Genomic DNA, 139,664 nt, shown 5'->3' on the forward strand with positions numbered 1-139,664 from the left:
GATAAGACTCCCAACACGGACCGCCAAGAGACTGGTGTGGGCTGAGTGGAGAGGGCCACAGCTCAAGACTAGGGAAGGCGTCAGGGTTGGGAGTAGAGTGGCCTCACAGAGGAGGTCTCTAGCAAGGAAACCAGCCTGGCCCAGGGTGGATGAGATGCCCAGCCAGTGGGACACAGAAGCTGGGAGCAGAGCAGGTGTAGGACAGGGCGGCTTGGGAGGGCAAGCCTGTCCCCGCACGGCTGCTCCAGAACCGCTTTCTCACCAGATGGATTAGCGGTCTGGATCCTCATCTTTCACAGTCGCCACGCTGGTGTAACAAAACACATGCTCTTCAGCGATAAAGTCGGGACGTTTAAGCAAATTAAAAATGTTTATTTATATGCATTTAAAAATATCTCCCTATATAATAAAAGGAAGTACATTTTCATCTCACATTTTCTTTAAATCAGCACTCATCCCCATTCTTCTGGTTTGTTGTGAGACCAAGAGAAATAGAGAGGGAGGGGAGAGGGAAAGGGAAATCGATGATTTACTAGGTTTGAATTCCTAACTAGTTATTTTGCCAAGTGGTACCCAAACTTCCTCTGGGATGGGGGAGACGGGGTGGTATTGAGAGCAATTGTCAGATGTGCTCAGCAGCTGAACTCACGGCCAGTTGTATGATCATAAAACTGGGGTTTCAGAGGGTAGACTGACTCATGTGGACAATGTCTTCTAAAAAATGGTGGGGGGTTGTTTATTGTATGAAGTATAGAGTTTTCCAACAAGTGCTGTGGGGATGGGGGAGGGGATGGCAGAAGGTGTGATATGGAGGGCAGGGCCTAGGTGGGGTCAGACTCCTAGATTCCAGGCGTCACCCTGCCTCTACTTCACAGGGTGATTTTCCAAGTCCTCCCTCCTCTGGGCCTCAGTTTCCCCTTCTGAAAGGCATGGACCTAGACCCATTTGTATTCAGAGCCCCAGTGACTGCTGCTGATGTTCAGTGGTCACCCCATGACGTGTCTGAGAAAGGCTAAAGTCCCAGCCCTGCTCCCTTCCCTTTGCCTAGGGTTGGCTCCCTCCAGGGCTGGATCTGGGGGAGCAGGTGCTGCTGGGAAGAGGCCACAAGGAGGCTAGTCTTCCAGGGCTCCTGAGCCAATGCCTCACCTCTACTCCCTGTTCTCATGGTTCTCTCTTCCTTCCTTAGCATCTAATGAAACCCACAAGCCAACGAGAGGGAGTGGTTCAGCACAGCTGCCTGTAAGAAGTGTGGTGACACGCCCTCGGGGAGAGGAGAGGTGGGTCCTGCCTGGGCCTCTTAGTTTTTGCCTCTCCCCAGGCACGGCCCTGAGGCCCTCCTCACTTTATCTCCAAAGTTCAGAGATGCAGTGATTTGTGACCTTGGGCACACAACTTCACTCCTTCAAGACAGTTTCCTTAGGTACAAAATGGGGATGCACAAACTCGTCTTTCCAGGCTGCTGGAAAGAGCTAAAACTTAGATACTGGGTATGAGCTCATCTAATGCACACAGTAGGGCTCAATGAACGCCCCTTCCGTTTACATTCATGGCCAAGGGGCTCCTTCCTCCTGGGTCTGGAGGGTCCCTGCCTGCCCTGTGAGGCCAGGCTTAAAGGAAGGAGCAGCTAGGTGGGACCTGGGGAGGAGAGGTGGGCCTGGGACCCAGCCAGGCCCTTTATCCAAGCCTGTGCTCTGATTTAGAGCCTTCCTGCCTCCTGCTCCAGGGATGGGAGGGGCAGCAGACACTCGATCACATTCTCCCCAAAGGCCTCCCCATGTTGGCTGCTGGTAGGGCAATGCTATGAGTGACTGAACTGGGACACTTCTGAGAGTGAAAGGAGCATGATTTGTAATGTATATGCTGGGCCCACTAGCAAATACTCGTTCAGTTCCACAAACCAATGCATATGATCACTCTAGCTAATAATTTCCCATCCTAGCTGCGGGCTCACTGTACCCTTACAACACTCTGAGAGGTTAGCCAGGCCCCAATTGGCGGATGGCCCACTTTACAGACAGGAAACCGTTAACATTCCCAAGGTCATACTGCGGGTGGACAGGATCTAAGTCACAAACCATCACAACCATACAGTGGTACTTGCCCTGTCCCTCCTCCTCACCCCAAATTCCCTGTTTCACTTTCATCCCAAGGAAACAGGCCTGTTCGGCACCACTGCTGGCCCGGAAGGTCCATGAGCCTGACTCTGTCACTAGTGTCACTCGCTAGCTCTGTGACCTTGAGTGAGTGACTCAACCTCTCTGTGCTTTGGTTTCCTCTTCTGTAAAACAGGGATAATAACATCTTCTCCAGGTCACTGTGTTGAGAAAAATAAGACCTAGCCCAGGATCCGGCACACTTTAGGTGCTTAGTAAGTATTGGTAGATTGGGTGATTTAATAAATATCTGACTATCGGCTGTTCATTTGTTGGCAAGAGTGGACAACACACAGTGGGTCCATAAATTTTAACTGAGCTCCTATGATGTGCCAGGCTCTGTGCTAAATGTTTTCTATGCACAATCTTCCTGGATTCCTCACATCCTTATAAGGGAGGTAAGATTCTTGTCCCCACTTTCTAGACAGAGAATGGCAGCACAGGGAGTTTAAGTAACATGGGCAGGGTCACAGAACAAAGAGGAGGTACAGAGATGCTGGAACCCAAGGCAGGGCTGTTACTGTCCATGTGCATGGCCTGCCTCCCTCATTGCCCAGCTAGGGAAAGAGAGGCCCAGAGAGGGCAGGTTACTTGCCCAAGGTCACGCAGGGGACGGTGGCGGAGGCCTGGAGACCTCTGAGGGTTTCCTTTGCGGACCCCCATCCCCACGCGCTCGGGCCCCTCCAATCGGCAGCTCTGCGTGCGGGGGCGCGCATCCTCCTGCTGTCAGTCAGTCAGCCCGTCTGTCTACGCGGACGCAGCGGTGCACCCTCCCCAGCCTAGGGCGCTGCGCAGGGAGAGGCAGCGCCCGGCAGCCCACGGACGGCAGCGCCTGCGCCCGCGGCTCCCCAGCCGGTGCGCGGGAGTCGCGGAGGACAGGGCGCGGCAGCCGGCCGGCGGCGAGATCTCTTGCTCCCTCGCTCGCTCTCTGCGCTCAGGAAAAGCCCAGCCGGGAAGCCCCAGAGACCCGCCCTCCAAGATGAAGAAGCTCCAGGGAGCTCACCTCAGCAAGGTAGGGCACGAGGGCAGGGGCGCACCTGAGGGAGGGGTGCGGAGGCCCGCCCCCTCTCGAGCCCCCTGGGAGGGTGGGAGAGGGCACCTGCAACCGGCTCAGGGCTCCGGAGGAGGCCGGCAGAGCTGGATTGCAGGGAGGGGAGGGGTCACAGCCTGCACGGGGTGGAGAGTGGCCTTCCCCTTCTGGGGATCCGGATGCAGTGTGATGGGGCCTGGGATTCACTGGGCCAGGTTCTGCGAATAGGTGTCTCAAGCCACAGGAGGCACGAGGTAGGGGGTGCTGGGGCCAGGCACCGGCCCCTCCCCAGTACCCGGGTCCATTTCCCCCAGGGGCTGATTTGGGGGGGTGGGAGATGTTAGAATAGCTGAGACAGCCTTGAGCAGGACTGGTCGGGGGTGGGGGCTTGGAGCAGGTCCTCACCTGTGCACTCTGCGCTGAAGCAGCCTCCGTGAGCCAGCAGCTGCGCCCTGGTTTCCTACCAGTGCTCCTGCCCTGCAGTGCCCACCTCCTGCTTCCTCCCCACCCCCTTCATTCTCCTGGCAGCTTTGGCTTCCCTGATAAGACCCCAGGCTGCCCCTCAGCAGGGCAGAGGGAGGCAAAGACAAGCAGGGAGGAAATGGGAGACCCAAGGGCTGTGGAGGTGGGGTGGAAGCTGGCATGAGAGAGAAAGCCAAGTCTATGTGTTCCTGGAGCCCTGGGCCCAGACCTCAGCCCCGCCCCACCTTGTCCTGTGGGATTGGACCTGCCAGCCAAGTCACATGTATGTGGGGAGGGAGAGTCTCGGGGGAAGTTTTCTAGCTTTTGGCTTGAGAGTACCAGTCTTAGCCAAGGAGTCAGAACGCCTGGGTACTGTTTCTACAGATGCCGCTTACCCTGTGACTTGGGGCAAGTCTGTGTTCTAGCCTGGACCATCACTGGTCCATCCCCAGCGTGCGGCACCAAAGCAGGCCCCACAGTCCTGGGGGGTGGATACTGCGAACTCCCAGCTGCTGGTGTGGTGGACGGTCCCCTCTCCCGCAAGACCCACCGCCACCATACACTCGTTCAAGCTCTCTGCCCTTGGGCAGCTGAGCGTGGAACCACTGCGATAAGTGGGTCCTTTTTGTTTCCTGACATAAGTGACTTGCTGGGGTCATTTGTGGGTCTTTTGGGTCTTCTTGAGTCCAGCCCCTGTTCTTTTCCATCCTACTCTCTCCTCCTTCCTCTCTCTTCTCACAAGAGCCCCCGCCCCTCACTGGCACAGGGCTACTCATTATGTAAATAGCCATGTTGTATGAAGCCTGATCTCAAGTAATCCTCCAACAATCCTGGGCCCTAAGTCTTATTATCCCCAATTTATAGACAAGGAAACTGAGGGGTGCAGGTTACTGCTTTCCTGAAGGTGGGCTGAGCCACCTAGGGCCAGCAGGGTAGGGGTGGGACCCCTGGCCTCAGTGTCCCCTCCCTTGGTCTCCAGGAGAAGGGGGTCGGGGAGTGAGGGAGTGCCAGCTATGGCAGCGTTATTCAGAGATGAGCACGGGACTGAGGGTCAGGGGTCTGAGTCCTGGCTTTGCTCTGCCCTTAACTTGCTGTTTGACCTTGGGCTCGCCCCTTCTCCTCTGAAACTCACTTTCCTGATCTGCACAATAATGAAGTCAGACTCCAGATTCCTACTGTCTCTCTCATCCTGAAGGAGGTATGAAAGCCTTGGCTTGGGAAATCGTACCTCTCTCAGCCCCGACACTGCTGGTGACCTACCTCTGTTGGCCCCTAAAAGAGGGGGTGTGGTCTGGCAAACTCAGATGTGTGTGCCTGTGTGACTCTGGGTGGAGAGTGGGGGGATCAGGGGTGGGAGCCTCACACCCAGGCAGAAGTGTGAAGCAACTCATCCAGCTCCCAGCCCTACCCCGCTGATCTTGTTGCTTTTCTCAGCCTCTCAGTTCTGTCCTCTCTGTGCCAGCCTCCTGGGATTTACCGCATGGTGGGGTTGGAGGCTCCACGTGGGCTTTGGACTGGCTCAGCTTTGGAGGACCCCATCCCCTGTTCCTGGAGCAGGAGCAGGCTTCTCTCTGATTGGGGGAGGAGGGGACGGAAGAGCTGGCAGCATCCTGCTCTTGGAACTCTTGTCACCATGGAAACAGAGAGCCTGGACTGCTCTGTGAACGTAGAAAGGTCAGCAACTTCTCAGGAGGGATCAGAGGAGCCTCATTATCAGGGCCTCCTGCCAGCTGGCCTGAGGTGGGGGGGTCACAGGGTGACAGGTCTGCCTCCTCACCCAATACTAGGGGCCAGTGTCAACTGGCTGCTACCCCATCCCTCTTGGAGTTCACCTGGGAGGGAGTGGTTCCAGAGGGCTGATGCTCACGCAGCTGGAGAGGAAGACTTGGGGAAAGGGGCACCCGAGGGAAGGGGTGGGTTTCATACAGATCTAGGAGCTGCTGCTATCCTCACCCCAGCATGTCTGAGATCACAGCTAAAGAACCACCAGCAACATATTTGTTTCAACCCCTGGAGCCCAGTTACTTGAAAAGCAGCTTTTTCATGCTTTTCATCATTGTCAGCATCACCCATAATCATGCCAGGCTGCCTCCATCACCACTGCCCCTCTGGCCAATAGCCAGCCTCAGGCGGGATCACCACCATGGTTGTCACTATCACTGAGAGCCCAATGCTGTTACCACATTTCTGCCACCTGAGCCCGTTGCCCTAACCGTGTCATTGCAGCCAGGCACCTCCAGTCCCGTGACACTCGGACTCTCCTTTCACCATCCTCATCCCAGCAAGGTTTCCTCTGTCACCTGATTTGTGTGTAGACACCTACTTGAGCTGGTGCCAGGAAGGGCAATTTTAGGGGATAAAGCAAATTGGGTAGTAGCTATTTGCTGAGTCCCTGTGCTGGGATCTGATCTGGTCCTCGACCACTGTGGTGAAGTCTCCTTGATGAATCTTGCCTCACAGATCATCAGAGCCAGAAGACTATTAGCTAAAGATTATCTAGACTTGCATTTCTGCCAAGTATATCCTGACATGCTAGCTCCTTGAGACCCTTTTCTTAAGTAGAATTGGAGAATACTGTCTGTTCTAGTCTCTACTTGGAGAGTCACAGTGCATATTGGTCCATTAAAGGATCTGACAAGTCCTGCAGCAAAGCAACCTTGTGATAACCTTGTTTTACCTTGTGATAACCCAGCTTTCCCCAAACTTTTAAATTCAAGAATCCTTTTTTCCACCCAACATCTACAAACATTTCAAGTGATGTGTTTTTGGAATTAGTGATCTATCCAATCCCCTCAGTGTCCATATGGGGAAACCAAGACTCAAAAGAGTTTTTCCTAAAGTTGCACAGTGAATTGGCACAGACCTGGGATGAGAATCGTGGTCTCCTGACGCCCAGTCCAGTGGAATCACTGTTTCCCCGCTGTTCCTCAGCAGGAAGCAGGAGCGTCCTTTCTCCTCTCTGAAAACCATGAACATTATTTGATAATGGGCCTTCTGTGCAGCTCCGTCCTCCTCTGCCATGGGGCATGGCTTTCAGAGGCAAGCAGAAAAGGTGTAGCTGCCCCTTTCTCCTGCCCCATTCCTGGAGTCACTTCTGGGAACTGCTGTCTGAATTTTAGATAGTCATCCTGGTAACTTTGGGCTTCCTTCCTGGCCCTAAGCCTGGACAGCTCATGGACACACTAACTCATCTCTCGGGCCAGGGTTCCAAGCACCTGGAGGAAGGCCTCCATCGCCCAGCCCCAGCCTGAAGGGAGAATGCCCAGTGGGCTTCCCTGCCCTCCTTAAATCACAGGAGGGGACTTTAGGGACAGCTGGTTGCCATTCCCCTCTGTGCATGCATCTTTCCTCCAGAGACAGGAAGATTACAACTTTCTGAGGCAGACTGGGGCTTCAGTAGCTTCTTCCTGCTTGTGAGCTAAAATTCACAGTCCTCAGTAGGCCTTCTTGAGCCACACAGCATAAATCTAAGCCCAGGGGAGCCCACATTCTCTCCATGCCCCATCCTTTCTATGCTAAGGGGCCCCAATTCTTCCTCTTGTCCTCCTGTAACTGCCTTTCCTGAATACACTCCAATCTAGTCAGCTGCACATGCTCCAAACTGCCACTGTCTTTCTTAAAATATGGTGCCCAGAATGGAGTAGCAGAACCCCAGCACTGGGTGGTTGAAGACCTGGGCTCCAGCATCAGGAAGCTCTGGGCCGGAAACCTAGTTCTCCCGCTAGCCAGCCTTGCGAAAACTGTGGGTGTGTCATCATGCCTCTTTGAGCCTCAGTTTCCCTCAGATGAGTACTTAGCTCATAGAGTTGTTCTGGGAATGAAATCAGGTAATGTGAGTAAAATGTTTAGTGCAGCGAGTGCGTGGTAAGTGCTCGCACATGGTGACTGTTATTAAGATCGTCATCGTCGTCGTCATCAAAATAGGACCATCCCTTCATTGGACCCCTGTGTTAGCCAAACTAAGGTCAAGGTGGCTTTCTTAGTGCCTGAGCCACCCTGCTAGTCTCAAAAGTTTGTAGTCCCCTGAAACCCCAGGGAGCTCCTGCCTATTAACCTGTCAGCCCAGGTGAGACCCGTTGATTATCTGAACCAATAGAGTTCTTGGCACTTAGTCCTGTTTGATTCCATATTCTTATTTTGGGGGTTCCAGTTCAACCTGGCCTCACCTTCTCCCTCACCCCTTTGGTCTCTCTTACTGGCAGCCCATCACCCCAGACCTGCTGATGACCCCCAGTGACCAGGGCAATGTAGACCTGGACGTGGACTTTGCCGCAGACCGGGGGAACTGGACAGGCAAGCTGGACTTCCTGCTGTCCTGCATCGGCTACTGTGTAGGCCTGGGGAACGTCTGGCGTTTCCCCTACCGAGCCTACACCAACGGAGGAGGTATGGGCCTGATGCCTGCATGAGGGGCATCTAGTCCAATGGGCCAAGGCTCAGGGTGGAGTGAGGTGTTAAGTGGCCTTGGCCACTGTCTCCTACGTGACCTTGGGCTGAATTAGTTGAAAGCGGTGACCTGGGGCTGGAAGGGGGAGCTCACCCTGCCGTGTCCCTTTTCCTCTCCCAGTCCCCTTCTTCCTGTCTCATCCCCAGCATGGATACACACTCGGTTCTCTTGACAAGCCCTGGCGCTTCCTGGGCCGTGAGTGATGGGCAGAGGGGGCTGCCTCTACTTGGTGAGGAAGGGCTGTGTGTGCCTGTCAGTGATCACTGTGCTCTGTCTTCTCCTCGACACTCCTCTCCCACCTCACCTCCTCCGGAACCTCGCTCCTTCGATCAGTCATTCCTGCTCTTGAATCTTCGATCTAGCCTCCTCTCTTGTTCCTTCCATTCACGCTGCAAACCCAGCATCTCTTTCATCTTAAACAAATTCTCTGTCCCTGCCTCTCCATCAAGTGGCTGTTCTAAGTCTCATTAACAATAGCTGGGGTTAGCACTCACCCTCCGCCAGGCCCCAGGCTCAGTGCTCTCCAGGCCTGTCTCATTTAACCCTGATGACAACCACCTGGGTGGGCACCGTCTTGATGAGGCCGCGGTGCTTGGAGAGGCCAAGTTCCTTGCCCAAGGTCACACGATGGGGATCCAACATTCCACCCCAGGGCTATCGTCTCCAGAGCCAATGTGCTCCCACCAGCACTGTGTCTCCTCCCAACTCTACCAAACTCCTTAAAGAAGTGCATATTGGCAGAGCGACATAAATCCAAGTAGAACTAGATGAAGCAAGGACGAGATGAATTGGGATGACTGGGAAGTGTGGGACGAGTGCCGACCTCCAAAGCTCCAGGAACTCAGGGATGTCCATAGTTGTCTCTGTCCTCCCTCTCCCTGGTTCTGATGTTTCTTCCCTCTCTGTGTGCTGACCTCCTTTTTCCCTGGACCAGGCTTCCTCCTTACAGGTGGGTCGGGGGTGGCCACAGACAGCTCTGGAATGACTTCCTTCCCAGCACTGCTCTCTCTGAATGAATCTATATAGAATTGCAGGGAAGGTATCTAATTGGCCTGCCTTGGGATATGTGCCCAGGAAGGGGTGGGCAGGGGTTGGCTGGTGTAACTGGCAGCACTTCCAGAGCCATATGGTGGTGGGCAGTCCTGTAAAGGAGCTGGCTGCTGACATGAGAAGAAAAGGGGAAGGGATGCTGGGCACACGGGACCGCAGGAGGCAGCCACAAGCCTCGGAGGTGGCGCTGGGGAGAGGGGAGGGGCAGTAGACTGGAGCCATGTTCTGCAGGGCATCGATTTCTGTACTGAGGGGTTTGTACTTCCTCTGGCGGGGAATGCACTTATTCATTCACTCATTTGTTCATTCATTCACTCAATGTCTGCTCTGAGCCCAGTCCTGGCCTGGGCGCTGGGGCTACAGAGGTGAGTAAATCCCGCCCCCCTGCCCCCCCCCCCGACCCCTTGGCCCTCAGTGATCTCCTAGCATAAGAGAAGACAGTCTTGTAGTGCCCAGCCCTAATCCACGTGAGAAGTGGTGGTGTCTGCCAGTCAGGGGAGGGGTGGGGCGGGGCTCGAGCTGGGCTTTAGGGCGAGCCCAGCCCCAGACCCTCCCCGCCCTCCCTTCTCCTCCTCGCAGGCGCCTTCCTTGTGCCCTACTTCCTCATGCTGGCCATCTGCGGCATCCCCCTCTTCTTCCTCGAGCTCTCTCTGGGCCAGTTCTCCAGCCTGGGACCCCTGGCTGTCTGGAAAATCAGCCCCCTCTTCAAAGGTGAGGCTTCAGTGGGGTGCTCTGAGCCTGAGGGAGGCGGGGAGGTTCCCGCCACAACCTGTAGGCAGAGAGGGAGGTGAAACCCAGAAAGGGGATGGCTTCCCTGGCCTGAAGGCCGCCCGCTCCCCCGCCCAGGTGCCGGCGCGGCCATGCTGCTCATCGTGGGCCTGGTGGCCATCTACTACAACATGATCATCGCCTACGTCCTCTTCTACCTCTTCGCCTCCCTCACCAGCAACCTGCCCTGGGAGCACTGTGGCAACTGGTGGAACACGGACCTCTGCCTCGAGCACAGAGGCTCCAAGGACGGCAACGGGGCCCTGCCCCTCAACCTCACCAGCACCGTCAGCCCCAGCGAGGAGTACTGGAGGTCAGGCCCCCGCCGGCCCAGCAACGGTCAGGGAGGGACAGAAGGCATCAGTGTGCCCGTGTCCCCAAGGGGCTCAGCATATGCACCTCAAAGGCCAAGCTCAGGTGCTCGTGTTAGGTGGACTCTGGGTTCTAATCCCAGCTCTTCACCTGGCCAGCTGTGTGACCGTGAACAATTTCTTTTGCTTTATCTTGGAAGTGGGTGTGCTAATAGTATTGGAAGGTTACTGTGAGGATTCAAGGAAAGAAAGCTTATAAATTGTGCTGCCCAGCCTGGTGGACTGTGAGTGCCCAGTAAGAGCTAGCTGATGGCAATGATGCCGATGGTAACAGTAATCGTCAGCTTTTGGAGCCTCAGTTTCCTCCTCTGCTCAAGGGGGTAATAAGAGTCCCTGCTTCATAGGATGGTATCCGTCAGTCACTCACTCATTCGTTCTTTCAGTCTGTATTTATTGAGTACCGACTGTACTAGTGGGTAAGGCACTTAGCAGAGGCCATGATCCTACAGGACCATCTCAGGTTAGTCTAACAGGAGAAAGAAGACTGTAGGAGAGAGTAAGGGGTTGCTATGCGAATTATGTAGGTAATGCAGGTAAAACCCTTAACACAGTGCCAGGCACATTGCAAGCCCCTGTGAATGGTGGGTATCAAAAGGGCATCGCTGCCCATTGGCCTGTCCCAAAGTCCCACTTTATAGCTGAGAAAACAAGGCCCAGAGGCTTGCTCAGTACTTACTGGCAGAGGCAGTACTGGAACCAAGGCCTCCTGATCCCTGATCTTGTTCTGGAACATTCCAGAGTAGCCTTGTTCCTAGGTAGGGACCATTGGTTAACCAGAGGACACAGACCAGATACCTCCAACCCTTTACCTAGCAGCAAAAGGCTACTCTTAGGAATCTTCCCCCAAATGAGCCGCATGTCTTGAAATGTTTTAATCTCCAACCCACACATATTACATGGTCCATCCGTTTATCCATTTAAAGTCCATCCAAAGTGTCTGCACCTGCTGAGGAGTATGTCTGACCAGTGGGGAAGGGCTTGGGTCTGCAGCTAAAAGCCAAAGAACATGACATGGTCACTGGCAGCGGCCAGGGGTCTCCATGGCAACACCATGGCCCACTGCATCAGTTGGGGGGAGCAGGCAGGAAGCCGATTGGCACTCTCACAGGGCTGAAGGGAGCTGAGTGAGTGGAGGGACTTTACAGAGGGGATCCACATGGAAAGGTGAGGCACCAGCAAGAGGGACAGCCATACCACTCCTGAGGCAAGGAGGCAGTGTTACCGGAACCAGGGAAAATTTGAAGCCTTGGAGGAAGGGCTGCCCAACAAAAGCTGTGCTATAGAAGAAGGCAGTCACAGCCAGATCCTCTGATGGTGTGTGTGCATGTATGCATGTACGTGTGTACACATGTGTGTGCAAATACCCCAACCCATCATCCAGTCTCCTGCTGTTGCCTCCCATTAGCCAGACCCAGATGGAAATTGAAGAGGAAAGCAGCCTGCGTGATGGGGTCGGTAGAGGCCCACCTCGTGGCTGCTGAGCTGGTCAGAGAAGGATGGAGAGGAATCAAATAGAAAAAAGCCAGGATAGTCTCGCAGGCCGGCCACAGCTTTACTCCGTGTCTGTGGAACGTGGCAGGGTCACCAGAGGACATTCAGACCTTGTCTCCCACAGCCGCTACGTCCTCCACATCCAAGGCAGCCGGGGCATCGGAAGTCCTGGGCAGATCCGCTGGAACCTCTGCCTTTGCCTGCTGCTTGCCTGGGTCATCGTGTTCCTCTGTATCCTCAAGGGTGTGAAGTCCTCGGGCAAGGTGAAGCTGGGAGGCCCCGGAGGCTTGAGAGCCTGGGAAGGGTGAGGTCTTCCTGAGGAGGCAGGGTGTGGACTGAGCCTGAGAGGATGGATGGACTTCAACTGGGAAGAGGGGGAGGGAGAGTGCATTGAGACTGGGGGAGGGAGGCACTGCCTGAAGAAAGATGTGGGGGTGAGCCTGGATGGTGGCTAGGCTGGCTCGCTAGACTAGAAACACGCCGAGAGCGGGACCTATCTGTTATTCAAGCTTCTTTCCTAACCTAGTGCTTGGCGCTTTGAAGAACCTCAGCAAGTGTTCATTGAGTGCTTGGAGGGTGGGTATGAGTGACGGCTCTTTGAAATGCAAGCACTAGAACACCCAGTTGTCACACTCAATTGGAAAGTCTAGAGGGTCTGCTTCAGGCATGGCTGGATCTAGAGGTTCAGTTGGAGTTATCAGGAATGTCATTCTCTTGGTGTCTCAGCAGTACTTTCCTCCAGATTGGCTTCCTTCTCAGGCTACGTTTTTCATGAGGTTGCCCCTAGCAGCTCTAGGCTTACATCTTACCTGCTTAGTATTCTCCCTTGTCCCAAGTTTCAAAAATCCTAGAATTGAGTCTCACTGGATACATAGGTCTGATACCCATCCCTGAACCAGTCACCGTGGGCAGGAGGGTGGAGTGCTCAGCTTGGCTGGGGCTGGGAATGGAGTCAGCGCCAGGTGGGAAAGTCAGGCGACTGTTATCTGAAGAAGGCCAGCTAGATGCTGGGAAGACAAAGCCACAGACCCCCGTTTTAGGTTATGAAGGGAAGGAAGGGCCATAAAGCTGTTGCAGAAGGACTTGGAAACCTTCTGAGTGGTTTAATCATTTATAAATTAGAACTTGTCCCTCTGCAAAGGGCTGGGAGACGTTGTCCATGAGGAAGAGAACCACTAAAAGAAAGATTAGAAAGACAGTGTAGAGACCATTAGAAAGCCAGGAGAGGTCATCGTGGCAGGAAAGGATGCAGATGGAGGGCAGAGAGCAGGGGCTGGCAGCGAGGGGCTTGAGACTTGATGGTGTTTGCTGAGGGCAGGGCTGGAGGTTTGGGAACAGGCACAGACCGGGCAGAGGGGAGTTTGGGCATGTCCAGCGTCTGAGGACCACGCAGGCTGGGTTTGCAGGGGGCCTGGACCAGGGTGCAGTGGAGCTAGAGAGAGTCGATGGTTGGGAACAGCCTTGGAAAGCAGTGATGTGTGGAGGGAGTGAGGGACTGCTCCCAGCTTAGGCTGCATAGGTGAGTTAGTAAGGTGGGGATTTCTTTTTTTTTTTTTTTGCGGTACACGGGCCTCTCACTGCTGTGGCCTCTCCCATTGCGGAGCACAGGCTCCGGATGCGCAGGCTCAGCGGCCATGGCTCACGGGCCCAGCCGCTCCGCGGCATGTGGGATCTTCCCGGACCGGGGCACGAACCCGTGTCCCCTGCCTCGGCAGGCGGACTCTCAACCACTGCGCCACCAGGGAAGCCCAGATGGGGATTTCTGAGAGGAGCAAAGGAGAGAGAAGGTCAACCCCCTTACTGTCTCTCAGGTGGTGTATTTCACGGCCACGTTCCCCTACCTCATCCTGCTCATGCTGCTGGTCCGTGGAGTCACCCTCCCAGGGGCCTGGAAGGGCATCCAGTTCTATCTCACCCCTCAGTTCCACCACCTGTTGTCTTCCAAGGTGAGGCCCTCAAAGCCTGCGTGCAGAGGGAAGAGTCAGGCTGGGGAGAGGAAAGAGGGCTCCCTGGGAAAAGAGGGGGTGGGGGGAAGAACCTTCCACATGGGGAGCCCCGTGTACCAGGCGCTGTGCTTGGCACTTTCCTTGATTATTATTCACAGTCCTATGCATTAGGCATTATTCTCTCATTTTACAGATGAAGAAGCTGAGGCGCAAAAGTGTTGGTGAAACGCTTAAGGTCACACGACTAGGGGGTGGCAGAGCTGGGAATTCCACCCTGATCTGACTCCAAACCCCAAGGAGGGCATTGTGATAATAATAGAAACAGCAATGGTCCTGACACCTAACGTTTCTCATTGTTGGTGGATGACTGTGCCTGGCCCTGCTCTAGCACTTTGCACGTAGGTAGTTACAGAGTCCTCACCACCACCCTACGAGGGAGGTCCTGTTCCTATCTCCTCAGTGCAGACGAGGGTCCTGAGGCCTGGAGAGGTGATGTGGCCTGGCCAGGTTACACAGATAAAAGATGGTAGAGCTGGGATTCCAATTCAGGTCCCTCCAACTCTAGGGAGGAAGTAAAGGGGTTCCAGGGGCTTATTGTCAGTAGGCATCTACTGAAAATTTACACGAGGCACTACTTCCTTCAAAACCGGACCAAGCTTAGAGAGTATCTCCTAAATCCTGGATGGGGAAACTGAGGCCCAGAGAGGGGAAGGGATTTGCCCAGGTCCTGCAGTGTAAGTGTTGGAGCAGGGCTCGCTTTCTGCCGGTGTCACTCGTGAGCCAGGCTCTTCACCACAGCATCCCTGGACCTGTCGACTGGCTCTTGCCCCGCCTCCTTCCTCCTCTGGACACCATGGTGTGCCAGCCCCTTCTCTCTGCCCTCCATCTGCATCCTTTCCTGCCACAGGTGTGGATCGAAGCTGCTCTTCAGATCTTCTACTCCCTGGGTGTGGGCTTCGGGGGGCTCCTCACCTTTGCGTCCTACAACACGTTTCACCAGAACATCTATAGGTCAGGGCTGCCTCCCAGATCCCAGGGGCTGGAGTGGGGAGGAGAGTGGCTGGCTGGGGAGGGCCTCGTGGGTGAAGGCGTGGCCCGCTCACCCTGGCCTGTGCCTGGACTTCTCCCGGCAGAGACACCTTCATCGTCACCCTGGGCAACGCCATCACCAGCATCCTGGCTGGCTTTGCCATATTCTCCGTGCTGGGCTACATGTCTCAGGAGCTGGGTGTGCCTGTGGACCAAGTAGCCAAAGCAGGTGAGCAGGCTGCCCAGCCCTGGTGGGTGGAGGGTGTGTCGGGGACAGCTGGGCTGGGCAAGTTAACATACATGTGGCCCAGCAAGGTTGTGGATGGGTATGTTGTGTGCGTGTGCGTGCACACGAATGAATGTGTCTTAGCTGCTCTCTGGGTGTCCTAGAGCAAAGGGATGAATGTACAAATGAGTATGTGTCAACCTGTGTCTGGAGATAAGTGACTTTCTGTAGGAGATTGTCTTGTTTTGCCGCATCTTAGGAACTTGCCTTGCTTGTCCAGATGAGTCACAACCTGTGTGCCGATGGCTGTGCAAGTTAATTGAGGGTTTGAATGATGTGAATCAGTGTCTTGTGCCAATGGGAGTGTCTGAGTATGTGTGTTCATGGAACTGTTTGTGCAAATGATTGTGTACACAAGTGTATTCAAATGAGGTTTTCTATTTGGTCTTGTGTTTTCTCGTGTACTCATTATTAATTCATTTATTTTATCAACCTGTGTTTATGGAGCACCGACAGTGTGCTGGCCTGTATCCTAAAAATTAAGAAAGTGTTGGAAGTGTGCAGTGAGTGTACGTCTCTGGGTCTGGCTGAACCGAGTGTGTCCAAGTGGGTGTGAGCGACCATGTGTGTCTGAGTACGTATGTGGGACCCCCGCGTTCCCCAGACTGCTGACGCCGTGTGCCCTTGGCCCAGGCCCTGGCCTGGCCTTTGTCGTCTATCCACAGGCCATGACCATGCTGCCTCTATCACCTTTCTGGTCCTTCCTCTTCTTCTTCATGCTGCTGACTCTTGGCTTGGACAGCCAGGTGAGCTGCTCCACGCCAGTGGGTGCACCTTGTGGTGTGTGTCTGTGTCTCTGTGCGTGTGTATGTGTGTGTGTATCTCTATGTGTGTCTGTGCGTGTGTGAGATGCATGACTGTGTATGTCTTCATGTATTGTGTCTGTGTGTATGGCATGTGTGTGACGTGGATCTGTGTGATGTGTCTGTGTATATCTATGTGTGTACCTGTGTGTGTATGTGTGGCGTGTGTGTATCTGTGCCTGTGAGATGTGTATCTGTGTGTGTTTGTATGTGTGTGGGGGGGGAAAGAACTCTGACCCCCCCCATTCTCCCCCCCCAGTTTGCCTTCCTGGAGACCATTGTGACAGCTGTTACAGATGAGTTCCCGTATTACCTGCGGCCCAAGAAGGCTGTGTTCTCAGGGCTCATCTGTGTGGCCATGTACCTGATGGGGCTGGTCCTCACCACGGATGTGAGTGGCGCTGCGGGGTGGGCGGGCAGCTGGTGGGCAAGGCTGGGGCAGACACCTGCGGCACTGTCTGCGGCCAGGCCAAGCACTCCCTGAACTACCTGCTTCTTCCTCCTTGGGAGGAACCTGGTCCACCCCAGGCCCTCTCTCCCAGGGGCAGCTTGGCCTGTGACCCAGAGTCCTGACTTTGGAGTCTGAAAGACCTGGGTTCAAGCCTCGCTCCTGCATTTGCTAAGCGACCTCAGGACAAGTGGTTTCACCCCCCTGAGGCTGTTTTCCCACTGATAAAATGGGGTCTACATCTAGGCTTGCTGTGAGACTCAAATCAGATGATGTGTATAAAGGGCTCGGGAGGCAGACAGCAATCACACTGTCATCGTCTTGCCCTCCCCGCCGGTCTGGCTGCTTCCTGCTCACTTCCTGCCTGAGGAAGGGGTGGCATCAGGGAGAGAGGCTGGGATAAGGGACCCCAGAGCTGCAACTTGTGTTCCAGGGGGGCATGTACTGGCTGGTCCTTCTGGACGACTACAGCGCCAGCTTCGGGCTAATGGTGGCGGTGATCACCACGTGCCTCGCTGTCACCCGGGTGTATGGTGAGAGGGGCCATGGGAGGTGGAGTCAGGCTCCCCACCGTGGGAGAGCGGGAGTCTACCCTGGAGCCCCCCTGCACTGGGTTCCTGGTCCCGAGGGCCAGGGTTTCCGGTGGGGGCAGCTGGAGTGGAGGAGGGGCTGCTGGCGCTTGTGGGGCTGCGGGTGGGACCATGCTCCTCCCTCCCCTGTGCAGGCATCCAGAGGTTCTGCCGGGATATCCACATGATGCTGGGCTTCAAGCCGGGCCTCTACTTCAGGGCCTGCTGGCTGTTCCTGTCCCCGGCCACGCTCCTGGTAACCGGGGGTGGGAGGGAGGGCTGCTGGCTGGGGACTCAGGGCTGAGAGCAGGGCCCCTCTGGGCGTTCAGTCTGGTAGGACTGCCCTGGCCCATAGTGGACCTCTGTCAGGGCTGAGAGGTGGGGCGGGCACCGGGATCCTGGTCTACTCCCCTCCCCCTTGATGCCCCCAGCTTTTGTAGCTGTGCTGAGGCTGGTCCTGCGTTTGGTTGGCAAAACGAGCGGGGCTTTCTCAGGCCTCGGAGCCTTAAGGCTGGGGTCAGAGCAGCTCAGGGGTAGGCCGTCTCAGGAATTAGGGCGCCTCAGAGCTGGGCTGTCTCAGGTCTTGGCGTTGGGTCAGCTTGGGGCAGGGCTGTCTGAGGACTTGCAAAGGCTCCAGAGATGGACCATCTAGGTTCTGGTACAGCTTAGGACTGGGCTGTCTCAGAAACTGGGTGGTTCTGGGCTGAGCTATCTCAGGCTTTAAGGTAGCTCAGACCTGGGCTATCCCAAGCCCTGGGCCATGCCCGAGGCCCACGTTGATGCTGGGAGCCCCCCGCCTGCAGGCCCTGCTGGTGTATAGCATCGCCAAGTACCAGCCCTCAGAATATGGTAGCTACCGCCTCCCAGCCTGGGCGGAGCTGCTGGGCATCCTGATGGGCCTGCTGTCCTGCCTCATGATCCCAGCCGGCATGCTGGTGGCTGTGCTTCGAGAGGAGGGCTCTCTCTGGGAGGTGAGTCTGCCCCACCCCTGCCTGCTCCCAGCCCCCTGACCTGTGGCCCTGCCCTGGGCCCAACCTCCAGAAGAGAAAACGTCTGCTCCAACACCTTTTCCAGAGCCTGCAGGATTCCTTTAACCGGGAAGAGCATTTTTTTCTAACCAGTAGCCTGGGCTATGAATCAGCTCAGATCTGCTTGGTCTGTGGCAGGCTCTGGGGCCAGAGTCCTATCCTGTGGCCCCTCCCACCACCTGGGGCCCCTGGCAAGGGAGGGGCACAGACCACGGATACTGGCCACTGCCCACGTGTCTTGGGGGAACCTGAAAGGACAAGGGTCTTATCCAAGGTCCATGGTGAGTTGGGCAGGGGTCAGGACTTGAACTCAGGTTGCTAGCTTCCCTGTGGAACTCAGAGTCAGAGGCAACATTGAAGGACCCCAGGGGTGGGCTGTCACCCTCCTCCGGTGACGGGGAGCCCTGCCCATGGCCAGGGCTTTGTGGAGAGACCCAGAAAGCATACAGAGTGCAAGCTGTTTGGTATGGGATTCTGCAGGCTCGGAAGAGGGGAATAGGGACCCTTTGTGGGCCAGTGGACATGCTGGGATGCTGTGCAGCTGCTGGAGATCCCACCCCTCTCTGAGCCTCAAGTGCCCTCTGCACACTGAGCCCTCCACTTCTTTTTTTTTAAATTTTTTAATCTAATTTTATTTATTTTTTATAGAGCAGGTTCTTATTAGTTATCTATTTTATACCTATTCGCGTATATACGTCAATCCCAATCTCCCAATTCATCCCACTACCACCACCCCCCGCCCCCCACTTTCCCTCGTGGTGCCCATACATTTGTTCTCTACATCCGTGTCTGAGCCCTCCGCTTCTGAGGCCGTGGGTGTGGAGTCCTCTGGTGGCAAGAGGCTGTCATAGTGAGTGGAGCTGAGTGAGCCTGCCAGGGCCCAGAGACGGCCTTGGGACACACACACACACCATCAGAGGTGTGCTGGAGCCACTAGTACTGCTTCATGAGAGCTAATTGTTAAATATTCAGGAATACGCTGACCCAGTTGTTAAACCATTGAGAGCTTGAAATTGACGAGTGTGGGGATAATTACAACAGTGAGATTGGCTACAAATCAGGGCTCCTGTGCCCCTCCACCCCTCCCCAGCCTGCTAACCAGCTCACTACTGCCCACCCCCCTACCTCATATACCTCCACTGTTCCTTGGCTGTCCCTTGCCCCATCTTCCAGCTTCTGGAGGGAGGCTCAGAGCCCTTCCCTGGCAGAAGTGGGCTGCGGTCACACTGCGCAGATCACAGGGGAGTCCTGGAGTCCAGCCACTGCTCTGCCTCCAACTGCTGTATGACTTTGAGGCAAACCCCTTTCCTTTTCTGAACGTCAGGAGCCCCACCTGTGCTGCTAAAGGAAAATTGTCTCCTTGTTGAGAGCCAGGGTGTCTGCGAAGGGAAGGAGGAGGGCTCCAGCTCCCAGGAAGCTCATGGTTCCCAAGCCTTGCTTTGCCTCCCTCCTGTCCTGCTGCCACCGCTGCCCACAGCCAGGCGGAGGGGACAGGTTGTTGGGGGATCGGAGAGCCCCACAGAAAAGTCATTGCCCCGCTCAGGGGTGCCACCTTCAGAGACCAAGCTTCCCAGCACTGACCCACTAGGATCGGAATCCTGGGTCTGCCCCTTGCCAGCTTTGTGACCCTAAGCAAGTGAACGCACCTCTCTGAACCTTGCTTTCTCAGTCCTTAAAATTAGGACAGTGATCCTTACCTGTCAGGGGAGATACCGTGATCACAAAGGTGGTTCTCCAGTGCACGGCTCATCCATTGCACTCCGGATGTGCTGATCCCTGCGATTTCCCCAAACGTGGGAAACTCGACTGCAGAATTTGTAGCAGTGGGGGACTGCGTTTGTGCTTTCCCCTAAAAAAAAAAAAAAAAAATGAGTATAGTGATAACTGCCCATACGGTTGCTGTGAGAAGAAAAAAAGCTCATCAATGAAGTCAGTACTGTGACAGGCAGAAAAGCAGGGTATTTTTAAAGTTCAGGTTGGGGTCAAGACTGCCTGGGTTCAAATGCCACACCACCGCTTCCCACCGGTGTGACCTTGGCCAACTTAACTAATGTCTCTGAACCGTACTTTCAGACAGTATCTGTGGGGGGGGGGGGGTGGAGGTAATAATAATACTCCTCTCATAGGGATAGTGTAAGGATTAAATAAGCCCATACTCAGTACAGAGCTGGGACCCGCTGAGTGCTCAGTTCTAAGCTGGGGGGTTCTCACCTCAAAATCAGGGGTGATTTTGCCCTCAGGGGACCCTTGGCAATGTCTGGAGACATTTTTGATTGTCCTGAGAGGGTGGGATTGGAGGGGGAATGCTACTGGCATCTAGAGGTCAGGGATCCTGCTACACAGGGTTCAATGTGCAGAACACCTCCTAGGCCACAATGTCAGTGGTGCTCTCAGGTGGAGAAACCTTGGTTTAGGCACTAGTGTGCAGCTGGAAACAAATCTAAGTCCTTAAACTCAGGGAGCTTGTATTTTAATGCGGGAGACGGACAATAAACAAACAAACACATGAAGGCAGTGGTAAGTGCAATACTTAAAAACAAAACCAAACCTAACAAAGCCAGAGTACAGGAATAGAGAGTGATGGAGGACGGTGTTCTGGCCAGGGTGACCAGGGGAGACCTCTCTGAGGAGGTGACAGAGACCTGACGAAATCGCCAAGGTGATTGGTTTAGATGTCTAAGGGGAGAGCATTCCAGGCAGAAGGACAGTCAGTGCAAAGGCCCTGAGGCAGGAGGGGCCGGCACGTTTGAAGTCAGCGAGACTGGATCAGAGGAGGTGGAGAGAGAGTGGCGGGAACCAAGATCACGAAGGTAGACAGGGGTCAGGACGTGGCGGCCATGAGAGCACTTTGGATTTCATTCCAAGTGAGATGACAAGCCTTTGGCAGGTTCCTGAGTGGTGGCGTAACATTACTGTCAATGCATTTTAATGGGCATCACTGTGCTTTGAGTATAGAGCTGTGCTAGGCCCCACGCTAAGGGCATGGCACACATTATCTCCCTTGGAATCTACACCCAGGAGGCTCCACTTAATGTTGGTTGTCTCCCTTCATTGAAGGGTCTGGGGCTCTTCTCCCCGGCAGGGCAGGCAGAGGGCTTTGGGAATTTGGTCTGAGGAAGACAGAACCCTAGAATGTCCAGGCTTAGTCATCACCTTAGCTCCCTCCTTCCATGGAAACTGGAGCTTGGAGAGGGAAAGGTCAGACATCTGAGTCAGACTGACCATGGCCACTCTGTCTCCATCTTCCCAGTGCATGGCTCTCTCCCCAAAGCTCCCAGCTCTTCAGGACTCAGCATTTAGGGGAGGGACCCAGAGTGGACTCCTGGACTGCCTGCCATGTAACCATAACAACAGCCACCATTTACTGGGCCTTACTCTGTTCCCAGCACCCTGCTCAGCAGTGCCTTCCTAACCACCCTTTGAAGGCATCACGATTCCCAAGTTACAGATGCTGGAAGCAGAGCTTAAATTCCATGCCCAAAGGACACCCAACTTGTGAGTGGCAGGGCAGAATTCTCCCCAGGCATGTGACTCACTCCCTTGGGGAAGTGACAGTGCCCCCGCCCTTTCCCCGGGTTGTTGCACAGACTAATCCAGGTGACGCGATAAGTGTTTTGCCGGTGACCCTGGAAGCAGTCCCTGAGCCCTGGTTCTCAGCCCTGTGGTTGCTCTGCTGCAGCGGCTCCAGCAGGCCAGCCGGCCAGCCCTAGATTGGGGCCCGTCACTGGAGGAGAACCGGACAGGCATGTACGTGGCCACGCTGGCCGGGAGCCAGTCCCCCAAGCCACTGATGGTGCACATGCGCAAGTACGGGGGCATCACCAGCTTCGAGAACACAGCCATCGAGGTGGACCGAGAGATTGCAGAGGAGGAGGAATCCATGATGTGAGATGGGAAGCAGGCAGACAGGAGGCCCTGCCGGCTCCCAAGGGTTGCCACACACCCTCTGGGGTTCTGAGAGGCCTGAGGCTGCGGGAGGTTGCCATGGTGATGCCGGTCCCCAGAGCAAGTCCCTTTTTGTGGCCTCTGCCTCTCCTAAAACCTCTGTCTACTCCCAACACACACGCACACGCAACCGCACACGCACACACTCAAAGCTGAAAATGAGCCAGCTCAGCCCTTACTTCACAGATGGACAGACTGAGGCCCAAGGTCACACGACAGAAGGGACTGGACCCCAGGCCTCCTGACCGGCCAGCTCCCTTTCTCATGTGGCAGCTGGGACCACCCTCTCATCTCTGTTCAGGGCCCAGTCCCTTCTCTTCTCTTGGGGAGCCTGCCCCATACACTTCAACGAATCAGAATCTTGAGCTGGGCAAGGACACTCAGGTTGTCTCGAGGCCCACGAGGCCCCGCGCATCAAGGGTTATCAAGTCAAGTGGGAGAAAGATCCCTGTGGGTTCACGTGTGCAGGCCAGGTTTCCTGAAGGAGGTGGGACCTGAGGGCCCTGGAGGATGGGCAAGTTTGGAGAGAGAGAGAGGAAGAGGACGGCAGGGTGGGGAGGGCCTCTGGCCAAGGCGTTGATCCAGCCAAGGTGTGGGGGTCAGAATATAGCCCCCTTCTCCTCCCCTGGGGCCAGGAGGTAGCCTAGGGAGAGACCAAGGGTGAGTGAGTGAGGAGAGCGGGAGAGTGGTGGGAGGAGTTACCAGCTTACAACAGGATTCAAGTGGGAATGCAGATCGTTGGAGAGGGTGAGCCAGGGACGCGGGCGGGCAGGGGATTTGCAGGATCATGTGCTTTAGATAGAATATCCTTCTGGCTCAGCGTGCAAGGTGGAATAGAGGGGATGGGGTAGAGGCGGGAAGCCTGCGGAGGAGAGACCAGAGGGGCTAGTGCCTGAGCTTGGGTATTAGGAGGGTGGAGGGAGGGAAAGAAGGAGGACCCCAGAGCTTCCCTCTCTGGACCCTATGCCCTCTAGTGTGGGGAGCCCTGGGCATGATTAGAACTGGGGAAGGGAGGGAGGTGCCCGACCTGCACTGTGGAGGTGGGAACGAGGGGTCCCTCTCTTCCCTTCTCCCTTGTCCTGGCGGCCCTCACTGTTTCCTCTAGCTCCAGGCACTGCTGGGGAATGGGCCTTGGCTGTGGACGACCAGGCCACTAAGAGCCTTGGGAGGTGGTCCACACATATGGCTGTCTGGTCCCAGTGCTGCCGACTCTGCCTCAGCACACGGGTCCCTGGGCACGGACACCCGAGTGGAGGCAGAGAGCAGAGGGCGGGCGGCACCCCAGGCCTGTAGCCAGAGACCTTGGCATCTTCAATCCCCAGGCTTGGGAGGGGCTGCCCTGGGGTCCCTCCTTCCCCGAGAGATGAGGGTGGGGTGAGAAAACGCCTGATCAGGTCCCTTGCACATGGCATCCTCCAGTGGGGCAGGGTGGCCTGGTGCATCTGTGCCAACCCCTGTGCCCTCTCTGCTGGTGTTTCCCCAACCCATCTGTGTTCTGTTAATAAACACCAATGAAGTCATCTTCCTTACCCTGTCTCCTTACTGCTGAGAGCCACGAGGGGGACAGCACAGAACTTTCTGGTTCCCATCAGACAGATAAAGGGAACTGAGGCTCAGCTGCCTCCTTTCCTGGCCCACCTGGCTTCTGACCCTAGCTTTGCCATTTCTCCTTGGCAGTGGTCGGTGGGTGGGGCTTAGGAAGGATGATGAAGATGAGGAAGGCCCTTAAAGACCACCTAGTCTCCCATTATACATACGGACAAACCGAGGTCCACAGAGGGGAAGAGATCTGCTCAAGGTTACCCAGCAGAGACAGGCAGAGCTGGGGACAAACCAGGGCCTGTCAGCCATCTCCTTTCCCTGGCCAGCTGCCCTCCTTCCCTCCCCAGCTCTTTCCCAGCCTTACCTGCAGTTGCAGCTGGAGCTCCAAGAGTAGAATTGGGAGGAGCCATGACTTTCCCAGGCCGGAAGAATTTCCTGGTTCTACCCACCCCCACCTGGCAGGACCTTGCCAATATAAAAGGGCCCCAGTGCCTTTCAAATGCGAGGCCCAGGTGTTTGCAAAGGCTTTGAATGCGGGTGGAGAGGAAGGGCTGCTGCATACTTCGGATATTAATAAATTTCCCCTAACAAAGGGCCAGGGCCCCCTCCTGCCCCCTCTTTGTTTGGGGCTCTGGGTGGGGGAAGAGAGATGGGTTTGCTAATTTGCAGAGGATGCAGGAATGGCCTTCACAGTTCACAATGCTTCTTCCCACACCCTGGGGGCGGGCTCCAGCCTTGCTCACAAAGCCCCTGGCGCCCGGCCCTCTCAGCACCCCCACAGCCACCTCTGGCCCGGAAGGAGGCGCTCTCCGGGCTTGCTCCAGGATGGAGCCTGAGCTCTAGGACTGAGCATGGCTCGTGAGTACTCCTCACGCAACGCAGCCCCTTGGCTGTAGCCCTGCATCTTGGAAGTCAGGAGCGGAGGATCCTAGGAGTCTAGGCTTTTCTTTTCCCAGATTCCCGAGTCTGCAGTTGGAGGATTCGAGGCATCTACGAACTCCACCAGCCTCAGCTCCTCCAGCCTCACCTCCCTTGCCCTGCTTTCCTCCTGCCTCCGCTCTTCCTGGCCACCGCCCTGCCGCTGCGGTTCCTGGACTGTCCTCCCTGGCCCAGTCTTCCAGTCTGTCCTGTTTTTCCCATTTCCGCTGCTCCGACAGCCTTTCCAGCTGCCCCAGGCTTCTGCTTCCTCTGCTGCCCATGCCATCTCCTTACTGCTCCCGTCCTGATCTCCATATTGACTTCAGATCTCCCTGCCTCATACCAGATGCCAGCCAGGCCCCGATCGCAGTGGGAGCTGATTAAGGACCAGGGACCCACAGCTGGAGGCATCCCTGACAGCACAGTACGCATCGGACAGGAGACATCAGCCCTGTCTGGAGTAGAAGCCCAGCCTGGAATCCTAGAATGTCCCAGCAGGTGCCAAACCCAAGTGCCTACAGGGCCAGGCAGGGAACCCCGGCGAGCAGAGCTGTGGGTGTAAGTGGGAGAGTAAGTGGCATCTGACCCTTAGTGACTATTGGAGAGACAAGAGGGCCTGGTGGGGACTGTGATGAACTGGAGAAGAAGGTATGATGCCTCTCTTAAGGGGGAGCTACCTCAGAAGTGTGGGCCCAGGTCTCCAGATAGCCTGGCTTTTTAAGAGAAGAGGGAAATCTGGATTTTCACGAGACATTTCCCATTTTTAAATGTGGGAAACTGATTCAGAACGTGTAAAAGAGCATGGCTCAGTTAGGGCCTCCTGTCAGCCTCTCAGTGCACGCCGACAGCTCAGCAGAATTAGGGCCTTAGCAGTCGGAGAGGCAGGGCTTGCCTGGGGATCCATGGTGAGAGTGGCCTAGAGCTGAAGCCAGGCCCAGGGCTCCCCACCCCTGCTCAGTGCTCTGCTTCCTGTCTTCGCTAATCTCTGTGTCCATGGACCCCTGACCCTGGGAGGCTGATGGGGGGCCCTGGGAGGCAGTGGATGTGCCTGGCTGGGGTGTGGTGGAGGGGTGACCTGGGGCCCTCCATTCCTGTTCTGGGAGTCATCAGAGACCGAGAGGCACTGAGATGGGGCCGTGGACCATCTGCCGTGACTTCCAGCCTATGATCTGTGAGAGCAAATGAGGGTGGGGGTGGGGCAGAGGAGAGAGAGGCCACACCATTGGGGCAGCCATATTCTCAAGGTTAAGTTAGGGTCAACAGATAACACCGTGGGTCCGCGGGTTATCTTGCTGTTTGGTCCTCAGTAGGCCCTGCCCCCTCCACCACCCCCGCCAAGTTCATCTCTGCATGGTTCCCTGAATAGGCCCAGGTTCCCTGACCCAGTGCCTTCTCCATCTACCCATTGGAATCCTGTCCATCCTCTCAGGTCCCACCTCCATACAGTCTTTATCACCCCCAGGTATGGACTCCTGGGGTCTTCAGGGGGGCTGGCTCAGCCCTACATCTGGTGAGCCCTGCCCAGCCTAGCCTGCACAGAGAGCACTCACGGTGTTCTGAGACAGCCCATTAATTTCCGTGCAGTTAAGACCCTTACATCACGCTCTTTGGACCCCAGAGTACTTGGGGCAGCAGTAGGGCACCATCGGGGGGGCGGGTGTGCTACTTAGCCACACAGACCTGGGGTCGTTCCCTGCTCTGCCCCTCCTGGCTGTGTGGCCTTGGGGACCCACAGTGCCAGTGCACAGCTTTGCACGATGGATGCAGCATCAATCTAAAAGCAGTTTCTTGGTGGCTCTGGGGACAGCGAGCGAAGAGTTAAGACAGTCCCAGCCCCTCCGAATTCCACGTGACCCGGGGTTGCAGAGCCTCCGGGTCTGCGGTGGACACCGTTCTCCAGACTCATTTTTTGCTAATGGCTCATGGAAAGTTTGGCTCCTTGAGCTCCAGACCACTCCCTCTGGGGCCTGAGGCCTCGCTGACGCTGGTCTTGCCCTGGAAGGGCATCCAGAGCCGCCTCCCACCCGCGGAGCCTTGGTCAGCACCCCTACAGCACGTCTGCCTGACTTCCTGCTGCCTGACCTTCTCCCCCAGGACTGAGCAGCAGCCCGCCCCCTCTGGCCACATGGAGGCCTCCTCCCGGCACCCCCATCCAGGATCACTTTTCATTTGGGGGAATTTTCCCACTAAAGCCCACAGCATCTGTGAGCTGTGTCCCTTCGAGTATTGGAGTGGGTAGCAGCCCAGGAGGACTCGGACATCCGCTGGTCAGAGCCCAATCTCGACTCCATTGCTCACCGGCTGTGTGACCAGCTGAATCTACTGCCCTTCTCTGAACCCAGGTGTCCTCAGATGTCAAATGGGGAGAATAACTTTCCCCTGGCAGGGGATTAAATGAGGTAATATAGCTGCTTGATGCCTATTAAAAAAAAAAAAAGATCAGAATGCTTAACCTAAAACGTGGCATGTAGAAATTCTCTCCAGGTGTCATGGTTCTCAAGAGCCTGCTCTCCCTTGCACAAATAAAGGAACAGGCCTAGCTCGCTCCTTCAACCAACCAACCTGGGGGAAGGAGGGCGGGGGTGGTGTGCTTGGAGCCAGAGACAGGCCAAGACGGAGCCCATGGCTTGCACCTTCCAGCTCCATGGCAAGTGCCTTGGAGGCTAGACCAGCGTCCCCATCAGTAAGATGAATGGGTTGGACAGGAACCGTGTTGTGCCCCACAGAGGTGGCTGGAGGGAGAGCTGTGGGCAGAGGGGAGCTCAGTGCCCCTGCCTGCCCAATTCAGGCTTTTGCCAGTGACCATGCCGTGGAGAGCTACAGGGGGAGCACCACCTCTCTGGAGCCAGATTCAGGGCTTGTCCCCTCTTGCAGGATGGAGTTGTGAGTAGGAGCCCTGATGGTTTCTGCAGTGAGCTAGGATGCCCTGCCTGCCAACCCAGTCAGAGGTGGAGGATGTGGTGTGGGGCTGGGGGCAGTGGGACAGGAATAAAATCCTCCGGGCCAAAAGCCTTGCTTGGACCTTGATTCTGCTGAGTGGGTTCAGGGTCTCAGAGAGTTTGGGGGCTTGGGGTGACGGGAGTCAGAGCCAGGGGAGGGACCGACGGTCAATATTGATCTAGCTGAGTCAGGGGAGCAGGATGGGGAAGCGGGAAGGCTGGGGTGGGGCCTGCCGATAACTGGATCTTCCAGCTGCCAGTGTGACTGTGGGAACCGGGGAAGGGGGTGCTCAACACAGAATTCCCAAACTGGGTTCTTGCTAAGACTACAGCCGCCTGGAGCCCTGCCCAGTCCAGCGTTTCCTAATCCCTGCGGGTGGAGCCTGTATTTTTAGCAAACTTCCCGGGTGATTCTGAGCAGCCAGCCGAGTTCCCATATATATCTGGGGCCCACGGGTTCACCTCTGTTGCTGTAATGATGAGGAAACTGAGGTCCAGAGAGGGAAAGTAACACGCCCAAGGTCACACCAGGAGAGAATGATGATAATCCCCTCCTTTTTCTTGCGGGACGAGATAGTCCACTTCTAGATAACTCCATTCACCATCTGCTGTGGCCCAAGGCCCTGGAAGGGATGGCCGCCCAGAGGGAAGTGGCCTCTGAGACCTTTGCGGGCCCAGGTGGAGAAGGGAGGGTGGGGCTTATCCCAGGAGGAAGGACAAGGAGGGCGTCCATTTCCACAGGACTGGACCTGCCCCACCTTGCCCTCTGCAAACACTCCCAGCACCTGCTGGGAGATGTTCCCTAGAAGGTATACTATGGCCCTGGTCTGGGAAAGGCCATTTCCATTGCTGGGGACCCACCCATGCCCTGGAAAGGCACACCTCCAGCACGGTAGGTTCGGGGCCCTCTCGGCCTTCTGACACCTCTGACCCCCTTCTCCCCGCTACGTGACCCACTGTTCTGGGCTCTCAGCCTGGCTCTTGCCTGCATTCTTCCGCCACATCTCAATCTGCCGATCATCCCCTCAAATCCCCTCCAGAACCCCCAGTCACTGCCACGCCCCTCCTACTCTTTCTTCTAGAGCTCCCACAACCTTCACACCAGGGCCAGCCCTCATCCCAGCCCACCCTGAATGCCGGTTCTCGCTTTCTGGGGTGGCATCAGGGATTCCTGGGGACAGGAGACAAGCTAGCTCATCTCTGGGTCCCCCTCAGAGCCCAGCCCGTCTGCCGCATGCCCTAGCAGTTGTTCGGAGTGGTTCCTATTCCGAGTCTCACCTCCCTCCCTCCCTGGGCCATTTTGGGCAAGTGCTGCCTTCACTTTCTGCACCACCGCGTCCCCTTGTTCGTGGAATGAAGAGAATAGTAGTGCCCAGCAGGGGGGTGAACTGAGGGTTGTGAGAGCACACATAAAGGAGGTCAGGTGTGCACACATTCCAGCAGCACACATTTGTCAGGGGTCTACCCCGGGGCAAGGATGATGATACCTGCTGCGTGCATCCTGAGCGTGGACCAAGCGCTGACCGCCTTCAAGGAGCACACGTTATGTAGACACTTGCTCAGGTGACTTCAAACCAGCACGCTCTGGCGAGGTGGGTAGAGGACGTCGCGGAGCTCATGGAGGGACCTAACACAGTGCATGCTGGGAAGGAGGCGGGGCCTTCCCGGAGAAGGTACCGCAGCTGTGTCCTGAAGGGTGCGGAGGCATTGCTATGCACCGAGCAAGGAGAAAGAGGGAAACCAGCCCTCTGCAGTGAGTTCTGGCGTAAATGGGCAGTGAACAGGTGGAGACTACAGGTGTAGACCACTAAGAGATGAGGCAGCAGGTGGAAGGGATAGGGGTCAAAGAGATGGGGTTCCTGAGAATCCCAGCCACCGTTTGCTGGCCATCCACAGATGGAGAAACACAGACCAGGGGCCTGGAGAGAACAGAGCTCTGCGTGTTTGAGTCCCGGCTCTCTGTCTTGCAAGAAGCCTCTTTGCCTCTGAGCCTCATTTTCTTCATCTTCAAAATAGGGCTGTTGTAACTGGGACAAGAGGTGTGAAATCACTTTGTGAACTGTAAAGGATCATGCCTCTGTAGATAATAATAGTGCTTTAAGTGGAGCTGGTACTTTGCGAGGTAAAGGATACTTCCTGAGGTCTACCGGAAGCTCCCAGAGCTTCGCAGGCACACAGAACCCCGGACCTCCTGTAACCTGCTCCTAGGCTGCCACCTGCCAGCAAGTGCCTGCAATGGCAGCCCAAGCTCTCAAGTCCTTCCTGCTGCCCAGGCGGGAGATCCAAGGCGCCTGAAGGCTCAGGTCCAAGCAGTCCTGGCGCTGCCGTGCCAGGCTCCAGGGCAAGGGTGCAAATGAAAGCCTTAGGCCCCCCTGCGGCCCGCTTCCTTGTGCTTTTCAGCCTTACTGCCAAGGTCCTCACGTGTGTGAGGGGCACATGCCCCATAGACACGCCCCCCTGGCCGCCTCACAGGCCAGCAGGCAGGACAGACCCAGAAAGCAGCTGGCGTGGGTATTCTGGAGCCCAGACACCCGTAGCGTGGTCTGGAGAGGACCATAGGCTCCAAAAGTCACAACCCCCCAATCTTGTGGAATCAGGCCTCTTAGGTAGGGGGGGCATGGCTTACAGTGAGCAACTCATCTGTTTTGCCTGGGACTTCGGGTTTCGCACTGAAAATTCCATGTCAGCAAACGGGATGGTTGGTCACCCTCTCATGGCCTGAGGGGGCCAAAGCCTCTGCATCACCACCCTGGCCCAGCCTGAGCAGCTTGGGCTCAGGGAACCACACTGGCCTCTAATGCAGCAGTGGCCTCCCTTCTTCCAGTAAAGCCAGCCCACCACCCCTCGCAACAGCCCCAGCACAGGTGAAACTGCCCCCGACACTAGTTTCACAGATAGTTTGTGGGTAAAGAGACCCTTCCTCCCCCTCTGACATTCTCCAAACCCCTCTCCAGGGGCTCTGAGGCCTGGGGGCTTGCCTGTGAGGTTGGGCGGGAGGAAAAGGAATGGGTGGGGAGGGACTTCTTCTGGAACAACCTCCTCATTATACAAGGAAACCAAGGCCCAGAGGAGAAGAACCTGGCCCCAGGCTCCCCGAGGGAGACTCTGCTGTTGGCCACTGGAGGCAACTCACGCCTACCCATTGCTCTTGTTAAGGGCACTCCACGTGCCTGAGACGGAGCCAACCCCATCCCAGCCTCTAAGGCTGGGGCACGTGGTCCAGGCATAATCCCACAGTGATTGGCTCAGACTTAAGCACGTGACCACGTTAGTCCAATCAGAATGAAGACCTGGGCCTTCATTGTGCAAATGCCAAGAACTAGAACAGGAAACTGACAAACTCTCCCAGTGCCCTGCTTGACCAAGACAGAGAGACAGCCAGTGCACAGAAGTTTGTAGCTATTTATTGCACTGAAAACACCAAGAATAAAACAGACACCCCTTCTTCCCCCCAACCCCACAATAGCAGAAAGTTTGAGCAGTGGTCATTCAAGTTCACAGCCACATATTTTAAAAAAGGAAGAACGGAAACAAAACCCCAAACAAATAGTAACAAAGAAACCAGCACAGGGAGTCTGGCAAATACATCCCCAAAAGGGTCTCCCTTTGACGGGAGACAGGAGGCCAGGGGTCAGGATCAGCGCTTGCTGGGCGCACGCCCGGGAGAATGCTTTCCCGTTAACGTGTTTGCATGCTGGAGCCTAGGACTTGTCTTCGGTGTGGATTTTTTGCATCTGCAGGACGTTTGACTGTCCGGTGGGGTTGGGCTCTGGGCCGCGCTTTGTCTGCCAGTCTCCCCTGCCTGCTGCTTTGGGATCACACCGGTGCCCTGTGGTCCACACCGGCTGGCTGCGCACCCACAGGCTTGGCCTTCGCAGTGGGGCCATCTTGGCCTGGGGTAGGGACCGGCCTCCACTTCTCTGGCACCCAGAGAGGGGCACAGTGGACAGGAGGTGCGTCAGCAGATGAAAGGCAGGACGTTGGTGTCCTCCAGCTCAGCTCCCTCTGGTGGGGAACCGAGGGCAGAGCGGGGAAAAGACTTTCCCAAGGTCACACAGCAAGTCTGGTCAGAGCTGGGAATGGAATTCTAATCACCCCCAAACTGTGGCTCTTTCCCCCGCAGTCCCCTGCTGATTAGTAGAGGACAGGCACCAAAGAGGGGGATGAGGGGCAGGCGGGGGAGGGAGGGGGGACTGGTCAGGCCCAGAAAAGAACAGGAGTCCAGCCAGTGACTCACACTGTCAATTCTCATGGGCGTATTGGGCTTCACCTCACCATCCTGTTTGATCCCGCATCAGCCCTGCCACATAGGCTGGGCGGGAATATTTAACCCCTTTAACAGAGGGGGAAACTGAGGCTGAAGGAAGGACCAGACTTTGCCTTGGTAATGGCAGCAACCGCTCACCTTTGGCTTGGGGATGGCTGTGGGAGCTGGCAGACAGCAAGGGAGGCAGGCGGTTTGGCTGCTGGAGCGCTGGGCTCATTGGGCCTTACTGGGAAGCCTTCTGGACCTGGGGCAGGCCAAATGCCCGTCCGGGCCTTGGCAGCAGGGTCTCTGCCAAGGATAGAGTCCAGTGATCGACCAGTTTGGAGACCAGGAGGGCTGGGCAGCCTCTCTCCTGGCCTACGGCCCCCACCCAGCCTGCCTCACCTGTCCCGCGGGCAGGAACTCTTGAGAATGGGCCCAGCAGACAGCTCATGATAGGGGAAAACTCAGAAAGTCCTGGGTCACATCCCCACCAGTCCGGCTCCACTCAACACCCAGGATTCCCCAGAGGTTTGGGGGAATCAGAGACTCCTCCAAATCTTTGGGGATGTGGCTCTTCCTCCCCTAAAATCCTCCAGAGGGGAAAGTATCTCATCCTGGCAAAACACGGCCACACAGAGGCCAAAAGCACAGAGAGGCAGCAACATAATTCCGAGTCGGACACTGAGAATACAACCTCTATTTTTTTTTTTGTCCAAAACATGTAGGTTGGTTTTGCTGAGTGTTTTTTCTTCTTTTCTTTTTTTTTTTCAACATACTTACTGCATATAAAGTCATGCAAAGAAAAACAGTGCAGACAGTAGATCCTGGTGGAGGTACCAAGGCATTCCACATCAGAGTCAATCCCAAGGGAAGAGGGAAAGAGAAAGGAAGAAAGAGATGCAAACCCACAGCTGCAGGAGGAGGTGCGAAGAGGAGAAATCCCAGCGCTCTTTTTGGACCCGCATGAAGACACATGCTCGTGAACCCCCCAGAGCTGGGTGGGGGGCGCTGAGGGGGGGTGTGCAGATGTGGGGGATGAAATCCTGGGAAGCACGGTAGTAAGGACCCCAGTTTGGGAGGCAAGCAAGGTAAAGTCCAGGTACTGCCACCCTGACAGCTTCCCCCACTCTCTCTGCCCTGATTTGCTGTTTCTAACACCTGATGCTTCTCCAGTCCGCAAGGGAAGCTGGGGACTGAAATGTCAGAGAGATCCTTCCCCCGGGGGCTGAGTCCATCTCAGCCCCAGATAACCACAAGTGACAAAGTCCATCTCAGCGATGACCAAAAAAAAAAAAAAAAAAGACCAAGAACAGAAAAAAATACCCCTCAGCCCTCTTCCCACCTCCCTTCCCAACCCAGACCTTCTCACCAATTTGAGAGGTCTAGTTATTACATAAATATCCATTAACGCAAAATCCATTTACGAAACACAGAAGTTTGGCTATAAAAAGGCATGCGGTCCAAGTAGAAGTGATACCTAAACGCTGTTTTCTTTCGCCCCCCAAAAGCAATCAGATTCTCTCCCTTGGATGTGATGAAGCTGGAATTCTCCGGGCCTGATGGAAGGGTGGAATGCGCCGTTAGTGTTGGAAGTAAATGTCAGCAGGAGGAGAAAGGAAAGAAGGGGGGGCACCCTGAGAGGATTGCGCTCCCCACACTGAGGGAGGAGGGTCGGCTGGAGAGCAGGAGAGCAGGACAGGATGGGAGAAGAGTTAGGAAGGCAGTTTGAGGCGGGAGGCTCCTGGCATCTGCTCCTCTCTCCCCCTCTCCCCCGGGGGAGGTTGGCTCGGGGGACTGGGCGTTCTTCTGCCCTTCCCTAGAGGAGCCCGGGAGAGGCGAGATCAGGGAGAGGATCTGGAAGTTGCCACACTCCTCCCAGCTCCGCCCATCCTCCCCAGCCCCTGGATGAATACACAGCTGGGCACTGTGGCTTCCGGCCAAGGCAAGACCAGGCCAATGACAGCTGAGGGGAGGGGGGTGGGTCCTCAGGTCCAGCACCCAGGGCACGTGGGCCTGAGGAAGCCCTGCCCTGGCAGGGGACGGGTGGTGACGGGGAGATGTCGCCATTTGCTCTGAAGTCATGATGGCTTTTGCGAACAGGCAGGTTTTCTTGACACAGGTATGAAGGTGATGGTGATGGTGGTGGTGATGGGATGATGTGATTGGGGGAATTCCAGCTAAATCCAAGTGGGAGAACCAGCAGCCACATTCCACGGACGAACGGTGGATCTCTGCGGTACAGTGCCCCCAGCCTGGTCCTTCAGCTGTAAGACATAGTATGTGTGGTGCGTAACGTGGGTGCTTCCGAGGGCACCCAGCCTGCCCACCTCCTTGGATGGAGTTCAAGCTGCCTCCTGTGGGTCCCCCCAGCTCTTCCCCCTCACCCCCTGGGGCCTCCAGGCCTGATCTCCTCCCTGTGGTCTTCCCAGCCGCCGGGTTCCCCAACGTGTACCGTCTCCAGACAGGCACCACCCCGTTCCTTTAGATTATCCTGAATAACAGATGGCAGGAAGGAGGGGCTCTTACTGGGGCAGGACGGAGGGCGCCCCAGATCTGTGGAAGTGGATGATCTGCCATTTGCCATCCCGGCGGTGCCAGACGCGGGTCTCTTCCGACTGGGCCGTGCGGGGGATGCCGCCGGCATCCAGGTACTGCGTGATGCGGATGTAGGCGATGCAGGCCGCCTCGTCACCCATCAGGTGAATGTGGGGATTCAGGATGGTGGTGTGCACAGGCTTGCTGTTCCGGGACCACACTGCAGGCGGGGATGGGAGGGGGCAGAGGGGTCGCACCTGGGGGCCTCCTGCCTGGCTTCCTTCACTTCCCCAATTCTCAGCAACCCTCTCGGCAAGAGGCACCTCTGCCTGCCTCGCTTCCCGAAGAGTGGGGCTCTGTGACAGGGCTCAGCTCCCTGGGAGTCAAGCTCATATCCCAGCTGAGATACAGTGGACTTCAAAACAAGCTGAATTCTTCAAATGCAGGGGAATGGAATTTTCAAATCATAGTGTCTCAGACACGCAGGTGAATGGGGAACCAGGTGAGCTTACACCAGAGCCTCAACCCAGATCCCTGTAGAGGCCAGGAGAGTACATTAACAAGGAGGCTGAACTGGATATAAGATGCTAAATGACAACGGACCCTTCGTCTCTGGGCCAGGGGGACAATAGGGAGTGGTGGTGAATAGGACACCGTGTCCCTTCTATGGAGGTGCCCTGCACACAGCTTCCCTGGTGTTTGCTATGTAAGTGGGACCCGTGTTGCCACACCTGATTTTTCAAGAGAATCTAGAAATCTGGATTTTTATGTCGAATGCCTCATTTTTAATTATTGGCATCAAATTCAAATTTAAAACATCATACAGACCCCATGAAACATGTGTAGTCCAGCTATGGCTTGTGGGTCCCTCATTTGCCACCTCTATTCTCAACATGTAGAATGATGGAAACTTGAAGAATATTAAAATTGTATAATCTTAGAATCTTGGAATTATAAGGATGGTGTTGGTGGTGATGGGGTGAAGTCGTGGAACTTTTCAGCGTTAGAGGGCAATGCATAGCTCTTGTAATCATGGCAGAACTGACAAAAGTACCAGAAACCGGCTCTCTCTATGTGAAATATTACTATTATTATTATCATCATCACCACTATCATCATCATCTTGGTTCTAGGAACTCTCAATGTTTTCAGCAAGATAGAAAACAAAAGCACAGAAAGACGATGACCTAGGGAGGGGCTGGACAGGGATCACCAGGATCTTGGCTTCAGAGGAACCCTCATGCCTTTTCTTAGTGCAGCCCAAACATATCCGAATCCATGGAGAGCTGATTTAAAATATAGACTACCCAGCCCCACCCTTCAAGATGCCAGTTCAGGAATCTATAATATTAAAATGCTCCCTCTCCCCGCTCCCTCCCCCATCCTCTGATTCTGATGCCCAGACAGGTTTGTGAGCCACTGATTTCCTGAAAAATGTTAAAAAAAATTTTTTTTTTCCAGGACTTCAGAAAGCATCCAATAGTATCCACCCCTAAATATTCCAATCACACTATACCCAGGCTTTGGATAAATGACTCAAAATCACTAAGTCTTACATATGTAGACTAAGAGACTTTTACAGTTCTGGGACCTTGGACAGAGAGAGTGCAGAGCTTTTGTGTTATATAGGCTTGGGGGTGACCTCAAGGTCAGAGGTCAGAGGTCACCCCATGGCCCTCCCACAAAATGCAAGGAGGCCTCCATAAGCAGCCTTGACAGCATCTGGGGCTGGAGGCACTCAACACCGTCTAGTTCAATGCATCCATTTAGCAGACCTGGAAACTGAGGTCCAGAGAAGCAATCGGACTTGTCCAAAGCTAGGCCAGTTTCTGAAAGAAATGCAGTAGAACCTAAAAGAAGTCGGTCTCGAGGTGGGTCTAAATTAGGACAATCCAGAACAATCTCCAAAGGGACAAACAGAGCTTAGTATTGTTGAGGGCGCTGGGCCTTACTGTTGTCTGCCAGGGCGAGGGTCCTGAGGGTCATTTGTAGAGCAGTGGCCACCCTCATGTGGTATCTTCTGAACAGACTCTAGGCTTGCATTTTCTATCCTCATGGATAGAATGGGAGAAAGGGCCAGGTCCTCCCGCAGGATAAAGCAGGCAGGAGGGTGGGACTTGCCCCAGGGCAGGCAGTTACTCTGGGTCTTGGTCTTGTGGGTCCTTTGATGTGACCAGGTGTCCAAGCCCAGAGTCCAGCGGGCTGGTGCTGTGATGGGGCTCGCTGCCAGGATGCAGATCAAGGGCTAGCACAGCCGTCTGTGTTTTTTTTCCCTTTTGCCATCCCTCAGTCTTCAGAGCCGGTTCAGCCTGGTCTCTGCTCTGCTCTGTGGGGATTGTGGAATTCTCTGGGGAACCAGTGCCCCCCACCCCCCAGGACAGACGAGTATAGAGGTGACCATGGTGATCAGCTAGGGAACTCCAGGGTGACGGGGACGGTGGGGTCCAGCCACCTCTCCTCACATTCTATCTCCATTGCTAGCCTTAGAAAATCAGAGTTTGATGTGTCAAAGGAAAATGCAACTTCCTTCTTCACGGCTTTTTGGGGATGCCCTTAAGCCCTCATACTCTACAAGATTCCATCAGACTGCGTGCAGGCAGGAGAGGAGTGTCCGTCTAGGGACACTAATGCCCAGGTGAGGGGGGAGCACAGGGAAGGAAGGAGGCGCTGGAGAGAATCAGGACCGGGTTCTGCTGCCAACTTTCTGGGTTCCTTTGGACAAGTCATTCCCTTCTCTGGACCTCTGTACAATGAAGAGTTGGACTAGATCCAACTTCAGTTGCTTAGGTATCACCTTTATTTTTACCATCTACCTGTACTTACTTTATGAAAATATTTCCTTAAACTGATTCACTTTATTAATTTATATGAATTTATTTTAAAAGAAAACTTTCTAGTACAATCATTAATGAATAACCAGTCTCATAGAATACAATTTTAATAATAAGTCCAGTTAAAATAAAACCAAGTTATGTAATCCTAGCTCCATGCTCTTGCCTGCAAGGGACCTGAGCCTGAGACCACTCTCTTTCTGATAATGAGGTGAGTTAGAAAGCATTAGGTGCTTGGGACAGACTAGCGTTAAACTGACCCTTTCCTCTTGGCGGAGCCGGATGTACTGAAAGAGAATTTAGATAGGGACAAACTTTCTCACTGTGTGAACCAATGCTGTTTCAACTGGTGTCCACATGCACCGGAAATCACCCAGCATAGCCTTGGTGGTACGTGCCTTCCCTCTGGGGGACCCTGGATGTGCCACTTCTCAGGGCCTCCCTCCGGGTCCTGAGCTGCAGGAGTCTAACCTGCGTGTGCTTTGGTTCGTCCCCGTCTGACCCCTGGCCAAGGTGAGACACAGACACAGGCAGAAAGCGCCCTAGGTCAGGCCCAGCCTCAGCCCCCTGACAGCCCCGGGTTGCAAAGCTGCCAGGGTCTCTCCTGCAAAGGAGAGGCCCGGGAAGGACAGACATGCGGACAGAGACCTAGACAAATAGGCAGGGCACAGCAGTGTGAGCTTTGTCCTCTCCTTCCCCAGACTGCCCACCCACGGGGGCACCTGCACAACAACAGCCCATGTGCCAGCTTGCGACCAGCTGGGCAGCTGGGGTGGCTGCAGGCATTCAGGTGACTGTAACTTGGGGGTGTGCCCTGGTGGGAAGGCTCCCTTATCTGTAGAAAGGGAAGAAAGGTCTTCCCCAGGCCCTACCAGGGTCATGGGCAGGCGAGGGCTGGGAGGGCTTGTCACGCTCGTCCCAAGTCCCCATCCGCAGCCACTGGCGTCGGACGGTCCAGGGTTCGGGGAGGGAGCCAAGATGGTACCAACCCCTGTCCACACAGGACCTTCCTCTTCGCTGCCTCCTGAGCTGCCCCGGGGGCCCTGCCCGTCACCCTGCTGTGCCATCTGGCAGGACACGGAAAAGAGCAGACAACAGGCAGCCCAGAGGGAAGGGATTGCTCACGGTTTTCAAAATAGAATCGATGGAAGTCCAGGCCCTCGACCAGGTTCCCTAGGGCCTCGGGTTCGAAGGCTGTCATCCCGGGGTCACACATCTTCCTGGGGGGAGGAAGTCAGAGGAAAGATGGGCTAGGGTGGCCTCTCGGGTGCCCCCCTCTAAATTCCAGGGGCCTGGACCCTGGGAAGGCAAGCCTGTGAAATAAAAGTGACTGCACCCACCTCACAGGATCAGTGAGGTTGGCGGATGGGACAGGGCTGGTCCAGTTACGGTGTGGGGCAACGCTGACTGGCTAGTGCCACTGAGAACTGGGAAGCCTGGGTCCAGGTCGTGGCTCTGCCACTTACAGGTTATGAGACCCCCAGCAAGGGGCTTAACCTCTCTAAGCAAGAGCACCATGAATGTCGTGCATGGTACGCTGCCCCAAGGCTCCGGCGGGGATAATTCAGCCTGTACACTCCTCTCCAAATTACATCCCCCGCCCAGGGCAGCAGATCCATCCAGAGAGGGCTTTTCCTAAATGGTCTTCCTTGGGTGGAGAGACATTTTCCTTCACTAAAGTGAAGCAACTTCTGTTCACCAAGCAGGTGTGTCCCTGGAGGGAGTGCGTTCTGCTACTTTAAACAAAGTTGCCCTATTGTTGGCAGCAGCCCTCCTGGTGAGCCACACTTTCCTCTTCTGTAAGATGAGGAAAACAGCATTCCAAGAAATGATGCCTGGGAGGAAGGAGCGCAGGGCATGGCCGAGGAGGCCCACTGCTCTGCATTTTTGGCTCGGTGCTCCCACCCAGGTCTGTTTTCTGGGAGACCCTGACAGCCAGACGGAGGAAGGAAAAACCTGTCTCCCCCACCCCTAGGTCTCTGGGATCTTCTGTAACACAACATGGACCCCTGTGATGATGACAATGAAGCCAGGGACAGGAAGCACCCCAGGCCAGTCAAAGATCCTGACACAGGGAGGGACTGAAAACAGTGGAGGAGGGCACTGGGCCAGCATCGTCTGAGCTGGACGCCGTGGGGAGAGCAGGGCACTCTGCCCTTGCTCTGCCCTGACTGCCCTGTCTCTGTGACTCCAGACAACTCGCTTCTCCACTCAGGACCTCACATTCTCCAGATGGAGCTGGAGGTTGTGCTCAGACCATATGGGACGCTCAGGACCCTTCCAGATCCAGAATCCTCTAAGGCTGGGGGTCTGAGCCCTGACCGTCCGGAAGACTAAGCAGCCCCTGGCCAAGAGGAGCCCTTCTCCAGAGGGTCTCTGGGTGTCCCTGCCTCTGAAGGACCCTCTGCTCCAATTCCATTGTACGTGTAGGGAAACTGAGGCTCAGTGAGACAAAGGAGCTTATCCAGGGTGACACAGGGCCAGACTCGGCACCATAGGCCCCAGAGGTCATGGCAAGTGGTCAGAACCTAGACTGGGCTGCAGATGCCAGAGGAAGTGACATCACAGAGGTGGGAGGCTTGGGGTCCATAGGGGCCACCTCTCTTTCCCTTTCTCCCTGGCTGTGCCCTTCCAGAGCCACTCTCGGGCTCTCCCATCGCTGACTTAATTCTTTCTAGGACCGGATGCAAAACCCGTTCAACAGCGCATTTCCATGCTTTTATGCAACCCGCAGGGGCACATGTGCACACACACCCGTGCACACCCCTTGTGCACGCAGTCACAAACGTGCATGTGTGGGCAACTGCATCACACTCACATGTACAAGCGGCCTCCGTCTCACACCTGCACCTTCCAAGATCCTTGTTCCTCCAGAGACAATCAGTAGATGGCTGGGGCTTTGCCACCCGCTGCTGCTGAAACCCTCCCACAGTTAGGATGTGCCTGGACTGCCAAGCCTTTGAGAGACAAACTTCAGCTCCTGGACATAGTGGTAACCAAGATCAGGCTGCCCGAGGAGCAAAGCCCAGCCCAGTTATTCCCATCTCACCTGAACCCAATAAGCAAAGGTCATTCTGCCCTTAGTTGGCAGCTTTCGTCCACCAAAAAGCATATGTGGGGTCTTCAGGCCCAGGCCTCGTTAGCTCTGGCCAAGATGTTGAGGCCTCAGCCCAGAATCCTGGCTCTCCTGGGGGCCAGCGGAAGGCCTGCTTCCAGGCCAGACCAGCAAGGCTGAGGGTGGCCACCAGGGGGCGCTCCAGCCCAGCCTTTGCACAGAGCTGCCCCTCCAACAGCTGATCAGGTGTGTAGAGGATGTCTCATACCACCTGTTTCATATCATGCTATTTTTGTGCACTCTGCCTTATCCCCAGAGGATGTAAGATTCCTTCTGGAGGTTCTTTTGCTCACCCCTACTCACTGGATGTACAAACGCTATGGGTTCCTGCCTGCTTCTTCTCATCTGAGGTCATAGGAGGTCCAGGGTGAGGCCCCAGGCCCATGTGGCAGGACCCAGCTCATCTCCTGAGGAGGTCCATGTTGTGGTGGAGACCCACCCACTCTGTCCTTGGGGAAGCAAAAGAGTTTTGTTGGAGTTCCTCCTGGGGAACAAGATAGGAGCAGGACTGAGATATAGACAAGTATTGTGAACAGAAAGCTTAATGAAAGCGTGAAGTCTGAAGGCAAACCAGAAATATGAGTTCAGCCTGATTCACAGCACATGCAGAGTGAGTAAATGAGGGTCAGAGACAAGGACCCCCAAAGGTAGCCATCAGCACCCCCTGATCAACAATCCAGGCGGGACATGCAGAATGGACCCAGCCGACTCACGTGTAGGACTCAAAATCTCCATTGCTTATGGCTTCAATCAGCTGTTCTGTCACTTTTATAATTTCTTGTTTCCGCACTGTAAGGCAGGAGGGAACACAGAGAAATAATAGCGATAGTGATTGGGATGCAGCGCCAACCACAGCTTCCTGAGCCCCTAACATGCGCCAGACCCTGTCCTGGCACCTGAGGGCCTCAGAGAGATTGTCTCGTTTATCCTCACACTGTCCCTGGGTATCATTACTCCCATTTCATGGAAGAAGAAACTGAGGCCCAGAAAGGTGAAGAAAAAAGTGTGAAATTTCCCTCAAATACAATGGGCAGAGCCAGTGTCTTAGTTGGCAGCCTCTGCCTCGAAACAGCATGCATGATTCTGGCTCTAGGCCTGATTTGAACCCAGGTCTCGAGTCCAAAATATGCTTCTCCATTACCTTGTTTTGCCACCTGAATCCAAGCAAGGTCACCTGTGGAGGTTGTCACCAGCAACCATAAACCAGGGGCTCCCCCATGGTCCAAACTGGGGCCACTAAGGGCGGGCTTAGGGCTTACTCATCCCTTAGGTCTGAGTCAGTTTTTGTTCCATTTGGGTGCCTATAGGAATCAGGCACTGAGCCTTCCAGAACTTTCTAGGCAGAATGAATCCCAGTTGCTTACACCTGGCCTCCCCTGTCCACCACTGAAACACCACGAACAGCTGCTGTCTTCCTGGTAGAGGATTAGACATCAGTTTTCTTATCAGGTGTGTGATGTTCTGAGCCCCAGTTTTCCCATCTGTAAAATGGGGACACCATCACCTCTCATACGTTCAGTGCTGAACAAGTTGTGTAAAGAACCCAGGCTTCAGCACCAGACAGGCTTCTTCTAAATCCCACCCCAGGTCTTTACAAGCTGTGCAGCCGTGGGGCACGAAGTTGTTTTCTGGTCCCTCGTATGGAGATGACAATGCCCTCGTCCCGGAGTTGTTATGAGCATGGGATGAGATGATGTGCCTGAGGCACTTGGACCAGAGCCTGGCACACAGTAGGTATACACTGCAAGTGCTGCCTCCTGCATCTGCTCATTACTGCATCTGCTCCTCACAGCCTGGGGGGTAGGGGGAGGCGAGGCCAGTTTCCCCCCATCTGACACATGAGGAGACCGAGCCTCAGCAATGAAGGAATTTGAAGCCAAGTGTTCTGGCTCCCAGCAGGGCTATGCACCCAGAAGCCTCAGGCGTGTTTCCCAGGGCCAGGCCTGCTTCCCTTCCTCCCACAGGCTCAAGCTTAACCTCCAAGCCGGTCAGTGAGCTGGCCTGCTAGAGCAGTCTCAGGTGAGATGGGTGGACATGTTGCCCATTTCTCAGGCTGGGAGCATGGGAGCGAGACGGCTCCTGGAGGAGGCCTTGCCCCTGCCCCTTTCCTCACCAATTGCTGGTGCCATCCCATCCCTCCTCACACTGAGGAGCTCACCTCAGGCCCAGAGGATAAAGAATCGCAGGACACCCAGGCCGCAAGAACGCTTGGGGACCAGGGACTCAGCCTGCTCATCCAACATTGGGGAAACAGAAGCTTGGTAAGGGGTGGGACTTGCCCAAGGACATAGAACATTTTGGGTGCAGAGTTTGGCTCCCAGCCCAGGGCCTTTTCCACAGGACCCAGGAGCTCCAATGCGTTCCGTGATGTGTTGGGCCCACATGCTTGTCTCTTCCCCAGCTCAAATATGAGCTCCATGGAGGCTCGCTGATCCCTGGAGCCTGGAGCAGGCCTGGCCAGGCATTCCTTATGGAGTGAGTGACTGCGCCAGTGCTTAAGCCGCGAATCTTTGAAGGCTCCCAGCACAATTTCATGCGGTTCTCTCCTCCCGGTCAGAGACAAGCTCCCGTCACCGTGGAGGCAAAAGGTGAAATAGTCTGCTCCAGTGGACCAACCGCCCCGAGCAGACTGTGCAGCTCCAAAGCCCATCTCCCTCTCCCCCCGCACCTGCCCCCTCAGGGCAGGGCCCGGTGCCCAGCGCAGCTCTTAGCACGTGGTGGGCGCTCAGTAGACGTAACATCACTGAAGTTACTATCTCCAATGTCAGTCACCACAGTGAGCCGCTAATTCTTTATCTCCTGGCTCTGTAAAGAATCGCCAGGGCTGGGAACGGGTCTGTCTTAGACCATGAGGTCAGCCGGGTGACTCTGGGGTCTTGCCTCGGGCTCAGGCGGAGGCAGCTTGAATGAATGAACGAGCAGATGGACCAAATCAGGGTCTGGGGCTGCTGGCCATGCCCTGTTCCCTGGAATTGCCCAAGTTGCCGTGTGGCCTCTGTCCCTAGGAGCCCAACAGCCCGGCCTCCTGGTCAACTCTGACCTCCTTCGTGGAACCTGGGGGATTGAGGATGGGGAGAAACCCACCTCCACCAGGAGACACCTCGTTCCAGCTGCTCCCACATGAAATCAGGGTGATGATGCAGAGCGACTCCACATGCTTTAAGAACCCTTCCCACTTGACATTCCACGAGCCCGTGCTTAATGCCCTGTCTCCCGTGGGCCGCTTCTCACCACCATCTCAGACAGGCTACTCAAGCGGTCAAGGGCATGGATTCTGGAGCCAGACCCCCTGAGTTTGGATCCTGGCTCTGCTACTTAGTAACTGTGTTCCCTTGGGCAAGATACTTCCTCCTACCTCAGTTTCCCATATGTATAATGGAGCTACTAATAGTACTTACCTCATAGGGTGGTTCTGAGGATTGAGTTAAGAATATATCAATAAAAATAACTAACACACATATGGTCCTCACTCAGAACCAGCTACTGTTCCAAGCCCTTTATATCGACTCACTTATGTAAATATGATGCATTATGTAAAGCACTGAGAGAACTGCCTGGCCCTCCATAAGCAAGCGCTGTGATCACCATCACTGGAAAGCTCTGACTTGGAAGTTCTCCCTGAGGACAGTCTCTAGCCTCTAACCCGGGCAGGGACACTTCCCAGCAGCCTGATATATGATGGTTCAGTTTCGGTTGGAACTTTGGGGCTTGCAGCCTGCCGGGCAGGCCACCGCACTGCTGAACGGCTTTTGCCATTTGCATCCACCTCCTTCTTTCAAGTTGCAGTCTCCCCCTAAAAGCCCCCAGTTATAGTTCTGGTCTGCCTTCTGGGATCCTTCAGTGTGTACCTGCTTCTCCAGGTGCCTTCCCCCACCAGTCTTTTCTTCTCAGGGCTGAAGGCCTCCCGCATGTGGTTCGCAGGATCTGGCTCCAGCTGGCCATCTATTTTCGAGGGTACTTAAGCTGCTTAGTTGCCTCTCTGAGTGTGAGCACACTATCCCTGATGTGGCTTGAATGTTGCAGAATATCAGGTCTAGGGTAGCACTCTCTACCCCCTCCCCAATTCTGGACACTACACCTCTATGAATGCAGCCTGAGACAGTGCCTAACTTGGCCTCCAGCCACTCAGGACACCAAGTTTGCCGACAATTGAAGCCTAGCAGGCAGGACTCTCCCTAGCTTCATTCTCTGGGACCAAAGATCTGGGGGTCTGGTGCTCCTTAAATCTGGAGGAATTCACTCTGGTTCTGAGCCCCTCCCATGCCCTTGGCAGACCTATTGCTCTACGAAAGATTCATCCAGCAGCTGCTCAGTGGCACCCTCTGGCATTTCTCATCTGCCAGGTGTTCACCCAGACAACCAGGAGGGCTCCGCTCTAGATGGGAAAGCTGAAGCTCCAGAGAGGTTAAGGCACTCTCTCAAGGCCACACAGGATGAGGAGGCTGAGACGGGATCAGCATTCCTGACTGATAGTTCCTAGAATGTCTCTGCCCAGATTCTAAGGCAGCTCTTTGGGTTGGAGAGGAAATTGAATTTTCAAGGAGCTGACCAGGAGGAGATAGGGCGGTGGGGAGGATGTCTGGCAGAACCCCGTGCAGCTCAGAGGGTGAGAGGCCTGTGTATGAAGCCTGAGGGGCTCTGAAATATTAATGTCCCTTTCTTTGCTGAGGGGAGAATGTTCCCTGGAGGATGACATTTCTAATTAACTTTAATGTTAGGTCAGAATCCACCCCACCAGCTGCTATTCTCACTTAGTAAGAAGACTTAACAAATTAACACCAGAAAATGGTTCTCTGGAAACTTTCTCTGAGGCCTGGAGAAGCTGGGGGAGGCACAGAGTTCCTCTCTCCTGCCAAACAGGGGGAGGAGCTCCTGGCTGAGCCAGCAACTCTTCCATCAGACATGGCCTTTTACATGTGTGGAAACTGAGGCAGGGAACGGGGTCCCAGTTTTACCATTAGTAACATTGACATGCCCTTTCTCTTCACTAGGCCTCAGCCTCCCCTCTTTATTTTATTTTTAAATTAAATTTTATTTTTTTTGGCTATGCTGCACAGCATGTGGGATCTTAGTTCCCCGACCAGGGATCAAACCCGTGCCCCCTACAGTGGAAGCGCAGAGTCTTAACCACTGGACCGCCATGGAAGTCCCATCCTCCCCTCTTTAAAGGGGGCATAAGTGAACTAAAATTCAAGACTTCGCAAATGTGCCCATCCTGATATCTCTAAAGCAGAGGATAATGATTGTAAATGTCGGGCCTCAGGGATGTAACCCAGAGCCGTTACCCCAGGTGGGAAATGTCTTTAACGGGTCACATTTTACATTAACAGCGCACACAAATTTTACATTCTATTCCAAACATTTCTCTGTCTGTTGAACGTATAAATATTTGTCTTAAAATAATCTTTGAGTAAAACTGACGCTCCAAGAAAACGTCACATGGCTTCCTGTCATTCAACCATAAGCTCCAGTTTGAAAGAAGAGAAATTAAGACTTATTAAACAGTGGCCATATGCCAAACACTGTGTGGGCACTTTAGACACAGCCTGTCATCTCATCCGCACAGCAATCCTCTGAGCTTGATACTATTATCATCTCTTTACTGTTAAGGAAACTGAGGCTCAGAGAGGTTCAGTAAGTTGTCTAAGGTCACCCAGCAGATGGACTCCAATGAAGAATCACAGAGCCAGTTTGCCTCCACAGACCCTGTCTGCTCTGAGACCAGGATTATGAGGCCACAACAAGTCTCCTCAAAACTCCCAGCACCTTACAATGAGCCTCAGATATGGTGAATGTCTCAGAAACAACCTATCTCGGCCCACCATAAACCTATGGAATCAGATTCCACTGGAGCAGGGCCAGGAATATGGTTAAAAATCATACTTGAGGGACTTAGAATGCTGACCTGATCCCAAGGGAATTCTTCGAGATAATGCATTTTGAAGGTTGTCCCTGGTGCTTTCATAGACGCTTGATTTGCTCTAGCACCAGGCTATGGTGATGGAGTGACCATCTCCTGCCCCTGCTTTGCCCCAGCTGGGAATGACCGGAGAGGGACACACATAGGGTGGGGCTGGTCTTCCAAACATCGTGGCAGAGTCAGGAGGCAGTCAACAGCGTTTAGTGTGTCAAATCTGCCTTAAATAAGCCTGCACGGCAACTGTGCAAAAATATTTATTACATAACAAAATGCTCTTGTCCCCATCATTGTATATTCTTTTAGAAGCAAATCATCTAAACTCCTGAAAATATCTCAACTGGCACAGCTGTGATCTCTCCAGGTCAATGCTGCTTTTCTAGATTTCAGAGACTCCCCAGGCATCTCTGACACACACTGGAGTGTGAGAACCCCCTCCCTTGCCGATCTCCCTGTCCTGGGGAAAGAAGAAGGGCTGGGTACAGGCAGAACAGCAGGATGTCACTAACTCGTCCAAGGATCTGGTGTCCCCTGGGCGGAAGCCAGCGCTCCATCCTCCCTCCTCCAAGCTCCAAGCATCTTTCCACATGCCAAGGCCTCCTCAGCTGAGCCAGGCCCTGGAGCCACACTGCCTGGGTTCATATCCTAACTGTCCCCTTTACGAGGTCTGGGAGCTTAGGCCAATTGACTCAACCCCTGAGTTTCTGGGCTGTCGGATGGGGTTAATCACAGTACCTACTTCTTAGCTTGTTGTAAAGCTCAGGTGAGTACCAAGCACTTGGAACAGGTCTAGCATGCAGCAAGTACCCCATAAAAGGCAGCCATTATTCCTATTCCCATCCTATTATTTCCTCTCTTACTATCAGATCACCGTTATCTGGGATCTTGCTCCCCCTTTCATCCGAGGGCTTGTGAAGACTATTAGCCACTGGCTACAGTAGCCCCTGCAGTTTGGGTCGGTCTTAGGCAGTGTTTCCCATATTCCAGTTTGTTGAATTTCCTATTGATACATTTTTGCTTTCCCTTCCCTTACTATAATTACTTCAAGTTTTTAAAATCAGCTTGTGTTTTTTTTTAAATCCAAAGACACTGCCAAAGGAAAACGTATACCACTACGATACATTTATGACTTGACTATGTTAATTTTTTCTAATACGTGTTAAAGTCAACACATAACTGCTACCATGAGGAAAGTCCATCCAGGCACCTCACACAGGGAAATGGCACCCCGCTGTGTACCCAGCCTATAAGGAGCCAAAGCGAGGCTCTCTGTAGATGAACAGGACACAAAGCTGGCCTTGCGGTCCCTTCAGGCCAGAGGCTGTCGGTGAAGGGGGCCTGCCAGGAGGCCCGGGGGCCCAGATGCTGAAGGCAAGACCCCTCCTACCTTTGGTGTCTTCATCCTCAATGGTGGTGTTGGTGCTCTCTGAAGATTCCTGCCAAAGAGAACACGGGAGGTGGTGAGGCCCGCTTGCCAAGCGGGAAGAGGTGTGGTCTGCCTGATGCTGCGGCCCCGTTGCCGTAAGCCTCATGGGCTCTGCCATCCAGATGCTGCACTGAAAACCCTGTCAGACTTCCAAGCCTAAGGAGGGGACGGGCCCAACTAATCAGGTGGCTGGTGGCTGGTGGCGGGGACGGGGCTGTAAATGAAGGGGTGGATGTGTGGAGAGCCCTGGCCTTTCTGGAAGGGGGTCCTGAGCCCTGTCTGCTTGAGGGAGCAGAGAGGGGGTGTGGAGGGCAGAGAGGCACATGGTGGCCACAGGACGGGGAAGGAGTACACACACTGGCAGGAGAGGAAGAGAGAGACGGGAGGAGGCCCAGTGTGACAGAGGCTGGGCTTTCCAGGGGGAGAAAAACCACACAACTGAGGGAGACAGCAATGGAATCAGAAGAAGAGGGACGTGGGCCACCATGCCACCGCAGGAACCCCTAGACGGTGGCAGGGGCTGGTGGCTCCTCTGCCACCGGCAGGCCCTGGGTAGCCTCACAGAAGCTCAAGAAGGGCCTCTACGGCGCCCGCTACTTCGGCCAAACCAAGCCCCCCAGTGGCCACAACTGACACAAACCAAGTCCTGAGCTGAGCTCCAGAGCAGAGGGCAAGGCGAAGCGAGAAGCCACGGGCTGGATGTGGGATGGGCTTCAAGTCAACCTTCACAGCTGAGGGAGTTCTCAGGTCTACCAGCAGGCTGCTGGCCTGGGTCATGGAGTTGGAGGTGTCAACAGAAACACGCCAACAACACGCACACACAACACACATATTGTCACACGAGGCACACGTACCAAGCACACCCTGAGCACCCTCTCCCCGCCCGGGTTCCCAGTGTAGCCTGCAGGAGCGAGGCAGGAGCGAGGGTTCGAGGCCCAGGATTTACCGGCGTTTGGGAGACGGCAGACACTCACCATTAACTGAACGCTGGAACTGGACTTTCTTTTCTGGAAAAACAAGGAGAAGAGATGGGACAGGAAAAGACACAGCGTGAAAACGGCAGGGAGCAGAGGAACGAACGACAGGGGAGGGGTGGAAGGAGGATGGGCCTCGGGGTCATCCTCTGTGGTCCCTTGCCGGCAATGGCATTGGGACAAGGAGTCAGGGCCACCAGCAGCAGCTGACCTGGCAGGGCCAGGCCTCTCTCAGCCTAGCGTTCTGGGGCCTCGTGCACAGCTGCCTGGGTCTCAACAATCCAACCATCGAGCTGCGGGCTAAGCCTCTCTTGGATCAGGGCTCGCCCTATGCCAAGTTCAGATGGAGGAGGCAAATCCTGGGTCTCAGATACCCGGCGCCTAAGGCCTCCAGAATCCTAAGCTCTTGAAGGACAACAAGGTGCTCGGGTCTGGAGATGAGGCCCAATGTCTCCTCCTAGACTCCTCCTGTGTCTCTGCTGGAAAGACCCCACTCCTAGTTTGGTTGAGTGTCACAGTCACTCAGGAAACTTGTCCAAAATATACATAACCAGACCCCCTGTAAGGAGTCTGATAACTAGGTCTGGGCTGGGGCCTGGGCGTCTTTATTTTAAACACTATCCCCAGGTGATTCCAAAGCAGAGACAGGTGTGGGAACCACTCCTCTAAGTGGCCTCAGAAGTCCTGGTTGTGCCCACAGCTTCCCAGTGACTGGCCTATTCGGCTCCTTTATGCTGATAGAGAGACTGCGGCAAAGGCAGACGCACAGCTGAGCCCAGAATTCGAGTCTTTGGGCCTTGCCATTCAGCCTATTCTAGCTTTGGGGGGATTTGTCATTTCCCCTGTATAATCAACTGTGGAACCAAGGGAAGGAGAGAGGAACATGTAGACTGTCTTCTCCTTCTTTCAGCTCTAAGCCTGGAGTCTTAAAGACTCACACTCATAGAAGGTTACAGGCCAAGACCAACACCTGCATTGAGCAGACAAGAACCTGGGGTCCAGAGATGGGCAGCGATCCACCCAAGGTCGCTCAGCTAGCTACTAGCAAAGAAGAGGCTGGAACCCCCAGTGCAGGCCCTCTCCTCTGTCCAGGTACCCACAGCCTGACGGCTCTTCAAAGGCTTATCCTGGAAGCACTTACATCTGAGAGGCCAGGAGGCTCTCCCCTTGCTGCTCTGTGTGGGGAGCAGAGGGGAGACCTGAGATGCCTCCAGGCAGGCCTTTGCCAGTGGGAGGCACTGGATATTCTCCAAGTGTCCTCAGGTCTAAGTCTGGGCTTTCTGACTCCAAGATCCAGGAGCCTCTGAGCGCCAGGAGCCTTAGATCCTATCCTGTCCTCTCCATCCAGGGCCTCTGCATGGAGGTGGCTCACTGGGCATTTCCAGTGTAAGTGCTCACAGCCCCTGCCTCTGCCCCAGCTGGCCCGGGCAGTGTGACTCCGGCAAAGCAGCAGCCTGCAGCCAGCCCCTCCTTCCCTGCCCTGTCCTCCTAGCGTTGGCCTCACTCCTGGCTGGAGCCGGGCCAGGCACAGTGTGTGTTGGAGGGGACAGGCCCACACAGCTCGGCTGTCAGCGGAAACCTGAGGAGCAGCGTGAGGGCCAGGAGTTTCCAGGCGGGACACGAGGAGGCAACACAGAGCAGAGACTGCATCAAATTCGGACGCACAGTGACAGGATGGGACATGGGGGAGAGGGGTCAGGACGCACGGATGGGACACCAACAGGGGGCAGTGAGTGGGGTTGAGGGGTGGGAGCGGTCAGCCCCTCTTCATGAAAGTAGAGGCCTAGGAGTGGCTGGGACCGGGGGCATCGCTTCTTGGTAATAGAAAGACTCGATTTTCCTGAATCACAAAATGATGATGATACTAATAAGAACCCTACACCGACCAGCGTGTTAGTTTCATTTAGAAAGTGAACTGTCACCAAAAGGAGAGTCACATCTCTTAGAACCACGTGAAGAGCATGGTTCTAAGGTGGGCAGGGACGGTAGAAACAGAGGATGGTCAAAGTTAGCCTTGAAAAGCCCTTAAAAGCCCATACGGTACAGTATTGTGTCATATCTTGAACTCCAACCCGCCAGTTTTTCCTCCAGCGTTGGAACCGATCACTGCTTCTTCAGTCAAGCCCCAGGTGGAATCAGTGGTCTGTCTCTAGGGACCAAGTTGTAGTTCCTGCTTTGGCCGAGCACATGTTGGCTACGGGAGCATCACGGTGCGACTCCACCAGGCCCACCCAGGCGGGAGCCTCTCACCAGCCTCCCTGAACACAGCGCTTCTCCTCTTGCACAGATGACGGAACTGATGGCCCAGGTCCCCAAGGGAGGGAACAGTGGGGCCCAGGCTCAAACCCCTGGCTTCTTGACTTGAGGTCTAGTTTCAGTCATAGTAAAAACATGAATGGACCTCCCTCCTCTTGCAGGCCGGGCTCCCCAAATCCTGGGCAAATCCCCCTGGGTTACTCCCGTCTTCCGGCTGGATGTCCCCGCTCCTCCATCCCAAGGAAGGGGAGGAGGTTGAGCTGCAGAGAAAGGGTCGGGCCAGGAATAGCCTTTGAGTGTCTCTTCCTCCACACCCAGGCCACTCTGAGAAGTCACTCAGGGTCTGTCCTGTCCTACAGGAAGCAGCAGCAGTTTCTTCAGCTGTGCCCACTGGAAGGCCCTGCAGTGACCAGCCAGAGCCCCGCCACGCTACGAGATGCCCTTGCCCTAAGACAGCCTCCGCCTCCTGGCCTTGCCCAGAGAGGAGCCAGACAAGAGCTTCGTCCCACGACCCAGCCTGAGGGCGGCCCTGACCAGGGCTTTGCCAGGGCTACACCCGAGCGCCAAGCAGACGGCGGCAGCCCTCCCGCAGCCCCTCCTCCTCCACCTACCTGGGCCCCAGCCCACTAGCGCCTGTGACCTCTGCCCCATATCCCCCAAATATGATTCTCCCCAGGGGACCCAGTACCCCCAGTGTCTACACACTAGGGCCAGATTGAGCCCCAGCTGCTCCAAGCCTACCCCCCTCCCCCGCAAGTTGCACATCCCTCCATCACCCTTACAAATTGGGAGGGGAGGGGGGGTGACTCATGGGTAACCCAAAACAGCAGGTAAGCCAAAACTCAATTCTGGATTCCATTACAGCACTGGGGATGGATGTGTGTCAACTGCATAAACTGGGCTGGCTTTAGATCTGTGTTTTCCAAGTATTTTCTCGAGCAAACTTCAAGAGAAATCTTACCCGAAAGTCCAACACATAAAGCAGAAAAGATACTACTACTGACTAGCATCTCATAAGCATGTATCGCACGCCAGCACCATGCTAAGTCCTCAATGCACAGTATCTTAGTTCATCCTCACAGACAGCCCTGGGGAAACCCGGCTCACCCGTTGCTTGAATGAGGAAACACAGGCTCAGGAGATTCAAATAATGGGCTGAAAGCTCACCCAGGCTCTCTCAACCACTGCGATGGCTGGTCCATGGAGCTGTTCAGGCTGAAGTGGGTGTGAGAAGCCCCCAATCCTCTCTGCTTGGCCTCCCCCTTCCAATCCCTCCCCATCTGCTGCCAGAGGTACCTCCCCAGAACCTTTGGGCTCCAAGGAGTTCCATTTGTAAACCACTGGCTTTGACTGATAACCAAATAATTACATATTCCTCAAGCACCCAAGATGAGAAGGGAAAATGATTTTTTCTTGTTTGTTTGTTTTTAAAGTGGAAATCATGGAGTTCACAGCCCTCCCCCCTCCCACTGTACCTATGGGGAAACTCAAGCCCCCAGAGGGCCAAGGGCAGAGAGGAGGGCCATATCCTGGCCTCAGGCAGACAGCCCAGATCCCCTCCCATACCACCCCCCCACCGGCAGACCAAAGCCAGGGGCCTGAGACCCTAAATGCCACTACAAACCAAGCCGTGAAGCCACCAGCCCACCTGGGTGGCTGTGTTTGGAAAGCATCCCACACCTTCCAGCGTCCTGGGCACAGCCCAGCCCTGGGGCCCTGGCCAGGCAGGGCTCTGAGCCCAGAAAAAGGCAGGGTCTCGAGAGAGGAGAGTCCGCAAGGCGAGCCAGTGGCAGGGGAGGAGGGAGCTGCAGAGAGTAGGGGACCAGGCAGAAAGTAGGGGACGAGGCCCCAGAGAGCAGAGGGAGAAGAGAGAGGAGGGAGGGAGGGGTCGGTGGGGTGTGGAGGAAAGCAGCTCGGGCGTCAGGGGTGGGGACAGGGCAGGCCTGGGCCGGGCAGAGGAGGGGATTCTTAGCACTGAACCGCAGGCCTTGATGGGGCTGGGTACCTCTGGGTGTCAAAGCCGAGAGGATTGGCTGTCCATCCCCTGCAGGCTTTGTAGGCTGGACTGGGGCGTGCACTGGGTCAGGGGCCCATTCCAGCCAGCCTACACTCGGGAAGGAGGAGGTCACCCCTCATGACATCTCTGTCCCTTCTTTGCACCCACTCACTCACCAGTCCTCCAGAACCGCAGAAATCTCCTTTGACCGGCCCTCATGCCCACCCCAACTCCAGGCCACCTGCCTCTCCCACCCTCTTTCAACCCTCCCCTCCCCCGCCTGCCCCCCGCCAATCCTGGTGGGAGGGTGGGCACCGTAGCCCAGGTCCGGGTCTGGGGATGCCAGGCTGCACGGGTGAGCACATCTGCCCAGAACACCATCGGCAAGGCCTGGCCTCTTGTCCCAGCCCTGCAAGCCGGGCCCTGTGGGCGGAAACGCTGTCAGAGGCAGACCCTGCCGTGCTGGCCGGGACTTACCTTCACACCATCGTTCTTCTTGTTTCCTCCACTCTTCCCGCCTGCAGAGGAGAAAAAGTAGAGGGTTACCAACACCAGGCAGGGCACCAGGGCCCACAGGGCGAGGAAGAGCAACATCCACGGGCAGCGGAGGGCACAGAGCCGGAGCAGCGACGTGGGGAGACCTCCTCCCCTCCCTCCTCTTCCTTCCTGGGCGGCCCTGGGTCTGCCGGTGGCCCGCTGGGTGGGAGTGGGCCTGGGTTCTCAGCAGTCTCAAGTGTGACCCTCTGGCTCCATGGGTTGAGGGAGGTGCCCGATGTGTCCCAGGACCGTGGGATTGCTGTTTCAGTCTGGGGATTCCCTCCAGATCCTGGTCACCACCCGTGCTAGTAGTGGCCAACCTGGAGGCCCGGCTGCACAGACCGGGGCTGGACGCTCCCTCCCCGCCCCGGCCGGCTCTAATTTTAGCCCCATGCTGCCGCGGAGGTCATGTGTCAGCCCTGCCTACTCACTCTGGACAGCTGCGAAGCTGCATTTTGCTGGTGATAAGAAGCAGATGCCCCCGCTCTGGGGCCCACCCCTACCAGAGCACCCATCCCCTGCAGAGGCCTCCCTACCCTCAAACACCAGAGCCCCACACTGGGGCTGGCTGTGTCCCTGGTGGCTGGGAAAAGCAGAGCAACAGCTCTCAGAGAGGCCCCACCTGTCATTTCCCATTCCCTTCCTTCTCACCTCTTGGTCAGAGCCCTTGGAGAGGGCATCAGTCAGGAAGTGGGATCGATGACCAGCCCTGCGCAGCCTGACACCTGGCTGCTTCAAACCTCAAGCAAATGGCCTTAAGTTAAAGCAGACAGTATCTATAAAGTGCTTAGCACAGCACTTGACGGGTATGCAGTAGATGCTCAGTAAACGGTAGCCACTGTAAGTCCTTTTCCTGGTGGCCTGGAGAGAGCGAGCTGGGGAGGAGGGGTGGTACTGGACATTGATGCCCCAGAGGCTTGGAGGGTTGGGGCTTACGGCTGCTCCAGCTCCCCAGTCATCCTCACATTTCCACCCATGACCCCTCTCAGGCTCTCATGCAACTTTTCCCTCTTGCAAAATTTCCCTCTTGCAAAGCCAGGCAGGGGTGGGGTTGGGGGAGTACCTCTGGATCCCAAAGCCGAGACGAACGGCCAGCCATCATCGTGGGCTTTGTGAGCTAGACCAGGATGCACAGCAGCAGGGAGAGGACTTGCCCCCCAAGCCTCCAAGGAGGCCCCTCTCAGCTCCAGCCCACTATTACGGGACTGTGGGTCCCGTGAAGCCACATATTCTGATTTTCAAGAGAAGTCAGTAATCTGGGATTTGCTATGAAATCTCCTGGTTTTTAAGTGCTGGAAACTCTTGCCAGAAAAAATTTGTTAAACACCACTGGTGCCCCCAAGCACATCGAGAGAGAGAGAGAGAGAGAGAGAGAGAGAGAGAGAGAGAGAGAGAGAGAGAGAGAGAGAGACTAAGCCATGGGCTCCGTTTTGTGAGCTCTAGAGTGCCCTAGGGGCACTTCAGTTGTTAAAAAAAGACTCTGACTGCCTGGGTGGCTCAGCTTTCAGTTTAAGGAACTGCAGGATCCTTGTCTGGGGAGAGCGTGGGAAGGCAGTCCGGTGTGGTAGGGAAAGCCCGAATCTGAAGTTGCAGGGTCTTCCCAGCCCTGGGTCTCATTCTCCCAGCTGGTTAAATGTGCAGGTGGACCCTCTCAGCAATGCCAGGGCTGTAGCTTCCCAGAGCCGACCCCTTGCGGTGGAGCCAGCCACGTGCCGCAGCAGCTCTAGCTGCCCCAACCAGAGGGTCCCTCGGGTGAGCCTTGCTGTATCTGCTCAACTGCCCCATCCGCCGCCCCGGGCTCCCCAGAGAGCAGCCTCTGGCGGACGCTGGCCGTGGCACTCTCTAACATGCCCAGGGGAGCTTCTTGCTAAGCCCTGATGCTAATCCCCTCCCCTCCTGTCTTCGGGGCCACATGCCACAGGTCACTGGGCATTTCCCGCCTGAACCAGCCCAGGCCGAGGCCAAAGCCTCCTACCCTGGACTCCTTGGTGACCCAGCCTGGTAAGGCACTTGCTCTGGGTCTGGTCACAACTGCACTGAAGGCCTCCCTCTAACAGTGTGACCTGGGGCAAGTCAGAGTGTACCTTCCTGATCCTCTGTTTCCTCACTCAGAAAACAGGGATGGCGATCACCTTGTCACAAAGACCACGTGAGTGAAAGCAGGGCGCTGCTTCATAACTGTGGGGAACAGGAATACTGCTACTCCCTGGGCCTGGGCCAGTCCCTCCTGGACCTGGACCCTGACATCTGTGAGGCCCTCCCCTCTGGCCGGCCCAGCCTGAGAACCCCAGCACTGCCGTGAGGTGGGGGAGCCAGACTTAACCTCTAACCCTTCCTGGTGGGCCCTTGGCTTGATGACCTTTGACCTTTACTTCTGCAGGTTTGCATCAGGTGAGCTAAGTCCCCAGTCACGGGGTCCCCTACAGCCCCCCTCTCCCCAGGCCCTCTGGCCTGAGGGCACCAGATACCCCATACGGCAATGCCCCTACCTCCTGCAGGATGTATTTGGAAATCTGAGGTCCTAGCACCTACCGGAGAAGTTCCTGGTGGCCAGCATAGTGGTGAGGATAGCTCCCTGCAACAGATAAGAGGAGGGGGTTTGGGGGAGAGGAGGCCGGAGGTGAGGGCAGAGAGGAGAGACAGAGAGATGGGAGGGGAGTGGGGAAGGAGAGGCAGGTGCTCCATTCAGACACAAAGCCAAAGCCTTCTGCCCCTTGCCGTCCATTCCTCCGTTTCTCTCACCCCACAGCCCCGAGACCACCCCCAACTCCCTGGAGAAGGGTGAGGCAGGGGTGAGCTAGGCCTTAGCTGGCACTGCTCTGGGTACACGGCCATCCTAGGAGTAGATATTAATAGATTCCACCGGCCTGGCCAGAGCTGGTGGCTGTGTCCGGGACACCTGTCCGTGGGGCTCCTAAAGGCCAAGGAAGTTTCCTGACGGGGCAAGGACAGTAGACTCTGCACCCCTTGGTCCCCCCCCTCTCTCCACCTTCTGCCTAGGGCACTCAGCTCCTCACTCCAGTACTAGCTCGCCCCTCTGTGGCTCCTGGGTTAATGAGGAAAAACCCTCCTCTGTCAATGGAGGGGCTGGGGACCAGTGGCCCTCCTGGTTCTAGTTGCTGTCTGATTTGAACACTCTCTGGGTCTGACAGTCCATGATTTTAAGACTCCCTGACTCTGACATTTTGAGACTTCTTCTGCGACAGCTCTCACTGCGGGGTTGGGGGTGAGACGCAATTCTCCTGGCATCATGCTGGCCAGCACCCCATTGGCCCCTGTCCCCGTCCTGAGCCACCACGCCAGGCCTGGGAGCAGTTGGTGAGGAAGTTCCGAAGCAGCCAGGGCCTCAGCATCTGTCACTCAGCATGTGGATGGCTTTTCTGTCCCGACCAGCTGGGGACCTCTTGGTTGCCCTTCCTACCTGCTCACGGGGTCCCTGGCAAGGTCTAGGCCAGGAGGTGTCACGGCCCTGAGAACACACAGACCTGCTGAGAGGCTGGCAGCTTAGGGCCCACCTGGGCCACAATGTGGCCTCCTTGGAGCCACAGCCCCTGTCTAGTCCCTCGGCCACTCCTCTCCAGTGCTTGGCAGCTGGGTCTCTCACCCCCACCACGGTCTCCTGCCCAGTCCCATGTCACCCCCGGAAACCTCTCCCAGCCACGCCGAAGCACTTGCAGTCCCCCTAAGGGGTCATGCTCACGCCTCCAGACTTCTGCACAGGCCTTTCTCTGTGTCTGGAACATCTGCCCAATCTGTCTCTATACTGTTAATACCTGCTTATCCTTCGGGATCTCAGCTGAAATGACACTTGCCCATGAAGCCTTCTGGGATCCTTCCCATGGCCTGCTCCATGGCCCTGCTATGCACTCCCACAGCCTCAGGGCATGTGGTCACAGCACTCACCACTGCCCCATAACGTCTCCATCACTCGTCTGTCCTCACCGCTGCTCACTGCCCAGCCCAGGCAGCCGGCGTTCAATAACACTTGTTGACTCAACAAAGGAAAGAACTAGTGAGCGGGTCTCTTGGCCACTGCAGAGACCCAGGCCAAGCTACTCCCACAGCCGGGGGGCATGGAGGGTGAGGACCTGCTGTTACCTTCAGTTTTCTCCTGGCGTTGAACTTCTTCAGGCAGTCCACGGTCTCCTGTCTGTGCATGCAGGAGGCCACGGTGGACCGGTGCTGAAGGGAGTGGGGGAGAGGTCTGTGAGCGGAAGGCAAGCCCTCCCTCCCCCTCCAGAGTATCCTATGGATGTGGTTGCCATCTTGGGGGGATGATTTTTTTGTTCTAGGGGATGGTATAAACATCCTGGCGGGGCTTCCCTGGTGGCGCAGTGGTTGAGAGTCCGCCTGCCGATGCAGGGGACGCGGGTTTGTGCCCCGGTCCCGGAGGGTCCCACGTGCCGCGGAGCGGCTGGGCCCGTGAGCCATGGCCACTGAGCCTGCGTGTCCGGAGCCTTTGCTCCGCCACGGGAGAGGCCACAGCAGTAAGAGGCCCGCGTACCGCAAAAAAAAAAAAAAAAAAAAAATCCTGGCAATGGACATTCAAAGCCAGTAACACCCCCAGTCATTGTGCCAACCCAAAAGACCTCCCACTTGCCATTCTGCCCCTGAGAACAACAGTGGGGCCGGTGTCTCTTGGATTAAGCTCCGTCGGCCCCGTGCTGGGCCCTCAGGCCCAGAGGCAGGGGCCAGGCCTTCACAGGGGCCTTATTCCTGAGGTCTGGAGGGGCTCCCAGGAGGGGCCTTGCTGAGGAAGCTCACCGAGATCCAGGGGTGCTTGAGGGCCTCGGCGGCCGTGATGCGTTTGGATGGGTTGATGGTCAGCATCTTGTTGATCAGATCCTTGGCTTCCGGGGTGACGGTGTCCCATTCTGGTGACGGGAACTGGAAGGGGCAGAGGGGCCAGGTTTGCCCAGCCTACCCCAGGCCACCCCTGCGATCCCCCAGCCCCTGACTGGCAGGGGAGCAGGCAGGGGTCCTAGTGTCCTTCTACTCGGGCGTCCACAACCAGGAAATGGCGCAGGGTCCCCTGACCCCAGGACAGATCAGAACAACGGCCGGGGAAAGGAGGCCTCCCTCTGCCCTTCTGGAGCTGTGCCTTCTGTGCAAAGCAGCCAGACAGTGGTTAGAGCCCAGACTTCAAAATCAGAAGTTTGGGTTCAAGTCCTGGCTCTGCCTCCTGGGCTGTGTGAGCTTGGGCAAGTCATGTGACCCCGAGAGATGTTGTGAGGATTGAATACGATATAGAACACGTAGCATATAGCTCAATAGACATCAGCCATGCAGAAAAGCAGTACAGCTGGGTTGTTAGAAGCATGGACACTAGAGCCAGACTGCCCGGGTTTAAATCCCAGCTCTACCGTTTCTTAGCTAAGTGGTCTGGGCATTTATTTAACCTCTTTGTGCCTCAGTTTCCCTATCCGTAAAATGGGGGTAACAATAGTACCTGTGTCATGACTGGTGTGAGGATTAACTGGAGTAATATATAGAAAGCATTTAGAAGACTGCTATATGTGTTAGTTATTATTACTATTTGTATATACAATATATAATATGTGTGTATGTGTGTGTACATATATCTATATATGTATGTATGTATGTATCTATCTATACATAGAGAGAGAACCTGGCTCCTGGGGCCTGCCCCCTGACCTCTCACACCACGTTGGTGCTGCTTCTGCTCTCTGGGGCCCCATGGACTAAATCCCATCCCTTAGATGCCCAAGTCATTAGGCACTGCCAGCTCATGGCCAGGCCCCAGTCAGCCCTCAGGTCCACCTGCTGTTCACCCCATCCCCACCCCATAGCTAGAGAGTGGCAGGAGGCCTAAATGGGCTGGGAGGGTGGGACAGGGTCATCCTCGGGTCTCTGGCCTCACTGGACATTGTCTCTCACTGGATGGGGCTCAGGGGATGACAGGGAGGCTGGAGACAGGAGCAACACTCACATCATAGGCGCCAGCTTTGATCTGCTGGTACAGGCGGTGCTGGTCCTCATCCCAGAACGGGGGATACCCAACCAGCAGGATGTACAGGATGACCCCTGAGGAGAGAACCAGTAGACCTTCAGCCTCATGAGGAGTAGTGATGGGGGCGGGCGGTGGGGAGGAGAACGATGGGAAAGGAGAGACAGGGCACCAGAGGGTCAGGCAGCCAGGAGGACTAAGGGGCCTTTGGATGGACTCACCACAGGCCCACAGATCCACAGGCTTCCCGTACGGGTCCTTCCGCAGCACTTCTGGGGAGAGGTATCCGGGTGTTCCTGCGAACCCTGCTCCCCAGACACACAGACAGGCAGACATACACAGAGAGGTTGGCAAGTAAGTAACCCGGAACAAGATCCTGCTGGAAGAGGGATGAGGTTGCCCTGGAGATGGGGAAAATGGCCCCTGCCCCCAGAGCCGGCCAAAGGCTGGGAGCCCTGGCCTGGTAAGATACCAACGACTCTAGACCAAGGTGGACGAGGACGGAGTATACCTGTCACCACGCACCCCCAGCACCGAGAGCCTCACGGCAGAGTCATTGATCCATCCCAGGGTCCTGCCTCAGAGTCACAAACGTCTAGCACAACGCTCCTGGCAACAACTACCAATCAATTGCTGGTGGCTCTAGAGGTGAAATGTCCTTGCCTGTCAGGTCCAGGCTGAGCTGAACGCTCATGCACTCCCCACCCCTTCCAGGAGCTGGTCCTGGGATGGCAGAAGGCCTGTCCCCAACATTGGCTTTGCCCTAAGTCACTTAAGTAGGTCTCTTTTTCTTTTGAGCCTCAGTTTCCTCATCCATGAATAACGGATTAGGGATTCCTATCTTAAACACCTCCCAGCACTGCTGGGAGGATTCGTTGAAATCATGGACACCCAAAATGCTTTAACGAGTCATTGTGAGAATAGTTCCTATTTAATGAGTGTGTGTGCTCAGCAGGGCTGAGAACTTTCTACGCCTGATCTCATTTAATCCTCACACCACCCCAAGGAACATACTATTATTATCCCCATTTTATAGATAAAGAAACAAAGGCTCAGGGAGGTGAAATGACTCACCCAAAATCATATACCTTGTAAGTAACAGAGTCAGGATTTGAACCCAGAGCTCTGGCTCTTAACCACTGATCAACATTGCCCACTAAAAAGTAACCCCAGATAGCTGAAAGGACTCAATTATGCCAAAATCTCAGAGCACACTGGATTGTCTGAGCTTAAATCCTGGGTCTACACCTTTTCATCTCCCTTGACAACTTTTCTTAGTTTCTTAGCCTCTGTTCCTCATCTGTAAAATCAGGATAATAATCTAGCCCCCAGGCTGTTAGGGGAACTCACGGAAGCCCCTAGCCAACAGTGCCGGATGTGCGTGTGAAGAAGTCACATACTGTTTTTTTTTTTTTTTTTTTCACATACTGTTTTAATGACAACCATGTCCCTGCATCAGGCCCCCAGGGAGCTAGGGTGGGTGACCCCCACTGACTCAGAAGCTGCAGGGAGGGGGGCTCTGCTCCCTGAGCCCCAGATGGGGCAATAGCCACCTCCTCTGCTGGGGCAGAGGCTTCCTAGCGGCTGACGTGTCAACTCAAGGCTGGCCCCCAATACCCCTGACATCCCCTGCCCCTACTCACCAAACCATGCCTGCTGTTCCCCCTCCACCTCTATGGCCAGGCCAAAGTCCGCCAGCTTCACTGCAGCGCCCTTGAGCTTGGAGGCAAGCAACAGATTCTCCGGCTTCCCAGGACCAGAGAAAAGAGGGAAAGGGGGAGAGGAAAAACCAGAGGACAGTGAACAGATTCAGAACCTCACCTCTGCAGCTCTGGGCTTACAGGAGGAGCAGCTGAGCGACCCAGAGGCACACCGCCCACCTCCCACCCCCAGCCCCAAACACAGAACCCTGAGCTTCCCAGAGAGGGGACTACCCCACTGTAGCCCTCCACCTTCTGCAATAGGAAGACCCTTCTTCAACCTGCCAACCCCTACTTCCCCTTCCCTCAGAGTTTGGTTCTGGGGCTGAGGTGGGGGTGGGGCAGCGGGGAAACAGCCATCACCACAATAAGGAAAAAGAAGCAAAATTTATTGTGCTTCCACTATGTGCCAGCCCCTGGGCTCAGGGTTTTGCATACATCATTCCATTTATTATCTCAACAACCCTTTGGGGTAAGCATTATTATCTCCATTATCCACAGTGGCCTTCTTACATCCCCTGAAACAGCCACGCTTGTTCCCACCTCAGGGCCTTTGCACTTCCTGCTCCCCCTGCCTGATTTGCTCTCCCTCCGTGCGTCACAGGTTTGGCTCCTTCTCATCATCCAGCTCTCACCTTCATGTCACCCCCTCCAAGAAGCCCTCCATGACTACTCTATCTAAAGGAGGAGTCCCCAGGTATCTTCTGTCTTAGCTCCTTGTTGTTACCTTCATAGATCTCATCACAATTTCTAATGTGTTTTCCCATCTGTCTATGTGCTTGTTCATTATCCGTCACCTCTGTACAATATGAGTTTCTTATGTGTTCTGTCCACCAATGTATCACCAGCACCTAAAACAGTGGGCGGCACATAGCAGGCACTTAAGTATTTATCACATGTATAAAGATGAGGAAACTGAGGTTCAGAGAGGTTAAGTGCCTTGACTGAGATCACACAGCTAGTAACCGATAGAACCAGATCGAGGCATAGTCTGGCTCCAGAGCCGTGCTCTGAACCACTCTAGGCTGAGAGATGTGGGGCCTCCTATGTGCCACCTGGCCTGTGGGGCATGAAGGCTGTCATCTTCTGCTGGGTCTGGAAGACAGGAAATCCCCCTCCTCAGGGCAGAGAGGTATTAAAAGTAGGAACTTTTCGGTTAGAAAGCCCTAGCTTCTGTTCCCAGTGCTGCCACTTCTATGCTGTGGAACTTAGGCAAATTCTTTCACCTCTCTGAGCTTGAGTCTCCTCTCCAAAAAGTGGGGATAATGCTTACCTCGTGGGGTGGCATATGGATTAACTACGATAGTCCCTGTAAAGCACTTCGCAGTGGACTACAAATGCTTGATAAGTATCGGTACTCATATTTTTTGTTTGGGGAGGAAGAGCGGGGGCTCCGAGTCCCTGGAGACAGCTAGTTTCTTCAGACCCCCTTCCCTACTGGGACTTCCGAGGAGTCCCACACCTGACCTTTCACTGCCCCAAACTAGGCAGGAGGCAAACAAGTATAGCTCCTTCTGCCCCTCGTTAAGGCCTCTTTGGTCCTCTGGGGACAGTGTTCCCAACACGTCCTGGGTCTCAGTAGCTGTCCTGCCCTGATTTGATGAATGCGCCACTAATTAATCTATCCGGAATGGCCTAAATTTGTGCTGCCTCTCCCTGTTCCTCCTCTCGTGCAGGGGCTATGGTTATAATGGGAACAGGCCCTCGGGGAAACCTGCCCTGCAGTCTGACCAGAGACTCTCTGCGTGCACACTTGCCTGCGGGTCTAGACTGAGACACTGGGAGCTCACCTGGGCTCAGGTGCAGAGCCACAGATGGCTCGTGACAGTCAGAGGTGAGCAGGGGTTCTGGTCAGAGCACTGCACCCAAAGAGGGACCTGGACTGACTGCAGGATGCCCAGAGAGGGTACCCGGGATGAGGAAGGCCTGGAAATCCCATCCTAGGGGGGAATGGAGGAGAACAGCCCGCAGAAGCCTTAGGAGCTGCTACAAAGCCACTCACGTGCCTCCAGGGTGCTCTGAGCTGGAGGCCTGACCTCTGTGTGGCCCCAAAGGGTAGACCTGGGGTTCACAGGTGAAGCCCCACAGTGGGAAAGATTGAAGGAGCATTTCCTAGTAGTTCAAGGGGCTACCCCATAAGAAGTGAGTTCATAGTCACTGAAAGTCAAAAAGCAGAGGTTTGATGGACACCTGGCAGAGTCACCTAGAAGGGTTAGGCAACCTGCAGAAGCAGGAGGTGCAGTGAGTGGCGTTTTGGTCCCAGCCCACCGGGAGCATGGGATCTGGGGTCAGAAGCCCAGGGCTCCAGCCCTAGCTCAGGCACAACTGAACTGCCTGTTCTCGGGCAAATCCCCTGGATTCTTTAGGCCTTAGTTTCCTGCTCTGCAAAATGGGGGTGGTGTTATGCAGCTACCACACACTGATGCCCTGAAGCCCAGCAGAGGAGCACCGTGAAGCATGTGCTGACCGGGCAAGGCTGTGAAGCTGGTGCCAAGCTTAGACTCCACATCTGCTTAGTCCAGTCCGTCTCCTTCAAGTGGGAAGAGGGAGGACGTGGATGGCCCCAAAGCCTGTTTTCCTACCTCACCACTCCCCTCAGAGGCCCAGAAGCAAGACTGATAACGTGTCTGTGTACCAGGCACTGTGCTGTCTCCTTTGACATCCTCAGCAACCCTGTAACGAGGTTGCTATGACAACCCCCACCATAAGGAAGCTGAGGCAGTGCAGCTAGAAAGTGGCCCAGCTGGGATTTGGACTCCACCAGAGCCAGTCTTGGTGGCCTAGCTGCCTCTCACCTGGCACAAAGCACCTGAGGCTGGGAATCGGGAAACCTGGGTCCCCAGCCCAGATGCTCCACCTCCCTGAGCCCGCTTTCCTCATCTGAAGAGTGGGGGAGATATTCCCCACCCAGCCCAATTCAGGGAAGCTAACGGGGTTCTGATAGTACCCCTGGCTCTGCAGGTGGAGGGAAGGGCAGGGGATGGAGGGGCAGGCTCCCGGTGAGCCGCACCCTCAGGTGGGTCGCTCACCTTCAAGTCCCGGTGTACCACCCCCATCTGGTGGCAGTGCAGCACGGCCTCCAGGATCTGCTGGATACAGTGACTGAAGAGAGAGAGGAAGGGGGCAGGGCGTGAGGACGGGCCTCCCCTGGGGAGCCAGCAGGAGGGAGTGCCCTGCCCCCAGGCACCATTGCCAGGCTGCACCTGGCACTCACCTGGCATCTGCCTCACTGTAATACTCCCGGGCCACGATGTCTTCAAACAGCTCCCCGCCGGTGACGCTGCAGAGACAGGCACAGAGTCACTCACCCACAGAGGCCCCAGGTGCCACGTCTTTTGGAAAAGTCTCCAGGAAGCTAAGAGTGGGGTCCAGGGACCTCAGAACCTCTGGCCCAAAGGGAGGGGCCCCAGAAGCCACAGGGGTGCTCCCCACTACAACCCCCTTCCTGACTTCCAGCCCACCCTTCCACTGACCTCTCTCCCATCCACCCTCGGGGAGAGCCAGGCTGAGGTTAGAACTGGGGGTGAGACACTCAGAACACGTCATTATGACTCATTAGGCTCTTGGAAACCCAATGACTGGAGCTTTTTTGTTTTTTAATAGACTAGTTTTTGGGGGAGGGGGTAGCTAAATTTTTGGTGAACGTGGTGAAATTTTTTGTGAACGAATTTTTTGGTTCACATCAAAATTGAGCAGTAGGTACAGAGATTTCCTATAGCCCCGCTGCACATCCCCCCACCCTGACATGCACAGACTCCCCCATTGTCTCAAGTATTGTCCTTTACCCATGAGACCGGGAGCCACTGAGACCTCTCAGTTCATGTTTGCTTTTCATTCAATTGACTGGCTTTAAAAACTTTAAATTTATTCCAAAAGGAAACTTTATATCACCACTAGAAATGGAAGACCAGCATCACTGGCCACAAATAGAAACGAAACTAAATATATGATGATGGAAGTTAAAAGTGTTTGTTGGTGTGTCAGGAAAACCAGCCTGCACTGCTCAGGTGGCAGGCCTGTGTTTTGGGAAACTCTGTATCAGAAGAGGTAATTCAGCCCAACCTAGGAGGCATGTGGACTCTTCAGGCCAAGAGACCCAGTGAGGTCATCCCTGCCAAGGCTGTCCCCATCCCCACTCTATATCCCAGGATGGGGCCAGACTCACAGGTCAAAGATCAGGTAATGGTGTCCCTCCTCGGAGATGCTGTCGTGGAGCCGGACTGTAGGAGGGGCCAAGGCAGCTGGTTACGCAGGACACAGGGCTTCCCACCCCCAGCCTCCCTCTCACCCCTCAAATAGCCAACATTTCAGTTTCTCCGAAAGTCACGGAGCACAAGCCAGTTGCCAGGTGCCTTGACAAATACATATGAAAAAAGGGTCACTGACATCAGGCATCCCCAAAAGATGCCTGGGCTTAAAGACTAAAGACTCCTGCTTTGGTCAAAGTTTGGTCCCCTTCCCACTGCAACCTTCAGTTTCCCTGCTGGGAAGGCCAGTGTCATGGAAAGACCTGTGGCTCAAATCTCTGCCACTATGCTAGCTGTGTGAGTTTGGCTAAATTGCTATCCCTTTCTGAGCCTCTCTTTCCTTGCCTGGACAATGAGAATGAAACCCCTGGACTCGCAGCCTTCTTGTGAGAATTCCACGAGGCACACAATCGATGTTTACTCAGTGCTGGCCCTGTGCTAATGGCCCTGCTCTGCTTCCGGGTCTGAGGTGACAGCAGAGCTGGTGGAGGGGGGAATGACATTGGTCCCTCAGTTCTGGCTGCTGAGAAACTGACATCTCTTCATACCTCATTTACCAAGAACAAAGGCAGAGCTCCCAGGAGCCCAGAGCTTCCAAATTACCCCCTGAGCTTCTGGGAAAAAAAAGGGGGGCCCAAGACCTGGGGCTGACTCTGTGGTGGGGTCCCACACCCTGTCAGCCAAGGACAAGTTCTCCCAGGACAAGTTCATGTCCTTCCCTGCACCACAACTTAAAAATGGCTGTGGAGGGGGGTGTGGGCTCAAAGAATTACGGTACATTGCACAATGGAAAATTACACAGCTGTTAAAATAATGCGGCAGTTACCTATCCGCTGGTGTGGAATCGTCTCTAAATTATGCTGTTTGGTGAAAAAGCAAAGAGCAAAGCAGTATGCATAGTCCTTTTCTGAAAGGATGTATTTCAGCTTGCGTACGGCATAAGTCTCTCTGGAAGGATACAGAGATGTGGGCGCTGAGGGTGCCTTGAGGAGGGGAATTGGGACAGCTGGGGTTGTGGGTCGTTGTGACTTTTCTCTGTAAGCCCTAGTGCCATCTGAATTCCTGCCACGTACATGTATTTCTGACTCAATACTGAACCCCCTAAAGAGCTTGTGGCCCTCACATTGGCATATAAAGTTTGGAGAAGCAGGCATTAAATACCCCAGAGTGTGTCTACAGAGAGGAGGATCAGAGATGGAGGATGAAGGGGATACAAATTTAAATAAAATGTCTTTTAAAAATCTTAAATGATATATATTTATAAATAATGACTGAAAGATGTTTTTAGTATATGTGCTGCCGAAGTGAGCCCCTGAAAAATGTTTTTAAACTATCTTAAAGCAAAACTAAAAAGTAGGTAGCCTGAGAGGACATATAATATAACCCTGCTTTCATTATTTATCAACATTTTATTATAAAAAATTTCAAACAGGGCTTCCCTGGTGGCCCAGTGGTTCAGAGTCCGCCTGCCGATGCAGGGGACACGGGTTCGTGCCCCGGTCCGGGAGGATCTCACATGCCGCGGAGCGGCTGGGCCCGTGAGCCATGGCCGCTGAGCCTGCGCGTCCGGAGCCTGCGCTCCGCAACGGGAGAGGTCACAACAGTGAGAGGCCCGCGTACAGAAAAAAAAAAAAAAAATTTCAAACAGAGTCAAGTGAATACCCAAGTACCCACCACCTGGGTTCTATCATTAATGTCTTATTATACTTACTTTATTATATTTCTATCTATCCCTTCATCCTTTAACCTATTTCAATTTGTTAATGCATTTCAAAGCAAAGATAGGCTTGACTTTTGAAATGTATGTGTTTTGAACTGAGCATCCTGTATTTTCTGAGTGCAGAATCTGACAACTGTACATTGGTGCCCTGCCCAGACCCCCTTTAGTAAGATGGTGCAGCCATCCTGCAGCTGCAGTGGGTTGGCTTACCACTCACAGTTGCCCTCCTTCTCTGGAGAATAGCGCACTGCTGACGGAGCCACCTTGCCCACGTGGTTACCTATAGCCTTCAGCCAATGATGGACTAATGTGGGGAGGCAGAGTCTGTGCAAAGGGCCAGTCTCCTTTCCTCAAAGAGGGACAACTCCAGATGTTTATGTTCCAGAGGCCTCCCCACTGCACCCTCCACCTGGGACCAGGTCAGAGTTAGACTTGACCTGAGGCCACGTTTCTACTCAGTTCCCTCCCCTCCCTCCATCCTGCTTCACCCCATCCCTTACAGGCTTCCCCTGGGAGCACACCCTCAGTAAACCACACGCACCTGAATCCCTGCCTCAGGCTCTGCTTCTAAGAAACCTGACCTGAGGTAATATGTTTAGATGTACTTGAGAAGGTACAGATATCAGATATTACATGGAAGCCTACATCATCAATGTTAACTCTAGATGCTGAGGTTATAGGAGATACCTCTAAAATTATTAGTCTTCTCATTCATCTACCATAAACTTGCATTAACAGTGTATTGGGGCAAAGTTTTGAAAAACACCCTTTCCTCCAAGAGGATTCTTGGGCAGCAGACTCCTTCCTGTCTACTCTGCTCAGGTGTTTTAACTCCTCTTTCCTGAGTGTGAGAAGCTCTGAGAAGCCAAGCTACATCCAGAACCGTCTCAAAAAGAGCTTTTAGAACTGGGTCAACAGCCATTTCAGAGGAGCTCCAAGAAAACTGGGGTTCCAGATCTACCCTCTGGCCAGGAGCCTCAGCCCATTTTAGAGAAGGTCCTCAGGGCTCAGGGAAATGGACAGAATGCGGGGCCGAGGGGCGTATCCAGAGCTGCCTGTAGCTCAGATGGTGCCTTTGTGCTGATTGTAAAAGGCTGGCCCTCTGCTCAGCCAGGCGAGGGGGATATGGGCTGGATTCCGGCCTCCACCTGCGGGATGATACTGGAGTTGGCTTCAATCCCCGAGAGATGGCTGCATCACGGCTCAGAGCTCAGGAGACAGGACTCCTCATTTCAGTGCTGTTTTCACACACAAAACCTCGCCTCCCGTGGATGGAAGCTGTCCTCAGGGAAAACTCAACCCAGAGCCCAAGAGAGGCAAGGATTCAAGGGCCATGGCCTATGGGACAGTCTCATCTCCTGGTGGGGAGACTGGCATGTGTGTGCTCATTGATTTATGCTGTCACTGCTTGTCAAAGAGCGAACAAATCTGTAATCTAGTTTTCATTTGTGTAGCTGGATTCATGAACTTCTGACACTCCTGTCCTATTTCCAAGTTACCATTGTTTTCTTTGAAACTGAAGGGTCTATTTGACCCCCTGGCCACTGCCCCGCCCCCCAACAGCACACTCCTGATAGCACCTGATAGTCACAGAAGGACTGAGAACATGGGCTCTGCAGTCAGACTCTCTGGGTTTGCCTTCCGGCTCCACCTCTTAGAAGTTGTGTAACTTTGGGCAAATTACATAACCTCTCTGAGCCTCCTCTTCTAGCAGCAGTGCTAATACCACTGCACTGGACTGGTGTGGGGAGTTAATGCAGTGATGTTCGTACAGCACTCAACACAGTGCCTGGCACTAGGAAGAACTTAATAAATGAAGACATCATCATCTTCATCACTGACTAACCTCACTTCCCTTGGCCACCCCAAATCACCTGCTAAACTCTCATGTTGTCTCCTGCTCCCTGGGGCGGCCTTTGGGGTTCAGGGGCGGGTCTGCCTCAACAGCAGGTGCTAATGGTACAGAGAATAGAGTATTGTCCTCCCCGAAGCAGGATCTAGGAGGTAAACGCTTTGTGCGTAGCACAGCTGGACCCACCTGTGCTGAGCCAGGGACCTCCCTGACCTAGTGCCCTGTGTGTGGCTGGGCAGTGGCCATACACAGGCAGCAGCCAGTGACCTTGGCTGGACTCACCAAGCAGCCTGAATAGGACTCAGCCTAGTTTCTCTGGGCACGGACCCACTTCTCAGGTTCTGCATCCACATCTGGACCTCTTTGCACTTCTTTGGGCAGATTCCAATCTACTTTGAACTGAGATGCTTGGAGGCTCAGGAAGCGGTACCCTCCAAGGACACTTCCAGCCCTAACAATAGCTTCAAGTTCCTCTGAGTGTCTTCCTGTTCTGGATCTCAGCTCTGCTCTCCACGTCCCTGTCCATCAGCCACCCCCACCCCCTCCCCACCATTTCTTTTTTTTTTTTCCCTTTGGCTGCACCACACGGCTTGCAGGATCTTAGTTCCCTGACCAGGGATTGAACCCGGAACCCCTGCAGTGGATGCAAGGAGTCCTAACCACTGGACCGCCAGGGCAATCGCCCCCATCCTCATTTCTTCCGCAGAGACTAGCAGAGGCCTTGGCACATGGTGGGGCCTCGGATGCCCTTGACATCAGGTGAACAAATGGAGTAAATGACTCAGTGACGATGATGAAGATGATAGCTGCCATTTCTGAGATTTTACCACCTGCCAGGCTTGTGCTAAGTGCTTGACTTACAATATCTCACTTAACCCTCACAACACTTCTAGAAAGTGAGTAGCATGATTATCCTCATTTCACAGAGAAGGGTACTGAGTCTGAGAGCTTCATAGCCTGCCCAAATTCAAACACCATATAAAAGGTAGAGCTGAGGGACTTCCCTGGTGGTGCAGTGGTTAAGAATCCGCCTGCCAATGCAGGGGACACGGGTTCGAGCCCTGGTCCGGGAAGATCCCACATGCCACGGAGCAACGAAGTCCGTGCGCCACAACTACTGAGCCTGTGCTCTAGAGCCCGTGAGCCACAACTACTGAGCCCACGTGCTGCAACTACTGAAGCCCGTGCGCCTAGAGCCCGTGCACTGCAACAAGAGAAGCCACTGCAATAAGAAGCCCGTGCACCACAACAAAGAGCACCACAACTAGAGAAAGCCCGCACACAGCAATGAAGACCCAACGCAGCCAAAAATAAATAAATAAATAAATAAATTTTTAAAAAGGCAGAGCTGGGATTTGAATCCAGGTGTGCCTGACTACAAACTCCATTCTCTAAACCACTGTGTTATATATAATGCCCCAAACTGACGACTCAAAATCTTCATGGCTCAAAGGAATGAGAATCATATGAAGATTTAGGCAAGAGGCAAGACTCCAGGTAAGGTTGCTCTGTGGGAGGGTATAGACTGAGAAAAGGTGGAGCAGCTTAATGATAATAAAGCACTTACGGGGGGTTGTTATTGTACTATGCTCTATGTGATCATCATAATCCTACAAGCTATGTATCATTTCCATTTTCCAGATGAGAAAATTGAGCTTCAGAGCAGTTAAACAACATGTCATGGATCACACAGCAATTAAGCAGCAAACCCAGGATTTGAGCTGCAGTCTGTCAGCCCCAGAGCCCATAACTTACTCCTCCCCTTTAGAGCTGGGAATGAGCGGGCGAAGGAGGAGGCAGCGTTGACCTGAGACAGCTGCAACTGTGTAGTGGCGCACGCGTGCGCGCGCGCACACACGCACACGCACACGCACACACACACACACGCACACACACTCCCCACCTCCTTCCTCCAGGACTGATGGCCTTTCTAAGCACCATGGGATTATATAGTCAGAGACCACTCATGACCCCCTCCATTGTACAGTTGGGGAGCTGGAGGCCCAGAGAGGGTAGGAGCTGCCCACAGTCATAAACAGATCAGGGGCCAGGATCGAACCAAGGTTGCTCCCCGCCAGCCACCTTGCCACCCCTTCTCCGATTCTAGCCCTGGAACCTCTAGCTGCTGTGTGTACAGCTCTGCTCCTTTTCCCAGGCACTGGGAAAGGGGAGGTGCCTTCTGGGTATAAATAGCAGATGGAGATGCTTCTCTTCATCAGGGAAGTTAACCCTTGGGGCCCTGGACATAGAGAGATGCTTGCCTCCTGAGGGAGAAGGCTTGGTAGCTGTCAGAGCTGGAATGTTCCTTACAGAGCACCTAGACCTTGTTCCTCAAGTGTGGTTGGTAAGCCAGCAGCCGTGGCATCACCTTGCAGTGTGTTAGGAATGCAAAACCTCAGGCCCCATCCAGACCCACTCAACCAGAATCTACCTTTTAACAAGATGCCCAGCTGGTCCAGACAGTCCCCTCCTTGTGAAGATGGGAGAAGTGGCTCAGAGAGGGTAGTGCTCCTACCCAAAGTCACACAGCTGTTCCCTGACAGAACTATATCTAGACTCTGCACTCCCTCCCCTCCATGACTCAGAACGCTGCCAGGCTGGGACGCAGCCCCCAAGTTGTGCAGGGGTGGGGGAGGGGAAGTCAGGTAGCGATGTGCTCTTTCAGCGCCATCCTGCCCGCCCTGGGCTCAGCCGCTCCATGCAGCCTGCGTTCAGTCCACCCTGGGCAGGGGCTGCGTTGGGGCTGGCCTCGGAGAGGCCGGCGCTGCAGGTCTATGCAGGTGGGCAGGGCCACGGAGCCAGGCTGACTCAGCGTGGGGGTAGGTTTGGGGAGTGGGCTGCACCGGTCAAGGCCAAGCTTGGCCTATTTTCGTCTCTCTCAGAGCTTGGGGAGTTTTCCTGAAACAGCTTTTCTGAAGGAGGCTGCTGGCAGCGTGGGCTGGAGGGAAGGGGCCCTTCTTCACCTTCCCCCCCCCAACCAAGCTGCTCTCCGAGGAGTGCGGAAACCAAGACACACCCTTTCCCACCTCTATCGCCTCAGTCCCCGAGAAGAGAGCAGCTACCCGCTCCCCTCAACAAACACCTACCAGGGCAGGCAGGGGAGCTGGGCCAGGCCCCACCTCTACCCCTCACCCATCCCCCATGCTCACCAATGTTGGGGTGCTTCAGCAGGCGGCAGATGCGGGCTTCACGCTCCAGCTTCTGGTGGTCTGAAACACAGATGCCCAGGTGAGTCCAGGTGAGGGAGGAGCCTCCACCCATCCCATCTCTCCCTCCTCACAGCCTCCACCTCCCAGGGCAGCACCTGGGCCCCGGGCAAGCTCGTCCGCCTTTTGGGCAGAGCTTCTGGGTCCTCCAGGAAGGCAGTGGGCTGCAGCGAAAGGGAGGGAGGCTGGGTTTGCAGTGACGCAGAAGTCCCTTCCCCTCCCTTGGCTTTCAGGGCTCTCAAACGAGGGGCATCTCTTTCCTGTATCAGAGCCAAGCTCCAGGCAGCCTGGAACATCCCCACTCCCACAACAGGCTCCAGCTGCCCCTCCTCCAGCCCTGCCCCTCACACTACACCCCAGACGGACTGAACTGCTGAACTTCACCTCTCCAGGCACGCGCTGCTCAGCCCTCCCACTCTGGAGCCTTCGCACACGCGGTTCTCTCAGCTTGGAAAGCTCCCTCTCGGCCTCCCACCTGTTCCTCACCGGCTGTCATTCACTCCTACCCATCCTTCGATGTCGCCCTTTCCTGGCAGCCTGCCCTGACTACCAGCTGGTAGGGGCTCCTCCTCTGTGCTCTCGGGGCCCCTGGACAGCACGTCCCATTCTGTCTCAGGGAGATCGCTGTCCTTGAGGACGAGGACTTGGTCTCTGTTGTGCCTGTGGCATCTACCCAAATGCCTGGCCCATAGTAGGTGCTCAAGGAATAACTGAATGAAAGAACAAACGACTGAATGAACGAAACTTTCTAAGGGAGTGGGAATTCTCTGCAGGAGAAGGGCCATATTAATTCACAGAAGCCGCCTCCCGTGAGAGGAGCTGGGACCAGGGACACAGAGAGCCCCAAAGAATCTGCAGGTAGAACTTGGCCATGGCAGCCTCAGGGCTTACTCAGAGATCTCCCACCTGCTTCTCAGGACGTTTGTCCAAATCCCCTGGATTTCCCTGCCCACCTGGGAGAGAGGCCTTGCTTGGGGTCTGCACCTGTGGTCCCTGATACTGAGGCTGCTGAGAGCAAGCACACCCATGACCCCACTCAGTCCTCCCAACAGCCCTGGGCTATGGGCATCACTGTCCCCATTTTAAGCATTTTGCAATTTCCTTTTTGGTGCTTTTCTCCAATTTGGTATTTAATGCCTTAATTTTAAAAAACAAAACAGTATATAAAAGGAGCCAGTCGCAAATGTAGACTATGTAAGCCCTCATGACAGTCCTCTGAGGATGGCGCTACCACTGTGCTGGCTTTACAGAGGAGGGAACAGAGGTTCAGAGAGATTAAGTATCTGGCCCAAGGTCACACTGTGGTGAGCAGTGGCCGCACGCTTTGTACTCAGGCAGTCAGGCTCCAGGCGTAAGCTTTAAAACCTTAAGTCAGGGAGTTCCCTGGCGGCCTGGTGGTTAGGATTCCGGGCCTTCACTGCTGTGGCCCAGGTTCAGTCCCTGGTCAGAGAACTGAGATCCCGCAAGCCGTGTGTCACGGCAAAAAACAAAACAAAACAACAACAAAAAACAACCCGGTGCTGTCCCATTTTCCACACCCTGACTCATCACCACCTCCTCCACCTGCCCCCTATTCCCGAATGGGAAAATTGAGGCCCAGAGGAGGGAACTCACACAGACACTCAGAAGCGGAGCCAGGACTAGAACCCCTGTCTCTGAATGGCCCCTCCAAAGCAGGTGGGCACCAGGGAGGATGATGAGGATGGAGAAAGTCCCAGCCCTGTCTCCAGGCAGCCAGCTTCCCTCTCCCCTTCCCCCTCCATTAGAGGAATCACCAGCCATCCTCCAAGGGCTGCAGAAACCAAGATCAATACTAACATGTGGCTTTTCCATCAGCAAAGCAATTAAGACCAATCCTTCTTCCATAGAGTGGAAGCTCCACTCCCCAGCTAAAGGCGGCTACAGGCTAGGGGAGGGGAGGCTGGTCCAGGCTTAGGGGTATCCCCCGGTTCCTCTTCCCTCTCTGCATCCTTCCATATCCTCCAGGGCAGGGGGAGGAAAGCTGATTCCCAGGCAAAGGAGGGGGATCCCCATCCAGGGCTGGTCAAGGTCCATCCCTGAGCTGAGGAAGGCTGGACCCTCCCCAGCTCCAAACCCTGCCCCCCACCCACCCATCCCCAGCAGAACCAGAAACCAGGCAGCTCAAAGTGGGGCCTATCAGTGGGGGCTGGGGGCCTCCTGACCCAGGCTACACATTCAAGGGATAAAGGATCTAAATCCAGAATTCTGATGTTTTTCTCCACGCGAGGTCACCCGGGAGCAGAGGTACACTGACAGGATTGAAAGAAGAAAACGTTCGTCACACAGTTCAAATGTGTGCCTGGGGACTTCCCTGGTGGCTCAGTGGTTAAGGATCCACCTGCCAAAACAGGGGACACGGGTTCGAGCCATGGCCTGGGAAGATCCCACATGCTGTGGAGCAGCTAAGTCCGTGCGCCACAACTACTGAGCCTGTGCTCTGGAGCCCGCGAGCCACAACTACTGAAGCCCACGAGCCTAGAGTCCGTGCTCTGCAGCAAGAGGAGCCACTGCAATGAGAAGCCCGCGCACCGCATCGAAGAGTGGCCCCCGCTCACCGCAACTAGAGAAAGTCCGCGCACAGCAACGAAGACCCAACGCAGCCAAAAATAAATAAATAAATAAATTTAGTTTTTAAAAAAAGAAAATGTGCCTGGTTACCAGACCTCACTGCTGGAAAAGCTAGGAACTAATTCTTTTTATAAATCTTGTAATCATCTTGTGCATAGTACAATTACACTGCATTGCAAATTTCAGCGCTAAAATCATTAATTTGTTGAATGTAAACATGTACTTTATACAATAACTTTTGTAACTCTGAAATGTTTTCATTTTCTAATATGTAGGGAACCTCAAGAAACGTAGGGACTGAGTTCCTCTTGACCTCTGAGGCCTTGCTCCATTAGGCAGATGGAGAAACTGAGGCCCAGTGCTAAAGGAGCAGTCTCTTTATCAAAATCAAGGTGGTCATCAAGGTGATCAAGGCTTATTACAACTCAGAGCTCTGAGAAACTACTCCTGAACACTCCCCCCAACCCCCAGCCAATAGTCCTGGGCAGCCACAGACCTCTTATTAAAATATAAATTAGATACTGACTTCAAACTTGCCGACAGCTTCCTAATGTACTTATAATACAATCCAAACTCCTCACCACATCCAGGAAGACTGCTGGGTGCTGGGTCCGACCTCATCTTGGCCTTGAAGCTCCAGCCACACTGGCCTCCTTTGCGGCCTCAGGCACTGCAAGCCCCTTCCCACCTCAGGGCCTTTGCACCTGATGCGCCCTCTGCCTGGAACACTCTTCTCCTGGGTCTTCTCATGGCTGCCTCCTTTTCAGGCAGGTCCCAGCACAATGTCAGCTCCTCAGAGAGCTTCCCCGGCTGCCTTTTCTGAATGTCCCTCCAGCCCCATCACTTCCCCATTACCCTGTCTTATTTTCTTTGTAACACTCATTGCTACCTGAAATTACCCAGCTTACTTGTGTGTTTAATGTTCTTTTCAGTCTCCCTCCTGTAGAAAACAGGTGCAATGAGAGCAAGACCTTGTCTGTGGGTCTCTGCCTTGTTCCCAGGGCCTAGAGCCACACAGCAGCTTGTCCAAGTTCCCATAGCCAAGAAGTGGCAGAGCTGGGATTTCAACTCATGTTCATAATTACTGTACTATATTGCCTCCCGTTCTCATAATTGATAAATTAATCCATCCAGCTCAGTAGAGGCCCATGACGGTGAGGGGTCTGAGAGAAGCTAGTCTGCAGCCTCCTGCCTGGGTACCAGGAAGACTTGCTCCCAATGCCCATTATGATAAATGCTTTGTGAAGATTCTCCCTCTGTCCCTTGGGGCAGGCCTGGGGGCAAGATATTGGGGTTAAGGGGGCCAGCCCTGCCCAGAGCTCGGCAGGCAGCAGGTGGGTGGAAACTCTGGGGAGAGGTTCCTGGGGCCAAACAGTACCAGCAGGGCAGAGCGGGGCAAAGCAGAGCCCCGGGAAGTGCAGTCAGGCAGCCTGAGGGCTCTGCCTGCAGAGGGGGTGGGTTCTAGCAGGCAGGTGGGCAGCGGGATTCTGGCTAGAGGCACAGGAACCAGGGCAGAAAATAGACCTCTGAGTCTCGGAACAGAAAATGTCCCCTCCCCCCACAGGTCTTCAACAAGCCTCCCGATCCTAGGAAGTTGGAGAAATAATCCCGAGGGCCAGGAGTGCCGGGCAGGGGTGGGGAAGGAGATGAGAGAGACTGGAAAGACGTGTCTTACTGCCTCTTCGAAGGCTCCCTTGCATGGACCTGAAGCTCAGGGGCAGCCTGAATGATCTCACCCCGTGCTTCCCACCCAGCGTCCTGGGACTGATGGCCGGGGAGCCGAGGAAGTGACCCCTCAGCGCTCAGGTGGACAGTGGGGCTAACGGAGGTCGCTGTATGAGGGCCACTCACCTCTGGCGGCACCAGCCACATCCGCTTGCCCAGCGTGCCCTAAAACGTTGATGAATTCTGTGTGTGCCTGCCTGGCGAGGCTATAGCTAGGAAGCTTCCAGAGCCCCTGGCAGTGAGCTGGCGCTGAGCATGTACTGGCTGTTGTCACTGCTGACAGGACTTTTTAAATGCAAGAGCTTGGGCCTCCCCTCCTGAATCCCACACCCTCAGGGGTGGAACTGGGGCAGCTGTATTTTTCAAAAGGCCCCCAGGGGGATTTGGCAGGGACTGGGACAGGAAAATATTTTTACCTTCATTTCATGTCTTTATGGCTTCCTCGAATTGTTTATACTATGAGCATTTTATATAAAAGAGTAGTTTAAAAATAGACACAAAAATTCTCTCCGGGGTTTGGGAAACGCTTGATAGAAGAGGCTGACCCCGTGGAGAAGGGGAAGACACAGCTCCCTGGGGAGTGAAGCGACACCCCACGGGGGCGTGCCCCCCCTCTGGGAACTGCCAAAGTCACGGGGGTGGGGGGGGGGTGGGGGGAGTGCCAGCAGGAGAAGCTTGAAACGTGTTGGCAAATATTCAGCATCAAACCAGTCCCCACCCCAGGCACTGTGAGCGGCAAACAAAGAAACCTGCTAAAAGAAGCTCTGCCCCTCATCTCCTGCTGGGGAGAAACGCGTTGGCAGTTGGCAGACTTCTTCGGGAAGGTTCTCTCAGAAGCTCCCCACTCCCACCCTTCACATTCACCTAGGCCTGAGCGCCTTCCTCCCAGGAGCTCAAAGGCCCCTGAGATCCAGAGAGGGGGCAGTTACTGCACAGCCCAGAGTCTACACTGTCCCTGGAACGCTTAGTCACCTTCCAGAAAATAGGCAATGCTCCCTCCATGCCCCCCATATGCATCTGTCTCTTTCTGTCGTGTGCTTGTGTGGATGTGGCTCTGAGAATGTGGTGAACTGGCCCAAGATTCCCCAGAATCCAGGGAGGACCTTGGTTTCTTTCTTTCTTTCTTTTTTTTTTTTTTGAGATGTTTTTGATGTGGACCATTTTTAAAGTCTGTATTGAATTTGTTACAATATTGCTTCTGTTTTATATTTTGGTTTTTTGGCCACAAGTCATGTGGGATCTTAGCTCCCCTACCAGGGATCGAACCTGCACCCCCCACATTGGAAGGCAGGAGTGCCTTAACCACTGGACCACCAGGGAAGTCCCAAGACCTTGGTTTCTGACCCTCCCTCATTTTGGGGGCAACCCAACCAATCACCCCAAGCCGTGGCTCTAGTCCCGCCCCTTCTGTATCTCAGGGATTGCGACATCTCCCTTGATCAATAGTGATGTAAAGCACAGAGAGGGCACCAGACAGCCACTAGTCACACAGCAACGGCAAGGCAAGTCCCAGCAATTGGGTGAGGCAGCCCTCCTACTGGCCTTCCTGCCAGCCCTGGCTCCCTGCCCCCAGCTCTGGCCCTCGACCTTCCACAGGTCTCGCCCTTCCACGCCAGCGTTCATGTGGACTGTGTGGCACGGCGGGCCCTGGTCTTCAGAGCACCCCCCCCACCCCCAGCCCAGCCTCTCCTCCCTGAAGGACACTGGTCTGCCTATGGGCGGGGTTCAGTAACTAGGAGAAAGCACTGGGCTCCCAGCAACACTGAGCCAGAGAGATGAAAGGCAGCAGCACACAGTCCAACACGGAACATGCTGGGAGGCCTGCGGGGGACAGTGTGCATCCTGTGCCAGCCTCTGTGAAATCCACACCTGCTGGGCCCTGGCCCAGACACAGCTGCCACTATGCCAGGCAAACACCTGGACACTTCACCAATCCCTCACACGATGTCTTCCACACTGCACAAGCCATGGGCTGCACAGACCGCACGTGTACCCGCCTCACCCAACAGAACGTCCTCCACCCACTGGGGGTCCCCAAGGCAGCAAAGACCCACCATTCAGAGCGGAGATCTTTTTTTTCCGGTACGTGGGCCTCTCACCGTTGTGGCCTCTCCCGTTGCAGAGCACAGGCTCGGGACGCGCAGGCTCAGCGGCCATGGCTCACGGGCCCAGCCGCTCCGCGGCATGTGGGATCTTCCCGGACCGGGGCACGAACCCATGTCCCCTGCATTGGCAGGCGGACCCTCAACCACTGCGCCACCAGGGAAGCCCTAGCGCGGAGATCTTTGTAGATAATCCTCCCCAACGTGCTGACTATGGTCACCACCATTACCGCCCTAACCACATGCTAAGGGCGAGAAGCAAAGCTTCTGTGCAGGCGTTCCAAGTTTTAACATCCATACAAATCACCAGTGTCTTGTTAAAATGCGATTCTGGGGCTTCCCTGGTGGCGCAGTGGTTGGGAGTCCACCTGCCGATGCAGGGGACACGGGTTCGTGCCCCGGTCCGGGAGGATCCCACATGCCGCGGAGCAGCTGTGCCCGTGAGCCATGGCCGCTGGGCCTGCACGTCCGGAGCCTGTGCTCCACAGCGGGGTGGGGTCCGCGGCAGTGAGAGGCCCGCATACCGCAAAAAAACCAAACAAAAACCAAAACAAAACAAAAAAAAATGCGGTTCTGATTCCTTATATCTGGAATCATGAATTTGCATTCCTAACAGTCTCCTGGTGTTGCTGATGTTACTGGTTTAGGACCACTTCCTAATTAGAATTACCTGGGGATCATTTCCAAAACCCAAGTCGCAGCCCAGACTAATTAAATCGCAACCTGCAGGATCCAGGCATCAGGAGTGTTTGAAGCTCTCCAGGGGATTCCAGGCTTGGAAGCCACCGTCCAAGGGAGTATATAGGGACCAGAGGGTGGACTGGATTGGTTGAAGCTGAGTGCACTTGGAGTTCACGGGACACTGGTTGAGCCCCCAGACGCGTCGGGCGCCGTCCTAGGTGCTGGGCGTATGTAGGGAATGAGACCCACTTCCACCTTCTTGGTGCTCATGGTCATGAGGGAACATAGATATTAAACAAGGCACCAAGCCAGTCAATGGGATAGCTCCAGGTTGATAGAAAGCCACAAAGAGAGGAAACAGTAATGAGAGATATAAAATGGGGAAGTCCCCCTCAGGTCTGGGGGTCAGGGAAGTCTCTCCAAGGATGTGACATTGAACTGAGACCTGAAGGTTGAGAAAGAGCTATCCTTGTAAGGAGCCAGGTAAGAGCATCCAGGTAGAGAGAAAGGTAGGTACAGAGGTCTGGCGGTGAGAATGGAGGCAAGCGGCAGAAAAGCAGGGAAAGGAAGGCCTACCGAGCACCTTAGTCTTTACCTGCACGGGTGGATGAGGGGCAGAGAGCCTGGCTTGTGGGAGAGGCTGTGGCCTCCAGCCCAGACCCTCTAAGGAAGGAATATGGAGGTGTCTATTCTCATCATACCCACAGGAAGAAGAGCCCCCACCTCTGACAGCAGCAACATCCAGGCGGACAGACCCAGATCCTGGTTCTAACCCAAGGGGTAGAGGGAGGGCTGAAGGGAGGAGAGCCCCGGAGGGCAGGCCAGGCACGGATCCACCGCCTACCTCTGGCCGAGAGCTTCTTAGTGTTGATGATCTTGGCAGCATATTCCTGGCCAGCCAGCACCTTCACACACCTGCGCACCACTGAGAAGGCTCCCCTAGGACAGAGAAGGCAAAGAGGGTGAGGGAGGGCCCAAGGGCTGCGTTCCCAAGAGACACCACAGTTCGTGCAGCTGCACCGTGCTGGGAGGGAGCCCTCGCTCAGTGCTGCTTGGGCTCGTAGGGGCTGCTGGGGCCCGATTCAGGGACGGAGCAGGCCCGGAGACCCAGGCGAACCACTGGTAGTAAATCTTTAGGAGCTGGCCTCATGAGACATGAGACTTGTAGAGTCCTAATAAGTTAGGTTCACCAAATTCTAAAACATTAGAATCATGCAGTGTTAGAATCACAGAATCTAGGTCCCTGGAAATTTTCAGTTTTTTATTCTTTGAGTAGGTAACACATTGACATGGTTCAAAGTTCAAAAGGTACAAAAGTGTAGATAGTTAAAAGAGTCCTCCCCATCCCTGTACACTAGTCTCCAAAGTCCCCTCCCAAGAGATGGCCAGTGTTACCAGAGCATCTTTCCACAGATACTCTCCGCAATACTGGATACTGGACCTTGCATGCTGTTCTACATTCTCCTCTTTTTCAGAAATTTTTTTTTTTTTTTTTTTTTTTGGCGGTACGCGGGCCTCTCACTGCCGTGACCTCTCCCGCCGCGGAGCACAGGCTCCGGACGCGCAGGATGCGCAGGCTCAGCAGCCATTGTTCACGGGCCCAGCCGCAACGCGGCATGTGGGATCTTCCCGGACCAGGGCACAAACTCGTGTCCCCTGCATCAGCAGGCAGACTCTCAACGACTGCGCCATCAGGGAAGCCCCAGAAATTTTTTAGAGATCCTCCTTCTGTATTATAACATAAAGAGTTCCTATTGTAAATCAACTCTACTCCAATAAAAATTTAAAAATAAATAAATGTTTTTTAAAAAAGAGTTCCTCATTTAATCATGTGGCTGTCCTATAACTTACCTAGCCAGTCCCCTGTCGATGGGCAGTTAGGTTACTTCCGATCTATAGCTATTACAAACAGTGCTGCAATGACTAACCTTGTATGCGTGCATTACAATTACATTTCCCATGTGTATAAGTGTCTTCGACTAAAATTCTAGAACTGGTATTATTTGGTCAAAGGGTAGGTGTTGTGTGGTAATTCTGATAGATAATGAGAGATGATCCATCTTAGAGGTGTACCAACTTACTTTCGCACTAGGATGTGAGGGGACCATTTTCCTCCACCCTTGTCAACACAACGTGTTATCAAACTTTCATATCTTTGCTAGTGAGATGTGGAACGTGGTGACTCAGTGCAGATTTGATTTGGAATTTTCATATCAAGAGCGAAGCTGAGCAGTTTTTCATGTTTTAAGAGACTCCTGGGTTTTTATCTTCAACGTATTCGTGGCTGGGAGAACTTGGAGCAAGGGCTGTTGGTTTCACTGCTCATAGAAGACATTGTTGCCATGTGGAATGTGGCCCATTTCCCAGATTGTTTGATTTTTCGAGAAAAACTGGAAGTCTGGGTATTTTCGTGACATTTCCCAATTTTTAAATACTGGTACCTTATTCCAAAAAATTTAAACACAGTATTTTGCCAAACAAAACTAGTTTGAGGGCTAGATCCGTCATCTAGGTGCCATGTTATACCCTCCACCACAAAGGTCAGCTGGTCCAACCCCTTCACATCACAGAGGAGGCCCCCTAAGGGGCCAGACACTACCTGTGGTCACCACCATTACCACCTTAACCACAGGCTAATGTCAAGAAGCAAGTCTCCTGGGCAGCCTTCCCCAGTTTTAATGTGCGTATGAATTACCCAGGCATCTTGTTTAAAAGGCAGATTCTGATTCCTTAAGTCTGAGGCGGAGCCCAAGATTTTGAGCTTCAGTGTAGCTCAGGGTAGATTGATTGCTCAAGGTCACACAGGCCATGTCATGTCTAGAACTCAGGTATTTCCTCCCCCAGGTTTTTGGCTTCTCTTCCACCCAGGGAGCCTGCCGCTTGCTGGCCTGAATGCCCAGGTTCCTGAAATGGCCTCACCCCACCATATCCTCCAAACTTTGATCCCCTCTCCTAAGCACACAGGCAGGTCCAAGCCACAAAAATGAGGCTGATGGGAGCTGGGGCGGACGCTGGCAGGCACCGGCAAAGCCCGCAGGCTGGCGGAGATGCTTGCCCTACACACACCCCTGGGCGTTGTGTCACCGGCTTCTTCGTGTCCGTGCAGCATGAAGGGAATGGGTGGGAAACTGTGGCGAAGGATAAGTAAGAAAGATCTGGGAGGAGGGCTAGAGACCAGGAAATATGACCTCGTAGGAAAGCTGAGGAAGGCCAGAATTCATGGGCACAGCAACAGACTGTCCGTGGGGTGTGCAGCCCTGCCTGTCCTCCACCTGGAGAGAGCAGCAGACCGGGTGCCCCTCCCTGAGAAGCCTCCTGGCGACATGTCCCGCTGTTTGTGCTCCCAGAGCACCCCACACCTCCCCATCTAGCCTAGGACTGTGCTTGCTCGTTCAGCTTGTCTGTCCACCAGATGGAGGGTTCCTGAGGGCCAGGACTGGAATGTTCTCCACACCCATGCACAGGTACCCAATGCTACCTACCAACAGGGCCTCCATAAATGTTACTCTAGGAACAGGAGGCAGATTTAGGTGAGAGGTTCTCAAATGAGACGGGGAGAAGATTTCAGTCTGGGGTTTTAGGAATAGGAACAGGCATCTGAGGAAGGTGAGCACACTGGTCTCTCAAAGGTGCCCACCCTACCCAAACAGGGAGGTTTCTGCCCAGTGGGAGGCCATGATTCTCAGAAGCCCCAGGAGAGAGAATGTTTCAAGGGGTCACTTCTGGGAAAGGTTTTGTGAACTCCAGGGAGAGGAGGAGCAGAGAAGGAGGGCTTGTCTCACTCACCAGCATCTAGCTCATGCTTGGGCCAGAGTTGGAGTTTAATTAACTTGGATGGAGGGATGGATGGATAGAGTGAGGGAGAAAGGGAGGATGTGAGGCAGGGAGGGAGAAATATAATTTCTCCACTAGAGAAACAAAACTCCATTCTAGATAAAGACATTAGATCGATGGTTATCAAACAGGCTGTTTCAGAATGCCTTGGGAATCTTTTTTTTTTTTGCTGCATTGGGTCTTCGTGGCTGCGTGCGGGCTTTCTCTAGTTGCGGCGAGCGGGGGCTACTCTTCGTTGCGGTGCGTGGGCTTCTCATTGCGGTGGCTTCTCTTGCTGCAGAGCATGGGCTCTAGGCGTACGGGCTTCAGCAGTTGCTGCGCGTGGGCTCAGTAGCTGTGGCTCGCGGCTGTAGAGCGCAGGCTCGGTAGTTGTGGCGCACGGGCTTAGTTGCTCCACGGCATGTGGGATCTTCCCGGACCAGGGCTCGAACTCGTGTCCCCTGCATTGGCAGGCGGATTCTTAACCAATGCGCCATCTCTTTTTAAAAGATTCCCGGACTTCCCTGGTGGTGCAGTGGTTAAGAATCCGCCTGCCAATGCAGGGGACACGAGTTCGAGCCCTGGTCCGGGAAGATCCCACATGCCGTGGAGCAACTAAGCCCGTGAGCCACAACTACCGAGCCTGCGCTCTAGAGCCGCAAGCCACAGCTACTGAGCCCGCATGCCACAACTACTGAAGCCCACACGCCTAGAGCCCGTGCTCTGCAGCAAGAGAAGCCACCGCAGTGAGAAGTCCACGCACCGCAATGAAGAGTAGTCCCCGCTCGCGGCAACTAGAGAAAGCCCACACGCAGCCACGAAGACCCAATGCAGCCAAAAATAAATTTCAAAAAAACAAACAAAAAAACATATTCCAAGGCATCTCCCAGACCTACCAAATCAGAACCTTCAGATGCAGGCCCAGAAATCAGTATTTTCAGTTAACAGGCTGCCCAAGTGATTGCTTCCCAGCCAGCTTGGCACTGCCCTGCCCGCCTTCTGGGGAAGTCCTTCTAAATGCCTGGTCCCCCTAGAAATCAGCATTGAGGGGCCATCACATGGGGCTCTGTGCAGAGAGGCTCAAGAGGCTCTATGACCCTGGGCTCTGCCCCAGGAGCTGAGGACTAAGAGCCATGTCTATAAAACAAGAGAAGGCACGCTTGCTGAACTTCCTCCTCAAAACACAGCACCAAGATTTGTGTAAATCCCAGGCTCTAACTAGGGGTCCAGGCCAAGGGCGGAGCAGCTGCAGGAACACTGTGTCTCTGAACGTAGGCATATGCATTTTTTTCTGGGGCAAGAATGCATAGCTTTTAGCAGATTCTCAGAGCGAGGAGTTTATCAAATCCAGTTCAGGGCTACTGATCCAGAGAACACCAGCCTCTCACATACCCAGAAGATGTCCTCCCTTCAAATGCACATTCACCACTGAGCTCCTTGGCCCTCACAGCAACCCTGTGAAGTTGGAATTATGATCCCCTATTTCACAGATCAGGAAACTGAAGCCTTAAGGGAGCAGGCACAATCTTGTCGAGGCTGTGAAGAGAATCCAGGTCACCTGCCCTTGTTCTTCTGACTCCACCAAAGGCAAGAGAGTGTGACCCTAAAAAGCAGGGGTTCTGGGCTCACAAAGCCCTGTGATCTGATCGTGACTGAGCCCCGACTGTGTGATATTGAACTTGGCCCTTCAACTGTCTGTTTCCTCCTATAAAATGTGGTCTATAATAATATCTCCTTCCTGGGTTTGTTGGGGAGGTTAAGGGAGGTAACACATGCAAAACACTGGGCACAGTACCAGGTACACAAATGCCTGAATGGGGCGAGGAAAGGGTCTGGGCCAAGGAGCCCCTCTTTCTACCCACACAGCCTCAGGTCTCCATCCACAAGTGGAAAGGCTCCTCCCTGCCTGTCCCGGTGCTGGGGATCAGGGAGAGGAGGGGCAGAGGAGAATCTGCAGCAAAATGAGAGTGTAGGCAGCAAGTTCGCAGCCCTAACTTCCTCTCTTTTTTATCTTTTGTTTAAAAAAGGCATGTTTCTGCATTCTCGTCCCGCATGAGCCAGTGGCCACAGCCCAGCAGCCTTGGCAAAAGGAAGAGCCAACCCACTCCACCCACGGCCCTGAGCTGAGCAGGTGGCCAGTGGGTGGGTGGGTAGGAGCCTGGAAACAGGACAGGGTGGAAAAGGGGAGGAGGCCAAGGTGGGGAGGGCAGGGTGGGAGGGAGCGACCAGGGGTCCCAAGAGGAAGGGATGAGGCCTGCAAGCGAGGGCCCTACGTGAGTGGGGGATGTCCATGGGGGGGTACTGGGAGTGCCTGTGACAGCGTTCCTGGGTGCAAAGTGTTCGGGGGGGGGGTGTCTGCCCACAGGTGTGTGTCAGCAGCCCATCAGTGCCCTTGTGTATGTGATGTCAAGAGGCTCTGGGTGTGACAAAGCACACGTGCGTCACCCTGGGTAAGTACCCGTGTTAGGAGAGGGTCACAGAATGTGGGCAGGGAGGGGTGTGTGTGTAAGATAGACACTGGAGGGACGAGACCTCAGCTCTCAGCCCTGCTGGGAGGTCTTGGGCAGGGGTCCGGCCCAGCGTGGGCATCAAATTCTTCATCTGCAACTTGGGGGGTGGGGTGGGCGTGGGGCTAAAAGGTACACAGGCCTTTCCACCTTCAATATTCTGTAGCGAGCTGTCCAACAGAACTTTCTGTGATGATGGAAATACTCTGTGTTGTCCATTGTGACAGGCACTAGCCTCATATGGCTATAGAGCATTTGAAGTGTGGCTAGTGGGACTGAAGGACTGAATTTTTAATTTTATTTCATTTAAATCATTATAAGTGACTAGTGAGCACCATATTGGATAGTGAGGTTTTCTGTGGATAAGAACAGGCGCTCCTGAACCAGGCGAACCAGAGCTCAAATCGTGGTTCAGCCTCTTACCAGCAAGTTATTTAACCTTGGTAAGACTATTTCCTCCCCTGTAAAATGTAAGTGAGAATAGTACCCACCCTGAGCAGCTGTTTCAAGGATCCAGTGAGAGAGTAAGGTATGCAGTGGGTTTAGCCCAGTCCCTGGAGTATAGTAAATGCTCAAGAAACAACACCTTTTATAGGCATCATGATCTCCGAAGTGATGAGAACAGCCAGCATCATCAGAGGCAAATTGGACCTTGTCTGCCAAGCTCGGGGAAGGAGCAAGCCAGGACAGGAGGTGTGGGGAGGCCATGGTGAGGGGGTGGGGTGCTCCCCAGGGCCCAGCAGCCTGTCCCTGGGTATGAGCAGGCAAGGAGGCCGCACCTGGTTCTCCGACTGACGGATGGGGAGGTTGCCGTGATAGTGGGTCCAGTGTGGCTGAGAATGTGCGGACGTGCTAATGGGCCGTGAGAAGCAGGATTCACCCTGGGAGATTGCTTCTCAGCTGCCTGGTAAGCAGAGTGTCCTGGGAGCTGCTGGCTGCCACCCACAGCAGGCTCATCACCCTCTCTGGCCTAAAACACCCCAAAATGCTTACATGGCTGCAGAGGCGGCACCAGGAACATTAGACGGGGACTCAGGAGGCCTGGGTCCTTGGCTGCCAACTTGCTTATCCTTCCATTTGAAAAATGGAGATGAGGAGCCCCAGCCCCATTTCCTCCTGGGCCAGCTGTGAGAAGTGTCTGCTACGTAGTGATAAGAAGAGGTTCCTGATACCCAAGACTGGTTACTGCCAACTTCCCCTAAAGGAACCCTCCCCTCCTTTATGCCGGAGCCTCCCAGAGCCCACGGCATTTGCCTGCGGGTGTCAGCAGACGGGTACACTGCTTACGGGGCTTCAGTCACCGAACCCCCTCTCCACTCTGCCCTCCTTGGGGGTCTGATGAGCAGGAGTCCTGACAATCTCTAGGGTCTTCCCTTCATTGGCTGCTTCCTCAAACACACCCAGGTCTCCCACATTCTGCAACAATAAACAACCTTCCTTCTCCCAAACTTAAAAAATTGAAGAAAAAGTAAGAGTGTTTCTCTCGACCCAGCAACCTGGGCCACTTCCTTCCTCCCTTTGTTGCTGCCAAACTTCCAGAACAAGTGTCCGACATCCACCGCCTCCTCTTCCCACCTCCCACACTCCATGAACCCACCACAATCTGGTTCCCACCTCCGGGCTCCCTGGAAGAAAAGTTGTGCCAGGCCCGTCCCCCCAGCCCCCTGCCAGCCCCGGCATCCCCCACTAGGTCTGATTGATCTGCCTTGATTGCCCCACTGACCACCCAGCTTTGAGACCTAGCTTCCCTCTTCTTTCTGCCACACTGTCCCCGGACCGCCCCCGCCACTTGCTGACAGTGCTTTCACTTCTTCATTCCTCCTCCCCACAGCATTGCTGCTCCCTGCTCGCTCTCCACCCATTCTTACCTCTTCCCCCTCCATCCCTTCTACCCAGGACCATTAGCTGGGATTTCTGGGGAGGCTCTGGGCATTCACGAACACACCTAAAACGTTAACAAATTTATTCTATGTCTGTGCATTGTTCTGGGCAGAGGATGTATATTTTTCATTAGCTTGACAGAGGATTCTCTGACACCCGCCCCCCCAAAAATGATGAAAGCCACTGACTATCACCCAAGGTTGAAATCTGCTTCTATACCGCCCCTCCTCTCTTCAGAATGCTAGTCCCAAATTTCTAGCTACTCACCATCTTGCCTGGATGCTATGTGATAGGCACCTCTTAATCAAAGTCCACTCTCCTCCCCCCAAATCTCCCCACTCTGGGTTAATATACCTAAGCATTCTACCTCTCTGAGACAAGCTGGGGTGATTTCAGAAAGTTCCTGCTCGGGACTTCCCTGGTGGTCCGGTAGTAAGATTCTGTGCTCCTAATGCAGGGGGCACAGGTTCAATCCCTAGCTGTGGAACTAAGATCCCAAATGCCACATGGTGCATCACGTGGCCAAAAAAAAAAAAAAAAAGGAACGTTCCTGCTCAAATGTATACAGACCTGTTATCTCTGAGAGGATTAGCTTCCAATACCTCTTGGTGGTCAGTAACTTACAGCCCAGGTTAGCTGATCTGATCACTTGGCAAAGAGCAAGCCCTGGGGGCATGGAACCCAGAGCAGATGGAGTTTGAATGGCTGGGGGAAGGGGCAGAGCTGGGGTTGGCCACCAGAGCAGCTCCACCGCAGGGGTCAGAGCGTGGGCCACATATGGCTACATCGGAAGCTGCAATAGTATCTTGCCATTGAGGTCCGTTCTCTCCCCATTCTACAGATAAAAAAACTGAGGCCAAGACCTTGAACCCAGGACTACTGACTCATTGCCTTTTGCTCTTTCCAATACCCCATACTCTCGGATCAGAGGGCCCTAACTTGGGGTCCACAGATGGGCGTTAGGGTGGGGGGATCTGTGGGAAATATTATACAACATTCTGTGAGTTGGAGTGAGTGTGTGTTTTCAGCGGTGACTGTGGCTCATATGAGATTCTCTGAGGGCTCCTAGATTCCTCAGACAGTTAAAAATCTGGGATCAGATTTGTTCAGAAATGAAATGAACATCTTGGTTTCCAAAACACCCACCTCTACATACTTTAAGCAATTCCCTTCACTTTTGGGGGGACCTCAGTTTACCCATCTGTGAAATCAACTGTTGATCATTTTTAAGCCCTCTTTAGTTTTTTCGTTTGAAGCAATAGTATCATTTCTTTTTTTTTTTTTTTTTTTTTTGGGTTCACGAGCCTCTCACTGGTGTGGCCTCTCCCATTGCGGAGCACAGGCTCCGGATGCGTAGGCTCAGTGGCCATGGCTCACGGGCCCAGCCGCTCCGCGGCATGTGGGATCTTCCCGGACCGGGGCACGAACCCGTGTCCCCTGCATCGGCAGGCGGACTCTCAACCACTGCGCCACAAGGGAAGCCCAATAGTATCATTTCTTAATAACAAACAAACAAAACACAGCTATGCAGGTCACCAGACGGCAAATAAAGCTGAGATGGTAGGGGCTGGCAGCTCAGGACCCCTTCCACTTCGTTTTCTCTCTCTTCTCCCCAGCTCAGCATGGCAGCTCTGCCCCAAACTCCACAAACTAGCATTTGAGAGCCAGAAAATCCTAGGACCTTTTTCTGAAACCACACATCCCTCCCCAAGCCGCTGCAGCCGCCCACTTCCAGACTCCAAAAGATCCTGCAGGGACACAGTGTCTTCAAGCTATCCTGCACACCCCCCCAGGCCTGCCGTGTGCCAACCCAGCAGAAGTCTTGTGGGGGACACAGAAGGCCTGGGAACCAGAAGAGTCTCTTTGCTGCAGGGAACATTGAACCAACAAAAATTCCAACATATTCCTTGTTTGGGCTATGCCTGGGTTTTCTTGAATGGGTTACAAAAAGGAAAAAAAAAAAAATCCACAGGTGGTGGTGTGATGAATTGGGAGATTGGGATTGACATATATACACTAATATGTATAAAATGGATAACTAATAAGAACCTGCTGTGTAAATATATATATATATATATATATATATATATATATATATATATATATATATATATATCTCCACAGAGCTTGGTGACAGGATCAGAGCAGGCAAAGCAGGAAAAAGGCTGAGGGTCTGCTTTCTCCCCAAGCTCCAAGGGCCTCCTGGCCTGGCTCCATCGACACGTACACAGCAAAGACTTTCAGAGCTTCAGAGAGAGAGGTTCCAAGGGGTAAAAAGCCAAGCACTGGACTGGAAGGAGGCTGGAGTGCCCAAACCTCATGTGTCACTGGCTGGTGTGACCTCAGGCAAGGCCCTGACCCTCTCTGGGCCTTATTTCCCCGTCCCTAAGACAAGGGAGCACTCTTCATTTTGGTATTCTGTGCAGAACTGAGGCTATTCTGGCCCCGAAACCGTCGCCCACTTCGTGCTTGCAGCACGGCATCTCACCAGGCGAGGACAGGGATGCAGGGCAGGAGGGAACTGGAGGCACGGGGTGAGAAGAGGGCTGTGGAAGTGCATGCATATCTCTGCTAGCAGGGTGCTCACTATCTCCCAAGGCCATGTCCGTCTGGGCGGTAGAAGGGCAGTTCTGCCCATTGGAAAGTTCTTCCTTACGTTGAGCTGAAACCCACCTCCTTGTTACTCTAAATGTTACACATTTGGTCCTGCTCTGCCCTCCAGGGCCACACAGAGCAGCCTTGTCTCATCTCTGGGGCCACATGATGTCCCTGCAGAGATGAGGGGAGAGGACACACCCCCGAGGGGTCTTTTCTCCCTGCTAAATTCCCCCAGCTTCTCAGTCCTCTCTCACTTAATTTGGCTTCCAGACCTTGGCCACCCTGCCTAGGCCCCCTCTTCTAGACATTCTATAGGTTTTTAATATTCCTTTTAGTACCCAGGCATCCAAAAGTTGGAGGCAAGTTGAGCAGGCCTAAGAAGAGTAGGTCCACCAACCTCCCTGGGGCTGACATACTCCATCAAAATATACACCTCAAAGCCTTTGCCTGTGCTGTTCCCACTCTGAGGAACACTATTCCACCCTCTTCCCGCTGACTGACTCTTATTCAGCTTCCAGCTCCCCAGTGTCACCTCCTCAGGGGAGCCTTCCCTGATACCTCCCTCATTCCAACTAGTTGAGGTCTCTTTGCAGCTCATAGCCCCATGTTTGTGCTCAGAGCCCTTAACCAGCTGCATTTAAATAATAATATCTGAAGTGATTTAATTAATGTCAGATTCTCACTAATCCATAAGCCCCAAAGGGGCAGAGATGACATAAGTCTGGCATGTGGTATCTGCTGGGCTCAGCCTGGGGCTGGGAACAGAGTCTGTTGTCAGGAAATACTTGTTGAGTGGATGCAAGAGTCACAGAAGTGTTCCTCCTTTTATGTGATGCCAAGACACCAGGGCTGTCAGCGTTTTCCAGCACAGAAAGTCCCACCGGCCTTACAGGCCCACCTGACGCCTTGGTGGGCAGCTAAGCCCCACGAGGACCTAGATCTAGTGCCTGGGCTGGATGTCAGCAGGCTGTGACATGCTCGGGGGGCTGCATCAGGCTGGCCTGGGGAGGGAGGCTTCCTACTGTGCCAGAGAGAGGCTCGGAAGAGACCGTGACACGGGCAACATGCATGCAGGAGGGGTGGACTGTGGCCAAGGGACCAGCACAAAAAAGAGGGAAGGGGAGAGAAAGAAACAGAGACCAGAGAGACACAGGGAAGGACGAGAGGCAAGGGCAGAGAGAGAGAGAAAGAGAGAGAGAGAGAGAGAGAGAGAGAGACAGCCCAGAAGCCTAGCCAGCATCATCTTGCTCTCCCTGCACTGGGAGGTAAGACTCTTGCTCGATGCCCTGTTGGAGCCAGTGTGTTTGTGTACTTGCACGTCCACATGCACCCATGTGTGTGTGTGTGTGTGTGTGTGTGTTCGTGCACTAGCAACAGGATGCAGGCGCTGCATTCCAAGGCTCTGCCATCACCCCACTGAGAGGACCGGGGCCCAAGACTGCAGGGGTGCTGGCAGCAGTCACCGCGCGCTTGTGCAGGGAGGCAGGCAGGCGGGAGGGAAGCTCGGCAGTGTCAGTGTGTCTCAGGCTGTGTGGAGGCGGAGGCCTGCGGCATGCACCAGAACATGTGCGTGCCTTCCGCTCTGCTGGCTCGGAGGAGGAGGGAGGAAAGGCTGTCCCCTTCCCACCTGCCCCCCAACTTCCCATCCTTGGCCTCTGGCCCCTGCACACCATCTGGTCCCCTACCAGACCCTGCTTCTGCCTCTCCCTGTGGCCTTGGGCAAACCACCTCTCCCTGGGCGTTGGCTCCACCGTTGATGCTTGTGAGAGACAGTGTCTATGGTCCTCCCAGCTCTGGTGTTCTGGAAGCCCGAAATTCCTCAAGGGTGCCTTCCACAGACGGAGGCTAAAGAGGGTAGCAGCTCTAACGGCACATTTCAGCATCTGCAGAAGTGTTCTGATCCCCATTTCACAGATGGTAAAGCTGAGGTACACCAAGGACAAGGTATCCACCCAGGGTGGTGCCTCAAATTAGAAGGAGAATCATGATTGGACATATATAAGTGACAGTTCAGAGTTCCCTCACCCACAAGGCCACACCCCTATTCCCTGGAAGTGTTCCCCAGACAGGGCACCAGAAGCGGCCCCTCTCATCAACCCTCCCCCCACACGCAGGGTGCTGGAGACCCAAACCCAAGCCTGAGAGCTGCCACCAGTCTGCTGAACTGGTCATTCCACCTTCTCAAGCCTCAGTTTCCTCACCTGTAAGATAGGCGAGTAAGTTCTCTGCCTCCCTCAGAGCTAATGGGTGGAGAAGTGTCACACCGGCCCCAAAATGCTGTGAAGGTGAGAGGTTATTAGAAGCAAAATAAAAGCACAATACCGGTCTTTGGTGGGGGGAGTACATCGATGCCCATGTATTTTCTCCCTCTGCAATATTACACCATCGATCCTCCTAACAGTTCTGCCAGGGAAGGGCGGGATTGCTAAACACATTTTGCAGATGTTAGAGCTTGTGTCCCAAGAGAGAACCTAAGCACCCAGGACCCTGGGCTTCCCCCCACCGACCCCCGCCCAGCGCAGGGAGCTGCCTCTGGTCCCCAGTGATTGCACGGGCTGCAGGGTAGTTCTGCCTCTCTAACTAACCTCTCCTGGGAGTGGGATCCAAAGCCCAGAGTGTGTCAAAGGCTGGTGGAGGCATCCTCCTTCTCCACCTCTTGGAACCCAACCCCTTCCCCTGATCTTGGTCTTGGCGAAGGCTGGGTCTGCGGGGGAGCTCTGGTCCCACTGCCCGGGCCCACGCTGACCCTGCAGCTGGCGTCGTTGCAGCCTGCCTTTTGCCTCCAAACAGGCATCTGTGCTCCTAAGGTCTGGGCTTCCATTTCTCTCTCCCATGGGAGGAAGGAGGATTGGGGTCAAGGGAGGAGGGAGTGAGCTAGTCTCCGGGTCCCAAGAGACAGCCCCACCTCAACCCTCTAGGGAAACTGGAATCAAGCTCCTGGCTTACGTGAATCATATGCTGCAGTGCGACCTTCGTCTAGTGGCATCAAGAGGTCCCAGGGCCCTGATTCCAGCCAACGCCCCCTCAACTGGCTGCCCACCAGGCGGGGGAGGGACTGCCAGCCCTCCCACGAGCTGTTCAAAGGCCTGCAGGCAGGAGCCAGGCCTCACTGGGCAGGGTGCCAGGAAGCCCTCGAGAGGCACGTGTCCTCCTCTCCAGCTGGGCAGCCAGGGCCCTTCAGAAGGAGGTCCAAAGACCCCCACGTCCCCTTGGAGGGCCAGCCCAGCTGCCTCAGGCAGTCACCGTGCCAGTGATCTGACGTGGGCTCCCAGAATGGGGGCTCGGTTTCTGGGTGGTAACAGCAGTGTCCCGGCTGACAGGGACCTTGGGTCACCAATTGAAGGATGGGCCCTGCAGGCACCTTCGCTGCTTATCCCCCCAGAACAGGAGCTGTTGCATATCCCTGCCAGCCTGGGGGTGGGGGTGGGGGGCAGGGCTTGGCCAGCCCCCTCTGCCAAGCTGGGCAAACCCCAGACAAAAGGTAAAGACGTGGCAGGTCAGCTTCAGCCTGTTCGTCTGAGGGCAACAATGATCCCAGTGTGCCAGGCTTGTCACTATGTCTTTCTGAGAACCATCTCATTTCATCCTCCCAGCGCTTTTTTATCTCCAGGTTACAGGTGGGGGGAAAGAGGTGCTATAGCCCGCCCAGGGTCACAGCGCTATGGGTGGTGAGGTCCAGACCTTGTGGGCACTGCCACTTCCTGTCCCACTAGGCACTTGGACTGAAGCTGCATACAGAGCATGAAAGCCCTGTCTCCTCGGTGATGCGCCCAGGCCTTTTAGATCCAGGCATTAGAGGTGTAGAGCCTCATCTCCTTTTTTTTTCCGATACAAGCATCCTGAACCTCAGGCCCATCCTTAGCCTTTCCGATGTCCTGCAAGTCCTGACATTGCCTGGACCATTTCGTAAGTTTATGTGTTTTTCTAGGGAAGGTAGACTTAGACTTTCATCATATACCTGGAGGAATATGTGACCTTAAAAAGGTTAAGAGCGCTGATGGTTGTGGAAGGAAAAGGTCTGAAATTGATCAGATTAGGCCTGGCCATGCCTGCCACCCTCAGTTTTCCTGCCATGGCCACGAAAGGGCTCCCTGTCCCCTGAAATTCTGCCCTTGCCCCAATCCCTCCAAGCGCCCCAGCAGACAGCGGGGCTGAGAAGGCTCACGCAGGCTCTCCCTGACAAGTCACCCCCACAGCACCCAGTCTGCATGATATCCATCTCCTCTTGGGGCAAAACATCACTTTTATTTTCACTTTGAGCGCCTGAGTCATGTCTCAACTCCATCTCACTGCACTCTGTGACGCAGTCCTCCCGAAACCGAGGCTTGCTCGCACCCTGAAAGGCAGCTCCCAGCTGATCAGGGAATCCTTGGTTCCGTGGGTGCCAGAACCCAGCTGAGAAGGGGTCCCTGCACAAGTGCAGCAGACAGCCTCGGTCCTCCAGAGCAGCCCCAAACGTTTCGTTCCTGCTGTCCAGCCCCCCACGTCCCCAGCACAAAAACACACTCAGAAAGACAGGAAGTCTGCAGACAGGAGTGAGCACATGGGTGTGTGTCTGTATGAGGGAGCTGGTGTGTGCCTGTGGTATCAGGATAGCCTGGTGTGCAACTGTGTGAGTGTGTGTGTGTGTGTGCGCATGTGTGTGTGTGTGTGTGTGCGGGCAGCCTACTTGTACACAGCCACAGGCCCACCTCCCACATATATGCAGACACCAGCCTGAGCTCACACACGCCTTCAACACCCACACTCCCACCCGAGCCCATGGGCCCAGGCCTCACACGCACACACATAAACCTTCCCGTGGACATGCCCCCCTGTTCCTCACAGACGTGCAGGTCCAGACCTCACAGGAACACCAGTGAGCCCCAGTCCCACGTGTGCATACTTACACAGACATATATTTACGCACAGCTGATGTGCATACAGCTCTGACTGGCCATACATGTGTACACACAGTGACGCATGTACACACCTTCCTTCCCCTGCAAACCAGCCAATGGACCTGCTTGTGCCACTTGCATCCACCCACCCCTGCAGGGCACACTTGCATTTCTAGGCCTTACACATGAAGCACACACCAGCACCTCCCTTCCGGTACACACACATGTGAACACATGCACACCTTTTCAGTGCATGCAAGTGTACCCCAGAGTCAGTCCTCACGCAGCAACACACAACAAAGCACACCCCTGTGTGTGCACATCCAGACCTCACAGCAGCACATACCTGCTCACAAGGCCCCTCTCCCCTGCACTCCTGCTGCTACAGTGGGGACCACCCAGGGCACTGGAGCTGCTCTGCCCACGGGGAAAACTCTGCCTCTACACCGTACCCCTACCATGGATCCAGACTTAGCTGGCGGCATCCGGGAACGCTTCCCTGACACTCCACAATCTATCGGTCTACCCCAAAGGGCTCTCCACCCCCCACATCCTCCCACCCTTCTCTCTACACCAGTCATCAGAGGCAGGAAACGAGCTCTGGGGCTGGACAACTTTGCCAAGAGACCAGAGCTCGTGCACCCTCACATCACTAGCCCCTGCAACAGCAGTGTCCCCCCACTGCTCGCCTGATTGTCCCTCCCCTCATCCCCTCCCCTCCTCCCAACACCTAGGAAGCCTCACCAGTGGCTCCGTTATTAACCCCTGCTGTATCGTTGCCCTCACCCCTGGCAGGAGCTGGCAGGGGGGAGGTGGGGAGGGGATGTGCTTACAGGGAGAAGTTGGCCACTCTGCACAGCTGCTGTAGGTGCCTAAAGGCAGGAGGAACTACCTGGGAGGTGGTGAGCTCTCTGTCACCAGAAGTAACCAAGTTGAGGGAGATGGCCACCTCAAGAGAAACTCAACAGGGGATTCCAGCCTTAGACTCAGCTGACTGGGAAGATCCCTTTTTAATCCTGTTTCTAAGAATCTGTGTGTGCCCAGGTCATGTGCATTTGTGTGTGTATGTGTGTGTGTGTGTACACGCACAGACACTGCCATGCACTGTCAACCCTTCACCTCTATGCACACACTCGCCGGGCTGGCCTTGGCTCATCTTGGCAAACATGCCCGCACCTGGCTCTAGGCACTCTGCACGTACAAGTGCCCCCAAACACATGCAGCCTTCCTCCCTGTGTGTGCACTGGAAGCACTGCAGGTGCACACCCCCACCCGTGACACTGACTCCCTGAGCCCTCCAGGACTCTCTGAGGTGCAACTCACTTTCCCAGTTCCTCGAAGAGCTGGTACTCTTCCGTGAAGCGGGTGCAGGTGATGGTGGCCATCCTGGCGCTGGGTGGGCAGGCGAGGCTTGGGGCTGGAGGACCAGGACTGGGATGCCGCTGCTCTGTTCCCGGAACTAGGGGCCACTCGCCTGCCCGTGCTGCCAAGTGCAAACTGAGAACCGGCTTGACTGACGAGCCCGGGGCTTCTGAGCAGAGCACTGTGGCTGCTCACAGCCTCGCGAGTCTTCGTCAGCATTCAGGTCCCCATGGCAACCACCTCCGAAACGCCCTGTTCCCGTTGCCCCGGTAACTGCCTCCCCAACACCTGCCTGCCTTCCACTTCAAAACCTGCTCCCTGGCGCCCTGGCCCTACTGCACACAGTACTGCAGGCCTGTGTGGACCCGGGGGTGGGCGGACCCAGCACCCCCGAGGTGATGGACCAAGGGAGGGGTTGGAGGAGGGGAAGGAGAACAAACTTAGTCCACAAGTAATCTTCAATCTTCCCACCTCCCCCACTTCCAACTGTGGGGCCCTTGTAACAGACAAGATGGGATTAAATGGGGCAAAAAGGCAGTTGCCATGGTAACGGCTGGTGGGTGCCACATTCTGGGATGGTCCCCCGGAAAGACAGGATGCAGTTACCCTGGCAACTTCATCTCCTCTGGAGAGACAGGTATTGCCCCGTTGCCCTGGCAACAGCCAGGTTCTAAGGTTTACAGGGAAACGATGGCTAATTCATTGGGATCTCTCTCTCTCAGTGGATCACCGTAACCTCTGTAACTATCTCTCTGCTCCCCTCTAATTTTTTTTTTTTTTTTTGCCTCTTCCTCTGTCTTTATTTTGCTCTCTCTCTCTCTCTCTTTCTCTCTCTGTTCTTTGCCACCTTGTCCATCACACTGGGACCCTAGCTAGGGGGAAGTGCACAGAAGCTACCAGGATTCTGGAGGGAATATCCCTGGCTGCCTGCTCACCCCAACCCCTCTCAGCCATGACAATTGGTCCCCTCCTGAGGTCTCTTCCATAACCACTCCGTTACCCCAGGCCGCCAGAGGGGCCATGGAGATCTGATCTCCTGGGGCTCATGTCCCAGTTTCTGCTTGTGCTTCAAGTCAAGGTGAAAGAGGTGGAGGCGGCAGTGGGGAGGGGAGCATGGCCTGGCTTGGAGGGGAGTGGCCGTGGACCTGCCCTAAAATCCTCATTCCCAAATTTTGTGGGCACTTTCCTGGCCAACTTCAGCTCTTCAGGGCAATAACCATATCTATGGCCCCAAGATCTCACCCCAAGGCCCGGGGGGTTAAGAAGGAAAAGGACTGGCGTTTAAAGATCTGAATTCAATTCCAGTCCTAACATATATTAACTGTGTGACGCTGAGAAAGTCACAGCCCCTCTCTGAGCCTCTAGCTCCTTTGCTACAAAACAGAACAAAGTTGCCACTGCAGAGGAAGGCTGTGAAGATAGAACAGGCTGAGGGCTGTAGAGGCCTTTGGGGAGTATGTAACTGTGAGGCCTCTTTTTAGTTTCTAGAAGAGGAGAAGGAAGGTCTAAAGTGAGACCATGACCACCCCCATCGCTCTAGCTTGAACTCAGAATCTCAGACCCTCACACCCACCTCCTCCATTCAAGCTCACTTCACAGCCCACCAGGCTGAGGTCTCATGCCAGCACTTGCCCACAATGAGCACAGGATAAAAGGATCCAGGATCCAAACCCTCTGGGTTTCTAACCCACCCATTCTGAACCTCCAAATTGCCTTACCGGTCACCTCACTTGCTGGACACATTGTCTGCTTGTTGGTCATCCCCAACCCCAGCAGATCCCTGACTCACTACCCTAGGTCCAGGAGCCCCTGGAGAAATCTGGGTACACCCCCCCCCCACAGTTCTGCCCCTCTTCCTGAGAGCTGGGAGTGGGAGAGAATGATGGAGTTGACTCTGATGCAGCCATTTCTTCCCAGGAGAGAAATAGGAGGGAGGCAGAGGGGAAGGAGGGGAGGAGAGCCAGGGAGGAGGGAGTAATGGCTTAGCCACTAATTGCACCATTACCACCTTCACAAAAAGGAAAAACCACTCAGTTTTGTTTCTGCGCACAATATGCTTCCTGCTTCTGCCGCCAACGTTGCAATTCAGAGGCAGAGAAGAGAGGCCTTTGCTCGGGGGGCCGCACAGCCGGTGGGCAGTGGGCAGGGCACAGAATACCGCTAGAGGCCAGAGGCGAATGCACACAACTGGAGGAAGGGCTGCACCGCCACCTCCGTGTCCCAGACCCTCTAGCCTGTCGCCAGGAGGGGATGGCTACCACACACGAAAGCACTGGAACAGTCCTCAGTCACCACTTGCATCATTGCCCAGAGGAGAGAAGAGGCAGCGTTCTGCAGTGGTTAGAGTGACTCCATGACCTATAGGCTGTGTGATTTGGGATGGGTATCCTAGCTTCCCTGTGTCTCAATTTCTTAATCAGCAAAATAGAGTAAAACATTCCCTAGCTCCAGGGCTGTTCTCAGGATTAAATGAGATGAGCACCGTGTCTGACACACTGTAAATGCTCAATAGATGGGAAATTATTCTTATTAAGGGACTGAAAAGTCCCTCCGTCTTCACACTGCTCTCTCTGAAGCATGCAAGTACACATCACTATCTTCAAGTCCCAGCACTTCGGGTACCATTCTCTGAGTCCCCACTGGAGTTGAGCTCATGGTTTGAACATCACCTTGCCCTGGCCTGGTTTGCAGAATTCCCACAGAACAAGGGATTGGGGCTACAAGGCAGGGGTCACAAGGCCTCAGCTTGTCAGGTGTCAACCTAATGGTGCTTTAGAAATTAACAAATAAGACAAAAGGCAACTGTGCCCTGAGGCTGTATTAATGGGAATCTAATGTTCTGAATAAAGGAGGTGATAGTTCTGCTTGGCCTGGAGCTGGCCTGATCCTCTCCCCTCTCCTCACCCCTCCTTTCCTTCCCTTGAGCTCTTCCTCCTCAGGTGTCCCTATCCTTCCTATTCCTTTTCATCCCCTTTCTTGTTTCTATCTCCCCTCCTCTCCTTCTCTCAATCTCAGTCATCCTTCTCTCCCTTCCGGTGCTGGCCTGGATCCTGTGCACACGGTCCTGGGGGGATGGGCAGGACCCAGGCTGTAGGATCCTGATGGTGTCGAGATGCCCGGAGAGGATGGAGAGGGAGGAAGAGAAGGGAGAAGAGGAAAAGGTCTCCTTGGCAACTCTCTTATACACACACACACACACACACACACACAGACACACACACACCCCTCCGAACCTTCGAGAGCCTAGCACAGGGGTGTGGGCACTGCCTCAGACAGGCACCCCCAGCCTGACTGTAACTGTTGCCCTGCCAAGGAGGCACAACCGCTAATTCACTGCCTCCCCTGAGCCCGAGAAGCTGGCAGCTGTGCCCGGTGGTAGCGGGCAGCAAGGAGCCAGCCCTGCCTCGGTGGCGCCAAGAGCACGAGCTGCTGATTGCAGCAGGGGGACTGTTTCTGCCAGACTCCCCACTTCCCAGGGATGTGGCAGCAGGAGAGCCAGCACGTGTGCCCCCAGCTGCAACTTGCGTGCCGTACTCAAGAGCAGGCCTGCCTGCCACTTGCTGGTGGCCAGGGGCGGGAGCCCTGGAGGGCACTGAGCTTGGCTCTGACACGCTAGGACAGGGAACCGGAACACAGGCTGTACCCCATGGAGCTGGAGAGGGACAAACGGGGACCAGGGCCAAGCTCCTGGGCCACAGCAGGGGGTGACACCCGACTCAAATCCCACCTTGCACAGCCTCTACGTGTGCTCACACACACACGCCCGAGTGCCTCAGGGTCCTGCAGGGTCTGGGTAGGCACCACAGAACACGTGCCATCTGCGCGGTCCCCACGAGGCCTGTCCCATTAAGGGCAGTGAGCATGGGGGCAGAATCGGTGGAAAGTGGGCCAAGAGAGAAATGATTCTGCAGAGGGTCTAGGTGGAGAGTGATTTGGTTCATTACTTGCAGTAAGTCATGCCAGCCTCGCACTCAGAAGGGAGAGGAGCCAGGGGTCAGGGAGCAGCTCAGTCCCCTGAGGTGGCCCACATACGTGGCACTCCTTGCAGGGGAGAGGGACACAGGGAGCCAAGGGACAGAGAACCACAGCTACTGGGCCCATGTCTGCACAGCACAATCTTCAGCTCAAGGACCCAAGTTCAAGTCCTGCCATTGGCTGTCAGTGTGTAAAAAGACGGCAGGTCTTTTTCCCAGCGGGGCCTCCATTCCTTCCTGAGAAATGTAAAGACAAGATGTTCCTTCACTGACTCCAAGGACGTGAAAAATAGTTCTTTCCACTTCAGAGCCAAGCCCTGTGCTAAGCACTTTACATATTGCACTATTTATACCTCATAACAAATGTCCGTGAGAGAGGTACAATCATCTCCCGTTTTGCAGAGATGTGGCGGGACTTAACCAATATAAGGTTTGTTTGACTGCAGCACCCTACCCTGTGTTCCTTGGACTCCACTTGGCCCAGGCCCCTTACAGACAGGGGACTGAGGCCCAGAGAGAGGAAGCTGCCCTCCTGCAGTCGCACAAGTCCGGGGCAGTCAGGATGACAAGCCGGAATGCTTGACTCCCCGAGCAGCGCTCCTTCCCTTCCCCTCCCTGCCCCGCTCTTTCCTGCACTTGGGGCTACTTGCCTAGGTCCCAAGGTACCCAAAGGCACCAACCAAGAAGAGGAAATAGTGCCAAGGCCCAGGGTGGGGCCCAGAGTCCTGCTCCTCCAGCCAGGTTAGGGCTCTCTCCTGGCTCCTAGGGGACTGGTCATCCCTGCCCAGGGCCCCACAGACAGGGCCCAACTCCGACAGGGCCGCCCCTGGCTCTAACCTATCTGGCTGGCAGATCAGCCAAGGGGGAAAGAGGGGGCCTGTCTGGCATCTCCAGGCTCCACTCCCCTAAGGGGCCAGAGCTGCCTCTGGCCTGCCCTTCCTTCCATCCCTCCTCACCATAGGCGGTGCAAGCATCTGCCTGGAGATGCCATTCAAGGGCCTGACACAGAGTCCAGACCCAGGTGCCCTGGCTGGGGGGAAGGCAGGAGCCAGAGGGGGTGGGAAGAAGGGGGGCGGGGGCCATGCTGATTGCTGGGCAGAGCAGACGCCACAGCAAGCAGGCTGAGCCTCTCGTCACCACGCCCTGAGCCCTGAGTTGCCCCTCATCCTGGGCAACGAATCCCAGGCCCCGGACAGCTGCCGGTGCCCCAGTTAGGCAGGCTTGGGGACTGCTGGGCTGTGGACGGGGTTACAGACTGAAGCTTGAGTGGGGCTCCTGGGCTGTTAGCTGGGTTCTGGGTTAGGCAGGACTCAGGCAGATGAGCTCTAGGCTGGGTTTAAGACAAGATCAAGCCTCCTTCTCAGGGCATGGGGAGCAGGCACCAGCCCCTAGCCCCCAGCCCCAGCTGGACTCTCCATGTTGGGGGCCAGATTGGCCCCAGGGGGTAGGCCTTGGTGCCTAGGGAAGAGCGGAAATTGGCCTTTTATGGTCCTGCACTTGTGGCCCCAAAAGGCAGAGACCCAGGAAGAGAAGCAGGGCTGGAGCTGGAGGCTGGGCCACCTTGGGCAGGGCCAACTCAGCACACACGGGAGAGGCCTCCACTCAACTGGTGTAAGCCTGGAGCGGCAGGGGAGCCCTGAATCCAAGCCACTCTGGAAGGGCCAGCCCACGCAGCTGGGACAAGGACCCGGCAGAGCTGGAATATCCTGGGTCATGCGCAGACCATGGATAACCCATCCCTGGGGTATGCCAGACCTGGGACTTCAGAGTTTCCCTCCAGAGCAGCCAGAAGAACTGAGGGTGGCCGGAACCCGGAGGCCCCAGCTGGTCCTGCCCCTGCCCCATCATGACCCAGGCATCAACATCCTGGAGACAGAGAAGGGTTCCAGTTGGGGGGAGGCCATAAGAGGTAAAGAGAGCAGGGCCGGGAGGAAGGGCCCCAGGACATGGACGGTCACCTCCACCCCGCAGCCCCAGGCCGGCCCCTCCCTCCTGGGCTCAGCAACCTCTGCAGGAGGGATGCAGCTCTGTAACCAATTCTCGAAGCCCCCTCACTGCACCGCACCCACCCCACCCGTCCCGCTCATCCACATGCTGACGAGTCCTAACAGGCCTCCTTTGCCAGAGACAAAAATAACTATTTTCAAAATTCACAGCAGGGCTTTCGCCTACACACGCTGCACCGACTGGAAGCTGAAGGGAGATATGCAGAACGCAGTGTGCGGATAGAGGCCCGCTACACAGCCAGCGAGCCCCGAGACCCCCATGCCTCTTCTTCCCACCGCCCAGCCCGTGTCCCCCAACACTCACACACCTAGGGGCGCCCAGAACACCTAGGGGGAGGGCTCTCAGCTTGTCCACTGTACACAGGGACAGTGAGGCCCGGAGCGGGCCTGAGATTTGCCGAGGCCCCACAGTGGCTCTGGGACCAAGTCCCATACGTTCTGCCCCTGCCCAAGGCGCCCACCTCCTCTCCCATTCCCTGGACCAACAGTGAGCTCACGCCTGGCCCAGGACGCACGTGCACACACCCACATGAGCTCGCAACCGCACTGCAGCCCTCGCTTCCGTGTTACTGCGCTTTAATCAAGTTCACGGGTTCCTCCACAACCATTACCTCGGCCAGTCCTCTACAGGCCTGTGAGGTAGGCAGAGCCAGGGCTAGCACTCCCATTGCAGGTGGGGAAATCGAGGCCCAGGGGAAAAAGACTGGGCCGAAGGTCAGAGTAGAACCCAGATGTCCTGAGTATGGGTGCACGGCTCTTTTCATAGCTTGATCCTGCAGGAGCTAATAGCCATGACCAGTCCTTCCCTTCCCTCCCAGGAAGACGAGCTCACCACCACTGCTCCCACCACGAGTCTGTTCCCAGGACTAGCCCAGGCCACATGAAGATCCAGGAAGGTCACCCCCGGGTCCCTTCAGAGAGCAGCCACATCACCACGCCTCGGCTGGGGTCCAGGCCTGGAGCTGCCTCCAGGTGGTCCCTCACCCAAGAAGTACCACAGAGGTCCAGGGTTCAAGAGCAAGGCCTTAAGTGCGCTAGGAGGTGACAAAGTTGATGGGAGCCCCACCACAGTCCCAGGCACCAGGTCCACACCACAGAGCGACAAAGCTCTTAGAGCTCATTCTCCAGATGAGGAAACTGAGGCCCAGAGAGCTCATGCAGGTCACTCGAGGTCACAGAGCAAGTCAACGGAGAGGTGGGACTGGGACCCAGGGATCCCAGTCTAGTTGATTCTCTCCCGAGTCCTAAACCAAGCTCCCCACCCTTCAACTGAGGGGCTCGACGCCCTCCATTTCCCTGCAGACGAGGACTTGACCTGGGGCCCCTCGCTGGTGAGGACCAGGGCCAGGCTTGCGCGGGGAAGGACCTCACCTCCCCCCATCAGATCCGGTGGGACATCAGTCTGGTGTTGAGTTTACGGAAAAAGGATCGCAGCTTGCAAATCTTGCATTTTTTCTTACGGTGCCCTCGGGAAAGGCTTCGAGCCCTGCTTTCCTCCTCTTCTTCATCTTCTTCCTCATCACTGGCCCAGGGCCCCCAAGCACCCCCATTAAAGTCAGGATGGGCTCGGGGATTCTCAGCTGGGTAGCGCACAGGGATGGCTGTGCGGTTATAGTCCGCCAAGCGGGCCAGCAGGGCTCGGACCACATCCGGCCGCTGGCCAGCGAGGTCCTCCCGTTCGTAGGGGTCAGCACTGATGTTGAAGAGCCACACAGCCTGGCGGGCACTGGCCATCCGCTCCAGGTTCCACCAGCTGCCGGGGAAGGCAGCCAGCGTCTGGGGTGGGATCCAGTCGCCGTAGCCCGGGTCTCCCGTCAGCAGCTTCCACTCGCCCACACGGATGGCGGCCTGCACGGCAGTGTTCCAGATGCCGAAGCCACCCTCCAGGGAGCCATGCCGGGCGTGGTTGTAGAGTGGGTCAATGTTGTGCAGGATCTCCGTGCGTGGCGAGGCCCGGCCCTCGCTGATGGCTGGCCACACATCATAGCCGTCCAGCCCGTCGGCTGCCGAGGCGGTGCCACCCGCCAGACCCACCAGGGTCGGGTACCAGTCAGTGATGTGCACCAGTGCTCGGCTTGTCCATCGCTTTCGCTTGAGCAGGGGGCTGTGGACGAAGCCCAGGCCCCGCACGCCCCCTTCCCAGTAAGTGCCCTTGCGTCCTCGCAGTGGCCAGTTGCTGCCCCCCGAGAAGGTCTGGCCACCATTGTCACTGGAGAAGATGATGACACTGTTGTCGTAGAAACCATAGCGCTTGAGGGCCCAGGTGATATTGCGCACGGCCTCATCCATGCAGGTCACCATGGCCGCATACTTCCGCCGGGCCACGTTGCCCATGGTGCGGTAGCGGTACAGGTACTCGCGAGGGGACTGCAGGGGTGTGTGGACCGCCTGGAAGGCCACATAGAGGAAGAGAGGCCGCCGGGGGCTGTGGCTGGCTAGGATGTGGCTGACGCGCTGGGCATAGAGCAGAGTGGAGTACTGGCCGCTGAGCCCCCAGGCCACGCTCTCGCCCTCGTGCAGGTCAAAGCCGCACACCCCCGGGCCGTCGCAGTTGTCATAGGTGTAGTAGTCCACGTTGCCTGTGAGAGAGCCCAGAAAGGTGTCAAAGCCCCGGCGGGTGGGCAGGCACTCCTTCCGGTAGAAGCCCAGGTGCCACTTGCCCACCATGTGGGTAGAGTAACCCAGCTCCTGCAGCTTCTGGGGCAGTGTTACCTGGTCCAGGGGCAGGCAGTTGGGCTGCCGAGGGCGGATGATGGAATGCTGCAGTCCTGTATGGATCTGGTATCTGGTGGGAAGAGGGGAGGACACAGAAGGCACCAGTGAGCCAGAAACCACTGCTCTGGCCACCCAACCCCCAACACTCACCCTGAGGTAGGCTCTGATCCAAGCGCTACCAGTAAGCAAAGTAACAGTAACCAACAGGTGTTATCAAATGTGCCAAGCACTTCAAATGCATTATCTCATTGAATCCTCAAGATCAGCTGAAGCAGGTCTCATTGTCATCTCACAGATGAGGAGGAAAAAGCTCAGAATGGTTAAGCCACCCGTGCAGTATCACACAGCTAGGAAGTTGGGGAGTTAAGAGTTGAACCCGGGCTAATCATAACAACAATAATAAAAGCTGACACCAAGCACTTGCTGTATGCTCAGCATTGTGCCAAGCCCTTTATAGGAATTATCTCACTAAATCCTCACCGTAACCTAGGGGGTGTCTATCGTTATTATTATTCCCGTCTCCCAAATAAGAAAACTGAGGCTCAGTAAATTAAGTCATTTGTCCAGTGATTCACACAATTAGTAACTGGAGTTGGGATTTGTATCCCCAGCAGTCTGACTCCAGGTTTCAGAGTCCCTACACTCTAAGCCACTAACTTGCCATGGGGCCCAGAGCAAGTCTTACACTCCCAAGAAAACTCCTATTCACTCTTAAACGCCCAGCCCAAATGCTACCCTCACTGTAAAGTTTCTCACTCAAAGAATGAGTCACTTTTGCTTCTGGGTTCCCACAGCATTTAGTACAAATCTTCATTGGTCCAACTTGGCCGTAGGATTCTACTCAGTCATCTGTACATGCTCTTGGGCCCAATGATATTTAATGAGACTGTCCCTTACTCATCCTTGCATTCCTAGCATTCAGGTGATGTTTCAAGGACACTCAATTACGAAATGAATGAATGAAGAATGGCCCTCAAAGGATTTTAGAGCCAGAAGGGACCCAAGTCATTTTCTAGTTTATTCACCTCAACTTAAAAAGAAACTAAGGTCCAGAGGAGGGGAAAGACCTTGCCCAAGGTCACTCAGTGGTCAGGAGCAGAGCCAGGACTTGAACATAAATCCAATCAGAGTCCAAGCACAGACCCTCTTCTGGCAAACTAGGCTGCCACTTCTCTTCCCCCACTGAGGCCTCAGTTTGTCATGTGTAGGAGTGAGTTGGTTGGAATGGGACACCTCTAAAAACTTTCCAGTTCCCAAATTTTATGAGACCAGTTCTCATGTGTCTGCCCACAAGTTTATGTGGCCCCTAGATCCAGGTCACTCACACAGGCTAACACCCTGAGGCAGGAGCAAATGGTTAGCAGGACTCTGCATTCCTCGTTTATTCATTCATATCCCTTTCCTTCTGTGGTCAAGGCACCCATGTGATCTGCTTAGGGTGTCTTGCCTTTACTCAAGTCTTACAAGTCCCAAACTAAATAAGAAGCCTGGAACTTCACACGTGTATTAGAACCCCACACGTTTTTCTCACTCCTGGGCATCAGAGTCAAGCCCAGACCTAAATTCCTGACAACTTTAAGCCAGGCACTGGGATGGGTTTTTCTGTTTTGGTTTCCTTATTTTAAAGCTGTTTTGCTGGGCTTCCCTGGTGGCACAGTGGTTAAGAATCCGCCTGCCAACGCAGGGGACATGGGTTTGAGCTCTGGTCCAGGAAGATCCCACATGCCGCGGGGCAACGAAGCCCGTGCGCCACAACTACTGAGCCTGTGCTCTAGAGCCCACGAGCCACAGCTACTGAAGCCCCCGCGCCACAACTACCGAAGACCCCGCGCCTAGAACCTGTGCTCCGCAACAAGGGAAGCCACCACAGTGAGAAGCCCGCGCACTGCAACGAAGAGTAGCCCTCGCTCGCCGCAACCAGAGAAAGCCCGCGCGCAGCAACGAAGACCCAACGCAGCCAAAAAATAAAATAATAAAATAAATTAAAAAAAAAAAAGTTGGAGCCTGTTGGCCCCGTTGCTTCACTGCTGGGGTGAGTTGAATTGTGCCCCTCTCCAAAAGTGACTGCAAAAAAAAAAAGCTGTTTTGGTTGTTAGCTATCATTAGCTACTACTGCCATTTATTTATTTATTTATTTATTTATGGCTGCGTTGGGTCTTCTTTGCTGCACATGGGCTTTCTCTAGTTATGGCGAGCGGGGGCTACTCTTTGTTGCGGTGCACGGGCTTCTCATTGCAGTGGCTTCTCTTGTTGCGGAGCACAGGCCCTAGGTGGGAGGGCCTCAGTAGTTGTGGCACACGGGCTCAGTAGTTGTGGCTCATGGGCTCTAGAGCGCAGGCACAGTAGTTGTGGCGCATGGGCTTAGTTGTGGAATCTTCCCGGACCACGGCTCGAACCCGTGTCCCCTGCATCGGCAGGCGGATTCTTAACCACTGCGCCACCAGGGAAGACCCACTACTGCCATTTTTAACACTATATGCCGCACACACTATTTCACTTACCTTGCATAAGAAACCTACAGTGAAGACTGCTATTAGCTCCATTCTACAGGTGACAAAACTGAGACTCCCAAAAGTGCAGCAACGGGCCCAAGTTCAGACAGCTGGCAAGCAGTGGAGCTGAGCCTTGAGCTCAGGTCTCTGAGACTCATGCTCAAAATCTCTCAGTGACGTGGCCTCTGCAGACCTCAGTCAAGCTAATGAACGATTAGATTTGATACAGGAAGTACCCTAGGCCCCTGAGTCACAGCGAGCCTCTCTTCATAGGGGCTGGGCGCCATGAACATTGGTTCATAAAGTGAGTGGGCCAGCTAAGTCACCACAGCCTGTCTGCAAGTGAGTAATGCAGGAAACGGTCTCTCCAGCTTTACCAAACACAACTGGACGCACTAACAAACACTAATGAGAGTAGTCAGCATCAGTCAGATGGGGCCAGCTGCAGGGGGCGGAGGGCAGACGCTGCCCAGCCACGCTCAGCTAACTTTGCAGATCCGGGGGGGTGGGGAAGTGCTGGGGGGGCTGGAACACTGCCCTGCATGCTGTTCATTCCCCTGCTTAAACCAAAAGTCATCTCTCGGAGAGAAATGCAAACATGTGCACAGCTCTCAGGAATGCAGATTCCTCCTCCCTCTTCTGGAGGCTGGTCAACACTTGGTCTTTACCATCAGCCCCCAACCCTCAGCACTTACACTGGTGTCCCTTCCTCTTTCCTGTTCTCTTTCCCAGTTCCTAGAGCTCAATGCTGAGCAGCAGACGGAAGAAAGAAAAGGCATCCCTTTTGACTCCCAGCTCCAGGGCCCCTCTAAAGCACCTGGCCTCTCAGTCCTCTCTCCTACAGACCCCGATGTTTGGCACAGGCGTCGAGTTTGGCCCTCCCTGATTCTGTGCCTCAGCTTCTCCCATCCAGGAAACAGGGAGACTATGGCTCTGGTTTCTGAGATCACACTAGAGGCTTTTGGGTAGAACTTGGGAGAAAGCATGCCCCATCCAAGGATTAGCTTCAGCCGTGCCAAAGGATTTTCTCCTAAGTGGCCAGCGTTTTGCCTTCTACACACACACACACACACACACACACACACACACACACGCCTCCTGTTTCCCTGCTCTTTTAATCCTGTAATCCTACCACCTTGCCTGTGGACAACTCCTTATGGAGAAAGCAGCACGTCTCCTTGGGGCCCCCAGCCAACTTGGGAGGATTTTGCAGATGAAAAAACAGAGGCTTTGAGAAATGAAGTGACTAGCCTAAGGCTACACAGGTCACTGCATCCTGTGTGTGTCTTTCTCCTCCACCTATCAACTCCTTGGCTTCCTCCTAATGTTGTCATCAAACAATTTGGGGACCCTAATCCCTCCAGTGACATAGAGGCTGCCATTTATTGATAGCCAAGCAGGCTATATGCAACTGGTTTCATCCTCACCACTCCTTTCCAAGATTTAAAACTGTTCACCCCATTTTATGGACAAGAAAACTGAGGCTTGGAGGAGTTAAGTGATTTGCTCAGAGTCTCAGGGTGTGTAAATTGAAGCAGCACTCAACGCTAAGTGTCAGAGGCTGCCATGTCCCTCTAACAAAGAGATGACCAGATGTCTCCTTCACATGGCGTGGAGTTTGAATGTCCTAGAACATCAGGGGGAGAAGACCCCAAAGATGATCCAACCCATTCAGCGTACAGTAGGGAAACTGAGGCCCATGAAGGGCAAAGGACTTACAAATGATCACAGCCAATTGGGGACAGAACTGGCTGTGAGCCCGAGCTTCCCGGTTGGGTTAATGTCGGTACAAGTGAAACCTACAGTTGGGTTTATTTGGGGCTTGAACCACCAGCATCAGTGGCTTGGGCCATGCCTACCTGCCCGTGAGAAGTTGGCTCCGCGAAGGCGTGCAGATGGGCTGGATATAATAATTCTCCAACTTGACACCCTCGGCTGCCAGCCGGTCCAACGTAGGGGTTTCGATATCTGAGCCATGGTAGCCCACGTCGTGGTAGCCCTGGTCGTCGGTGAGGATGAAGATGATGTGGGGAGGCTGGCGTGGAGCGGCCGAGGGCTGATCGCCGGCCTCCGCGGGCGCGTCAGCCACTAGGCTCGGCTTGGCCCAGTCCCAGGACAGGTAGCCGAAGCTGAGCAGGCTGACCAGAGAGAAGCCGGTGAGGGCGTGCATCGCCATGCCGGCCCGTGCGTCCCGGCGCGCAGCGCTCCCAGGGCCTCACCGCCTCGCGCGCCCAGGGCGCACGGCCCGCACGCCCTCCGGCCAGCCCGCCCGGACACCGCGAGAGCGCTCAGCGTCCCCAGGGGAGGCCCAGCGGCCAGTCCGCGACTGTCTGGACTATGAGGCCGGACCTGCGCGGCCGCAGCGGGGCGCTCTGGGGAGGTCAGGCCCGCGCCGAGCTGCCTCCCGCTGCCTGAGCGCCAGCTCTGCGCCGCCCGTGCTCCCTCTCCCCCAGTTCAGCCAGGCCAGCCTGAGACTTGGTGTGGCGGCTTCCAAAAAGTGCTCTCCACCATCCTCTGACTCCCCTCTTCCTTCTAGCCCTCGATTTCTCCCGTCTCCTAATTTCTCTCGCCTCTGCTTTCCCTTTCTCCTCCTCCCGACCCTCCAGCCCCTGGCCCAGCCTCTCGCCCCGCCCGGAGACCGGAGAACTGTCGGCTCCGTAGGGTGGTGGGCAGGACCCCAGCGGGGAAGGGGGAGGAAGCACGGGCTGGGCGGGTCTGTGGGGGACACCGCGGGAGAGAATGCGAAAAAGTTGTAACATCTGCCGGGGCCGAACCCCAGGTAGAGGGGCGGGGCGTCCAGCGGAGGCCCCGCCCCTGGGCGGGAAGCCCGGGTCGGCTGGGCCCTCTGGCTCCAGCCTCCGCCCTGGCCCAGACTGGGGAAAGGAGGGAGGGGGCTGCGCGGAATTCGATGGAACAGCTCTGGAATGGCCCGGTCGGACATTCCTCGATCATGGAGTCTTAGTTTCTCTGAGTGCCAGTCCTGGAAGGGAGGCGCATAATTTTCTATGCCAAGCCGGTCATTCTACAGCTGGTGAAACTGAGGCCCTGAGATGGCCGGGAACTCGTCTAAATCACGAGCAAGTTGGTGGCTTCTTCCCTCTTGGGGCTAACAGCGGCTGGCTGAGTGGCAGTAGAGACAGCAATGGAGAGTAGGGACGACTTTGGCAAGCACCGACTTTGGCAAGCACCAGAAATAGGTTCTGGCCTTGCCGGGGGCTTACCTCTCTCCCCAACCCCTCCCCCTCCTCGTTCTTCAATTGACAGCTTGAATCTTAGACTGGCAGCCCTAGAATCCCGAGGACAGAAGCTGCTGTATACATCTTGTTCTCCACAGGCTCCAGAAGCTCGATCAGTACATATTGCAGGGATGAATAGATGAATGGGCCTCAGAGGTCGCCCAGGCCAACACCCACCCAAGGAAATCTCCACAGCAGGGAAAGCAAGGTGGGGGAACTCCTGGGCCAGGCAAGTATCACAAATGAGTAAAGCAGAGGGGCCACCGTGTTGGCCGAGGAAGGCAGGGACTGCATGGAGCAAAAGACCTCAGCTTCGTGTCCAGCTGACTGTTTTCATGAAAGAATGTGGACCCGTGTTTCCAGATCTTCTGATTTTCCCGAGAACACCCAAATACAGATTATTATGAGAAATATTCCAATTGTTAAGAGCTAGTAACTAATTTAAAGTAAATTGAAGCCCTGTATAGGCCAAATCAAACCTATCTGAGGAATATTTTAGGCCATCGGGCGCCTGTTTGCAACTTCCACTCTGCATCATTGTTTTCCAGATTTTTAACGAGGCTGTATTTTTTTAGTGGGAAAACTGAATTAAACAAAACTAGTTAGGCTTTTTTACTCCCGGAACTTCAATCTTTAATATGCTCATCTCCAAAAGTAGGGGTTGCTAAAACTGTATTTCCCAATTTTATGTGACTGAGGACCCTCTTTTTCACAGAGCTTCTCCAAGAGCCTGTGTTTTGGGAACTTTGAAACACAAAGACTGCCCAGGTGGGTCTTCTCTCCCAGCATCTTTCCCCTGCCAATATTCTGCCGTGTTCCCTTCCCTTTTCTTTAAAACCACTGTGTGTGGGGAAAGAAACCAGACCTCCAAAATAGCAGCCCAAGTGAATCTGCATTTCGAAATGAGGGCTGCGTGGGGCTGGCCACTCCTGTTTGCTCAAAGCCCCAGATTTAGGATGACCAGATTTATCAGAAGGGAAAACTGAGCCTGTTGTTCCGGCAGAAGAAATGTTGAAGATGGACAGGAAAAATACAGCCTCCTGCGGGGAATGCAGCTAAAATGGTGCTTCCGGAGGCTTCAGCCTGAGGCTGTCCAGGGTGTCAAAGTGGGACAGGTCACAGGAGGTCAGATGGACTTGGGTTTTGTATTCTTCGCATTGTCTTTCCCAGACCTTGGTCAGGAGGAACTGACCAAGTTCCTCCTGAGAAATGGCACAAGGAGAAACAGCGAGGGGGTTGGGGTGGGGATTCAGACTTGAAGAAATAGGTCCAGGGAGGCCAGCCCACGGGCTGTAGATCTCTGTGGAGCTGCCACAGGGACAAGACAAGCAGACTTTCTGAGAGTTCAAGACCGTGGGCTCTGACATCAGACTGCTTGAGTTCAAATCCTGGCACTTATTTGAGGTCAGGCCTTGGCCAAATTATTTTGCCTCCCTCAGCCTCAATTTCTTCATCTGTAAAATGGGGTGATAATATAAATGAGACACAACACAGTGCTCAGTAAGTGCCCAGCACATAGTAAGCACTTGATGAATGTCAGTGGTTATGATGATTGTTCTCTGTGCTTCTGAGAGAAAAGACTGAGTCCTGTGGGTGAAAGTTAGTGGGAAACAGATTTCAGGCCAATTTAAGGGATTACTTGTGTAGGAAACCTGGCAGCTTGCTTAATAAAAGGATGGCAGTGATGGGTGAATCACCGTGTGGAGAAGAGTGGGTGGACTCTTGTTCCCCAATATTCACATTTCTTTGAAGAGTCCCTCAGTAATCACTGAAACCCACAGTGGCTTCAGAGGGCTCCCCCCCCCACCCCGCCTCTAATGTTCTAGGGAAATAAACTCTGACCCTCAACTCTTCCTTTAATGCCATTACACAACTGGGCCAGGGTGCAACATTGAAGCCAGACATTTCCAAAGGCTTAGGGATGACAAAGCGGGAAATAAACACACAGAGTAATGTGAATCCAGGTCATGCCACTTTCAGAATGTCGCTCGCTCATCTTCCCTTTGTGTTCTCTACCGTGTGCCTACCTGTCCTCTTCCCTGGGACAATGTCCATCAGCCCTACCCCATCCAGGTAGATCGCAAGAACTCCAAGATGTCTTCAGTTCAGACCCAAGAAGTAAGGCTCAGAGAAAGAGAAGTCCCTTCTCCAACTAAACCAGCCTTTGCAGTTTCTATCTCAGGATCCAAGATGATTCCAAGATGATTGACAGCAGGAACATCCACAGGGAAGTTCCACCCCCCCATTCCCATAGGTGCACACATACGCCATAACCCCCAAAGGACACCTACATGAAAACCCTACTAGAAGCTTAACACATGCACACGAAATGCAGATCAGATGTGGCAGGGGTTGGTGTTGTTACTTGCTGTTGGAGATTTCCATTGATGAAATCAGACTTCAAAAAGCACTGAGTTCCTCATTACTGGAACTATGCAAGAAGGGGAAAAAGTGCCCGTCTGTCCCGGAGGTAATAGGAGAGATTCCTGAACTAAAATGGGGAGCAAAGCTAAAGGACTTTGAAAGTTCTTTCCAACTTGAAAACGTTATGATTCTAATTATTTATTCCCAGACAATTTTTTTAGGACACAGAGATATAAAAGTGAAACGCAGGGGAGTCTTTTTTGTGCCTTTGTCTTTCATTGCTGTGCGTGGTATGTGTGTGTGTATTTGTGTAGGGGGCTGTGTGTGCGTAGGTGTGTGTGTACTTGTGTAGGTGTGTAGGTGTGCAGCTGTGTAAGTTATGTTTGGCCGTCTTTGAAGTAAAATTATCTTAGTACAGTTATTATTTCCTTCTGACTTAATTGACCTTGGCAAAGATCTTATGTACAGATCATGCATGTTGTCGTCCTCTGGAAGTCAATTTGTCTATGCTGGACCAAATCAAGGAGCTACAAGAAAACATAGAAGGCCTCTGGACAGACAAAAATGTCACAGAGTTCAATCCCTTAACTTAGAGTAGAGCTCCTCAGGCCTTCCTCACTCCAAGCCTACTGACTCTTACTTCATATACAATTCTTATAAGCCTAATGATTTCATCTGCCAGCCCAAGAATATTGGAAGCAGCTCAGAGGGAATACATAAGAAGGTGGCATGAGGCACCTGCCTGTTTTATAGTAATACAGTTTCATAGTGAAAACATTAGGGAGAAACAAAAGAATAAACATAAAATCAGACTGATGAGTTCCCAAAGCCTGGGAGTTTGGGGCCATTTGATGCAGAAGCAAAGAGCCATATCTACCCGAACAGAACCAAGGGCATCACCAGATCACAACCCAGCATAGAAATGAGTGACGGGTCGCCCTCCAGAGTTTAAATCCTGTTCGGGATCCTCTTTTGAAGAAAACTGGGGAAGGCATCAACTATTTTTTCTATCCAAAATGGTTACTATGACAAGTTCATGGTGTAAGCTCAGCTTCCATTGTAGAACATCCTCCCAGAATTTGCAGGCTCAGGAGGCAGTACCTTCTGCAGTGCTTCTGGGGTGGCGAGGAGGATCCTGCACAGCTGTGATGCTGGAGGTCAGACTCAGCAACCATAGAGCATGCTCCCCAGGGACAGGTCTAGCTCATCTACCTCCTACCTCCTCCTCACTGCCCTCAGATGCCAGCATTATGTTCCCTGAACTTCAAGCCCAGTAAGCCTCTGTAGCTTGAAAGGGTGAGTGGCACTTGGGAAAGCAGCATGCCAAGTGGGAGCACAGAAATTCCCTTTCTCACAGGTGGGCTGTATCCTCCTATGGAAGAGCAAAGACTTCCCACAAGAGAATATTCCACAGGTGCCCTTGTTCACCTCGTCTAGTAATCCCTGGTTCTCGCCTTAACCCCCACGCTCTTGACTAGTGCATCATTCATTATAATTAATGATTAATGGTAAGGTCAGAAGTGTTTAAGAAAGCCAGGATGGCTGCCCTATGGAGAATGTATTGCCAGGGTCCCAGTTAAGGGTGCATGTGAGAAGTCCAGGTAGAGACCGGCCTGCCGAGGTGAGTCGTTCTCCCCAGTGGGCAGGCTGAGGCCCGGTTCTTGCTGGATATCGCTGTATTTGGGCAAAATGGTTCTGGGAGGAAAAGTGCTTTCCTCCTTGATGCTGGGGCAGCCCCTTTAGCATTTCCAGGGGAGACACACATTCCCCTGACCCTTGCTTCCAGGCCCTCTTGGTGGTCTCGCTGAGTGCCCCTTGTCTGTCAGAATCCCATATCAGACATCTGAGCCTGGAGTGGCAAGAGCCCGGGCACCCAAAGCCCCTTGCCTTTAACCCTTCACTGGGCTCTGGCCCTGGGCATTTCAATGGCTCCTTTCTCTGGCGCTCAATGAAACATTCTTCCGAGTAGATTATTGAAAGCAGAGCTCTGGATACACAATGGGCGCTCTGTGCTCACAGCCACTGCCCAATCTGTTTGCCCAGCCTGACTGCAGCCTCCCCTCTCCGCACACCATCCACCCTCCACCCACCCGACCCCGGCCCCACCTCAAGGCCAGCTCGCTAGAGGGAGGCCGTATGAAAGGACTTGTTCTCCGCCTTCTCAGAAGTTCCCGCTGTGGCCTCTGCCAGCCTTGGGCAGAATTAGCCTAACGTGTCCCAGGCTTGCCTCCAGCCCATCCATCCATCTACCTGAGGCTCTGCCCACTTTGAAGTCCAGAGGCTTCTGTCCTCACTGGTCAGCTGAAGTTTCTCTCTTTCTCACACATACACACACATGCAGATATGTGCGCGCGCACACACACACACACACACACACACACACACACACATCAGATGGAACTTTCAAATAAAGAGGTGAAATCTCAGAGAATCAGATGGAGAGTGGGGGCCACTGAGATCCAGATAAATGGAGGGGCTCCTAAAAGAGAGAATGGCAGGCTGCGCACCAGCGCTGCCACCCACCCCCACCCCACCCCCGCCCACCCCAGGGCTCCAAGTTCCTTGCAGGGTCAGAGATGGCAAGAGTGTTCGGGTTAAATGTGAGACGTCGGAACCAGACTGCCTGTGTTCCAGCCCAGCTCTGCCATTTGCTAGCTGTGTGACTTAGTTATCTGAGTTAACCTCTTGGTACCCCAGTTTTCTTACTTGTAAAATGGAGATAATAATAGTACCCACCTCATAAGGTTGTTGTCAGGATCACAGCAGACAAGGCAAGTGAAACTCTTAGCACAGTGCCTGGTGCATAATAAGCTCTGAGAACAGATAGCTATTGTTATTATTGTTACTATACTTAGATATTGTCATTATACTTAGATTCTATTGTCATTATATTTAGAGTCTATTCCTACAAGTGTACAAAATCCACTTTCAGAGACAAAAATCCACATTCTCCTGATCAAGTCATTCCTTTCCTCCAAAATTTTCAATGGCTACCAACTGTCTGCAGTAAAAAATCCAGCCCCTTGGCCTGGCACTTAGGGGCAGAACTTTGATTTCCTCCTTCATAATAGTCACTGGATACATGGAAGATAAATAAGTCCCATCACTATATTATGGTTGCCATGGTCATCTTCTATTGTACTACTTGGAGAAACTGGCTTTTAGCACAAATTTATAAGGAGACCCTGCCTGGGGGAACAAAAACAACCCTGAATCAATACCAAATTGAAATTCAGAAGTAATAATAATAATAGCTTGCATTTGTTGAATATCTACTATGTGCCTGGTACCACACATGACACTTTATATCCATTATCTCACAATTCTCATGTAGTCCTATGATGTAGGTAAAATTATTACCATCATCTTACAGATGGAGGAACTGAGAAGCAAAGAAGGAGTAAGTAATTTGCAGGACTTCCCTGGCGGTCCAGTGGTCAAGACTCCACACTTCCACTGCAGGGGGTGCAGGTTCGATCCCTGGCCAGGGAAGCAAGATCCTGCATGCCCTGTGGCATGGCCAAAAAAAAAAAAAAAGAGTAAGTAATTTGCCCAGGGTCACACAGCTGGGATGTGTCAGTGCCAGGATTTGAGCCTAGGTCTAAAATCTAACACCTGCTGTATTAAATACCATACCATTCTCCCTCCCGTTAGAGACACCAGGCCTGCCAATAGTGTCTTCACTTCCATTTTTCCCTCTGCACTTGAGTGGTTAAATGTCAACTCTCCCCATGTACTTGGAATGAGCTGGCAGTCCCAGGGCCCCTGAGAGGTCTGAATGGGCCTGGAAATATCACGGATACATACCCTGGGAGGCTCCCTCACATCAATATCCCAGGTGGAGCTGCCTCCTGAAGGGCTTCATCCCTCAGGCCCCGAGGGGGATGGGAGCCACCTTGGAGGCCTGCTGTCAGGCCTGTTCCCTGCCCTCAAACCCCTGTCCCTGAGGCCCCACTGCTGTCTCCAGTAGCTTCACGATGTCCCAAAGCCCTTCATGGCAGAGGCTTCTCCTGGCTGTCTATCTTCTCAGACCCAGATGTCACCTGTCAGCTCTGCTTCCATGTGAAACAAGAGTCAGCCTCTCAGGGCAGCAATCTTGCTGGGCTTTTTCTTCTCAGGGACAGCACAATGCAGCCCCCGCTGCCTCCTGGCCTTGGCTAGGCAGCTCAAAGGCAGGGATGCTCACTAATGACAGGGATGAAACTTGCCTCTGTTCCCATGGCAACCGTGGCCCTCCACTTAGTCGATCACTTTTTGAAGCTCCTGCTGGTGTGAAAGTTATTTTGCAAAGAAATGCTTAACTCATATCCAGGAACTCTGTTCCGGGTCTTCAGATCCTTCCAGGTCTCTTATAAAGTTGACTTTCTCTTTCCTCCCTTTATTGAAATCCTTTCATCTTTAAAGCTCAGCCCAAATCCTGCCTCTTCTAAGAGACCTTTCCATACTCCCTCACCCCTGCCCTCCCCACGTGGAGTCAATCTCTTGCTCGCCACACTCCCCTGGGGCGTGTTTATGGCTTTATTAGATCACAGTCTGCCTGTTTCACAGTTATTTATGTCTCCTTCTGAGCCCCTGGTGAGCGATCAGCCCATAGTAGGTACTAAACAAATATTTGTCTGAATTTATTTGAATTTCCCTTTCAAGGTTTTTAAAAATTACTATTATTAACAGTACAGACCATTACTAATAATCCGTTATGCTTGTAAAATTATTAACAGTTTATATATAGCTTCAGGCTTGAGGGTACTTCTTTAAACCCCAGCTCCACCTTTGCTAGCTGTGTGACAGTGTACAAGCCCTGGAAATGCTCTCAACTGGCTTCTCATCAGTAAAATAGATTGCTGTAAATATTAAAATAAGTGTGTAGGGACTTCCCTGGTGGCGCAGTGGTTAGGAATCCGCCTGCTAATGCAGGGACAGGGGTTCAATCCCTGGTCCAGGCAGATCCCACGTGCTGTGGAATAACTAAGCCCGTGCGCCACAACTACTGAAGCCTGCACGCCACAACTACTGAGGCCTACATGCCTAGAGCCCATGCTCCACAACAAGAGAAGCTACCACAACGAGAAGCCCACATACCACAGTGAAGAGTAGCCCCCGCTCGCCGCAACTAGAGAAAGCCCGAGCACAGCCACGAAGACCCAACGCAGCCAAAAATAAATAAATAAAATAAATTTATAAAAAATAAAATAAAAGTGTAAAAGGTTTACTTAGCACAGGGCCAGATACCTAGTGGTGCTTCAATAACTGTTAGCTATTATCATTTTTGTGGGGTCTCATTTGGTCCCCACAAAAGCTCTAGGATATGAAGAAGGGCAGGGCTTTTGTCAGTGTTATCATCAGTGACACACGAAGAGACTGAGCTCAGAGAGGGGAAGAGTTGCCTAAATGTTCAGGCATCAGTTGAGTGCTGTGGTGGGCACCTGCTCTCTGCCTTGCAGCCACTTCCCCTCTCCTGGAGACGGAACCCAGATTGTCCTTTGCAGAATTACTCCTCTCCACTGGTGTCAACTCCAGGGACAGGCTTGGACAATCGGAGCATCAGATGTCCCTCTGCCACAGTGATTAGTTCAGGGATGGACAAGGGGTCCAAGTCTGTCCAATGAGACTCGAGTCTGAGATTTTTGGGTGAATTTTTCTGTATTTCTTTTTTTTTTTTTTTTTTTTGCGGTACGCGGGCCTCTCACTGTTGTGGTCTCTCCCGTTGCGGAGCACAGGCTCAGCGGCCCTGGCTCACGGGCCCAGCCGCTCCGCGGCACGTGGACCGGGGCATGAACCCATGTCCCCTGCATCGGCAGGCGGACTCCCAACTACTGCGCCACCAGGGAAGCCCTGTGTGAATTTTTGAGAACGAGATTTTCTCTTTTCTGCTGAAATATAAGCCTGGACCTGCCTGGGGCTAACCCTGACAGAGAGGAAAGCAAAATGCAGAGGCAGAAGCAGATGGACCCATAATAACAGCATCTGAGCACGCGAATCCTGAAGCTAGAACTCCCCTGGCTGTGAGTGACGTGAACCAATACGGTCTTCCTCATGCCAGTTTGCATTGATGTCTGTCACTTGCACCTGAACAAGTACCAACTATTGCTCCTCCACACAGAAGTCAAGGATCTCTTTATCCCATTCATTCACTCAACAAACACTTATTGCCATCCACTCAGCTGGCCTGAGGCTACAGTGGTGGAGAGGATAATACCAGGCTCTCTGGGAGTTAATAGCCTATTGTCATCTCACTTCACATATGAAGAGACTGAGGCTCGGGGAGGGGGATGCCCCAAAGTATGTGCCCTTCAGACGATTTAGAGGACCAAGACCCTGAGTGAAGCTGGGCGGGAGCTGAGGCAGGCAGCTGGGACTTGTCAGTTACCAGCAGGACTGGTTTAGGGAGTCATGAGTTTCTGCTCATCCCAGGTCAAAGCAGGAAGGTTCTGGGCCCAGGCCAGAGGTTGGATGCAGAGGCTGAGGCTCTGGTCGCCTGGGTTCAGAGCTCCAGGCAGGTGACAGTTTCCTGGGAGGAGCATGGCTCTGAGATCTGACTTGGGGGATTTGACTCCCATGCTCCTGGCTTAATGGACAACTTCTCCTTTTGAGCTGGAACTCTGATTGTTAAAGGCTCTCCAGCAACAAGATTATCTTGGGAGGAAAAATCTGGGAGGAGGCTTCTTCTCCCAGGAGTTTTCACTACATTTTTCAAAGAGAAGGGCCCCACTTTCCAGCCTAAGCTGTGGCTAGTTTTTCTCCTTTATCCGATGACTCACGCCTGGGAAAACCCAGTCTCTCCAGGGCTGGGTCCCTCAGGGAGGCTGTGATGTCTAGAAGTTGGATTTGCACTCAGCTTGATTTATCTGTCTCCGCCTCATCTGTGTCTAGCACAGGGTCTGGCATATAGTAGATGAATAAGTTTTTCTCAAATGAATGTTTGTGGGATTTTTTAAGATGGAGAGTGGTGCCCATTCTGAGGCAGACTGACCATAAAACTAGTACAGCATAAGCTCCAGGATCCCTTGCTGGCACGGGCCTTTCCCTAAGCCCCAGGAGGGGCCCTAGCAATGTGTTCACATGGTCATATGCTTCTGTAACATTTACACAAGTCATTTTAACTGCAATGGGTTGAGATCACTGACTCCACTCTGACCTCCTTCCTCACTGTCATATTTTCCTCCTGTCAGATGGCTTTAGAATGGCTGTGGCATCTTGGAGCCTGGCTAAGGGGAAGGTGAATTGGGAAAGCATTTAGTCTGCATCTGGTGTCTGTGTAGGTTCCATGTATAGTTAAGTCAGCTGTCTTTGTACGTAAATGCCGTCGGGACCCCCTTTCTGTCCACTGAGCCAATTCACCTGTCCAAAGGTGCAGGCTCAGAGCTCACACAGTGATGCGAACGTGTCCCTCAATAACTGGCAACAGAACTATGTGTCTGAATAAGTGAAGTTTGAAATCTAAGGAGCCAGAAACTAGGCTGTGGAAAATTCTTCCAATTATCAGGCCTGTCCAATTGTAAGTAGAGGATTAGGTGCTCAGAGATACTTAGACAAAATGGAAGTTATTTCCTGTCAGCAATATTCTCTATAAAACAGTTCATACAATTAGAAGTGCACCGTAACCTTTTACTTCCTTTTAATGAGTATCATGTTGTCAGTGGGTTGAATTGTGTCCCTCCAAAAAGATATGTTGAAGCCCTAATCCCCAGTACCTCAGAATGTGACCTAATTTGGAAAAACGGGTTATAGGTGTTCTCAAGTTAAAATTACGTCAATAGGATGGGACCTACCCCAATATGACCAGTGTCCTTATACAAAGGGGAAGTTGGATACAGAGACACAAACACAGGGAAGACTCCAGGTAAAGATGGAGGCAGAGATTGGGGTACAGCATCTACAAGCCAAGGAACACAGAAGATGGTCAGCAGCGCACCAGGAGCCAGGAGAGAGACCTGGGCAGATTCTCCTTCACAGCCCTCAGAAGGAACAACCCTGCGGACACCTTGATTTCAGACTTCTAGCCTCCAGAAATGGGAGACAATAATACAATACATTTCTGGTGTTTAAGCCACCCAGTTTGTGTTACTTTGTTATGGCAGCCCTGGTGAACTAATACACGTGTGGAATAGAATTTGTCAGAAGACCTGTGTCTGTACTCCACAAACCTGGAGCAGTACCACAAACGGTGAGTACATCCCTGTGTGAAGTCCCATGTTTTATGCATTCCAACTATCAGAAACTAAAAAGAAAAATGCAATTAACCATGCAAGAGGGACTTCCCTGGTGGCTCAGTTGTTAAGAATACGCCTGCCAATGCAGGGGACACAGGTTCAAGCCCTGGTCCAGGAAGATGCCACGGAGCAACTAAGCCCATGTGCCACAACTACTGAGCCTGCACTCTAGAGCCCGCAAGCCACAACTACTGAAGCCCCCGCGCCTAGAGCCCATGCTCCGCAACAAGAGAAGCCACCGCGATGAGAAGCCCGCGCACTGCAACAAAGAGTAGCCCCCGCTCACCGCAACTAGAGAAAGCCCGTGCGCAGCAACGAAGACCCAACACAGCCAAAAATAAATAAATAAATAAATAAATTAATTAATTAAAAGAAACATGCAAGAGGAAAGAGTGGATTACCTTTCCACTTTCTCTATAGAAAACGATTACAAAGTCGTTTTCCTATCCTAACAACAGTATACCTGAGATGGCACCTGTGGCCTGCCCTCATTCCCTAAATAATACACTGCTCTGGCCATCCAGCACTTTCTCCCATTGTCCACGATTAGGACTTCCCTACCTCCACCCCTGGGGCCCTCATCCTGGGGCCAGTGTGTGCTCCCCAGATCCTGTTTAGAAAAACAACCAGCTGGGTCTGTTCCCATGGGCCCAGATCACAGATTTGAGATTCTGAAGAATGAAGGGGTAAGAAGGGCCTGGACTCTACCTCTGAAACCACCTTTCCCCATCATTTTCCATCCCTTTTGCCTACCCAGAAAACAAAATTGGAGTTATTTCCTCTTAGAACCTGAAGAAACATTGCCTTTATGTTTGGCCACAGAAGTGCTGTCTCCATTACCCTGTGAAAGGCCATTTAACATTGGCAATTCTGCTGGGTTTTTCTTTCCACCTTTTCCTCCTCCTACCACCCAGACCCGGCACCCCTACCCCCTGCCCCCAGTCTGGCCTCCAGCCTCCCTTCCATTTTCCCAGCTCCACAGTGTCCTCAGGAGAACCTCTGCCCTCTTCTCCCCTCTAACCCACCTCCCGCCCGTGCTTACCACCAGCCTCCTTGGCTGACTCTCTCATTAGAGGACCAGCCAGCATCACATTTTCCTTAGGGTCTGTCTGGGCTTTTGGCTAAGGACCTGGGGAGCAGCAGAGGGAGCTTTTGGTTGAGCGGTTCGGCTGCAGGGTCCAGGTGGCTCCCGATGTAGAGGGCTGCGTCTGGTGTACCCTCAAACACAGCTTGAGCCATCAAGATTCTGAGCTCAGCACTGAGAAGAGAGTATCAGTCAGGACGCTTGGGGGCACAGAAACCCAAGTGCCCAGCTTAGGCAAGACTTGCGTCACCACGAGGATGGAGGGGAGCTTCGGGGATGACTTGCATTCTGCCCATCTTTTGCCTTTTCCCTTCTGTGGGTGTCATTTTCTTTATTCCAGACAAGTAGGCCCAGACTCACCAGGAAGAGATTCAGAGCCAGTCTTTCCTGGTCCAAGTTAAGAAGTCCTAGAGACTTTGTAGATATATTGTGAATGGGAGCGTAAAATGGCGCAGCCACTGTGGGAAACAAAAAGTTAAACATAGAATTACCACATGACCCAGAAATTCCACTCCTAGCTATATACCCAAAAAGATTGAAAACAGGGACTCAAACATATACTTGTACATGAATGTTCATAGCAGCACTATTCACAATAGCCAAAAGGTAGAAACAGCCCAAATAGCCTTCAAGGGATGAATGGATAAACAAATTGTAGTAAATACATACAACGGAATAGTACTCAGCCATAAAAAGGAAGGAAGTCCCGAAACATGCTACAATGTGGATGAACCTCAAAACTAACATGTAAAGTGAAAGAAGCCAGACACAAAACTTCACGTATTATATGACTCCATCTATGTGAAAGATCTCGAAGAAGTAAATCCATAGACAGAACGTAGATTGGTGGTTGCCAGGGAGTTAGAAAGGGGAAATCAGGACCAATTGCTTAACTGGTATGGGGTTTCCTTTGGAGGTGATGAAAGCGTTTTGGAACTAGGTAGAGGTGGTGGTTGCACAATATTGAATTGTTCACTCACATAATCATAGGTTATGTGAATTTCACCACAGTAAAATTTTAAAGTCCCATAGGAGAGCTCTGATTGGCCTAGCTTGAGATCAGGTGCCCACCCTGGCCAATCAACAGGGACTAGGGGTGGATGTGCAAAGAGATGGCAGCTCCCATTGGTTACATGGTTGCAGTTGGGAGAAGCTACATTTCCTGAAGAGGTGGGAGACGACGTGCTCTTCTTAGAAAATGATAATTTTGTTTAATAAATAAAAGAACCTTTAAAGATCAGAGCTAAAAGAGAACTGGAAAGAAGCTCTAAAGCCTTTCTGTTTATAAAAGCAACATGCTTGTTGCATCAATTTAGAAAACCTTGAAAAATATTAAGAAAAAATAAATATCACCATAATTGTCATGACTCAGAGATTATCATGGTTAACATTTTAGATAGGTAGATAGATAGATAGATAGATAGAGATAGATAGATAGATATAGATATCCTCCAAGACCTTTTATTAATGCATTTCGAGTTATAGACACACATATATGGATAAAAATGCCTTTAATGTATTTTATTCTGTCTCCTGCTTCTTTTTCACCTAATCTATTTTGGACTTTTTCTAAATGTCATCAAATGTAGATTCATGCCATCATTTTCCATCATTTTAATATCTGTGAGCGATGACTTTTGAGTGGAAGTTTCTGAAAGGCTCCTTTGAGGAAGTGACGTTTGAACAGGCCATTGACTGATCAGGAGGCAGAGATGGCAGCTGGGGCTTTCTCAGCAGCGGGAACAGTGTGGACAAAAGCCAAGTCAGTGACCGTCCACTCTGCCCACTAGAAGCCAGCCTTTGATCGATGAGGGAACCAGAGAGGGGAGGTTAATTTTGCCAAGGTCATGCAATGAGTTGGTGTTAAGGGGGAGACTTGAACCCAAGACTCCCAGCTCCCAGCTCAGGACTTTGGCCTCCACCGAGTCCTGTCCAACCTCCTCACAATGGCACTCAAGGCCCTGCATCACCTGGTTCTCATCCACATTCATTATCTGCACCGCAGATGACAGTCAGTCATGGATCATGCTTCGTCTCTGCTTCATGCACAGACAGGAAAGTGGAGGCCCACAGAGGGAAGGGCTGTCTGAGGTCACCGAGCTGGAGGATAACAGTGGCTCATGTGGAGAGAGCCCTTATGGCATGTCAGTTCAGGGCTGGGGCTTGGCATACCCCTGAAGACACCCCCTCCTCTCCCTAGGGCCATGCCTGTACTGTCCCTGAGTCATGGTTACCAGCCTGCCTACTGTGAGTCAGCAGAATTCTTCAGGGCTGAGAGCACACAGCACAGCCACAGGCCCTCCCCTGCACCTCGGTGAGCCTGGTGCATCCTCCAGCTAGGCTGGATGTTAGAGAGTCAGCCGGATGAGTGGCCTCAGGTCATGGCCTAATGGCCTGGGAGCTGACCTGTGGGGGTCTCAGGGGTTCGGATGACTCAGAGAAACCTCAGCTGCTTCTGTGCTGCCTGGAAGCTGGAAGCTGACCCTGTGTGCTGTCTGTGAAGGGGCCTGGGGTGGAAGGTCCTGGCAACGGTCTAGGCTGGGAGAGGAGGTGGGAAGCAGTGAGAAGGTTCTCTGACATGCCCTCCACCCCTCTTTGGTCAAGTCACTCTCCACCTCTGGGTGCGGAGGTGGTGTGCAGGGCGTGGCGGATGTTAAGAGCACAGACTTTGCCATGAGACAAACCTGGTTTGCAGCTGGAGTCGCAATTCTGCCTCTTATTCACCTGTGACTTCGGCAAGTTACTTACCCTTTCTGGGCCTCTGAAAATGGGAAGACCAATACCCACCTCACAGAACTGCGGCAGGGCTAAATGTACATACTGCACTTAGCATAGGGCAGGGCAGAGAGAAAGCACTTAAGAACTGAGTGCTATTATTAAGATAACAGTAAATAGTATCCAGGCTCTTTTCTGGCATTCTTCTTTTATTCATTCTCCCATTCACTCATTCATTCCCTTAACCAATATTTACTGAGTACTTACGGGGCGGGGACAAAGCTGAGAACAGGGCTTTCCAGAAACTAGAGGTCATCTAGTTGCTGATGTTCATGGTTGAGACCTTGGTTGAGCCCAGAAAACATGGATGTTGACAGGCGTGGTCTCCACGATCATGCAACTTACATTCAAATGGGAAAAAGTGACATGGTAAATAGGCAAACTGATAATGAGCAAGAAAGTGACAGATACGGTTGAGGGTGATTTGGGGAGGCCACTTAGATGGAGTGGCTAGAAGCGGCTTCTCTAAGGGGGTGATGTTTACGCTGTAGATGAGAGGGTTGAACTGTGAGAGGCCAGCCTCACGAAGAGGTAGGAGGTGGAGCGCTTCTGCCAGGGCAAGGGCAAGGGCAAGGGCAAGGGCGAGCTTCAGCGCGGCAAAGCTCTGCTGGGGCAGGAAGGGTGAGAAGGTTAATGGGGCTGCCAGAGCAGCAGGACCTTTCAAGCTGTGTTAAAACATGTTCATTTCTTTCTAAATGCAATTCCATGCCTCTGTAGGCTGGGGTTCCAGGGTAACACTCCCAAACTCCTGAGTCAGAACTCAGCTGGGAAGAGCTTGACCATTTCCCACAGGGTTCAGCCTGTATCCTGTCCAAGATGCTGTGACCCTCAGCCCTCCCAGCACCAGCAGGGCCCTCCCCGGAGCAGGGAGACCACAGCAAAGCTGCCCAGCACCAGCTATTTCTGGCAGGGGAGGGGGTGCCTGGGCCCTGCAGCTGCATTCCTAGAGCAGATCTGCCCAAATGGTTGGACCTGAGGAATGCAGAACCACCCCTACCCCAGACACAAGGAGCCTTTTCTCACCCAGGCCCCTGGAATGAGGCTTTCCGAGGGCCAGAGGTCACTAGATTTCTGCTGTTTATGGTTAAGGCCTTTGCTGAGCAGAGGAAACACAGCTGTCAGCAAGAGGTCCAACACAACACCTGCAGGGAGGGACCCGGGCTGGAGAAGGGAGGGGGCTGCCAGGCTCGCTGGGGTCCTCGCCCTGCCTACAGAGTTCAGTCACACTGGCATCTACGGTGACTGTCCTAGGCAGGGATGACAGCCTGCCATAGATCATCCCCTGAACCCTCTTCAGAGATAGGGAAACTGAGGTTGCCCAGCTAGATCATAATAATTGCTAATGTTGAGAACTTATTATGGGTCTTCATGGTGGTAAGAACTTAACCAACATTTCACAACAACCCTGTGATGTGATTACTCCTGTTACTGCCATTTTACAGATGGGAAAACTGAGGCTTAGAGAGATTCAATTACATGCCCGAGGTCAAGGAACTATTTTACATGCCCGATGTCAAGGAACTATTAAGTGGAGGAATCTGGATCTGAACCCAGGCCTTCTGACTCTCAAGCTCACTCTGGGTTTTTGTTTCCTGGTTGTGTTTTATTTACTTAAATTAATTTTTTTTTCTCAAAGAAAACTTCTTATTGCTACTATTAATAAAAGTCCATCTTGGGCAAAAGTAAAAATAAATGCAATGAAAACCAAATAACGTGAGTAAATTCTAACTAAATTCTAACTAAATACTGTTGCTGTCAAAGATCTGAACCTGAGAGGTGCTCTCAAATGATGAAAAAGAGGGTTTCCCTGGTGGCGCAGTGGTTGAGAGTCCGCCTGCTGATGCAGGGGACACGGGTTCGTGCCCCGGTCCGGGAAGATCCCACATGCCGTGGAGCGGCTGGGCCCGTGAGCCATGGCTGCTGAGCCTGTGCGTCCGCAGCCTGTGCTCTGCAACAGGAGAGGCCACAACAGTGAGAGGTCTGTGTACCACAAAAAAAAAAAAAGATGAGAAAGAGAGATTAGCACTTGTTGGGTGGGTGTCTATGACACACTAGTGTTGAACGGAGGCTTTCTCCTTGAAAGAATCTGAAAGCTAAAATGAGAGGGAAAAGGAAGTCAGTTTCTCACTGTGTGCTTCCCAGTCCTTTAATGCAGCTTGGCCGTGTGGTCCTTGTTAGTGCTGTTCACCAAACATTTCTGGGTTTCTGCCTCCCGGGCACATGGAAGGATGACACCTCCTGGTCCCTTTGTGGTTGGGTGGGGTCACATGACCAGTTCTGGTCCTGAATTGTACATTACTGTGGGCTGCAGCATTTAATTGCTGATTTGAGGTCCTCCGACACTCTCTTTTCCAAAAAGCGGATGCCTCATAGCCTAGGTCCCAGAGTAAGGACAGTGCCAAGAAAAGTAAGCCCCCAGCGGAGCCACAGTGAATATGTAACATGGGCAAGAAATAGGCCTTGATGTCACAAGCCATTAAGGCTTTCGGGTTGTTTATTTAACACATCATAACCTAACTATTCTGACTGATAGAGCATGTCATCCAGAAACATACTGAAGATGCAGCCCTCTTTTCAGAGCCCACAGCCTTAATTCCCGTGCAGTGCTGACACTGGCAAAGCCTAAGCCTTTGTCTTCCTCACAGAACGCTCTTACCTTTACCAGGTCTCCTCCCCTGGGTTCACTACCTTGGAAAACTAACCATTCCCCCGAAGTGCCCTTGACTCTCCCCCTTCCAGAGCTTTGCCTTTGTGCGTTTGTCTCTGGCAGGAATGACCCACACTGCCATCTCTGCTCCAACCAGTGTCATGGTAATGAGACAGACTGCCTGTGTCTGGATCCAGGCTCAGCTGATTGTTAGCTGCGTGATCCTAGACTCATCACTTCACCTCTCTGGGGATGTTTCCTCATCTATAACATGAAGACGGCAGTAGGACTCTGCTATTCGCACAGCTGTTGTGAGGATTCAGTGTGTTAATAAATGTGAAGCACATAGAACAGTGCCTGGTGCATAAGAAGATATTTATAAGCATCAAAGTATCAGTATGTTCCCTGCTCATTGGAATTCTGCCTTCGCCTTGCTTCTGGCTTGTGCGTGGAAGGCCTGGGACCCTCCCCCTTATTCCTGAGGGTCCCTTTGGTGGAAAGATTGGGTACCAAGTACATTAGTTTGCCAGGGCTGCCATAACAAAGTAGGACAAGCTGGGGGGGCTTAAAACAACAGAAATGTATTCTCTCACAGTTCTGGAGACTAGATATCCAAAATCAAAGCTTCCATAGGGCCATGCCCCCTCTGAGACTCTGGGGAGAATCCGTGCCTCTTCCTAGCTTCTGGTGGTGGCCGTCAAACCTTGGCCTTCCTTCACGTGCAGAAGCATCACTGCAATCTCTGTCTCTGTTGTGTCATGGGACGTTCTCCTCATGTGCTGTGTCTTCACGTGGTGTTCCCCGTGTGTGTGTGTCTCTTCTCTTTTTATAGAGGACACCAGTCCTATTGGATTAGCCCTCCCTCCCAAACCAATATGACCTCATTTTAACTTGATTTCATCTGCAAGACTATTTCCAAATCAGGTCACATTCACAGGTACTGGGGTTAGGACTTCAACCTATCTTCTGGGCGGACAAAATTCAACCCAAAACACCAGGAATCAGGAGACTTGGCCCCTTGACCTCTGACTTTCCCCATGGGGCCATAGAAACTGGGACGTACGTGAGTGGGAGCTCTGGCTGGGGCATCAGGACACCTGGACTCTGCCTTCTGCTCCCAGCATGACTCTGGGCACTCCTCTTCCTGGTCTCATTTTTCTTCATGGTGAGAAAGGAAAAGCATTCTCCACCCCCAACTAGGTTCTTGTAAGACCCAAACAAGGTGGGATATGGTGTGAAGGGGCTTTGCCAATTGAAACCCGATGCACAGATCAGAAGGCTTGCTCTCAGCCCTTGACTGCTCTCCCATCCTCACCCATGAGCTGGGCAGACTTACTGCAATGACAGTTTTTCTACTGACTCTGCTAATTAGACAGGCCCGAGGATGGGCCCTCAGCCCTCCAACACTCTCCATCTGTGAGCTTCTCTCATGAACTTACCCTTTTCTCCTGGCTTCCTTAGTTCAGTTACTTGTCTCTCGAAGTCTCAGTTTCCTTCCCTGTAAAGTAGGAGGATTGGTTGCCACCCCATATGCTTATTGCAAGGATTATATTTAGAGGCAATGCAGTTAAGTCAGCACAGTGCCTGACACATGGTAAATTGAATAAATACTCATTAATATTGAGTTGATCATCACCACCAGGAAATAGCACATACAACATAGAGACAGCCAGTGCATGGGAGTAATTGCATCTCCCTTAGCTCTGGGCCTTCATTCATACCTTCATCCAGCAGCGTTCCATGCAGCCCCCTACTCAGTGCCTTGCCAGGCTTCAAAGAGGATGGGTCCGGTTTGTTGGGAAATCGCACTGGCTAGGCTTGCTGTGAGGCTTGGGGAATGGCCCTGCTCTCTCTGGTCCTGAGTCTTCTTGTTGGCATAACGAAGGCCTGAGGCTGTGCAGTCTCTGGGAGGCCCCTCCAGCTTTCCTGTTGTGTGATTCTAGCCTGAGGTGGTCCTTTAGGGCACTGCTGGCCCCAGATCAGGAGTGGCTGAGATCGGCACAGTGGCAGGAGCTCAAATGCCAGGACTCCTGGCTCTGCTTCCTGCTCAGCCACTGACATGCTTGGGCAATTCCTTCCCCTCTTTGGGGGTCTTTCCTGCTTCATCACAGAATAGGCTAGCCTAGATGAAAGCCCTTCAAGTCTGTTTTTCTGCAGTTCAACAACCAACCCCCGTTTGGAACATGCCAAAGTTGCCCTCACCACCCGGCCTTAACACCTGCCGTGCCTGCCACCAGGAGCACCATCCCGCAGTGTAAATGTACCGTTTCACTTCATTCAGGTCTCCAGGATTCAGCAAAGCCTCGCCTTCCCACCCTACCTAAAACCACACGCGTATACACAGCCTTGACACTGTTTTTCCTGAAAACATTTATCCTTACCTGACTTTATACTATACACTGATTTGTAGTTTGTGGTTTCCCAGGTTCTGCCACTAGCATATCTGCCCTATAATGGCAGGGACCCTCTGTCCATTCAACACAACACCCCGGTGCCTAAAATAGCACCAGGCACATAGTAGGTGCTTAATATATTGTGTAAGAAAGAGAGGGAAGGAGAGAGGAAGGAAGGAAGGAAGGGAGGGAGGGAGGGAGGGAGGGAGGGATAGCTATGAATTTAGCCAAGATCACCTAAGAAGCCTTTTCTTTCTCACCATTGCTGTTGCTAAGCAATGTCTTTTTTAGCTCGTATTTATCTGTTCTACCAATATTTACTGCTGGATCGCTCTGCCCCAGGCATGGAGCTGAGCCCAGGGGATACGGGGGTGAACTTGATGCTCCCAGCCGTCTACTTCCAGATCTTACATCTTGTGAGGAAAAAACAAATAATAAACCAGGCTTGCAGTCAGTGCAAGAACAGACAACAGAGCACCTGGTGACAATGGGACTGAGGACAGGCTGGGGGAGCAGGGAGGAGTTAGAGGAAAGCTTCTCAGAGAAAGTGAGGTGGGACCTGCGCAGTCACTCAGGGAATGGGGAAGGAGCCTGGGAGGCTGGGTTCCCGGTGGGGACCATGGCCGTCCAGGGACAGCACTCAGCCATCCCAGCCTGGGCCTCCTCTACCTGTACCCCCGAGAATCCTTTCTCCCTAGCTGCTTGGTTGGACCTTCCCGCCCCCAACCAAGTCAAGGCGTTCTCTCCACTCTCTGCACATGAGGTGGCCAGGTCCTTTCTCTCTGAGCTGTCCCCGTCTCACAGTGGACTGGCAGCTGCCTGATCCCCGGCGCCCCATGGCGCACTCCCTCTCCTCCCACTTTGACACACACTGGGGTCAGGCTCTGGACACGCTCCCTGACCTCTGCCCTGCCGTAGCTTCCAAACTGGGCTCCTTTCTCTCCAGCCTCACCTCTGGGGCATCCTCTCTGATTCCTTCTGCTATTTTCTCTCCTTACTCATCTTTTCCCTTCCCCTGAGGCTTGGGTGCAACCCCATGTTTCTTCCCAGAATCAGGACCTGGCCAGCCCCAGGGGATTTTTTCTTTTTTCTTTTTTTTTTTTGGCTGCACTGCGCAGCATGTGGGATCTTAGTTCCCCGACCAGGGATCGAACCCGTGCCCCGTGCAGTGGAAACGTGGAGTCTTAACCAGTGGACCGCCAGGGAAGTCCAAGGTGATGTTGAAGGACATGGAAGGAGGCCATTTTCATGCAGGCTCCGCTGAGGAATAAGAATAAGACAAAGATGGAGAAGGAAAAGAAGGAGACAGACAGGAAGAGAAAGGAAGAGAAGGAGGGGAGGGGGAGAAGAGCTCCCCTGCACCATGCCCTTTACGAACATCATCTCACTGCATCCTCACAAGGACTCTCTTGTTCGTCCCATTTTACAGATGAAGGCCTATAACACTGGCCTTGCCTTGGTAGGGGGCTGAGCAGGGGCTCTAAACCAGGGTGCCGGCACCAAAGCCCTCTGTGCCACCTCTCCCTCCGTGCCTTTCGGAAGAGCAGGGCCTGCAGAGTCCATCTGCTCTGCACCCCCGTGGCGGGGCTTGCCCGGGCTGCCAAGTGAGCCAATGGGCCTGCTGCTTCTCCAGGGAATCCAGCCATTTCCCCTGATGAGGGAGTGGGATAGGGCTGGGAGGTGATCAGAACCATAGGAATTTTCAAGTTTGGGCAAAACCTTGGGAAGGGAATTAGACAGCCATCCTGCTCTCCGGACATTTTCATAAATAATAACAATCACAACAGCTACCATTTATCTAGTGCTTACTACATACCAGCCACTGTCGTAAGCAATTACACATGCATCAGCTGGCTTGATCTTCCCAAAAACGATTACCCCCACTTTACAGAGGCGGTCACGGAGGCAAGGAAAAGTTATATCCACACAGCTGCTAAGTGACTGGGCTGTAAATGAAGCTAGGAGGCTCCGGAGTCGAGCTCTTAAAGCTCAACTGATAAAGCGGTTCTCAGGCACCAACATGGCCCTTGTTCATGGAATCGCCCAGGCTCAACCCCACCCCATGTTGGAACACACAAGGGCAAAGGGACCAGTCATCACGGCCCGCATACACCCCCAGCCCTTGTCCTCAACCTTCTGAACGATCGTCCTGCAGACCTGAGGCCATTTTCTCGGTGATGGGTCTGGGTGCCTTTTAGAAGGAAAATACAATTTTCTTTTCCACTCAGCAAGCCCATGTTTCTCTCCCCTACCTCCAGCCCCAGTGTTTATTTCTGCAAGGAAATGGCCTTTGAAGTCCTCACTTCTTGAAAGTTGAGAGGGAGAGGGAGGTACTACAAACATTTAAAAGCATGTCCACATTTTGGTTGGAACATGGCAATTTTTAAAGGATTAATAACAGTTTTTGGAATCCACAGACCCTGCTTCTCTTTCAAGGTGAAAAAAAAAATAACCCCTTGAATATCACGGCTGTGAGGGTCTGGGGGAAAATCCCGCTGGGGCAGAGAGCAGTGCCAAGGTCTTTTCAGGCAGAGCTAGGCAGAGACTGATGAGGAACAGCTCCAAATCTGGTCCAAGGGGAAGATTTCATAGATCTACAGCAAAGTGAGAGTAAGAACAACGTCATTTTTCCTAAAGCTTCGTTCACTCAGTTTAAAGAATTGTCTTTTGTTCAGGAGTTATGCCCTTCCTGCTTTGTTTGATATCAAAATGTCCTTTCTTTAAGGAAATCATCGCTATATGAAACAATAGTCTTTTAAAAGTGTATTTAGAGAAAGAAAATAGTTGGCAATCCTATCTCAGTCTCCCAGTTTTCAATTAAAAAATTGTTTTGAGGGCTTCCCTGGTGGCGCAGTGGTTGGGAGTCCGCCTGCCGTTGCAGGGGACGCGGGTTCGTGCCCCGGTCCGGGAAGATCCCACATGCCTCGGAGCGGCTGGGCCCGTGAGCCATGGCCGCTGAGCCTGCATGTCCAGAGCCTGTGCTCCGCAATGGAGGTCACAACAGTGAGAGGCCCGCGTATCGCAAAAATAAAAAAAAAATAAAAAATTGTTTTGAAATGTGTCTGGTCTATGAAATCCCAGGTCTGAGTGTACAGTTGAGGAGGAAGGAAGATCTGGACAGAAGTTATCACAATCCAAAGTAGAAACAGAGAGCTCATAAGACATTGGCCAAAGTGCTGCGGCGTTTCAGGGAGGCTGTCTCCAGATGCACATCCTGCGGAAGGCGTCTTAGAGGAGGGGGCACTGGTCTAGGCCAGGAAGGGCAGGGACCACTGCACAGCCAGGACCAAGGGACTGCTCCAGGGAGAGGGGACAGAAGGAGCAAATCCACAGAGGAAGAAGCACGACGACCCTGAGAGGACAACTGCCTGCACACAGGCTCCCCCCCAGTAGCTGATCCTGTGTATTCACAACAACCCTGCAAAAAATGTCCTCCAGTTATCCCCATCTGAACCCCCAGGAAAGGAAGGCACAGCAAGGTTAAAGTCGCGTGCAAGGGGGCCCAAGAGTCTAGCTCTTTCCTGTCTATGCTGCTGCTTTCTATTCCATGGTGGAGTTAAGTTCAATAGAGAAAGCAGAACCCAAATCTACAATATACCAAATTGTTCATCAATGGCTTTTTGGGGAGATGAGACCATAGGTGAATTTATTCTACTTTTCTGTATAATTCATTTTTAATATCAGTGTGAATTTCTTTAAAATAGAAAAGAGGTGGGTGCTTTGCTTCATTGTTTTAGTGGTTTTACCAGTAGGACAAGAAGATTTATGGAGTTTTCTGGCCATTCTCTGAGCTTCCCTTCCAGGACCAGACCTCTTGCTTCCTCTTTGTCTGTCATTCCCTTTGGCTCTAGACCATTACCCACCCCCTTTCAGGGCCCCAGCCTGGCCCTGGCCTATGGCTAACTGTCAGGACCAGAGTGTGTTGTGATAAACCAGAGCATATGGACCAGTGGAGAGACCACGGGCCTGGGAGAGGAACTAGGTCTACTTCCTGCTCTGCCATGAATGTGCTGTGTGGCCTTGGACAAGCCTCTTTCCCTCTCTGGGCCAGATGTTACAGTAGGGCTCTTTCATACAGAGTGGCCTACAGCTGAACTATTGCAGTGGTCAAGGAGGCAACCCCACCCCCCAGATCCTTTCTTGAGGTTCCTCCTTTTCCACAAAGAGCAGGGAGTGACGGATGCAGGGAGAAAGGCGGCATGATACAGCAGGAAGAGCACTGGGCTTGCCTTCTGGAATTCTAAGTTGAAGATTCTCTAGGTGGGCATTATCTGGAGTATTCTACTCCAGACTCTCTGTGTCTTCCAACTGCCCTGAGAATAAACCTAAACCCCAAATTCCTTGCCATGGTCCCACCTGCTCCATCTCACTAGCTGACTCTGCTCCCATCTCTGCCTCTTGCCCATACCCCTCCTATCGCACTAGCTCCCTGCCTTCCCTCCAAGCTCATATGCCCTCAGAGCCTTCGCACTGGCTATTTCCTCTGCCTAGAACTCTCTTACACTTTCACAGGGCTGCCTCCTTCTTGAACCTGGAGCCTCAGCTGCAATGTCATTCCTCAGAGAGGTTTTGCCCACCACCAGCCCCGTCCCACGAGCCCATGTCTGTACCCCTTCCCCTTTCATCCCCGTGACAATCAGCATCATCCCACCAGGGACCCTCTGTCTGCTTCCCTACTGTGGCCTCAGTGCTTAGACAGTCAATAAATATTTGATGAACGGTTGGTTGAATGCCTAGAATGGGCCTCAGTTCTCCTATCAACACAATGGGAAGGTAGGTATAACTCCAGAGCTCTGGTCCCAGACATCTTTTCAAATGTAACACAGTTTAGAGATCCTCTCCCCAAGAAAGCACATTCACAATACTTTGCATCGGCTTTGGGGAGAGGGGTCCTCAGCCCCTTTGATACCTGCCCCAGACTCCCTGACCTTGCTGAGGCTTTCAGATTTGGGAACAGAAAACAGTGAAGATCAAATGGCTCTTCCTTTGGTTGCAAAAGGTGGTCAGGATTCGTTTCTCGCCTTTTGTGGGATTTATATTTCCTCATTTGGAGGGAAAAGTGCCCCTTGGTGCCCCTCTCACTCTTGCCCCTACCTCCTGGCAGTCTGGGCTCGTTATTCTTGCTCTTTGGTCGCCCTCCCTGGTTCCTTCTGGCCCGTTTGTCTCCTCTTCCTGCCGCTAGGATCTTAAGACAACAGACTCAGCACCAGCGACCCCTTCCCAGAGGAATGGTCTCCCTTAACACCAGTATGGTCCCCGTCTATAAAACCTTTCAACTTCATAAACTCGTAACTGCAGAAATCTGTCCAAACATTCTGGGGCCGTTGTAACTATTGGTGTTGGCTTGCAGACCTGAGCTGAGCTGCCAGGGCTTTAAAAATGAGGAAATACTTAACAGCCCCAGCCCAGGATAACGGCCAGGGAGGGCAGGGATCCCGCCGCTGGGTGCCAAGGAGCCCAAGCTGGCCTCCACTGCACAGCGGACAAGACAGGCTATGGAACGATTTCTCGGCAAAGTGAAATTGACCTAATCCTGTTACCTTTTGCGGGTGTGGTTGGAAGAGGCTGAGATGGGTCAGAGGTGGTGGGACAGCTGTCAAGAGCGAGAGCTTAGTCAGAGCTGAACTTTTGTGTGGAGACCCATGTAGCCAGACAGATGAAAAAGGCGCCTTTTCTCTCCCGGGCTGGGACGTGCTGTCTTTTCCATGATTAATGTGGGGAGGATGGCTTAGACACTTCTGAGGGCCGACGCTGAGAAGTGGTTCCTTTTTTTCCTCCTCCTCAGGCGCCTGTCTGGAGGATGATGGGCCGGGAAGGGTCAGGCGAGTTGGTGTGGGCTGCTGCTGGGCCACCTGGAACTCGCACAGGAATCCACTTCACTGAACCAGGGCCCCTGGCACCCGGGAGGTGGGCTGTGGGTCACCTCAGGAAGAGAGGTTACGGCAGCCCCAGCTAGGAGGCTACAGAGAAGCAACTGCCCGTGACATTTCCCCTTCCGCAAGCCACATGAAACAGTTCTTGGGGGAGATGGAGAGAGAGCATACTTCAGAAGTGGGTGTGATCATTTGGACCTGACAGATGAGGTGCCCCATGAGAAGGGGGCAACTCTGTGGCCTTGGATCTCCTGGAGAATTAGTCTGAAGGAGTTCCCTGAGGTCTGGTCATCAGGAGAAAGGGCTCATTGGCTGTGTGGTTAGAAGGAATTGCTGTCCCCGTGACCCCTGCCAGAGACCCCCTCTCTCTACAGCATGAAGAAGGGCTGGGACCTGCATGGGGCCACATTTTGTGCCTGGGGCTCAGTGGGCAATTCTAAAAACTGGGTACCCAGAGGCACTAAGTCAGATCAGCATATCTGACCTCCCCACATGGTCCAGCCTGTCACCATAGCTTAAAGCCCCAATTTGCAGGGCAGTTGACCCCAGGCCAAGGAGAGCCCATAAATTTCAGGCCCATGGAGAAAGGAAGGTCACTCTGGCAGAAGCTGGGGGATAGAGGTCTTTCTCAGAAGAGTAATGGACCTCTTTTCCCTTCATCTCATCAACAGCTCTCAAGACCTTGTTTTGCCTAACGTCCTGGTTCCCACTGAGACTCTCCGAGACACCATTGGGATGGAGTCCTGCTCTCTTTACAGGTAAGATCATTCCTGCAGCCCTGGGGGTCAGGAAAAGGGTTAGTTAGTTTCCTATTGGTGGACAGAAGAAACTGAGGCCCCAGAATAAACTGAGTTAGAATCATAAAATGGATTTTCCCTTGGAGGCCATCTGGCAACCTTCTGGTCTGGCCAGTGGGAACTCTACAGCCAAAAGAAGGGAGAGGACCAAATGCGCCCCCATCGCCACCCCCCTACCCCACTGCACTGTGTGATCCCCTATGTCCAGGACCCCTGAACCCGGCCTCCCTCTCCTCTGCTCCCACCTCTGGAGGGGTCCCAGCAGGCCACCCCCATGCAAATGTCCCCCCGTTCCCAGCAGAGGCCGGGCCTGGGCCAGAGGAGCCTCAAGAAACTCATCCTAGCTGAGGAGGACAAGAAAGCACCAGATGCAGGGGCAGGAGTCAAGAAAGTCGACTTCAGTCCCAGTTCCCTGCTAGAAAGCCCTGTGACTTTGGGGAACCCTTTTACATATATATCCCTCATGTTTGAAGAACGCATTGTTTTACAAGGCTCTTTCACATATGTTATTTCATTCTATCCTTAATCTCTTGGGGCCTCAGTTTCCCCACATCAAAATGAGGGAATTGAACCGACAGATGGCTTCAAGGCTTTCTCCCCCACATGCAAAGATTTTGTGAGAGACTATGTTTTATAGTATCATATATATTATATGGTTCATTTTAGGATTTATGGTGCTAAGAGTCTGTGTCCTGGGATTCTAGAATCCTGGGATTCTAAAATTCAATGGTCTTTGATTCTGAGAACATACGACTTTTTTTGTTCCACAATTTCATGTGTCAGTGTTTCCCAAATTTCAGTGGTACCCGTACCACTTTTACCATGTAGGTTATGTCTGCATACCACCTGTATTATTATCCATTTAGTGTTTTTCTTTAAAGACACTCTTTTTTTTTGACTCTTTTTAACTTAAACAAATGTCTTTAAAATGGAAACTTTATATCACTACTGCAAATGGAAAACCAGTCTCTTCTGCCATAAATAGGAGCTAAAAGTAAAAATAAATACCATAAAAACAATGTTATTAAATTCTAACTAGATACTGTTGCCTGCCAAAGGCTCCCAGCCCAAGGCCTGCTTTAAAAAAAAATTTATTTAACTGTGTGTGTGTATACGCACACACACACACACACACACACACACACACAGAGGCTAGCAAGGCTTAAAGAGGTATTAAAGACATGTTAGCATCAAATTAAAACAGTATAATGAGAAGACCTGAAAAGAAAACTGAACTTTTCATCTCGTTCCCATTAAGGGATTCTGTGTGCCGCGCCATCTCTGGACATCACCTACGTTCACCACAGGAATGTGTCCCTTCACTGTGCAAATCCCCTGACTCTGCTACGTGGGTGAAGGCACCCGGAACTCTCACCTCCCAGGCCACAAACGTATTATCCCGAGATAATTGCCCTCAACTTTAGGCCTGGGGCTTCCTCTGCTCGTCCCCCTCTGGCTAAGAAGGGGGAGACTGGAAACCCTCAAAGCCAACCACCTGGAGACAGTTAGAGACATTCCTGGCCCCAGGACCGCTGGCAGGACTCAGCCAGGCGGAAGTGCTCTTGCTTCAGTGCAGGTGTGAAGACAGCTGGGCCTTTAGGTGATGCCTTTGCCTGAGGGGTGGAGAGGGCGGGCACAGACCCAGTGGGGCTGCACCCCCAGGTCAGGGAGAGTGAGGGGCTGCAGGAACTGGCCTGTTCAAGGCGGTGCTCACTCTCTCTGGGGCTGGCTGCAGAGCTAGGGGCATCAGGCCAGGCCCTGACCTGTGGGCAGGAGGACCCAAGTCCTAATCCCACCCACTGCTCGTCCACAGCGGGACCGTGAGCAAATTTCTTCTCCTCCGTGGAGCCACTTCCTCCCTGTAAAATCGTGATGGATACACTGGCTCTGACCATCGCGTCTGAGTGCCTGCTGACTCCCAACTCACATATTTGTATCTCAGGTAAATGGCTCCTGCTACTATTGTTATAACAATAATAATTATTATTTAACCCTCACAATTCTTTGGGGAAGGGTGGGGTGGGCAGCAACTTTCTTGTTGACAGAGTCAATACATATAAATGTTCTGGTACAGGGACTTCCCTGGTGGTCCAGTGGTTAAGACTTTGCTTTCCGGGACTTCCCTGGTGGCACAGAGGTTAAGAATCCACCTGCCACTGCAGGGTTTGAGCCCTGGTCCAGGAAGATCCCACATGCTGTGGAGCAACGAAGCCCATGAGCCACAACGACTGGAGCCCGCGCGCCTGGAGCCCACCCTCTGCAACAAAGAGAAGCCACCACAATGAGAAGCTTGCGCACCGCAACTGGAGAAGAGTAGCCCTCGCTCGCCGCAACTGGAGAAAACCTGCGCGCAGCAATGAAGACCCAACGCAGCCATAAATGAATGAATGAATGAATAAAAATTTAAAAATACACTAGTGAAAGAAATTAAGTTAAAAAAAAGACTTTGCCTTCCAATGCAGAGGGTGCAGGTTTGATCCCTGGTCAGGGGAGCTAAGATCCTACATGCCTCGTGCCCAAAAATCCAAAACAAAAACAATGTAGTAACAAATTCAATAAAGATTTTAAAAGTGGTCCACATCCAAAAAAAAAATCTTAAAAAAAAATGTTCTAGTACATGGAAGTACTTCATAAATTTGGTAACAATTCTGTTTCCCACCTGCCAGGCCCCCTGGTTCCTGAAGGCAGCATCAGTCTCTGAACTGGCTCAGCTTCGGCAGCTGGGCACATAACAACTTCTCCGTGATGGTGACCTTGACCTCATATCCAAGGCAACCTCTCTTCATCTGACTCCAGAACAATATCTGAAAAGCCAGGGATGCCTTCCTCCCTGCTCCCTTCAGCCCGTGTACATTCCGCCTCTTGCCCTCTGCCCTTATTCCTGCCTTCACCCTCCTCTCTGCCCCTGGCTTAATCCAGCCCACAGGACCAGATTCTGAGACCCAGGTGATGGTCCTGGCTGGACCCATGATTCTCTGATTACTTTAGGGAAGTCCCATGGCTGCTCTGGACCTCAGTTTCCCCATATGAAACAAAGCATTGAACTGAACGTCCTCTAAGTTCCTTTCAGTCCTGGCACTGGGAGTGGCAGATGCAGCAGTGCCCACCACAAGAAGCAAGTGATCCTGGCTACTTGGACTCCCTTGGATCAATGAAGATCTATCAGCCTTGCAGTCAGGAAAATGGAGACAGACAATCAGCTCCAC

The 139,664-nt window shown here is 53.7% G+C and overlaps 3 protein-coding genes, 2 long non-coding RNA genes and 1 other non-coding gene across 9 annotated transcripts; 2 read left to right on the forward strand and 4 right to left on the reverse strand.

The window, feature by feature from the left end:
• The first annotated feature begins 2,930 nt into the window (after positions 1-2,930).
• Positions 2,931-23,347, forward strand: SLC6A7 (solute carrier family 6 member 7). Of its 2 annotated transcripts, XM_067732250.1 has the most exons (14): positions 2,934-3,165; positions 7,848-8,031; positions 9,722-9,853; positions 9,989-10,223; positions 11,897-12,035; positions 13,584-13,718; positions 14,626-14,729; positions 14,852-14,976; positions 15,667-15,779; positions 16,096-16,227; positions 16,718-16,817; positions 17,009-17,109; positions 17,657-17,824; positions 21,561-23,347. In XM_067732250.1, the coding sequence occupies exons 1-14, from the start codon at positions 3,133-3,135 to the stop codon at positions 21,768-21,770; spliced, it is 1,911 nt and encodes a 636-aa protein (XP_067588351.1). In that variant the 5' UTR covers positions 2,934-3,132; the 3' UTR covers positions 21,771-23,347. The 2 variants fall into 2 exon arrangements, with proteins under 2 accessions (XP_067588352.1, XP_067588351.1); XM_067732251.1 differs by lacking the exon at positions 14,626-14,729 and having other exon boundaries at positions 2,931-3,165; positions 11,897-12,076.
• LOC137221874 (uncharacterized) lies at positions 10,676-24,508 on the reverse strand. Its single transcript, XR_010942191.1, has 3 exons — positions 23,733-24,508; positions 19,579-19,730; positions 10,676-12,136 (listed from the first exon to the last, which is right to left on the reverse strand). It is a non-coding gene; the product is annotated as an uncharacterized lncRNA (long non-coding RNA).
• LOC137222883 (U1 spliceosomal RNA) lies at positions 19,571-19,733 on the forward strand. The gene has a single exon (XR_010942660.1). It is a non-coding gene; the product is annotated as a U1 spliceosomal RNA (small nuclear RNA).
• A 6,099-nt stretch (positions 24,509-30,607) lies between the features above and the next one.
• CAMK2A (calcium/calmodulin dependent protein kinase II alpha) lies at positions 30,608-96,065 on the reverse strand. Of its 2 annotated transcripts, XM_067732255.1 has the most exons (19): positions 95,854-96,065; positions 79,696-79,790; positions 71,698-71,757; positions 64,895-64,949; positions 63,944-64,009; positions 63,759-63,831; positions 60,673-60,775; positions 59,251-59,334; positions 59,012-59,106; positions 57,826-57,948; positions 57,160-57,243; positions 55,594-55,636; positions 53,002-53,042; positions 48,273-48,305; positions 47,260-47,308; positions 40,669-40,744; positions 37,966-38,060; positions 34,001-34,229; positions 30,608-33,738 (listed from the first exon to the last, which is right to left on the reverse strand). In XM_067732255.1, exons 1-19 carry the CDS (start codon positions 95,913-95,915, stop codon positions 33,735-33,737), a joined length of 1,470 nt encoding a protein of 489 aa, XP_067588356.1. In that variant the 5' UTR covers positions 95,916-96,065; the 3' UTR covers positions 30,608-33,734. The 2 variants fall into 2 exon arrangements, with proteins under 2 accessions (XP_067588356.1, XP_067588357.1); XM_067732256.1 differs by lacking the exon at positions 48,273-48,305.
• LOC137221877 (uncharacterized) lies at positions 50,159-52,994 on the reverse strand. The gene is made up of 2 exons (XR_010942192.1): positions 51,636-52,994; positions 50,159-50,788 (listed from the first exon to the last, which is right to left on the reverse strand). It is a non-coding gene; the product is annotated as an uncharacterized lncRNA (long non-coding RNA).
• Positions 96,066-96,324: 259 nt separating the features above from the next.
• On the reverse strand, positions 96,325-109,871 carry ARSI (arylsulfatase family member I). 2 transcript variants are annotated; one of them, XM_067732253.1, is made up of 3 exons: positions 108,939-109,871; positions 103,396-104,657; positions 96,325-96,730 (listed from the first exon to the last, which is right to left on the reverse strand). In XM_067732253.1, exons 1-3 carry the CDS (start codon positions 109,253-109,255, stop codon positions 96,570-96,572), a joined length of 1,740 nt encoding a protein of 579 aa, XP_067588354.1. In that variant the 5' UTR covers positions 109,256-109,871; the 3' UTR covers positions 96,325-96,569. The 2 variants fall into 2 exon arrangements, with proteins under 2 accessions (XP_067588354.1, XP_067588353.1); XM_067732252.1 differs by lacking the exon at positions 96,325-96,730 and having other exon boundaries at positions 102,432-104,657; positions 108,939-109,869.
• Positions 109,872-139,664: the final 29,793 nt, after the last annotated feature.

This window comes from Pseudorca crassidens, chromosome 3 (genome assembly GCF_039906515.1).
Source record: "Pseudorca crassidens isolate mPseCra1 chromosome 3, mPseCra1.hap1, whole genome shotgun sequence".
Lineage (NCBI taxonomy): Eukaryota > Metazoa > Chordata > Mammalia > Artiodactyla > Delphinidae > Pseudorca > Pseudorca crassidens.

Excerpts from the sequence above, each read along its gene's own strand:
- SLC6A7 (XM_067732250.1), top strand. The coding sequence starts at position 3,133 with ATGAAGAAGCTCCAGGGAGCTCACCTCAGCAAG. Across the intron at positions 3,166-7,847 it reads AGGGAGCTCACCTCAGCAAG|CCCATCACCCCAGACCTGCT; the intron begins GTAGGGCACGAG and ends TCTTACTGGCAG. Across the intron at positions 15,780-16,095 it reads CTCTTGGCTTGGACAGCCAG|TTTGCCTTCCTGGAGACCAT; the intron begins GTGAGCTGCTCC and ends CTCCCCCCCCAG.
- CAMK2A (XM_067732255.1), bottom strand. The coding sequence starts at position 95,915 with ATGGCCACCATCACCTGCACCCGCTTCACGGAAGAGTACCAGCTCTTC. Across the intron at positions 64,010-64,894 it reads CATTACCTGATCTTTGACCT|CGTCACCGGCGGGGAGCTGT; the intron begins GTGAGTCTGGCC and ends CTGTCTCTGCAG. Across the intron at positions 57,949-59,011 it reads TCAAAGCTGGCGCCTATGAT|TTCCCGTCACCAGAATGGGA; the intron begins GTGAGTGTTGCT and ends TGCCCCTTCCAG.
- ARSI (XM_067732253.1), bottom strand. The coding sequence starts at position 109,255 with ATGGCGATGCACGCCCTCACCGGCTTCTCTCTGGTCAGCCTGCTCAGC. Across the intron at positions 104,658-108,938 it reads AGCCAACTTCTCACGGGCAG|ATACCAGATCCATACAGGAC; the intron begins GTAGGCATGGCC and ends TCTTCCCACCAG. Across the intron at positions 96,731-103,395 it reads TGCTTGGGGGCCCTGGGCCA|AACAGAGAGAGAAAGAGAGA; the intron begins GTGATGAGGAAG and ends AAGGTGGCAAAG.